Source organism: Heloderma suspectum, chromosome 6, assembly GCF_057233095.1.
Source record: "Heloderma suspectum isolate Gila_16-S chromosome 6, 16-S_ref, whole genome shotgun sequence".
In the NCBI taxonomy this organism is placed as follows: domain Eukaryota; kingdom Metazoa; phylum Chordata; class Lepidosauria; order Squamata; family Helodermatidae; genus Heloderma; species Heloderma suspectum.
Window position 1 is genome coordinate 102,257,180 of NC_139463.1, and position 137,303 is coordinate 102,394,482.

The 137,303-nt window shown below is 47.5% G+C and overlaps 10 protein-coding genes, 2 long non-coding RNA genes and 1 pseudogene across 31 annotated transcripts in view; 6 read left to right on the forward strand and 7 right to left on the reverse strand.

The window, feature by feature from the left end:
- Window positions 1-1,097: 1,097 nt before the first annotated feature.
- On the forward strand, window positions 1,098-4,886 carry TBRG1 (transforming growth factor beta regulator 1). Of its 2 annotated transcripts, none has more exons than XM_084805734.1 (2): window positions 1,098-1,381; window positions 2,780-4,886. In XM_084805734.1, exon 2 carries the CDS (start codon window positions 2,830-2,832, stop codon window positions 3,850-3,852), a length of 1,023 nt encoding a protein of 340 aa, XP_084661860.1. In that variant the 5' UTR covers window positions 1,098-1,381; window positions 2,780-2,829; the 3' UTR covers window positions 3,853-4,886. The 2 variants fall into 2 exon arrangements, with proteins under 2 accessions (XP_084661860.1, XP_084661859.1); XM_084805733.1 differs by having other exon boundaries at window positions 1,098-1,131.
- Window positions 4,887-6,159: 1,273 nt separating this feature from the next.
- On the reverse strand, window positions 6,160-15,476 carry TACO1 (translational activator of cytochrome c oxidase I). Of its 3 annotated transcripts, none has more exons than XM_084805737.1 (6): window positions 15,412-15,476; window positions 13,027-13,283; window positions 10,052-10,158; window positions 9,163-9,293; window positions 8,652-8,841; window positions 6,160-7,280 (listed from the first exon to the last, which is right to left on the reverse strand). In XM_084805737.1, the coding sequence occupies exons 2-6, from the start codon at window positions 13,241-13,243 to the stop codon at window positions 7,080-7,082; spliced, it is 846 nt and encodes a 281-aa protein (XP_084661863.1). In that variant the 5' UTR covers window positions 13,244-13,283; window positions 15,412-15,476; the 3' UTR covers window positions 6,160-7,079. The 3 variants fall into 3 exon arrangements, with proteins under 3 accessions (XP_084661863.1, XP_084661864.1, XP_084661861.1); XM_084805738.1 differs by having other exon boundaries at window positions 15,312-15,429; XM_084805735.1 differs by lacking the exon at window positions 15,412-15,476 and having other exon boundaries at window positions 13,027-13,408.
- Window positions 15,477-16,383: 907 nt separating this feature from the next.
- Window positions 16,384-28,589, reverse strand: LOC146342152 (uncharacterized). The gene is made up of 5 exons (XM_084805732.1): window positions 28,438-28,589; window positions 26,560-26,750; window positions 24,327-25,517; window positions 22,365-22,466; window positions 16,384-21,070 (listed from the first exon to the last, which is right to left on the reverse strand). Exons 2-5 carry the CDS (start codon window positions 26,705-26,707, stop codon window positions 20,097-20,099), a joined length of 2,415 nt encoding a protein of 804 aa, XP_084661858.1. The 5' UTR covers window positions 26,708-26,750; window positions 28,438-28,589; the 3' UTR covers window positions 16,384-20,096.
- Window positions 28,590-36,573: 7,984 nt separating this feature from the next.
- Window positions 36,574-50,307, forward strand: LOC146342153 (uncharacterized). The gene is made up of 5 exons (XM_084805739.1): window positions 36,574-36,928; window positions 39,074-40,022; window positions 41,969-42,095; window positions 43,390-43,497; window positions 46,055-50,307. The coding sequence occupies exons 2-5, from the start codon at window positions 39,177-39,179 to the stop codon at window positions 47,413-47,415; spliced, it is 2,442 nt and encodes an 813-aa protein (XP_084661865.1). The 5' UTR covers window positions 36,574-36,928; window positions 39,074-39,176; the 3' UTR covers window positions 47,416-50,307.
- On the reverse strand, window positions 39,051-52,712 carry LOC146342154 (uncharacterized). Its single transcript, XR_014783913.1, has 3 exons — window positions 52,368-52,712; window positions 48,711-48,815; window positions 39,051-40,683 (listed from the first exon to the last, which is right to left on the reverse strand). It is a non-coding gene; the product is annotated as an uncharacterized LOC146342154 (long non-coding RNA).
- A 311-nt stretch (window positions 52,713-53,023) lies between these two features.
- LOC146342155 (zinc finger and SCAN domain-containing protein 21-like) lies at window positions 53,024-65,128 on the forward strand. 3 transcript variants are annotated; one of them, XM_084805742.1, is made up of 5 exons: window positions 53,024-53,165; window positions 55,434-56,360; window positions 59,792-59,921; window positions 62,408-62,885; window positions 63,846-65,128. In XM_084805742.1, the coding sequence occupies exons 2-5, from the start codon at window positions 55,542-55,544 to the stop codon at window positions 63,859-63,861; spliced, it is 1,443 nt and encodes a 480-aa protein (XP_084661868.1). In that variant the 5' UTR covers window positions 53,024-53,165; window positions 55,434-55,541; the 3' UTR covers window positions 63,862-65,128. The 3 variants fall into 3 exon arrangements, with proteins under 3 accessions (XP_084661868.1, XP_084661867.1, XP_084661866.1); XM_084805741.1 differs by having other exon boundaries at window positions 62,405-62,885; window positions 63,846-65,127; XM_084805740.1 differs by lacking the exon at window positions 53,024-53,165 and adding an exon at window positions 53,867-53,913.
- On the reverse strand, window positions 64,960-69,461 carry SLX1A (structure-specific endonuclease subunit SLX1A). Of its 3 annotated transcripts, none has more exons than XM_084805745.1 (7): window positions 69,426-69,461; window positions 68,432-68,638; window positions 68,033-68,084; window positions 67,584-67,913; window positions 66,893-67,026; window positions 66,374-66,461; window positions 64,960-66,063 (listed from the first exon to the last, which is right to left on the reverse strand). In XM_084805745.1, exons 2-7 carry the CDS (start codon window positions 68,602-68,604, stop codon window positions 66,034-66,036), a joined length of 807 nt encoding a protein of 268 aa, XP_084661871.1. In that variant the 5' UTR covers window positions 68,605-68,638; window positions 69,426-69,461; the 3' UTR covers window positions 64,960-66,033. The 3 variants fall into 3 exon arrangements, with proteins under 3 accessions (XP_084661871.1, XP_084661870.1, XP_084661869.1); XM_084805744.1 differs by having other exon boundaries at window positions 69,146-69,461; XM_084805743.1 differs by lacking the exon at window positions 69,426-69,461 and having other exon boundaries at window positions 68,432-68,790.
- A 480-nt stretch (window positions 69,462-69,941) lies between these two features.
- BOLA2B (bolA family member 2B) lies at window positions 69,942-76,143 on the forward strand. The gene is made up of 3 exons (XM_084805755.1): window positions 69,942-70,041; window positions 74,274-74,371; window positions 75,864-76,143. Exons 1-3 carry the CDS (start codon window positions 69,967-69,969, stop codon window positions 75,964-75,966), a joined length of 276 nt encoding a protein of 91 aa, XP_084661881.1. The 5' UTR covers window positions 69,942-69,966; the 3' UTR covers window positions 75,967-76,143.
- On the reverse strand, window positions 74,653-75,737 carry LOC146342158 (NADH dehydrogenase [ubiquinone] 1 alpha subcomplex subunit 13 pseudogene; annotated as a pseudogene). Of its 3 annotated transcripts, none has more exons than XR_014783915.1 (2): window positions 75,648-75,737; window positions 74,653-75,308 (listed from the first exon to the last, which is right to left on the reverse strand). The product of XR_014783915.1 is annotated as an NADH dehydrogenase [ubiquinone] 1 alpha subcomplex subunit 13 pseudogene, transcript variant X2 (transcript). The 3 variants fall into 3 exon arrangements; XR_014783914.1 differs by lacking the exon at window positions 75,648-75,737 and adding an exon at window positions 75,474-75,549 and having other exon boundaries at window positions 74,653-75,317; XR_014783916.1 differs by lacking the exon at window positions 75,648-75,737 and adding an exon at window positions 75,474-75,492.
- A 258-nt stretch (window positions 76,144-76,401) lies between the features above and the next one.
- On the reverse strand, window positions 76,402-97,346 carry CORO1A (coronin 1A). 7 transcript variants are annotated; one of them, XM_084805754.1, is made up of 12 exons: window positions 96,596-96,685; window position 96,241; window positions 94,822-95,024; window positions 90,447-90,569; window positions 85,786-85,915; window positions 85,459-85,643; window positions 83,716-83,835; window positions 82,501-82,605; window positions 82,004-82,149; window positions 80,836-80,893; window positions 79,384-79,593; window positions 76,402-79,000 (listed from the first exon to the last, which is right to left on the reverse strand). In XM_084805754.1, exons 1-12 carry the CDS (start codon window positions 96,668-96,670, stop codon window positions 78,896-78,898), a joined length of 1,461 nt encoding a protein of 486 aa, XP_084661880.1. In that variant the 5' UTR covers window positions 96,671-96,685; the 3' UTR covers window positions 76,402-78,895. The 7 variants fall into 7 exon arrangements, with proteins under 7 accessions (XP_084661880.1, XP_084661877.1, XP_084661872.1 ...); XM_084805751.1 differs by lacking the exons at window position 96,241; window positions 96,596-96,685 and adding an exon at window positions 97,094-97,346; XM_084805746.1 differs by lacking the exons at window position 96,241; window positions 96,596-96,685 and adding an exon at window positions 96,254-96,333.
- A 2,621-nt stretch (window positions 97,347-99,967) lies between these two features.
- Window positions 99,968-106,510, reverse strand: LOC146342160 (uncharacterized). The gene is made up of 2 exons (XR_014783917.1): window positions 106,294-106,510; window positions 99,968-102,018 (listed from the first exon to the last, which is right to left on the reverse strand). It is a non-coding gene; the product is annotated as an uncharacterized LOC146342160 (long non-coding RNA).
- A 3,642-nt stretch (window positions 106,511-110,152) lies between these two features.
- MAPK3 (mitogen-activated protein kinase 3) lies at window positions 110,153-121,303 on the forward strand. The gene is made up of 9 exons (XM_084805757.1): window positions 110,153-110,392; window positions 112,002-112,184; window positions 112,820-113,009; window positions 113,159-113,275; window positions 113,975-114,089; window positions 114,309-114,440; window positions 118,438-118,547; window positions 118,705-118,843; window positions 119,613-121,303. Exons 1-8 carry the CDS (start codon window positions 110,229-110,231, stop codon window positions 118,822-118,824), a joined length of 1,131 nt encoding a protein of 376 aa, XP_084661883.1. The 5' UTR covers window positions 110,153-110,228; the 3' UTR covers window positions 118,825-118,843; window positions 119,613-121,303.
- Window positions 121,304-131,573: 10,270 nt separating this feature from the next.
- GDPD3 (glycerophosphodiester phosphodiesterase domain containing 3) overlaps window positions 131,574-137,303 on the forward strand; it is a 10,978-nt gene continuing 5,248 nt past the window's right edge. For 2 of the 4 annotated variants that reach the window (XM_084805758.1, XM_084805761.1), the window contains exons 1-8: window positions 131,574-131,636; window positions 131,901-132,130; window positions 132,433-132,475; window positions 132,590-132,725; window positions 133,085-133,130; window positions 133,268-133,386; window positions 136,043-136,132; window positions 136,790-136,923. In XM_084805758.1, the coding sequence (XP_084661884.1) occupies window positions 131,989-132,130; window positions 132,433-132,475; window positions 132,590-132,725; window positions 133,085-133,130; window positions 133,268-133,386; window positions 136,043-136,132; window positions 136,790-136,923 (710 nt within the window). In that variant the 5' untranslated portion in view covers window positions 131,574-131,636; window positions 131,901-131,988. Of the gene's footprint in view, window positions 131,637-131,709; window positions 132,131-132,432; window positions 132,476-132,589; window positions 132,726-133,084; window positions 133,131-133,267; window positions 133,387-136,042; window positions 136,133-136,789; window positions 136,924-137,303 lie in introns of those variants that run through there. The other 2 variants (XM_084805759.1, XM_084805760.1) reach the window with 2 other exon arrangements.

The window sequence follows — 137,303 nt, forward strand, 5'->3', positions numbered from 1 at the left end:
TTCCAAAGGCAACGTCTGCTCAAGACAAAAAACCCTGCGGCTTCTAGTGGTTGAGGGTTTCACAAGTACTGCCATCTGAGAAGCTATTACAAAAATACCAACCCTATTGTACTATGTTGGCCTGGTTTTGTTATCTCTGCTGCTATGGTCATTTTATGGTTATTAGATTGTATTGTTTTAATGTTGGTCTGGTATTATGTACGTTTGTAATTTTTTATGCTGTATGTTGCATATTTTATTTTATGGAAGTGACCTCGCAAGGACATTTGCCCTAAAAGCTGCCTTATAAGTACCTTAAATAAGTAAATTCCATCACCCTCTGCCCCTACCACTAAACACGTCTTTTGAATGACAGTGAGGTAGAGTCAGACCTATTAATACTGAGAATATTACCCATACTTGGCTTCCGTCTGTCCCATTCACCCTACTTGCTCAGTGGACCTCTCTCGCTTCCCAACATGAGTGCGGCCTTCACTCTGATTTTTGCACCACCTAGAGGATGAGATGGCTAGATAGCATCACGGATGCAATGAATATGAACTTGAGCACGCTCCGGGAGAGAGCGCAGGACAGGAAGGCCTGGCGTGCTATGGTCCATGGGGTCACGAAGAGTCGGACACGACTGAACAACAACAAAGCCTGATGAGTTCTCGAGTTCTGGAGAACTCGAAAGCTTGCATATTTTTGTCGGATTTTGGCTGGTCCGAATAAAAAAAAAAGCCCAGCTGTAGGTTTTGGATTTTTTCCCCCTCATGGACCTGGACGACTATCTTTTTTTTTTTTAATGTGTTTCGGAGAATAAGGTCGCCACCTTTCTTCTAGGGCCTCTGTGCATTTAACAGGCACAGTTCTACGCGACCAGGCTTCTCTCTAGTCTGGAGAGGCAGAGGGTGGGGGGCGCTTCATCCGCTGAATTCCTGCCCTGCATCTCTAAAGGCGCAGAAGCCCTGCCAGCGACTCAGGCGCGCTGCGCTCCCGGCCCGCCCGCTTCTGAATCTCCGGCGCCCCCTTTGCCCAGGGAGGGAAGGGTCACACGGACAGCACACGGCGCGGGGCCCCCCGCTCGCCCGCCCCTTCCGGTTCCTGCCAAGGCTTCTGGGAAGGGGAAGGGAGGCGAGCAGCTGTCCTCTGGTAAGAAACTGGGGGGTGGGGCGCTGGAAAGGAAGGGGAGGCGGAACTGTGCGGATGAGCCTGGGTTATTCGCAAATCGCTGCATTTCGCTTGCTTTGAATAGTCCTGTATGTGTAGAGCCGGAGTGGGAGTGGGCGAATCCCACCTTCCCCTTAGCTAGAACGTAAGAAGGGCCCTGCTGGATCAGAACAGAGGTTCATCTGGTCAAGGGTCCGTCTTGTTTCTCACGGTGACCAACCAGATGCTTTTGGTAAGCCCACGACGTGAAAGGTGTAGCCCTCCCTACCGGCCCCCCCCCTTCCAACCTCTGAATTTGGGGGCTGTGCTTACCCACTGTGACTAACACCCATTAGCAGATCTAGATCTTCCATGAATTTGCTTACGCCCCCTTTGAAAACCAGCTTGCTTGCTTGCTTATTTATTTATTGCATTTGTACCTCGCCTTTTTTCCTCTTGCAAGGAACCCAAGGCGGCTTACATTCTCCTCCTCCTCTCCATTTTATCCTCACAACAACAACAACCCTGTGATGTGGGTTGGGCTGAGAGTCTGTGGCTGGCCCAAAGTCACCCAGTGAGCTTCCATGGCCGAGTGGGGACTAGAACCCGGATCTCCCAGCTCCTAGTCCAGCACTCTTGCCACTACACCACACTGGCTCAATGTGCTAAGCTAAGGCCCACTAGCTAAGGCCTAGCCATCCCCATCTGGTGTCCTCCAGATGTTTTGGACTACAATTCCCAGAACTGACCATTGGCCATGATGTCTGGGGCTGATGGGAGTTTTATTTATTTAATTATTTAATTATTAAACTTCTATCCCACACTGAGTTCCATTGTGGAACTCAAGGTGGCTACATATGGTTCCCAGGTGGTCTCCCCTCCGAGCACTGACCAGACCCAGACTTGCTTAGCTTCAGTAAGGTGGCTGCTTCATATGCCTTCAAACCATATCTTGTGTTGGAGTCCAAAACATCTGGAGGGCACTAGGTTGGGGAAGGCTAGCTAATGGCCATCCATCGTCTTTCCCCTTTTCAAACTATGCAAGTTTGTAGCCATCACCACATCTTGTGGTAGTGAAAATCACTGTTAATGTGCTGTGTGAAAAAGTACTTCCTTTTATCTGTCCTGAATCTCCCACCACTCAGCTTCATTGTATGACCCCTTTGGGTTCTAGCATTATGAGAGAGGTTTTCTCCCTATTCACTTTTTTCCCCTCACTTTTTTCTAAGATAAAAGCTCCAAAAGTTGTTAACTTTCTTCTTTTCTTTGGAATTGTTGTAAACTGCCTTGGTTCGTTTCAGAAAAGCGGTATAGAAATGCAGGCAATCAAATCAAAAAGTAGGGGAGTTGCTCCAGCCCCTTGATCATTTTGGTTGCCCTTTTCTGCACCTTTTCCAGCTCATGTGCAGGCTAGGACCCCTTTAGAGAAAACAGTTATGGCTACACACTTGTGAGCCTCACTTCAGGAAGTCCTGATGGTGTAAAATATTCATCAGGGGTTAGGGCTGGCAATATGTCAGTATGTATATTTTGTGTGTGTGTGTGTTTGAGCTTTTAATACATTACATTTTTGCATTTTGAAATGGTTGAGCTAGAAATCCCTATATAAATAAATATTGGAACTGCTCTTTGGACTCTTTCTCTTCCCCAGCTTTCTTCTGCTCCTGCCAGCTCCCTTCAATCCTGCCCACACCCCTTGCAATGAAGAAAACTCCACGAAAAAACCAAGGTGAGCGTTACCGCCTGAAGTTCCAGCGTCTGTGCCGGGCAGCCAAGGTGCTGGTTTATGAGAATGCGGCTTTGTGTGACGAGATCGCCAGGCTTGAGGCCAAATACCTCCGTGTGCGTGAAGAGCGCCGGTTCCTGCTTGCTCGCCTGTTGCAGGCACAGGCCCTGGCAGAAGATGAGCCTCCTGCTCCAACCGTTGCTGCCATTTCTCAGCCCTCACCGGACGAGCTGGCTGCCCGCAAGCCCCGTCGGGAACGCAAAGGCAAAGAAAACGGCCGGGCGTCCAAGCGCAGGGCAGTCCTGGAGCTGGGTGCCCGCCGGCTGGTTCCACCACTACCTTTGGATCCTTCTGGCCGGCCAGTGTTTCCCATCACACTGGGGTTGCTGACCGTTTACAGTTTGGGTGAAATTGTCTCCGACCGTCCCGGTTTCCACACAGAGAGTGCCATCTACCCAGTTGGGTACTGCAGCACCCGGATTTTTGCCAGCACCCGCAGACCAGTCCACCGCTGCCTCTACACCTGCCAGATCAAGGATGGTGGTGCTGGGCCACTCTTTGAGATTGTCCCTGAAGATGAGCCGGGCTGCGTCATGGCTGGCTCCACTCCTGATACCTGCCACGCTCAGCTCCTGGAGGCTGTGGGGGCAGCACAGCTGGAGCCAGCAGGGGCCGAATTCTTTGGGCTCTCACACCCAGCCATCCAGCATCTCATCCAGAGCTGTTCTGGTGCACGCAAGTGTGCTGGGTACCGCTGGTTCCGCTTTGAGGTGTGCCGCCAGGCAGATGGGCCCCCTCCTGAGGGGTTGCCCCCAGGAAACCCCGGAACTGACTACGAGGCTTTCCAAAACCGAGGTTTGGCAGGGCCCGTGGGCCTGGACTTCCCCACTACAACCCCTTCCCCACCTAGTGGCAATGGATATGCAGAACTTTTCCTGCCCTGTGCTCCCTCAGGAGGGTCCCCCATTCCCCAAAGCCAAGAAAGTGACACCGACTGAGTATTGCCACTCATGAGCCTGTGTAGAACTTCTCTTTGGACACCAGGGGGCACCACCCATTACTTCACCTTTTCCGTTGCTAAAATTGCACTGTCACCAACTGCTTATACCTACTCTGTTGTAAATGCTGTCATTAGGTTAGCCATCCCCAACCTCCTGCCTTCCAGATGGTTGGACTACAACTCCCAGAATCCCCCAGCCAGCTATGCTGTGGTTCAACCCATCTGAAAGGCACCAGGTTGGGGAAGGCTGTTTTAGATCAACTCTCATGTTGTCTATGGGCAGGACTTTAGGTGTAGGCCCAAGAGGATGTGTTTTCATAAAGCTGTTTGAAATGTGTACTTGAAATGGGTGTTTCTACGCGAATTTTGTATTTGACAAATGAGTATTTGTCAGTTTAATTTGGGGGCTTTTATTTTTTTTTTTTTTTGCTTTTGTCATCCCACAGTAAAAGCTCTGTGGTGAATGTACCATCATATAGCTCTGTGTGTGTGTGTATATAATTACATTTTGTAGGCCATTCTGAATGCATTTGATCACACGAAGGCATGCTCACAAGATAATTTCCCCAAAAGAGAGTAACTCTTTTTTCTTGTCATAAAATTGTGAATGCTGGTAAGCAGCCACCATTCTCAGAGTATAAGGGTGCAATCCTATGCATGGATTGGCAGCGGTAGGGCTTCTTTCTGTCTAAACATGCACAGGATTGCGCCCTAAATGTATTAAAAACTAAGAATGTGTTAACCTGCATTACTGCATATGCCCGTTTCCACATTAAGGGAGGCCACTGGAGAAGTTGGTGATTTTTACTGTTTTGAGGCCAAGCAGGAGCAGACCTAGGCCAATGTGGTAGAAACCATACAGATGTATATACTCTTGTAGGGTACAAAGAGACAACTTTCGTGGAATATGGAGCTGATGATTGAACTGTATCATGCTCTGTTCTTCCCTTCCTTCATTTTCTTGATATGTTAAGAGGCTTATGCATGAGACTTGCAGCTGAAACCTGTTTGTAATAAAGGCTTTGAAATTTGAATGTGCATTGCAGGAAACTTGGAGGTGGGAGGGGGCGTGCCATGAGGAAACAGGTGGATCACACAGAAGCAAGTCCTTGCATTTCTGCTGGAAAATTTCCTTTTATGGAGGCTCTCCCCTCACCCCAAATCTCCCAGTTGGTTGAGATGGCTCACTTTTCTTAAGGTGCAAAAGCATCCAGAAATAGATCCACAAATGAAAGATAAACATCTTAAGATACCGGAGCAAAGATTTTATTTGTTAAAAAGTCCAATGTGTTTTGGTTTATTTTTAATACTTCTTCAATGGGTTATAAAAACATCTCCATAAATTTCTGTAATGTCTCCTACTAAAATCACCAGTAAATTTTAGTAGATGTTATAAGAATTTCTGCAGATGTTTTTATAACCCCTTGGAGAAGGCCTTAAAATAAAAATAGGCTCAAACACATTGGGCTTTTTAACAAATAAAATCTTTGTTCTAGCAACATGAGATGTGTCTCTTCCATTCCTGGGTCACTTTTTTAAGGGGAGGAAGTAATGGGTGCATCTATACCAGGGCTGGGCAGAAGGTAGCTCTGGATCTACTGGTACTGAGCCAGCAATGTGGTATGGCTGCAAAAAAGGCAAATGCTATTTTGGGCTGCATTAATAGAAGTATAGCTTCCAAATCAAGTGAAGTACTAGTTCCCCTCTACTCAGCACTGGATAGGCCTCATCTTGAGTACTGTGTCCAGTTCTGGGCACCACACTTTAAGAAGGATGCAGACAAACTTGAGGGTTCGGAGGAGGGCAACGAAGATGATCAGGAGACTGGAAACAAAGCCTTATGAGAAGAGACTGAAAGAACTGGGCATGTTTCGCCTTGAGAAGAGAAGACCAAGGGGAGATCTGATAGCGCTCTTCAAGTACTTGAAAAGTGGTCACAGAGAGGAAGGCCAGGATCTCTTCTTGATCATCCCAGAGTGCAGGACACGGAATAATGGGCTCAAGTTGCAGGAAGCCAGATTCCGGCTGAACATCAGGAAAAATTTCCTGACTGTTAGAGCAATACGACAATGGAACCAATTCCCTAGGGAAGTGGTGGTCTCCCCCACACTGGAGGCATTCAAGATGAAGCTGGACAGCCATCTATCATGGATGCTCTGACTTGGATTCCTGCATTGAGCAGGGGGTTGGACTCGATGGCCTTGTAGGCTCCTTCCAACCCTACTATTCTATGATTCTATGAGAAATGTCCAAATGTCCAGGTTCACAGCTCTTTAGTACCAAGTATATATCTTTTGCATCAGGGTCCAGTTAGTTGATCTCTGGGTTCTAGTAAAAAACAAAGAAGACCCAGCACGCCTGAAGTCTGTCCGTCCCAAATTTACTCCACAAACCAGTTTCAGACTAGCATGACCATCGCAGCTTCTGCCAAGAAACCCTTTCAGCATGAACCAGAGGACATCTAGGCAGAAGTATGACCCACTGATTTCAATGGCACTTGCTGCCAAGTACCCATGCTTAGGATTACAGTCTTTTGTAGTTTAGTGAGTGTCCTGAGACTTCTGTGGGTTCTACAGAGAACTACAATTCCTTGGGAGAGGAAGCAATGTTTAATGTAAATATACCTTTTGTAAAAGAATAACAAGTAAATACTCCACTTGCCAGTTTCAGTATAAAGTCAAATATATGGGGTGGTGAGACATTCAGTAACACTTATCACCATGGCTCAGGAATATCCTCAATTAACGTGCTATTTCTGGGATGACACTGGGTCATTGATAAGACTGCAAGGCCACAGGCATTGTTGCCACAGTGCTCATGCTGCATGGGGGAGCACCGCAGCTTCCACAAAAGATAGCTGTGAGACCTTTATAGCAAGCGCCCCCTAACCTTTCCAGCAGAAATTTGTGCAAAACCGGGTCAAAGTCCAAGCTCTTGCTGGAACATTCTCCCAGCATCTGCACCTGGTTAACCCTTTGTACACAGGGTGGGCCTGCCTTCAGATAAGAAATTGTGACTGTGAGAGGATCCGAATAGGGGCAAGTGGATTTTTTTTTTTTTTTTAAACGGCAACCTTCCTGGGTGCCAATTTTAACAGTTAGAAAAGGCATCCCAGCTTTGACCTCATTGCAAGGTCAAGCAAAAAGCATGTCAGGACTCAGCTGATAAGTCTTTGTCAGCGCCCATTCAGGGGAGGTGCTGTCCTTCGGAGGTAGGCCTATAAGCCTAGGCGATGTTGTCATACACCTGGATGACATCCAGACATTCCCGGAGAGCCTCCAGCAGCTGCGCTGCCCGCTCCATCTCCTCATCTGAGAGCTGGGCACTGACCGTTGGGATGAACTCGAGGCCGGCAGAGAGGGTGCAAAGGCCCAGAGATTCCAGCTGTTCGCGGACCTGGTGCAAAGTGGGCACTGCGCAAATAAACTGGGCAGGAAGAGAGGAAGGAAGGAATTCAGCCACCAATCCTCCGCACACACAGCCTTGAAAATAAACACTGAAGCATTCGCTCCATGAACGAATGTTTTAAGTTTCCTGGTGTTGGGGGAAGCTGGGAGAAAGAACTCCTGAATACTCTGAGGTGAGGAGGCTGATGTGTTGGTGGAGACTTGAAGAATTCTGGGATCTCTGCAGAAAGGGTGTGGGCGTTCTACAGGAAAGAAGAATGATCTGGTACGACGTTCCTCAACCAGGTGTCCTCCAGATGTGTTGACTACAGCTCCCATCATCCCCAAGCATGGCTGCAGAATCTCAGGCCCAAATTCAGCCCTCTGGGGTTCCCCCAAAAGCCACCCCCCAGTAAACCGCCAAATTCTGTGACCCAAACGTATCATGCAAATTAAGGATACGTGAATCAGGTGGGACTATTCCTGGTCATGTCGATTTCTACTTGAAAGTATGCAGATAATGCCAAGTGACATCTCAGAGGCTGAAAGGGCACCAGTGCCTCGTGTAGCTCCTTCCTCTTCTTCACAGTGACTACAGGAGCAATACAAGCTTGCTTTAAAAGCGCTGGCGGGGGGGAGGCGTGATTCCCTGGTTGCTGACTACAGAAACAGGATCAGTTCTGCATTTCTGCAGCAACCCGGCAGAATGAATTCACTTGAGGTCAGGCGAGTTAAAAGGAAGAGGCTTGGGAAGAAGGACTCCTACCTTCTCAGAAAGGGAAATGACATTCCAAGGTAGGGGTGTTGAACCTCTTTCATCCAAAGGGCCGAATTCTATTGTGGAGAAGCTCTCTGGGGCCACATTCTGGTGGCCTGCCAGGCCAAAGGCAAAGTGGGGCAGGAGCAAAGGGAGCAGACCAAAATATCGGCATGTTTTAGCTTCGAGCTCTTCCTGCCAGTAACTAAGTCTTAGGAGAGAGAGTTCAGCTTTTTAGAATGGGAAAATCCAGTGCAAAAGCCTGGAGGCCCTCAAATGATCAGCAGCTGGGGGAAAGGGGGCGTGGTGCGGGGAAGGGGGTGTGGCCATCTGGGGAACCCCGTAGGGCCAGATTTGGACTGCAAACCTGAGGCTCAACACCTCAGTTTCAAGGTTAGAGCTACTGGGTATACCCAACCCTCATAACTAACGTGGCTGTCTAAAACTACCCCTGCTCCATACTGAAACCCAGTGGAGGCTGGTGGCTGTGATGTCAGTGGGGCAGTGAATCTTTTCCGGGTTTCAGTCAGAACTCTAAAGGGGCTATCTAAGGTGTGCACCTTGGATAACTCCTTCAGAGTTCTGACTGAAACCTGAAGTGGATTCACTGCCCCACTGACCTCAGAGCCACCAGCTTCCACTGCTTAAACCTACCCTGTATCTCGCCTTCAGCATCATCTCCTCATCCTCATCTTCTTCTTCCTGGACATCTTCGGCTCCAGCTTCGATAGCCAACTCAAGGGCCCGGTCCAAGCTGACAGGGCTGCCGGTCTGGTCCTCCCTGCTCACCGCAACAATGCCCTTCTTCTCAAAACTATGTCGAGCCCCGTCGGCAAAGAGTCCACTGCAGGAAACCAAGTGGGAAGCCCCCAGCATGAACATTAAGGAAATGACTGAGTAAGGTTTCTACTTCCTCTGATCCAAAAGGGAGCCAGAAAACCCACAGATGTTGGCCTTTCCCAACTTGGTGCCCTCCAGATGTGCCGGACTGCAACTCCCATAATTCCCAGGTAGCATGGCCAATACCATCTGGGAATTATGGGAGTTGCAGTCCAACACATCTGGAAGGGCACCAAGTTGGGGAAGCTTCTAGTCCGGTAAGACCCTGTTAACCTCTGCATACCACCCCATGCAAACCACCTGGCCCTCTCCACCTCACACTAACCCGTGTTGGCTCAGAAGACGTCGGATTTCTTGGAAGGATCTCTTTGTGTTGTCCGTCATTATTTCAATAAGTAGGGAGGAGCCACCAGGGCCTCGTGCTTCATAGAGCAGGTAGGAGGATTTGGTTTTGTCCTGCCCCCCCAAAGTTAAAAACAACAATGGTAAGGCACATATTTAGTGGACCCCACAAAAAAAGATACTCAACATGCTCAACTGCGCCTTTGAAACAATGAAACTGATAGGGGGAGGGCACACTGAGATGTGTATGTATGTATGTATGTACCTACTTATTTATTTACTGAAATATTTAAAAATTGCTTTTCGGCCCACCAGGGCCCTCAAAGCAATATATAATTTAAAACAATACCATAAATACAATCACAGCAGAATAATAGCAGGAAAAATGTTCTTTAAAACAAGCCAGAAAAATATTAAAATCCATCGGTGGAATTTTCACTGCCTGTCTAAACTCAGTAGGGATGGAGCCAAGCTGACCTCCCTCAGGAAAGTTGGAGTGCTGCTACAGAAAAGGCCCTGTCTTGTGTACCCTTCTTATGTTCTTAAAAGTCTGACGATCATTGATTCAAGGGCACAATCCTATGCATGTTTAGACAGAAATAAAGTCCTACAGTTCCCAGCATCCCCCAGCTAGCCATGCTGGCTAGGGAATGCTGGGAGTTGTAGGACCTTTTTCTGTCTAAATATGCATAGGATTGCACTGTAAATCATGGTTGGCTTGAGAGCACAAAGTAGGGCAGACTACAGCTAACAAAAAATCGCTGACATTTCCTTGCCTCTGTTACCACCCTTCTCGCAAAACACAGCTCTCTCACAAAGCAGGCTGCAGCCACATCTGCACCATGGCCCCCAAACATCTCAGAAACACATACCCCTCCAGCGATAGCTGCTTCAATGGAGGATTTGGGCATGCTCCTGCTCCGACATTGCTCAATAATGTTGGCTAAATTAGTGTTCAGCTCAGGGTTGGGGCCTCCTTCTGCCAAAGACATGCAGGAAGAGATGGCAAATTATTATTTCTAATTTGTTTGTTTGCAGGGGTGTTAAACCTCTTTCATTCCGGTGGTGGGCGGTGTCAAAGCCAAAAAGGACAGGGCCAAACTGCCCAAAACTAAGAGCACAATTTAGCTTAACTCTCATACTGCCAGTAACTAAGCCTTAGGAGAGGCATTTCAGCCCGTTAGAATGGCAGGAAATGCGCAAAAGCCACGAAACCCCCAAATGATGAGCAGTCAGTAGAAAGGGGAAAGGCCTCCTGGGGAACCCTGGAGGGATGGATTGGGACCCTGGCCAGGCAGTATTTGGCCCGTGGGCCTGAGGTTCAACATCTCGGATGTAGTGTCATCAATATACATTGCACTTTACAGAATAACAGTACGAAGAGAGGAGACCGGCTTGAAGAGCTTACAATTTAAATTTCAACACAAGGGAGGCTGCAGGGGGAGGGGAGGAAGTTGGAGGTAAAAGCAAAGAAGAGAAGAATATGTGTTGGGTCCAGCTACACATTTATTATAATTATAATCAATTTATTAATTAATGCATTAATTGTTTAATAATTAATTAATTAATTAATGTATTTCTATACTGCCCAACAGACAAAACTCTCTGGGTGGTTTGCAAAATAACAATAATAATAATAGTAATACAGCATTCCTCAAAAAGGTGTGTTTAAATGAGGAACGATAGCTCCATGGCACAGCACATGTGTGAATGCAGAAGTTGCCAGGTTCAACCCCGGAAGCTCCAGGGAAAGCTGGGAAAAGCCCCTGCCTAAAACTCTGGAGAGCCACCGCTGCTGGTCCATGTAGAGAATACACGGCTCAGGACAAGGAGCAAAATGATCTGGCACAGGACAAGGGGGCTTCCTTTGGTTTCACAATACATTACTTATGGAACTTGTTGCAGGATGTGGTGATGGCCACTGGCTTAGACAGCTTGAAAAGTAGACTAAGCAAAAATAGACTAAGTAAACTCTCACATGAGACAGCAATAGACTTCAACTATAGCGTTTACCAGTATCCAGACATAAGAACACCTGTGTATTTTGAGCAAGAGATCAAATGGCTTCTATAAGCTCCTGAGGAAGGAAGCATTCCAAAACACAGTGAGCACAATACATTCTGTTTTCTCGAGCAATAGCACTTGTCTCTCCCGTCTTCACCAGCTAAATTGAGCACCCACGCTTGGAGGCAGTATGCCTTTGAATATGCTGGGGGACAAAGATGCGGGCCGGGGCTATTGCTTTCAGGCCCTATTTGTTGGGCTTCCCATGGAAAAAAAGATGCTGGACAAAATGGAGCTTTGGCTTGTTCCAGCAGGGCTCTTCGTATGTGGTTATTAGCTCAGGGACATGAGCTTATGTTCTCATTAGCTCTTTTTCCCTGCTCCCATCCCCTGTGCGCCATCTTTTACTCACAGCAATCCTGTGAAGTAAGCTAGAGCGGGGCTTCTCCCTTACAACATGGACACGAGGCTCAGCCATTTAAAATTGGGGCCAGAGGTTTTTCACCCCTGATTTAAATTCATTCATTCTTTCATTCCATTTCTATACCATCCAATAGCCAAAGCTCTTTGGACAGTTCACAGCAGGATAAAATATAAAACTTTCAACATTCAAGCATTTAAAGCAGCTTAAAAACAAGTTACAAACAATGAACAATAAAACTACCGATTAACAATGAAAGCACCCCATCATATGCTGTCAAATGCCTAGGAGTACAGATAAGTCTTTACCTGGTGCTGCAAAGCTAACAATGCTGGCACCAGAAAGACCTCCCTGGAGAGAACATTTCACACTCGGGAGGGGCACCACCAAGAAGGCCCTCTCCCTTGTTGCCATCCTCCAAACCTCCCTTGGAGGAGGCACCTGGAGGAGGGTATCAGATGCTGATTGTTGTGTATGGGTAGGTTCATACCAGGAGAGGCACTCCATCAGGTATTGCAGTCCTGAGCCATGTAAATCTTCCTCTAAAGCCAGAGGTACAGCAGCCATGGCTCCGCCCACCCTTTCCCTCTCTCCTTCCCTCCAGCACACCTGGAGATGTGCTTGCTACCACGAGGGGGAGGATGACAGCATCACAGACGGCATGGATGGGAGAAGCCGCAGCTATCTTCTCTTCTGCTTTAGCAGAAGTCTTCAGTGGGCTCCATCCAGTGTTTGGGTTGCAAGATGGCAACCCTGACTTAGAGATGTGACTGGGCCAAGCTCACCAAGTCAGCCTCATGGCTGAGTGGGGATATGAACCCGGGTCTCCTCAATCCCAAAGGCTCCAAAGCCAACACTGCCTCTCCAGACTGGGACTGAAATGAAGAGTCTTGCCCCAAGGGCTGTGTGCAAGGGCCCACAATTTGAGACTGGCCTTGGTAGCTAACCCAGAAATTGTGATCGCCTGGGACCTGCCACTCTTCTTATCACCGGCATCACACTCCACCTCTGTGTGAGATCTCCTGCTCCAAGTCTGGAGCTGGAAAAGGGGGTGGGGGGGGGCTTGCTGCTTTGGTTTACTGTATAACCAAGGAAGCTCCCTGCCATCCTGTCCTGCAAGGAGGGGGGCAGTTTACTGGACTGGGTGCTCCACAGATGAGGTGTTCCAACTACCTCAGGGATGCAATGGCCAAACAATCGCAACCTCAGAGCTGGGAAACCAGAACCACAGGGACAGTCATGGCCCACCCCTGCAGCTGCAAGCATGGGAGGGGAGCTGGATCCTGCCCCACTCACCAGAGAGCAGCAGCGAGTGGAAGCCTGGCCGTGGGGCTTCCACATGTCCACACAAGTGCAGATGTCTGACTTCCTGGCAATCTTCACTGCCATTACAAAATGATAATGAAAAGGGCACAGCCATACCTTTCACAGCCAATCGGATCATCATGGAAAGCTTTTGGAAAAGACGGGAGCGAGCATTGTCCTTCGGACCCTTAACGTTTCTGACCTTGGACCATTTGTTGTGTCCAGCGAACGCAGCACAGGAAGCATGGACGGTGCGACCCGGGTGGTCCAGTAACGTCAGAAGTTGTTGGCGGAAGAGGAGGTGCACCCGTGTGAGAGTGGAGCTGGCTGACATGGCTTGGGTGGGACAAGAAGCTGTCACCCCGACGCTCAGTCTTGGAAACAGAATATGAGGAGAAATGGCTATTGTGATATAGAAATGCAGCATATTTACAAAATTGTGGAATTAAAATCTTGAAAACTGCTCACGGGGGGGCATGGTGGTGAGAGAATATCAATCCCATACAAAAACATGAAAAACACTATCTATCAATATATCCTATTAGAACAATTCAGAACTGTTACTGTAAATTTTGAAGCCCACTCCAGAACAGTCGACTCAATGGAAATAATTCCCACAAGGATCTAAAGCAAGGGTGGGCAACTTGTGGCCTTCCAGATGTTTTGACCAACAACTCCCATCAGCCCTAGCTAGCATAGCCAATGATGAAGTATCATGGGAGTTGTAGGCCAAAACATCTGGAGGGCCACAATTTGCCCACTCCCCTGATCTAGAAAAAGGAGACCATTTAAAAGACAGTGCCCATATACAAACTCCAACCTAACTGATGGCTAAGAACCTCTGCGGTGCATCGAATGAGAAGTGACTTTTCATACATGGCAAGGAAGGGGAAACTGAGGCAGTGAGTTTACCAACCCACAATATGATGCAACAAATGCACATTTCTTATGCCCAAAACTGATTATGCAGGAAGGCAATTGAAGCCCTGTTTTCCAACTTCCAGATATCTTTATCCCCTTCCCATTATTTACACATTATTTTGCTCCAGATTACTGAATTCAGGAAAATTTCCAGAGGAGTAGCTGTGTTAATCTGCTGCAGCATAAATAATCAAGAGTCCTGTGACACCTTAAAGACTAAGAAATTGATTATGGCATTAGCTCTCGTGGTCTAAAGTCTGCTTCATCAGATGCAAGAAGTGTTATTCTAAGTTGGCAGATGCATATGCGTGACAACACACGCACCCACACAATTGTAGAGGAGAAAATGGACTGACTGTAACAATTACATTGAAAAGTAAATGGATGTAGAATAAACACAGGCTGAATCTACACATAGCAGTTTTACCGTTATCATACTGCAGTGATAACTATTGGTGCCCACCGGTGACATGTTCAACAATAGTTATTTATCACTGCAGTATAACAGTAAAACTGCTATGTGTAGATTCAGCCCCAGTGACCAATATAATATTATTATAACAGAGGATAGTCACCATCAGCACCTTGCTTCTTCACCCAAAATAACTGAGGACACATCGAATCCTTACCATGTACATGTACCGAAGGGTGGCAAGGAGGCACATGTTAACCACAATGGCTCCAATCCTATGCACATTTGCCTGGCTGTAAGCCCAACTGAATACTGTGTGGCTTACTTCTGAAGGAAGTATGCATTGGATCACATGCAGTGCAAAAGCGTGCCTTATTTATATATTGAAGGTATTTCTATACCGCCTTTAGAGGCAAAGCATCTCCAAGGCAGTTCACAAATTAAAATGTTAAAATGATAAAACAGAACTGATTAAATCAGGAATAAGAAGAAACGGACAGAGAAAATACATACACATCCACCTCCTTCTAGTTAAAGTAATCTGAAATAATCACAGACCCCCTAATTTTTGTATTCACAAAGCACAAATGTAGATTACTCATTTCAGTCATAAACCTACGCTGAAATATGGAGGCAGGTGGGAGAACAGATCATGATTATAGAATCATAGAACAGTAGGGCTGGAAGGGGCCTACAAGACCATCGAGTGCAACCCTCTGCTCAATGCAGGAATCCAAGTCAGAGCATCCCTGACAAGTGGCTGTCCAGCCTCAAGCGTGTGAAGCCGCCTTCCCCAATCTGGTGCCTTCCAGATGTGTTGGACTACAACTCCCAGCGTCTCCCAGCCAACATAGCTGGCAGGATTGCTGGGAGTTGTAGGCCAACCTATCTGGAGGGCCCTAGGCTGCAGCAGGCTCTTGTGAAGGGCTAACTCAGGATGTTGTTGGGCTACAGCTCCCATTGTTCCTAGCCATTGGCCATGCTGGCTGGGGTTGATGGGAGTTGCAGTCCAACAACAGGCTCCGCACCGCTGGGGTAACTGACTAACGATGTGACCTTGAGCGTGCACCTTTATTGAACCGAACAGCTCCGGCCTCCAGCATCTGCTATTTTTAACCCATTACAAACCCCGCACTCCTCTCCCAACGAACCCAGGCGTCTTGACTTACCCCAATACGAGCTGCCGCAGCGCCCCAGAGTTCCCCCGGCTTCTTGCACGAACAGCTCCGCCCCCAGGGAGGCGGCACCTGAAATTAACCCTTTCATCTCCGTCCGCCAACGCTATCCTGGTTGTTCTAGAAGAGGGAGGGCGATAGAGGAGTTGGCTTCGATCCTAACAGTGCAATCCTATGCTATACGCACCCACTCAGAAGCGGGCCCCACTGAGTTCAATGGGACTTACTTCCAGGTAAGCGTGTGCGAGCCTTCCCCAACCAAGTGCTCTCCAGATGCGTTAGAACACAACACCCATCATTGCCAGCCAGCACAGCGATGCTGCCTGGGGTGGTGGGAGTTTTACTCCCCAGGCTGCGAAAAGCAGAAAGTTCCGATCTTCAGGATAGTAACTGACAAGAGCAGGTCTGATTTTACTTGACACAAGTACCCGTGTTCTGAAGTGGGCTTTTGCTTTATTTGAAACAAAATTTACTGGGCTTACGTGAACTGGATTTTCTTCCATTTCCAACTGGTGCGTTCAATGCATGTGTTGCATACAGATTTCCACGTTGTGGAAAATGGGCGAGGGAACTGCCTAAACGTTGTTTGCGTTATCTCCGATAGTAGCCAATGTAACTAGTTTGAGATGTGACTGATACGCTTGCGCTTGTTCGCGCCTCCCCTCCTCTCCCTTTCAGATGTGTCATTTTTACACAAATACCTAGTTATGTTCCACCAGGGCTATATACAGGTGTAAAATGGTATCTATTCTTTATAACCCTTTCACTTTGTATCTCTAAGGGCGCAATCTTATGCATGTTTAGACAGAGAAAAGGCCTACAACTCCCAGCATTCCCCAGCCAGCAAGGCTTTTCTCTGTCTAAACACGCATAGGATTGTGCTGTTTCAAAATCAGAGATGTGTTACTATACAGTGTATGAAATACATTACTTTCTTTTAGTTGATCCCCAGTAGTTTTTGCAAACATGTGCCAAGTTTATTTTTATTCCAGTTTGTTCAAATTAGTAAAATACCATTAAAAAATAATTGTAATCACTGCTGAGCAACATCTACTTCTAGAAACATACAACTTCTAAGAACCTACAGTAAGCATAGGTTTCATATGCTACTTACAATCCATACAACCCTGTTTGTTTGCCAAGGACTTCCAGTCTCTTGCTTTTTTGCCCTTTCAATGCTCCTGTGAAGTAGGCCACTTCTACACCCATTTTACAAAAACTGAAGCTGGGAATTGGTACAATTAGCTTTACATATGATTTTTTTCCCTACACAGAAAGAAGTGGATATGGGAAAACTAAAATTAACATGAAATTGGTTTTTAATGTTAAAGGTGCAATCCTATGCATGTTTAAACAGAAAAGACTTACAACTCTCAGGATGCTGGCTGGGGCATGCTGGGAGTTGTAGGACTTTTTCAGCTTGTCAGATTTGTAGCATAGACATTGAGGTGAACTTTTGCTCTAGCTGTTTAAAGATTATATTTTGTTTTCCTGGATTTTTTAAAAAATAAATAGCAATAAACTTTGGACACTCCAAATTCGCCTTAACTCTAAGGTCCCCTCTATTTCCCTGGACTTCAGGGGGTCATAAATTCTTGTGTTTTCTGGCTTGGTGCCAACCTCAATACTGGAATGTTGAGCAAGACAACTGCAGTCCATCTGCTTCCCAGCATCAGGAATGATACTCCACACAACAGATCTTACTGCTGCTACAAGGCCGTAGTTCACAGGGGACAGAAAATGGTTCAGTGGGATTGAAAGAAAGAAAAGCTAATAACCTGGAAGTCAGAAACAAAATTCAAAATGAGCTTTGAATCTTTTATAAGTTGGAGCACTGGGCTGAAAACAACAGAATGAAATTTAATAGGGATAAATGCCAAGTTCTGCACCTAGGAAAAAGAAACCAAATGCAGTTACAAGATGGGGGATACTTGGCTCAACAATACTACAAGCGAGAAGGATCTTAGAATTGTTGTAGATCGCAAGCTAAATCAGAGCCAGCAATGTGATGTGGCTGCAAAAAAGGCAAATGCTATCGATTTTGGGCTACATTAATAGAAGTATAGCTTCCAAATCACATGAAGTACTAGTTCCCCTCTACTCAGCACTGGATAGGCCTCATCTTGAGTACTGTGTCCAGTTCTGGGCACCACACTTTAAGAAGGATGCAGACAAACTGGAGAGGGTTCAGAGGAGGGCAACAAAGATGATTGGGGGACTGGAAACAAAGCCTTAGGAGGAGAGACTGAAGGAACTGGGCATGTTTCACCTTGAGAAGAGAGGACTGAGGGGAGATAGGATAGCGCTCTTGAAAGGTTGTCACAGAGAGGAAGGCCAGGATCTCTTCTCGATCATCCCAGAGTGCAGGACACAGAATAATGGGCTCAAGTGACAGGAAGCCAGATTCCAGCTGAACATCAGGAAAAATTTCCTGACTGTTAGAGCAATACAACAATGGAACCAATTACCTAGGGAGGTGGTGGGCTCTCCCACACTGGAGGCATTCAAGATGAAGCTGGACAGCCATCTGTCAGGGATGCTTTGACCTGGATTCCTACACTGAGCAGAGGATTGGACTCAATGGTCTTGTAGGCCCCTTCCAACCCTACTGTTCTATGAAAACCTGGCCCTGCTCCTTTTACAGGGGCATCAGACAGAAAGTTTAGCAGGCAAAGCTTTTCCCAACTTCCCCACATGCCAGGAAAAGCACAATTTGCTAAATGTTCTGTGTGTCTTGCTGCTTTTAAAGGTGCAGGAGCAGGGCCAGTAATATAGTTAGCAAAACTATTGGTAAAAAACAGCATCCTGCATTACAATAGCTGCCTTCTCTCACTGAGAACTCAGATGTGTACAGCACAATCCTAAGCATGTTTACTCAGAAGGAAGTCCCATGGAGACCAATAGACCTGGGATCTCCCACGGACACCTCTCTTGGCACCTGCCAGGCTCCCTGCCCCATCTGATTTTTATTTCTTAACATTTTTAACATTAAAACATTGTTTAACTTGGAAGCTGGCTTGCTGCAAAGCAAAGTACTGACTTCCAGTGCCATCTTTATTTGGGTTCAAAAGAGTTGTTTTGGAGCTCAGACCCCACCTCTGCCTTGTACTTAGGTTCTCGGGCAAGTCACTTTTCTTTTAGTCTCACCAGTTTGGCTTCTGAGAAATGAGTGTTCTGTGACCAGCCATGCCCACGATGGCAGCCATTTTATGGATGGGCAAGATGGACCCATGGCAGCCATTTTGTGAGACCCAATAAATTAATGCTAATAAGCATATAACTGCACAAAGAATGAAGGAAATAAAGGTATAATTAGTAACAACAAAAAGGGGATAAACAGACTAACACAGTATCAAACCTAACATAGTGTGAACTCCACTAATAACATTATAAGATAAGCCGACCAGGAGTGAAGCATACTGGTTACAAAGGTATAGGACGACAAATACGAACTTTAAAGTACAAAACGGAAACTTGGATGTTTATAAACGTAGATAGATTACTGGAATCCAGTTTCAATCCTGTTTTGCCATAAACAGCTTCTTCAACAAAATCAATACTTCATGTGTACAATTTCATTAACTGGAAAACATAACATAATATAAATCCCCATATGAGGTTACACAGTTCCAGTATAAGCATAAAATATTCTCATTCAAACTATTCAAAAACTCCCATTTTGTGAGAATACCCACAACATTCTCAAATTTCCAAATGAGCTCACCAACCTAAAAAGGTTGGGGACACCTGCAACAAGTGCATCCATAGGCTTGATTTCATGATAGTATGGATTGCACTTTAAGTCTTTAATCTTACTATTTATGAAAAAGCATTTTTATCCCAGTCCTCAGCCCAAAAAAGGCTCTTAATGTCACAGGGCTTACTCTCTATGGGACGTACGCTCCAGTATGTGTGATGATTACAGCCTTACCTCAAAATTAATATGTACTCAAAATTCCCACTGCATTGAATGGGCTTACTCCTAAAAAATGTTTGTGGGATTGCAGCCTTAGATTCTACAGAGGAAGACTGAACTGAGATGGACAGTGCAATTCTATACCTGCCTATTCAGAAGTAAGTCTCATTGAGTCCAATGGGGCTTACTCCCAGGTAAGTGTATTTAGGATTGGCCTATCAATGGCTACTAGTCATGAGAGCTAAACAAGGTTCAGAGGCCTTGTACCACTGAATACCAGTTTCTGAGGAACAACAATGGGAGAGTGACTTGCTCTCATGCCCTACCTGGAGGCTGCTCAGAAGCATCTTATTGGCCAATGTCAGAAACAGGATGCTGGACTGTTAGTGATGTCAGCCTTCCCCAACCTGTCGCCTTCCAGATGCGTTGGGACTACAACTCTCAGAATCCCACTGGATGGAGGATTCTGGGAGCTGTAGTCCAACACATTTGGAGGGCACCATATTGGGGAAGGCTGTGTTATGCTATGATGGGGCGTAAACTAGTAAAGTATTTTTTATACGTTCTCAAATTCACATAATTATATGTGCACACACAAACTGAGACACAGAGACATTATTTTAGCCGAAAGATGAAAATATCTGGAAGTTTAAAGTATTCAGCAAGATGAAAGAATTGCTCCAGAGCGTAAAACCTACGCTTATCCTAACAAAACTAATTTGGGGGTGGGCGGGGTGTGAAGAAGGCTGCAGAAAGAAAGGCACTACTCTGCTAGTATGGATTTCACGTCTGCTGCTGGGATCGTTTGACTGTGCTGCCTCTGGCAGCAAGGGCTGTACTCCTCACTAGCCTTCCCCCTGCTTCTACCAGCCCCGTTGTGCCCATTGTGTGGAGGCGCTGTGGCCTTCCCAGCACTGTGGGCCATTTTCACATGAACAGCCACGTACGATCTCTGGCAGAAGCGACGGTCACAGTGAGGGCAGGGGTGAGGCCTCTCCCCCGTGTGCACCATTTGGTGGCGCCGCACTTTGGAGGGATTGAAAAAACACTTCCCGCATTCCGGGCACGCGTCTGGCTTCAGCCTGCGGTCGTGGGTATGCACATGCTCCCGCAGCTTCCACAAGAACACAAACCTCTTGCCACAGATGAGGCACTGGTGGGGACGCTCGGCTGGCGCTGTGTGCACACCAAGGCAATGCCTGGCTAGCAGCCTGCAGTTGGAGAAGGATTTGCCACACTGGAAGCAGGGATGGGAAAGGATTGCTGGCTGCAGGAGGCCGGTTCCTTGCTGCTGTCTGGTGACAGGAGGCAGCCCCGCGCAGAACGTTCTAGAACGTTCACCTGTACTATGTGCCCCCTCGGGGAGGCCGCCATCCATGCTCTTCCTGCCCTCGCCCACAAGGTTAGCGTGGCTGGGCCTGCTTAACTTTCTGCAGACCAGGCAAGTGGTGGGCTGCTGCCCGGTATGGGTGTGCAAATGCTGGGAGAGACCCATGCGGCACCAAAAGCGCCGGGGGCAGCAGGGGCAGTTGTAGGAGGTGGCAAGGCCCTTGTGCAAGGCCCGGTGCCGCTGCAGTCGGTAAGCCTGGCTGAAACAGCACCCGCACGACAGGCACCAGAAAGGCTTGTCTTCTGCGTGTATGCCTTCGTGACGCCGCAAGGACCACCTGCTCCTGAAGGGCTTCAAGCACGCGGCACAGGTGTAGGGAGGCACGCCAGTCGTCAGCGGGCGAGGGTCTGAAAATAATTGCAGCGGGAGGGAAGGAGGTGGGGAGAGGCGAGAATTACGGAAGGGCCATGACGTGCCGCTGGACAAAGGCACAAGTGCCATCACCCACAGGTGCCTAGGCGGTGAAATTCCTCTCCCCACCCAGTTCTCCCCTTAGAAGAGGCTGACGGGGCAGGGCCAAAAATACCACCAGGGGAGAGGTGGCAGGGGAAAACTGGAAGCCACCTGATGCCCAGCTTGGCACACTCATCAGCCGTGTGTGTCTGTGCGTGTGTTGGACACTCCTGCCTTTAAATCAGGGTGCAGAACCTCAGGCCTGGTGTCTAAATCTGGCCCTCTGGTGGTCCCCAGCAGGCCAGCCCCCTTTTCCTGCCCCACCACATGCTGATTGTTTGGTGGTTTCCTGGCTTTTGCATGTTTTTCCCCCCATTCTAAATGTTTGAAATGTCTCTCCTAAAGCTTAAATACAGGCAGGAAGAGCTTTAAGCTACAATATGCCGGTATTTTCAGCCCTGACCCTTTTGAGGCTTAATGCAGCCTCTGAGAACTTCTCTGAAATGGAATTCAGGCCTCAGGCTGAAAGAGGTTTAAGCGGAAGTGCTTTCAGCAGAAGCACCCAAGCTGGCAAATCGCCCACCCTTCCTCCAGGGGCGGGCTGGGTGCTGCTGCTTGAAGGCACTCAGCACATCTTCAAGGAGCAGCAGCACCCAGCCAGGCACACTCCCCTTGTGGGACTCAGGAGAGAGAGGTAGGCGGGACTTGCGCCTTTGATTATGGGCTTAACCAGTAAGGCCAGCTCCAAATTGTACGCCTCTGGCTCCAGCGCTCTCTCGCCCAAAGGAAACAAACCCTTCAGCGCTGCTGCCCCTGAATGTCTCATCGCTCAGGAAAATTGGATTATTTTGTGATATTTTTAAAACAAGTTTCTAGTCCTTAGCATCAAAGACAGTCTCAAGATCTACAAACCTCAGCCCAGTGGACCACACATATTCTCGGAATGTAGGAAGGAAACCACTGTCCATTGCTTAATGTCCTTTTGCTGAGGTCACTTTGAGGATGGTGGGTTGCCGGCAATACAACCACAACCAAAACCCAACATACATACACAATTCCATTTACTATAAGTGTTTTAAAATGCAAATTTAAGAACATATATATATATATATGTATGTGTGTGTGTGTGTGTATACATACATACACACACACACACACACACACTAAATAACATTACACACTGTTAGGGGGGCAACCAGAGAATGCAAAGCGCTGCAGAGACACCCGGCACATATGGATTCCCCTCACCTTGTTCCGGTTTCATTGCCTTGGAATCGTACATATCTGAGACCCACAGTTTTGTCCCTTCCTCCATCAGGCAGATAAGGTCCGGCTTACGTATTTTAAACCCTGCCCCAAAAACAACAGAAAGGGTTACAAGTTGGAAATGCAGTCAACATACAAATGGAAAGATGGAGCCTCAAAATGCTTTTTACATAATCAAAATAAACCTGAGAAAATGGTGACCAGGGCCCTAAAGCCCAGAAGGTTGGATCCAGATAGGGGATGATCCTATACATGTTTAGGACTTTTTGTTGTAGGATTTTTTTCTGCCTAAACGTGTGTAGGATTGCGCTCTTAGTCATACTTTGAGAGCAGACCTATTGAATTCAATAGAACCAGTTAGTGATTACTAACCTAAGTCCCACTGATTTCTATGGATCTATTCTAAGTATGACCATGTCTGGAGCCAACCCAGAATTGTAACAGAATGAGCAGGACACAGTCTGATGCCACATGATTCAGCAACCTTGCTAAAGCTAAGCAGGTCTGGATCTAATCAATGTTCAGATAGGGAATGGGCAGGAAGCTCCTATGTACGCCACCTTGAGTTCCACAGAAGAAAGATGGGATAAAAATGAAACCAAAAAAATGCCACCAACTCTGGCTAAAACCCATCCTAGAGAATAAAGCCATCTTAGTTGCTGGCCCCTTCTTGCTCTACCTTAAACCAGAGATTTCTCTATTTCACAGACATGTGGACACATTCTTTGATGCAGTGTTCATTATCCCAAGATATCTCATTTTAGGTTGTTTTCAAAACCCAAGTTTCTAGTTATTGCGGCTATGGAGAAAAACCTGACAGCATGCAGGCGGCTAATAGCTAAATCTAATGTAGTATGCTAGCACATAAGAGACTTGGCTGTGAACCAGGAAATATCTGGTTCAAATTTGCCTCTGCTACGAGCTCACTAGGTGGCCCTAGGCAACCACTGTAAATAAGCCAACAAAAGTTAACTAGCCTGCAAACATCCTTACTAGCCTACTGACAGGCAAGCAGCCTGCATTTCCATGCTGGTCATAGAAGAGGGGAAGCCCCATCTTCCATGGCCCAAATGGAAACAAAGGCTTCTAGCCTCTTGACTGGCTAGAAAAAAAAAGTAATCTACCAAGGAGACTAGAGGAGGAGGCATGGAGCAATTCATCCCTCCTCCACCACCCCTCTGTATTTCCGTGCTGGTTGCAAAGAAAGGGGCTTTCCTTCCTCCACAGGTAGCACAGAAACCAAATGGGCTGTCGGAGGAGAGACAGAGTGATCCTTCCCATTTCTACCAGTCCCTCTCACTTCCCTGCATGCTGGTCACCTATGGTGACCAAGGAAGTTATACAAGGCTGCAATTAATTTTACCTGTTTTAGGGCACAATCCTAATCGTGTTTAGACAGAAAAAAGTCCTATAACTCCCAGCATTCCCCAGCCAACCATGCTGGCTAAGGAATGCTGGGAGTTGTAGGACTTTTTTCTGTCTAAATATACATAGAAGTGCTCCTTTAATCTGCTTATTGTGATGAACTGCCTGTTTTGAATTGTTGTTTTTAGAATACGTTGTATATTTTAATGATGTATTTTGAAAGTCTTGTAAGCCAGCTCTGGGAAGTTATTTGAGGGGTGCGATGACAATGTATACAATTAATGAATTTTCTTGGCCTCAGGCCTACATCTGCAATGGGAGGAAAATAATTAAGAAATACCTTGCAGGATTTTTATGAGGATTACTGAGAGGTGTGAAGTGCCCTTAAGACTAAGTAAGAAATTCTCAGAAGCCCCACCAGTAGGTGGAGAATCTAGCCACTCTCCCTTATTTATAGCTAGCTATTGAGGTGGGCAGGTTGACAGAATCATTCAAAGTCAGTCTACCAAACTTCCAGGAATCCCCAAATTGGAATCCACCACTGCTACGACAACACAGCAAGGTAAAGGGAACACTCACCCACAGACAGCAAGTTCCAGTAATTCTCCAGCATAACATCCTGGTAGAGCTGCTGCTGTTCCCCATCCAGCAGGATCCACTCATCCTTGGAGAATATCACAGCCACATCATCAAAGGTCAACTTGGGCACCACTGAATGTCTGTGGGACACCAGATTTTTGGGGGGAGCTGCCATAGGTCCATGGGAAACCAGTGTTCTTTGGGGGGCTGCCACAAGTCCACAGGAACCCAGCTTTCCTTGGGGGGCTGCCATGAGTCCATTGGGACCTAGCATTCCTTGGGGGGCTGCCACAGGTCCAAGGGAAACCAGCGTTTGTTGGGGGGCTGCCACCAGTCCACTGGAGCCTAGCATTCCTTGGGGAGCTGCCACAGTTTCAAGAGAAATCAGTGTACCTTGAGGGGCTGCCACAGGTTCAAGGGAAATCAGTGTTCCTCGAGGGGCTGCCACAGGTTCAAGGGAAATCAGTGTTCCTCGAGGGGCTGCCACAGGTCCATTGGAACCTACTGTTCCTTGAGGGGCTGCCACAGGTCCATCGGTACCTAGCATTCCTTGAGGGGGTGCCACAGGTCCAAGGGAAATCAGTGTTCCTTGAGGGGGTGCCACAGGTCCAAGGGAAATCAGTGTTCCTTGAGGGGGTGCCACAGGTTCATGGGAAATCAGTGTTCCTTGGGGGGCCACCACAGGTCCATTGGAAACTGGTGTTCCTTGAGGGGCCGCCTCAGGTCCAAGGCAAATCATTGTTCCTTGGGGGGCTACCACCAGTCCATTGGAACCTAGAGTTTCTTGGGGGACTGCCACAGATCCAAGGGAAACCAGATTTCCTTGGTGGGCTGCCACAGGTCCATGGGAAATTAGCGTTCCTTGAGGGGCTGCCATAGGTTCAAGGGAAATCAGTGTTCCTTGGGGGGCTGCAATAGGTCCATGGGAAATTAGTGTTCCTTGAGGGGTTGCCACAGGTTCAAGGGAAATGAGCATTCCTTGAGGGGCTGCCAAAGGTCCATGGGAAGTCAGTGTTTCTTGAGGGGCTGCCACAGGTTCAAGGGAAACCAGCGTTCCTTGAGGGGCTGCCACAGGTCCAGGGAATGCTGGCTCTGGTTGGACCAAGGGAGAGTTTGGCACAAGGCTGCAGACCAGAACACCGTTGTTTGCGATTGGGAGGAGTACATACTGAGGATAGTGGCAGTGAGGCCCTGTTTGGAGTCAGGGGGAAAATTGCAAAGATAGAAGACAGGAAGTTAAAGCATTTAGGATATGTTCACATGTACAAAGGCAAATATTATTCATTATCACAGAACCTAATAGCAGGTTCATAGAACATGACATACTCTGGGTATACGGTGTTTTCTTCTGAGGCACATAGTATGTTCATCTTTGGTGAAGTCATGAAAGTTCTCATCTGATCTTCTTTCCACACCTCACACACACAAGAGCACATCCCTTTACTCTGAAATAATTAATCCATAATAACAATACACACGTACCCCAGTTCCCAATCACCAACACATATCAGAACCCCCATTCTAGGGCTGACCAATTTAAATCAAATGTCTGATATTCCAATTCATATATTTCCTGAACAAGTATGTATACTAACTGCTTGCTATAACCCAGGCATAGGCAACCTTTTTGAGCCCGCGGGCCCATTTGACATTATGACAAAGTGTCTCAGGCGCTACCACCAATTGTCTTGGGGAGAGCCATTCACTCAATGTGCTTGATAGAGGCTCACGGGCTGTAACAGTGTAGACTTTAACATGTTTGCTTGTCATAAGTTCAGATATCATTTTAAACCAGACTACTTTTAAAGCAGGGGTGTACAACTTAGGCCCTTCCAGATGTTTTGGGCTACAACTCCCATCAGCCCACACAACTCATGATGCTCACTATGGCTGATGGGTCAGAACGCCTCCAGGGCCACAAGTTGCCAGCCCCTCTTTTAAAGGATATGTTAAAAGAATTGATTAAAAAAAATCAAACCCCATCCAATTTTTAAAAAAATGCTTTCCCCCCTGCTTTAAAACCATCATTTATTGTCTACCCCACCAATCACAAGCAAGCAATGAAAGCGTGGGAAAAGTACTCCCTTTAGCAATCTTTAGCAGCACAGATTACACACACACAGCAGTACTGCTTAACTGTTTCATGGGCTAACTGACAAGTGAGTTTGCAATGCAACATGGGAAGACAGAACTCAGGCAATTTATCTATGGATTCATGTATTCTGCGCCTCACCTAATGCTTGTAGGGGCTGATGGATTGGCTCCCCTTTGGAACTGCCATGCTTGTTGGGGTCTACTCCAATCCAACTGGGTTGTGCTTGCAGCTGTAAGCCAGGAAACTCATGCAGTATTTCAGCGTGAGCCTTTTTCTCCAACTCCATCTGGGTCAGAAACTGAGGTGGACCAGTGCATTAGTTGCATCCCCTGGAGGAGGTAGGTTCAAACAGTCTTTTTTAATATTTATTTACCTCAGATGGATGGAAGAGTATGTTGTCAAAGAACTTTTCAATCATTAAAAAATAAAACGAACAGATGTTATTTTATTAACCAACAATCTCCATAACACAGCCTCGTGCCTTCCAGATGTGTTGGACTAAAACTCCCATAATCCCCAGCCAGCCTGACCATTACGGGAATTATGGGAATTGTAGTGCAACACATCTGGAGGGCACTAGATTAGGAAGGCTGCCAAGCCGCCTTGGGTTCCTTAAGGAGGAAAAAAGGTGGGATATAAATGTAATAAATAAATAAATAACAGAATAAGTATGGGTCCCAAGACTAAAACAAGGTAATGATTTTCATGTACTCAGGGAGACTCCTAGGTACACAGAAATAATTAGTTTGTAAGTTTAAATAAAGATAAATGCTTAAAAAGCAACATAGCAGCCTGACAAGGGCCTCTGTACAGTGATGGAATATTGAAGGCAATGGAGTCAGGGAATATTAGGGGGGTATATTGGGGGAGTGGGGAGAAAACGGAAGGAGGAAGGAGGAAGAAAGAACTGGCCTGCATGAAGGGATGGGGGTGGGGGTCTACCACAAGGTTTAAAAAATGCTCTATGTGAAGGTTTCAGAAGGTTTCCTCCCCCCACACACCCCAAATCCTTCCTGCAACACAAGCCCTGGACAAAGGCATTCCTGTTAGGGTAGCCTGCCAACCTCGTGCTCTCTGAATGTGCTGGAAGTGGTGTGGCGATGCTGGCTGGGGGATGATGGAAACTGCAATTTCTGGAAGGCACCAGGTTCGGGAAGGCTGGGTTAGGGGCTGATCTCTCTATTCACTTTCTCCTCACCAGGCATAATTTCAAAACCACCTTTCCTTGTCGGCACAGTGCACTGTACCAACAGCCCTCCCACGGTCTTTTTTTCTGCCCCTTTTCCAGCTCTGTACCATATACTTCTACAACCACTTTTTCTTGGCATGAAAGCAAGGCAAGATAGAAGCCTCCCCCAAAAGCTTCCCTCTCTCTTCCAACTCACCCTAACGTTAATTCCCATAATCAAAGACAGCCAGGGTGGTATAGGGGTTGGAGTGTTGGGCTAGGACTTGGGAGACCCGGGTTCAAATCCCCACTCAGTCGTAAAGCTCACAGAGTGAGTTTGGGCCAGTCACTGACTGTAAGCCTAACCTACCTCACGGGGTTGTTGGGAGGATAAAAAGGAGAGAAGGAGGCTCATGTATGCCGCCATGGGCTCCTTGGAAGAAAAGGAGGGATATAAACGTAACAAACCAACGAACCAGGCGAGGGTAAAGTTCCTGAATTCCCAGCCTCGTTTGCAGCCAGGCCCTCCTAGGCGTATTCCTGCGTTCCTCAGTCCCCATTGTATCCCCTTTCTTTCCAGCGTCACTATTTCCCCATACAGATTCACCAAGCCTCCATCTCCCTTACTGCTCAGAGACCCTCCCCAGCCACCCGACTGATTTAGTCCAGAACCGAGGCCTGAAAGCGGCTGAATTTTCTAAAAGACCGGACTATATTTGGCCAGAAAAATCCACATGCACGTTTAGATCGGTACTTTAAATGAGTCAGATCCATTCCCTTCCCCCCTTCCCCTTCCTTGGCTTAAATTTCTAATCCAAGGAAGAAAAAAAATCCATCCTAATTCCTACCAGGTCGCCTCCTGTGCGGGTTTTGAAGGTTCTTCCATTAGATGCACACACACAAATGAAAGTTCCCAGCATGCAGGTCAAACTCAAGAGCCCGCGAATTAAAGGGGGATGATTTCAACAGGAAGTTCCTCTGCAAATGGTTGTTTTCCTCCTCTGCTCTTCTTCCCCCCGCCCCTGGGATTAAGCATTAACCTTTTCCAGGGGGGAGATCGTGTTAGTCTGTGCAACAACAATAGAGTCTTGTGAACCTTAAAGAATAAAGGTGCAATCGTATGCATGTTTAGACAGAAAAAGTACTACAACTCCCAGCATCCCCCAGCCAGCTTTTTTTCTGTCTAAACATGTACGGGATTGTGCCCTAACACGTTTATTATGACCTTGGGGGAGCTGGGGGTGGCGATGGCCGACAGGAAGCTCTAGCGTGGGCTGGTCCATGAAGTCACGAAGAGTCGGAAGCGACTGACCGAATGAACAACAAAAAGCACATTTGTAAACTAGGGGGACATGATAGGGTGGACATGATCGAGATGTCTAAAATGATGCATGGAATAGAGGAAGCACATAGGGAGAAACCCTCTTCCCACAGCATATATAATATATATCCGAGTCTAAGTGCACCTCTAATATATATGTGTGTGTGGTGTGTGCATAGATTACATACATACATACATAAGTGCGCACTGACACACACACCCCTTTTAACTGAGACCCCAATACAGCATTTTGGAAAACATCCCGCTTCTGCTCAGGCCAATTTGTAGTCGGTCCACTTCAGCTCAGCACCAAACCTGAGTCAAGGTTTGGAAAAATGAGTCTGTATGCTTCCTGTTGCCCACCATGGGAAACTAAAAAAAACCCTGTAACTTTTTTCTCTTGGTCAGAACTGGATGATAATTTCAGGCATAGTAGCCCCCTAGAAGGGAATTACACCTGCCCAATGTCAGAAAAATAGGTGCAGGGTTTATATTTTGATTTTCTTTTAAAGGGAACTGCCAATAACATTTTTATTACTTGGAGGAATTGGATAAACATTTCAGGATTTATTGCCCCATCAGAGATCATGTCTCCAAATTTCAGAACAATAGCCACAAGAGGTTTTGTGCAAGGGTGCCCTTGACATTCTGAGGTCTCCAAAAGAGGACATACTTATCTCCCTATGTACCTTGTGGATTATTGTTCTGAAAATTACAGACAGCATAGAGGTATCCTTAAGTAAGAAACCAGCAAAGTTTCAGAAGAATAGGTGCAGCAGTTCATGTGGAAGGGGAGTTCTCCAATATGAGGGAGGTAGTGATTTGCTTTTCCTTCCCTTCACACACACCCCCAATAGTTTTTGAGTAAATTTGTATGAAAATGCACAGGTCATTAGAAGTGTCCCCCACGCAAGATACCTGCAATGTTTCTGAAGGATATACATGCATGCAAATTTAGAATTACTAGAATTTATTTACATTTCACCAATGTTCACAGCAGGGGAATATGGGTGGGAAGGTACTATTGCACTCATGTCCTGCTTGTGGATTTCCCATGTGCATCTGGCTGGCCACTGTATGAACAGAATGCTGGACTAGATAGACCTTGGTCTGATGCAGCGCGACTCTTCTTATGTTCCTAAATAGAGGGTGCCTCTGAGCATATGCAGAATGCTTTTCTTCCACGACTGAGCACTTACATTCTCCCCCTACCAATTCTATTTTACTCCATGCAACCTTCCCTCCACATCCTACCATCCTCCAGCAACTCTTCATAAAAACAGATGTCTTGTTTTGTGCAACTCTCCTCTACCTCCTCCTTGTTATGCACAAGCCCTCATTGAATCTGCCTCCCCATAACTTAATTTGTGCCAAGACTTCACCAGGATTCAGCCAATGAGTCTTTTTTCAAAACTAGGGTTAAGTTATGGAGACACTTTGGGAGAAGAGGGAGACACTTTAACTTCATCTTGTACACATTTCGGTTCTTTAGAAAGCTGTGGCGCATTGACTGGGGTTGCACCTAACGAGAAGCCACTGTAGTTATGTTGTGAACCAGGCAAGTGTGGGTTGTTGGGGTGCTTGATAAGCCACCCACAACCCTAAAACATGGGTTCTGGGTGGTTTGTCAAGCACCCCATCAACCCACCATCACCAGGTTCGCACATAACAAGCTACGGCGCACTCCTGCCACAGCTTGAATTTTCAAACTGGCCGCCCCTGCAGACACAAGAAGCCCATAGGGAAATTCCCCGATGGTGGCTTCTTGTTATGTGCGAACCCACCCATTAAGTGCTACTCTCTTGCATTTTGTGGGTGTTGCGCTTTCCATTTTACAAAACTCTACCTCTAACTCCCCGCTCCATTTGTATATACCAGCTTTGCTCAATCTGTTGAGTCCTGGTGATATGTTGGACTACAGTTCCCATCGTCCAACTCATCTGGAAGGTGCCACATTGGGGAAGGCTGGTATATACCTATCTGCTTAGGACAATTTTAATATATCTTAGTGGAATGGGCTCTAGCCCACGAAAGCATATGCCACGGGCGAAGCAATCCTATGGCCGCTAGTCAGAGGCTAGACGGCCATAGGATATGTGGTTTTCCAGGAACCGACCTCTGAGCCCGCGCTCTGAAGTAGGTTCCCAGAGAACCGACCTTCCCCCCTTCCGCACTGCCTTGCAGGCAATGTGAAATGGCCCCACGCTCCATGCTCAGAAGAGGAGTGTGGAGTGGCCAAAACAGGGCATTCCGGGGGGTGGGGTGGCATTCCAGGGTGGGGAAGGCAGAAATGCTGGTACGACACACCCTATGTGTCGTCCAGCAGCCTCCTCCCCTGCTCCGCCTTCCCGTGACTAGACAGCCAAAATCAGCTGTCTAGCCGCAAATGCAGGACAGGAGAAGCGCGGAGAGAACAATCCCCTCCATGCTTCTCCTGCTCTGCATTGGATAGGCGGTCACCTCCGAGTTTGGCCGCCACCGCCTATCCCCATAGGATTGCGCCCTTAATCACGTTCTCTTTAAGATGCTACACAGTGGTTCAGGGCTCCTCTCAGCAGAATGAGCAGGAAGGCCCCCAAATGCTGCAGGGTGGGCTTCCTACCTTTTGAAGTAAGTGAAGTAATCTAAATTGCCATCTAAAGATGGGGTCCCTGTAAGACCATTAAGTCCAGAGTTTTAAATTACCTAACTTTGCCACTGATGCCACAGGACTGTATTATTGTATAAAATATTTTTTCCCATTTTCTCCATAATCAGTAATAATATTCTGTTAGTGAAGCCAAGTGAGGGTATCCTAGGTTCCTCCTGGTTTCTAAAGAGGAAGCAGTGTGGTGGGAGGAGGCATTCCCAAAAGTGGAGGGAGGAGGTTTGCTTTCACTACTGCTTGCATGAACAGTTTTGGAGTGGGGATGGAGGAAAAGTTTGTTCAGTCTCAATTTTTATATAAACATGTAATGTGCATAGGAACTTAAATGATTTAGAAATGGTTGTATGGAGGGAATCAGTTCTGGGTGACCAACAATGAAAGGAACCTAAGGAGTATCTGACTACTTTCAGTTTTGTATATAGTTTGGTAGCAGCACCCTCCTAAGTAAAATTCGATCCTTCTAATTCAGTCTCTGTGCCTCATTTTATAACCTTGCAAATGTTACCGAACGTACCCAGTTTGCACCTCCTGAACCTATATGTGAACCGGACCAAAATTGTCCACCAAAATCTGCACTTTTCAGAATTTGGTGGTGCAGTTGACTACTCCAACCTTGATGCATCACGTACTTAATGAGTTGTTGTTGTTGTTGTTCAGTCGTTCAGTCGTGTCCGACTCTTCGTGACCCCATGGACCATAGCACGCCAGGCCTTCCTGTCCTGCGCTCTCTCCCGGAGCGTGCTCAAGTTCATATTCAACTTAATGAGTACTTTGCCTTAATTACCATTGTCATGACTTAGCATAAGCTCTCCATCTTTGCTGCTGGGCTGCCATTTTGTTTTCCCCCCCATTTCAGAACAGACCAGCTGTCAGATCAAGCAATAGTACCTTACAATCTCTCACAGTGGTTGGTGGCTGTGATCCAAGGAAGATCCCAGAACTTTGGAATAAAGAGTTCCTTCCTCAGCTGACTGCCCATTTTAGGATTCAACATCCCACATCAATAACTAGGTGCCCAAGGCTGCAGGGTGGCCAAATATTTACAATATTGTCCCATGCCTTCTACACTGTCCCTTGTGGGTGGGGCCAGAGTGCGGGTGGGACTTCTTTTGTAAGCAAAGCCTATTTCCGAGCAAACTGTTGTTATTTGGGACACGTTTTTCAAGTGGTCGTGGTTTATTCCAGCGCAGCCCCCGTTCCCTCCTAATTGGTTGGCAATCCAACCCAAAGTATGGTCACTACCTTGTTGATCTTGACAATCTCTTCCTTGACCTTGGGCACAAATTGATGGTTTATGTTCCAGTCAGACACCAGCACACCTGGCAGATCCATCATTCTCACAGGGGAGTTTGCATATCAAATTGTACTGGTCGCACTGAGCTTGCATTCAGTGACTAGATGCCTCTCACCATGTTGACCATCCGGAAGACAGGTTGGGAACTGCTTGTCTGGAAACTAACTTTGCAGAGAAGGGCATCTGAGGTCATAGTTCCCCCCTCTCCTCTCCGTCTCCTTAACGTAACAAAATCTATCAGGGCAGACTTGGTGGAAAATGTGCTCATGGTCGACGCTGGTGGCATTCTCTTGGAAGTCATGACCAATGGGGCACTTCAACACATCCTGCAGCTGCATCATGGGGGGTTGCTGCTGCCATGATGATAGCAGCCTTTCGTAGCGATTGCACTACTTCCTGCGCCTTAGGAGAAATTTGAACAGAGAGAAAGAGAGGTGCCACTATGTAGGTATTCTGGGGAACGAACTGCGGGCCTGGGAATCAGCAAGGGATATTTGTTCAAAGGAATATATTTTGTTTGTTTGGCTGCTGGGAAAACTCCCTGTTTACTTCAATAATAATTCTTAATATTTAGCATTCATGTAGCACTTCAAAAGAAGGATGGGCTGAAGGTAGATCTGGATTTTCTAATAGATCTCTAGGTGATTTGCAGTAGATCAGCAAGGGTTTCTGACTCCCAATTGTCTGACAATCAGTGCTGACTCCAGGGATTTTGAGGGCCCTTGAGCAAGACATCATAAGAACATAAGAAGAGCCCTGCTGGATCAGACCAAGGGTCCATCCAGTCCAGGATTCTGTTCACATAGTGTCCAACCAGCTGTCAACCAGCAACCCACAAGCAGGACACGAGTGCCATAGCACCCTCCCACCCACATTCCCCAGCAATTGCTGTACACAGGCATACTGCCTCTGATACTGGAGGTAGCACATAACCATCAGGACTAGTAGCCATTGACAGCCTTCTCCTTCAGGAATTTATCTCACCCTCTTTTAAAGCCATCCAAATTGGTGGCTATCACTACACATTGTGGTAGCAAATTCCATAGTTTAACTCTGCGCTGTGTGAAGAACTTCCTTTTGTCTGTCCTGAATCTCCCACCAATCAGCTTCATGGGATGACCCCAGGTTCTAGTATTGTGAGAGAGGGAGGAAAATGTTTCCCTATCCACACTCTCCACACAACGCATAATTTGGTACACCCCTATAGTGTTTCCCCTTGCCCTCCTTTTTTTCCAAGGTAAACAAGCCCAGCTGTTGTAACCTTCTCTCACAGGGCAGATGCTCCAGCCCCTTGATCTTTTTAGTTGCTCTTTTCTGCACTTTTTCCAGCTCTACAATATCCTTTTTTAGGTGTGGTGACCAGAACTGTACACAGAATTTCAAGTGTGGCTGCGCCATAGATTTGTATAAAGGCAGTATGACATTGGCAGTTTTATTCTCAGTTCCTTTTCTAATTATGCCTAACATGGAGTTTGCCTTTTTTACAGCAGCCCCTGTAAATCCTTAATGGGCCCCTCCCTCAGCGAGTCTACCTTTTTACCACCATTATCACCAGCTGCTCTTGCTCCTCATCATCTCTCTTATCATTGGTACCACTTGCTTGCTTGCTTGACAGACAGAGAGCCAGTGAGCAAATAGGCAGTGGCATCTGCTCCTCCTCCCCACCACCACTGTTTTCTGGGCCAAAGTGAGAGGCAGAACTAGCAGGTTGCAACAGTGAAGAGGAAAAGCAACTCCAGGAGGTTCTTGTCAGTGGGCCCCTGCTGGGTGTTGGGCCCTTGACAGGTGCCCAACCATGCCTACCCTTGACACTGGCCCTGCTAACAATAGTAACAACTGAAAAGTGCCCCTACAGTGTCCTGTGCCCTACTACAATAGTTTGCTGAAAATGAATATGTGGAAGAAAACCAGGAGTGGATTTGTGTGTGAAAGGATGTGGTTTTGGTACCAATTACAAATTCCTGGCCTTAGCATGTGCTCAGAGCCATCCTGTTCCTTAATACTTAGCATATGTCTGCCCACCAGAGCCACATTTTGTACCTGGCTCCGAATGGTGGCAATAATAAATAAAATAAATAAATAGTAGAAAAAAATTAAGAAGTGTAGATCCAGCAAGCCCGAAGTCTATCCCTGCTTTAGAGTGTTTAGAATACTTGATTATAAATCATGTAAGATTTCAGTCATCCTTATAACAACCCTATAAGGTAGGCCAGTATTATTATTATCCCTATATTGCAGATCAGAGAGTAGGGGTTGAAACGGAGGGAGAGCAGCTTCAGCTACTGAGGTCGTCGTGGGGACAAACTTTGAACCAGGACTTCCTGAAGTGTAACTCCTTCTCAAAGTCACTCTGGTAGCATCCTGTTCCGTTTTTGAGAGCTATGAAGCACGGAGCTGGTTTTCTTAATCTTTTTACAAAGCAATCCCCCAGTACCTCTGAGTTATCTTTTCTTGTGCCTTTACAGTAAGAAGTATTCTAACCAAGTAGTTAAAGCAGTATGTGGCAGCAAGAAGACATGAATGGCCCTGGGCACCACAGGAACGGAACAAGTTTCACGCACCATGAATTTCGGTAAGCAGCTGCCAAACTCTCCGGGCAGCACCTACATTTCATTAATACACACAACAACAACAAGTCTGATCCCCGGGGAGACGGAAGGAAAGTGGCTGGAGCTGCTATACATCTTAATCTATCACCAGATCAAGAATGGAATCTGATGAACAATGGATTGACGAATTTGTTGTTGTTCAGTCGTTCAGTCGTGACCGACTCTTCGTGACCCCATGGACCATAGCACGCCAGGCCTTCGTGTCCTCCGCTCTCTCCCAGAGTGTGCTCAAGTTCATATTCATTGCATCGGTGATGCTTTCTAGCCATCTTATCCTCTGCTGTCCCCTTCTCCTTTTGCCTTCAGTCTTTCCCAGCATCAGGGTCTTTTCCAGAGAGTTTTCTCTTCGCATTAGGTGGCCAAAATATTTGAGCTTCAGTTTCAGTATCTGTCCTTCCAATGAGCACTCAGGGTTGATTTCCTTTAGGATTGACTGATTTGACCTCCTTGCAGTCCAGGGGACTCGTAAGAGTCTTCTCCAGCACCACAGTTCGAAAGCATCAATTCTTCGGCACTCAGCCTTCCTTATAGTCCAGCTCTCACAGCCATACATTACTACTGGGAAAACCATAGCTTTGATTAGACGGACCTTTGTCAGCAAGGTGATGTCTCTACTTCTTACTATGCTGTCTAGGTTTGCCATAGCTTTCCTCCCAAGGAGCAAGCGTCTTTTAATTTCATGGCTACAGTCACCGTCTGCGGTGATCTTGGAGCCCAAGAAAGTAAAATCTGTCACTCCTTCCATTTCTTCCCCTTCTATATGCCAGGAAGTGATTGACGAATACAGAACTTTTAAAAAAAGGAGCGTGGGGAAGAATGTTTATCCCCATTCCTGGGTGAGCGAGTCAGTGGCTGTGTGTGATCAAAAATTTTCTACTTTGGTAGCAGTTTGTGCGGTCAGTAAAGGATCTGTGGATTTAACTGAGTAAGACGACTGCAGGCAAATGTAGAGAGGGAAGGAGGGAGGGAGAGGTGGCAGTACAACAGTCTTCCAGAATGACAGGCTTTGCAGCCTATCCCATACTTCATTCTAGAGGTTTAAAATAACCTCCTCCAGATGTCTATGATTGGGCAGTTGCAGAACAGGTTCCGCCTGTTCAAGCAAGTAGGACTGTGGGAAGAGAGAGAGAGAGAGAGAAAGATCAGAGGGGCAGATGCCAAAAAGAAGGGGGGACCACGCAGGAAAGGGGGCAGGACGTTTGTGGGGAGATCAGGACTGTGGACGCATGGGGGGAAATGGCTTTAAGGGGTAGGGATGTTGCAGGAGATACAGGAATGTCGAACTGTGCTTAGTTGCAGGGAAAAGTCGAAGTGCACTTGCGGGCCGGCTGTGCGTAGGGACCCAGGAGTGCGTTTAGCACAGGGGTGTACGGAGGGAGGAACAGACAAGGATCTGGGAGAGAAACAGGGCAAGGGGAGGCAATACTGCCACTGGAGAGGTGGAGGAGGAGCCCTACGTAGAAAGAAGGTGCGTATTTATTTAGCGTGCTTGTGCATATGTATAATTAATATATGATGTAAGGGCAGGATGTGCTTTTTTAAAGGCAGACATCTGAACAAGCAGGCGCAATGTGTGAGGTGCCAACATCAAGGGTGTTGCTGCGGGGCTGGTCCCACAAAAGTGGGTGCTGTACAATGGGGGTGAAGGCTGAAAAAAGCCGGGAGGCAGCTAGGGAGTTGTTCAAGTGTTTTGAGCATGTGTGTCCACATCAGCTGTGGATGAAGCTTGGCCCAGGATATCAAAAAGCAGGTGACATATCATATAAACATCTAGGTATGAAGTTCACTGGCTACGGGTCTCACTTTTGCCTCTCCGAGCGATGAGCACATTTTGGGGAGTGGGGTGTAGGGTTATATTAAGACCTGGCATTTTAGGTTGGAGGAGAGGGGGAATGGTTTGACCCCTGCCTTTGGATTTGTTCTTCTTTTAGTGAAAAAGGGAGCAAAGGCTACTTGGCAGAATATAATGCAGTGTGGTGGCTAGAGCATTGCACTTGGATGTAGGAAGCCTTGGTTCTGGTTCCTGCTCAACTGTGAAACTCCCTTGGCAAGTCAGTCTCTCTGTCTGGCTAACCTACATAATAGGGTTTTCCTGAAGATAAAATGCTCACTGTGTGTATATTTACCAGGTATGCAAATGTAATAAATATAATTCAGTTGGCTTCCATGTAGGACATTCTGTCTTGGGTGAAACAGCCTTGAGGGCATCCCTAACAAAAATAGTTTATGGCAGCCTTCCTCACCCTGGTGCCCTCCAGATGTGTTGGACTGCAACATGATGGGAATTATGGCCCAACCCATCTGGTGGGACACCAGCATGGGAAAGACTGGTGTATGGGGAGGGGTCCCTATCTTACTCCCAGCTCCGATGGTTTGTTTTTTTTTCCTTTGCAGGGCACATTCCTAGAAAGCAGCTGTGATAAGCTCCTTGTGGGAGAGAGCCATTTTAAAATTGAATATAAAATCATGCGCATGCATGTGGCTCTCTTTGGTTGATTCACCAATGCAGGAAACTCAAAATACCATTTGTAGAATCATTTGTAAGCCAGGCATTACTTCCGTTTCATTTTGCATGTGTCACCAGGGTGTGTTGCTAATACAAGAGCTGAGCAAACTGCGTTTGCAGGAGGGCCTCTTGCTTGCATCACTCCAAGCAGTAACACGATGCAGATTACCCTTGTTAGAGTCTTTATCTTCATCAGCCTCCCCTCCCCTGTCAGCACAGGAGAATCATCACAGACCTCTTCACCTCCAGAGTCTGGTTTCCGGTCACTTAGTGATCTGACCTGGCCCTTTGCTGCTGGAATGCAAAAGAAGAGGCCAAAGAAGCAAACAATTCTTCTTTGGTTATCCCCAAAGAGGAATTTTTAAGCAAGGAAAGAAAAGAACCCTCTCAAATGTAAGCAAAAGTCAAACATTTTGGAAAAAAGGCAGTGGTTATAAATTTGATACTTACCATCCTAGACATTTATTCAGAGGCAAGGAATAAAAGACCACGAGAAAGGGAGAAGCCAAGGTGGCAAATGACACATGTTCTTTGTCTCTCAGCTAGCCCGTTGTAAAGGTGCAAATGTCAGGCTATTTGTTTTTCTCCTGTAGTTTCCTGTAGTGCAGAACTCATCCTTAAGACTTAATTAATCAGTTTATGGCACGGTGGCTTGTTTCAGCCTGGGATTTGGACTGTTCTAACCCATGGCTGCTGGTCTCTGTTCTGCCTCCCTCCTTTTGCGTAATTGATCTTATATCCAATCCTCCACCCATCCCCGTGGAAGTAGTTTACACTGCGTATGGAGAAGGCATGCTTAGATTTCTGCAATTTAAAAACAAACCACAACCAGAACTCCCCATTCTGTGATAAGGAACAAACCAGTCTGCTGTCCCATTAAATGTTTAACTGGAGCTGGCACTGGGGTTAGGAACTTGTTCCTTAACATGCACCCATAACGCAGCTTCTCTGTAGGCTAAACCTTTTGCTTCTTTCCACTCTCTATTCAGAAGGACATGTTTGGAAGCATTGCTTCTTTAGACGAGAATGCTGTTGGATGCCTTCAGTCCTTCTGTTCTCATGGAAAGCATTTTGCAACCAATTTCAGTGTCAATATTTATTTCCCAGCCCAGTTCTGTTAGAATACAGCTGGCAATTGAGTGCAGCCCAGCAACTTCCTGAGAAAAAGACTTTATAAGCTGCAAGGCACAGGGTTGGAAAGGCAAAGAAAATGGCTACCACGGCGGAGACGGGGTCAGCCCTCATCACGCAGATCCAGACGGAGCCAGCTCCCAAGGAGGCCAATGAGCTGCCCAGTGTGGTACATTGTGGGACCATTGAAGAGCTGCTGTGCCATATGGTGCCACACCAGGTGCACCCCAGGGTGCCCCAGTGCTGGGAGGACGCCTGGCAGCAAGTATTGCAGGCAATGGGCACCCAGTCTTTGCCACACATCAGTGAAAAGCCACAAGCTGAAGGAGCTGACAGTCCTATGAAGAACCTAGGGCCAGCGGGTGTGTCTGAGGAACTTGGCAAAGGCATTGATGCCCCTGTTGAGGTTATGCCAACCGTGTCTCTTCCACTGAAAAACACGTGGGTGCTTCAACTCCACCGGGAGGATGATATTGAATCCTACCTGGAGGCCTTTGAGTGGACGGCCCGGGCCCACCACTGGTCTAGGAAAGAGTGGCTGGCCCAGCTGAAGCCATACCTGAGCGGCAAAGCCCTCCTAGCCTGCAGCGTCTTGGACTGCGACTTGGCTCACGGCTATGATGTGGCCAAGGGGAGCATCCTGCATTGGTACGGCATCACCACGGAGACACAACGCCAGTGCTTCAGGCGGTTCCAATTCCAGGAGGCCAAGGGCCCCCGAGATGCCTGCCGGAAGCTCCGGGCACTTGGGCAACGCTGGCTGCAGCCGGAGAAGCACACCAAAGAGCAGATCTTGGAGCTGCTGATCTTGGAGCAGTTCCTGGCCATCCTGCCGCAGGAAATGCAAAGCTGGGTCAGGGAATGCAGTCCCAAGACCTGCGCCCAGGCGGTGGATCTCGCTGAAGGTTTCCAGCTGGGAAGTGAGGTGAGAGGAATGGGAGAGGTGGCAGAGAGGCTGCTTCATATAGGATATTCTTCCTGTTTGTTTTCAGTCATTGGCTAATCCTGGGTGGTTTTTTTCTTATGCTAGGTACTTAAACTGAGCGTACACATTATACCAACTTCCCCCAAGCTGGTGCCCTCCAGATGTGTTGGACTGCAATTCCCTGCAATTTGTAGCTTACAATTTTTGTGAGCCGCCCAGAGAGCTTTGGCTATTGGGTGGTATAGAAATGAAATAAATAATATTAATAACAATAACAATAATAATAATAGGTAGCTGCCTTATAACCAGGCTGTCCCACTCCAGCTAGCCCTGCACTATGGGTCAAATTCTACCTTACCAGGAGCAGTCCTGTAAATCAAGGATAAGGCAGTTCAGGTTAGCAGGAGAGCTGTCCAACATGTAGCATAGAAAGAGAGGTGTTGTTTCAGCAATGTTAAGAATCCAGTTGAGCCACTTTATAGGTGATGCTGCTGCTCCAGCCCTTCCCTGCTTATCATTAGGGCCCTGATCCAGAGCATGCATCCTCATGAGTAGGGCTCAGAAATATTTGACATGCTGCCAGATGAGCACTTTGCCTCTGAGTTTGGGCTTCCATTCAGTCATGCTGCTGCCTTTGCTCCTGGCGTTGATCCTGGTAGACCTGGAGCAGAAAGGATGATGACCAGTTAGGACAGTTTGGTTCTTCTGTGGCTTCTTTGAATGGGGCATCACCCCACATAGTGTTCTTAGGAGTGCTGTCGGCATCCTCTGACTCCCCTAGACCCCTGCAAACACTAGGCCAGTGGTAGGATCTTCCTTGTCCCCTGAAGTCTCATTCAATTCTGAGGTGGTCCTACCAGGAAGTCATTGAGACATAACACAGGCCGTATACTATCTGCCCATCTAACCCAACTTGGTGGTTTGCCAGATGTTTTGGACTACAACTCCCAGCATTTTTGGCCATTGGCTATGCTGCCTTGGGCTTGACCCATCGTCTCCTAATTGATCCTTGGAACCAGGGGTGCCGGGGATTGAACCTGGGACCTTCTGCATGCAAACCTGGGGCCACCGCGCTATGGTCTGTCCACTGTAGTTTCCTACTTGTCTTCTGTGTAGTCACTTCAGTAAGTAGGAAATGTCAGAATTCTTGCTTGGTGAACCCACTTTGTAGATCATATAACCTGTGACCATAGCTCAGTGGTAGAGCACATGCTTTGCATGCAGAAGATTCCAAGTTTGGGCCCCAGCATCTCCATGTAGGCCTGGGACAAAAACATTTGTGCCTGAAATCCTGGACAGCCATTGCCAGACAGTGTTGACAGTACTGGGCTAGATAAACTAATGAGCTGACTTGTATAAGGGAGCTTCCTGTTTTCTATGCACATGCTTATAAATTGTCACACATGTGCTGTAGCACTGAGTGTACGTACATGCAGTGGTTTACACATAGGTAGGAGCATCACACCCTATCAAAGCTTTCCCCATCCTGATGCCCTCTGGATGTGTTGGAACTATGATTCCCAGCATGGCTGGCTAGGGGATGTGGGAGTTGTAGCTCAATACATCTGGAGGGCACCCGGTTGGGGAAGGCTGCCCTATGGTCTGAATGTGGGAATTGGGCTGTTCCCTACACAGTCCTTGCAGGATTTTTGTAAAGTGTGAAGTGGCCATCAGAGCAGTCACTGGCAAGAGTATGGGGAGAAATAAAATGACATGAATTGGGACAGGGAGAATGGAGGCTTTGCTATACCTCCTGTTTGGGGATACTGTTCAGGTTCCACAGCTGAGTTGAGAGAGGCTGTTGAGTTTTTCCTAGTGCTAAATCAGAAGGCCTGAGAAAAAGGGTCTTTTCCCTTAGTGCATTTGGGGATTGATGGGATTTGGCATTTGGTTTTGCTCCATTCCATTTCTAAACATGCCTGTTTCCTCCCACCCAACCACAAAAGCCACCCGTGCCATTCAAAGACGTCTGTGTAAAGTTCTCCGATGAAGAGTGGGCCCTCCTAACAGAGGAGCAACGAGCACTGTATCGTGATGTCATGCTGGAGAATTTCCAGAATGTGTCCACGTTGGGTGAGGATTGGCCTGCTTGGGTAGGCCTCGCTCTTGTTTCCATGGCAACAGCATAGGGGCCTAGGGCTAATTCTTTCCCGTATGATTCCAGTTAAGAACACTTGTAGTCAGAAAAGGATGTTTTCCCCTTCATGCTGGATTGACTAGTGGGACTAGTTTGGGGGTGGAGGTGGTTGCCTGTTCCTGCAGGGAGGAACTGTAGCTCAGTGGTAGAGTCCATGCTTGCATGCAAAAGGTCCCAGGTTCAATCCCTGGCATCTCCAGGTAAGGCTGGAATAACTCCTGCCTGAAAGCCTGGAGACCCACTGCCAGACACTGTCAACAATGCCGGGCTATGTGGACTGATGATCTGACGCTGTATAAGGCAGCTTCCCACGTTCCATGTTCAATTGCATGAACCCCCTGCATGTTCCACAAACTCCTGGTCCAGGACACCATGGTCCAATGCGTTCTGTGTGATGCACTTTGTGATCTGGATTGCAGAGTTAATCAGGAGCGAGGTGGGGAATACAACGTGCCATTGTATAAAGGGTCTTGCCTTGTGGAGGGAGGTTATGATCTCCTATTCCCTTCCAGGCATGTGATTCACTGCCCACGGAGGTGTGACTTTTTTATAACCAAGAATATTTGGCAGGCACACTACAAATGTAAAGTGGTTGAATCCTCTTTAAGGGCCAAAACTGTATTAGAAGCCATTCACACAATTATGAATCATTTTTCAGAAGGAAATAGCAGGTGGGAAGGGGAGCAATTGATCTAGGTTGGGAACCTAACATGGGCTTTAACCTTTGCCCCCTGCTGCGCTCCCAGTCTGCATCAGCCCCCTTCTCCCTAGCACTCAGTTGCTAATTGGTGTCTCATCCAGTTTGTTTATTTATTTAATGTATATCCCACCTTTCCACTAAAATAGTAACCCTGACTTCCAGAGCTTTCTCCTGAACAACTGTGAGGTTACTGAAAAAGTTTCATTAAAGATCTTTCTGGGTCAGACAACCTGTTGCCCTCCAAACCTTTGGGTACAACTCCCATAATCCCTGACCATTGGCCATGCTGACTGGGGCTGATGGGAATTGTAGTCCAAAACATTTGGCAGGCACCAGGTTGCTAGTAGCCCCTTTATAGAACTTATTCTCCCAGAGTTTCTTGGTCATGAGCCATGGCAGTTAGAACAGGATCAAAACCTGGTTTTAAAAGTGTTACGTAGACATGCCATGGGCAATGACATTGCTTTGCCTTTAAGTATTCTCTGATCCTGCTCTGACAGATCTCCCTCTTCTCCTTTCCTTTTTGGCAGGAGTTCCTCTGGAGAAGCCTGAGGTAATTGCCCAGATACAGCAAGGAGGAGAACTCTGTTTTCAGAGTGATGCCATGACAAGAGATGCTCCAAGGAGTCAATTCACAGGTGAGGAAGGAGATTAAATTGGGAACTTAGCTGTGATTCACCTAATTTGGTCACTAGCCCTGTTTATTCTACAGCTATTAAAAGCACTCCGTACCAGAGGGAAAAAAGTGAGAGCCCCCTTAATCGGTTGTTTTAGCATGATGGTTTATGAATTTTGTAAAGCAAACATGGAAGATTGGACTATCAAGATTTATAATTTATTTATAAAAGATTTGTAACTCGCTTTTCAGGGTACTGAAAGGTGGTTTACATATCCCAAAAATAGAAACATACAAATTACACTTAAACAGACACACAGCAGAAGCAGTGGCAGCTAATTATGTTTAGGTACCAAATGCACACTAGAATAAGTCTGTCTTCAGGTGTTTGTTTTTTCAAAAGCGAGCAGTGATGAGGCCATACATGTCTCCCTGGGGAGGGAGTTCCAGAGGTGTGGGGCCACCACTGAGAAACCCTGTCCCTAGCACCCGCCAGCCTAATGGTTCGTGCTGGTGAGCCGGAGAGTAGGGCCTGTGACGCTATCTTAATGTTTAAGAATTCTGCAATAGTAATAGTACTGCTAGTAGAAGTAGTCCTGTAACTGCAAATTCAGCAACCAGAAATCTGCAGCTAGAGTAAAATATATCTAGCTCGAGTAGTTAGGTATATGTGTACAGCTGATTGATGCTACAATAGGCTAGTAAAATATGGAATGTGAGGGCTGAGGTGTAAAGCCAAGTCCATGAATGGTATATTATTTATATTTAGAGCGCAGCCCTATGGGATGCACCTGCATACTCATCAACCTCCAAACTCGGAGGCTCACGCATATCCAATGCAGAGCAAGACACGCCTCCTGTTCTGCATTGTAGCTAGACAGGCGATTTCGCCCCTCTTGCGGAGGCTTCAGGGAAGGGAAGGGAAGGGAAGGGAAGGGAAGGGAAGGGAAGGGAAGGGAAGGGAAGGGAAGCTAGGGGCGGCTGGGGATGCCTCATAGCCCCACATCCCCAGACTTCCTCCGCCCCTTATTGTCCCCAGGAACGCCTCCTTTTCCCCATCTCCAGGCTCTGTTTTGCGAAGGCAGAGAGGTAGACAGCATGGTCTCTCCGCACCAGCTATGAGGGGGATGGCGATGGGGAAGGGGTCGCGGTGTCCTGGCTCCGAGCCCTGTCCATGAGCCTAGAGCCAGGCAACTGAACCATCCTATGTGCCCTCTGCCCCCCAGGTGCTGTCTAGGGGACATAGAATTGCTCCCTTCTTGATCTGAGGAATTCCGATCCTTTTAGAGGAAGCCCTCACAAGGCACCTTGCCATTTAAAACAATGGACTACAGTACAATAAATAAGAATATATATTTTTAAATGTCACCAGATGAAATATATATAGGGAGTCAGCAGTAACATTAGTAGAAGACTTAGGATGCGATCCTATGCATGTTTAGACAGAAAAAGTCCTACAACTCCCAGCATTTCCCAGCCAGCCATGCTAGCTGGGGCATGCTGGGAGTTGTAGGGCATTTTTCAATCTAAACATACATAGGATTGCACTCTTAAAGGGATTAAAAGGTTTACAAAGGTCTTTGCCCAGTACCAGAAATATATAGGTGGGCACCAGGCAAGCCTCCCTGAGGGGAACATTCCAAAGCCACTGGGAAGCCCTTCTCCCCTGTAGCCACCTGTTGTACCTCAGAATCCATAGAAGGGCCTCTGATGAGGCTCTCAAAGCATGGGCAGGCACATAGGGAGAGAGGGGATTGTTCGGGTATCCTATCTGTCAAGGCCAAGACCAGCACTTTGATTAGGTCTGGAAATGGACCAGGAGCCAGTGCAGTCAGCCTCCACAGGAGCTGTGCAGACTTACAGATGCCCCAGATGCAGGGGTGTCTCACGTGGGTATCTGAAACCAGGTTCTAGACCATGAATGGATGACCTTTTTAGCCCTGAGGGCAGGGATAACAACCTCTGAACAGGCAGGAGGTCCTTGTTGTGCAGCATCGTTGTGCTGGGAAAAGCTGCAGTGCTTGAACGTCTGCCTGGGCAGCTGTGAAAGGCACAGGAGCCCCTACCCCTGCCAGGGGGAAATGCTAGCAATTCTATCTGTGAAGATCTTGTCTTTGCTTTTAAATAAAAACTCCCTCGCCTCAGCTCCATAGCAGCCAGAGCGTGAAATGCAGATTTCTGGACCATGACTTGGATCTTGTCATCTCTGTGGTCCTTAAACAACAGATATAATCATTCTTTTAGCCTCCCTGTCTAGTAGGGGAATCAGGGCAGCCATAAAACCTAGGAGGCCTGGTGCAGAATCTGGCAACAGAACGCCTCCTCCTGTCCCTTTCAGTATCGAGGAGGAGCTCTCCCCCCCCCACCCCCTGTAGTGATAGAGATGATTTATATAGAGAGCCATCTATTATACATGATGCTTTCCAAGGAATGCGAAGACAGATCTGTGCCCCAAGGGGCTTACAGCCAAGAAATCTGGTGAAGTGATGGTCTTTCCTTCCTTAGCTAAAGAATGGGACATCACTTTTTGTCCCCTTCTGAGGCAAGCTTGCACCTGCTTTTCCTTCTTTCCACCCCAGGAAACTTGCTGCTCCCAGGCTTTAAGGACCAGGTGACAGAAAAGAGGCCTCTTTCAAAAAGAGCCAGGATGACACAACAAGAACAGGCCTTAGCAACAGAAGCAACTCGGGACTGTTCAGGCCCAGCAGGAGCATTTGGGGTTCCCAGCCCTGAGGAGCAGCCTCTGAAGCAGGGACATCTGGGGATGGCCCCAGCCAGAACCCGCCCCACGAAAAGGCAAGCCTCAGCCCCAAATGGAAACCTCCCCCAGAGGAAGAAGCCGCTGCCGCCTCCGCTGCTTCCGCTGCCAACCCCAGGAGAAGCTATCCACAGGAAAAAGGGGCCGCAGCCATCACTGCCGAAGGAAACCTCTGGAGGCCAGGACTCCGCCGCCGCCATTCTGACTGCCAAGCCCCGCAAGCGGAGGAAGAGGCCGGTGCCGCAGGATGGACCCCCGAAGCTGAAGAAGCAGCCGGTGTCGGTGGGGGAGCCCCCCAAACTGAGGAATAAAGCCGAGGCTGCGGGCGAGCCCCCCAAGCTGAAGAAGGAGCCACCCTTGGCCGAGAGGAAGAAGAGCCCCCTCCAGCAGGAGATGCAGCCGCCGCTGCTGCTCCAGGTGACCCTCCACGAGGCGGCGGCGCTGCCGGTCATCACGTGGCACCCGCCCTTCAGCGCCACGGTGGTCTCGGACCTGACATGCGTGGAGTGCGGGCGCGCGTTCAAGCAGCGGGCTGACCTGCGGCGCCACCGCTTTGTGCACACGCGCGAGAAGCCCTACGCCTGCACGCTGTGCGAGAAGCGCTTCCGCCACCCGAGCAACTTGCACATCCACCTGCGCACACACAGCGGCGAGCGGCCCTACCAGTGCCCGGACTGCGGCAAGGCGTTCTCGCAGAGCTGCAACCTGCGCACGCACAGCCAGATCCACAGTGGCAGCAAGCCCTACCGCTGCTGCGTGTGCGCCAAGGCCTTCCGCCACAGCTCCAACCTCACCATCCACCAGCGGGTGCACACGGGCGAGCGGCCCTACCCCTGCTCCGCCTGCCCCAAGCGCTTCAGCGATCGCTCCACCCTGGTGCAGCACGAGCGCACGCACACGGGCGAGCGGCCCTACGTCTGCCGCGTCTGCGAGCAGCGCTTCAGCCAGATCTCCCACCTCGTCAAGCACAGCCGCGTGCACCCAGGCGCCAGGGGCCCGCCCAAGCCCACCGGGGGGCTTGCCGGCCTGAGCCCCAGCAAGAGCTGCTTCCGGCAGCCCGGCAGCAAAGACGCCTTCAGGATGACAGCGGCCAAGCCGGAGCCAAGTCTGGCCTGGATCTCCAAGACATGGGTGGCCTCCTCCAAGGCTGCTCCCTCTCCACGGAACTGCGCCGCTACGTAGAAGAGGATGCCTTGGAAGGGTGGGGAGCAGACAGGGAAAGCTGGGGTGCAGCGAGCCAGGGTGGACAAGAGGAACAGCTGGCAAGGGAAGTGCTGATTGGAATAATGGGAAGTGGGGAGAGAGGGGAACATCCAACATCAGTCCTACTTAAAGTAGACCCATTGAAATTAAAGGAACTTCAGTTAGTCATGACTAACATGAGTCTCAGTCATTTCAATGAATCTTAAGTAGGACTTATGTTGGGTTTTACCCAGAGTGTCTCTCTAGGGCTGCAATCCAGGCCCACTTTCCTGGCAGTAAGGCCCATTGAACACTCTTGAATTTGCTTCTGAGTAAACATGCATAGGAATGTGCTGGGAAACAGCAACACCCAAGCTGCTGCCATGCAGGTGTGGTATGGAGACCCTCAAATTCCTCCAGGATACCAGGCTGGGGTGTCCATTCCTGCTCAATTCTTACGGAGCTCCACCCTAGCCCAAGATTTTTCTTTTGAAATCAGTGTTTTCAAAGAGGATTTTTCATTCTTTAAGAACTGACTCACTCTTAGCCAGCAGGTTTGCTCATAATCCCCTGTGGTTAACAGATGGAAGCCATCCAATGTCTAGAAAACTTCCTCAAGCTGGGAGGAGGGAGCCAATGGATGCCTTTGTCAGTTTTAAGGAAGCATCTGCAATGAGAAAAGATCCATCCTTGTTCCTGAGCTGGGAATGATGATGTTGCCAGAGCAAAGAGGAAGTGAGTAAGGGGGCAGGGTGGGAATTGAATACATGCCTTCTGGAACCATTGAGAAAAGAGCTACCTGGAGTCTTTCAGGGAAGCTCCAAAACATTTTTGGAGCCTGATGGGAGCCTTCTAGCACTAACAGGTTGATGTTTTGATGCTTTTTGCTGCATGCAGAATTCCAGTGCACTTTCCACAGCGCAGGAGGTGTTGCAGACCTTTAAAATGTTTTTTTTCCTGCGAACAACCCCAGGAGGTGGGGCATGGGGGGGCAGGGTAGCCAGGTTTCACCTTGATTGTCTGTCTTTCCCCTCTTCCAGCTCACTATAAAGTTCTTCCTTTCTGAGCATGCCCAGGTGTAGGTGTGCCTGTGTGTGTACTTTTGGTTTTTTAACAGCACAACTGCACAATAGTGGAAACATATAAATATTGCTCCCATGACTTCCAACATCATTCTTTGCACAACATGGAATCTTAAGTCTAAACACTGTTTCCACCCATAGCAAAACAAATTATCAAAAACTGTAAATGTGGTGCCCTTGAATAGCGCCTAAAGCTTGAGGTGGCTGTCTTACCCTGTGTCATAGCGTTGGATTGGGAGGTTGTACATCGGTACGGCAGTGAAGAAGGGGTCACCCGCAGAGCAGAAACCCTGCACCCACTCCAGTTTGAAGAGACACCTGTAAGCACAAATCACTCACATAGGCATGTGTGGGCCAGTAACTTTTATTAACTGATTTGCAATGCTGTTCTATACTTGTCACTTCCTCCAGCTTTCACCACTGGCATATGATCTCTGAACCTGGAATTTGCTCTTCTGGCTAATAGCCTCATGTATTTACCTCGAATCCCTGGTTGAACATTCCACTATGGGGATGTGGAGAAGGGATGCCTGTGCGACTGTGCGGGTGCATGTCAAGAGTGATTACATTATAGGCATATGCAGCTTTCTGAGTGTGCATCTACATGTATTGCTAAACACTGTGCCCTCTTTCGCATCTCCAGAGGAACTGGAGCTCTTAAACTATCCCAAATTGGGAATGAAAGGTACGTATGGACAAGCATATGTGTTTGGTTCATTTGCATCCTTATTTTACTGTTGGGTGCCTGTGCGTGTGGGTGGTCAAATGCATGCTTTTATGTGGAAGATCCTCATTCAGTTCTCACATCACTAAGGGTCTTGGGCAGTAGTGAGGATGGAAATGCCCTTGCTTGAATCTTTGAGGAACTGCTGCAAGTCAGGGTAGACCAGGGTGGGCAGACTAGGGGCTGTTGAATCTACTTTGTTTTTTACTAGAATCCTGGGATCCACCACCTGGAGCATGGTATGAAAGATAACACGCTGAGAAGTCAAGAATTCTGAGCCCAGGCATTTGTTCTGAGTACCACAACTAGGTGAAGCTCAGTCCTTGCACACCAAAATCCACTCCTGGTTACCCCAAGCTTCTTCATTTCAGCAGTATAATTTAGGGCAGGAGGGGATTCTGTTGCTGCAAAATAATTTGGAGTCAGAAATCCTTGCTGATCCCCTGCAAATCACCCAGAAATCTACTAGTAGATCCAGATATACCTTCTGGCTATCCCTGTACTGTGCTAGCCGGAGCAATGGCCTAACTTGATTCAAGACAGGTGCATGTATCTTTTACAGTTCAGTCCTACACATGCTTCAGATGTAAACACATCAATGTGATTTATTCTCAAAGTGTGTATACTAGACTATACATCGTATAGGACTACAGACTTAACTCTGTAGGACAATGCTAACAGCATTTAAAAAATCCCATCCATGCGCCATCTGATTGTAAAGAAGGACATAAATGGCAGATTTGGATGTAATGTTCCCTGACCTCAAAAACATTTTTTAAACTTTGCACCAATGGAAGCTTTCTTCCCACTGCAAATAGCAGTGAATCAGGGCCATAGCAAGGGCAAAGGTTTTAAGCCCTTCTTCCCCCACCTCCCCTCCCCAATCCACCTCCCCTCCCCTGCACTGGCTTAATTATTTATTAAAAAATCAGCCACACAAGAGCTAAGATGTTTCATCTGAGCTGGCCTTTAATCACCTGGAGTTTGGAAAAAGTGAATGGATTAAAAAGCTTGTGAAATGAACTGCAAAGCCATAGATGTGAAATGAAAAAACAGAAATAAACTATTTGGTGCATCAAACAGATTAAACACCTTTCTGCTGTTCTTGTCTCAGTTGTGTCAGTTGTCAACAAGTTCTAACTTCTTCACTTGGGCTGGAATGTTAATATTGTTTGGAGAGAAACCTTGATGGTGATTCAAAGGCAGTTATATTTACAGCCCAATCCTCTGCATGTTTAGTTGCAAGTTTTAGGGTGCTTTCAGGTGGAAGGGTCTTCGTGCTAATATATAGAAGCCCTTAAGGAGCGATTCCACCTTTTCTTATGTGGCAGATTTTCTGTGGTAAGAAAAAAGTGGGAAAACATAGGAGAGCTATGCATGGAGGACAACATTGTCTGGACCCCCTGTAAAATTCCATGAATGAGGCAAGGCAGTTGCACACTAAAAGCCTCGTCTGGAAGCACCCTCCACCCCCAGTAAGTGTGCGTAGGATTGCAGCCTTAAAGCTGTGAGTTTGTGCATATATAGTACAAATATATCAGCAGTTTACATGACTGATGAAAGGAGTTGGCCACGTTGTAGACTGCTGCCAGTCAGGGCAAATGTTACTAGGCTTGTTGTTTATTCGGTCAGTCGCTTCCGACTCTTCGTGACTTCATGGACCAGCCCACGCCAGAGCTTCCTGTCGGCCATTGCCACCCCCAGCTCCCCCAAGGTCGAGTCCATCACCTTCAGAATATCATCCATCCATCTTGCCCTTGGTCGGTCCCTCTTCCTTTGGCCTTCCACTTTCCCTAGCGTCAGATGTACTTTAGCAGAAGTATCACCAGAAGATACACACTTTAAAAGTTTCGCCAAAATGGTTATGACTGTATCCCCGTATTTGTCAATGGAGGTAGAATAGTGCTTACTTTCTCTCCCCACTGACCCCCCCCTTTTTTTTTTAAGAAACACCATGGCTTAAGACTTCATGGGCTCACTGGCAACCTGCCTGGAAGAAAGGCTCCAGTTGCCAAGGGCTGAGGGAAAAGAGCTCCGCATGTACTCAGAGGTACCCCTCTTTCATAATATTCCTTCTGATTTGGATTCAAGTCTTCAAATATAATCCAAAGGGTGCTGCGCATGCGCGCGCACACACACACAGAAGGTATGGAGACTCGGATTAACCTCGAGGTTACAAAAGGGGGAAAGTAGGGGAGATACCCCCCAAAACCAGCTTGAATGTTGACAGACTGAGGGGAAAAAATCCTGACCATGAGGTGGATGGGGTAGTGTAATGGGGGTACCAAAGATTTCCCCAGGGAAGAAGAGATTCTATTGGACACCAAGCAGAGGGAGAGATTTGGTGGCAGGGCGACAGAGACACCATGACGTTTGGTAAGGATTTACTGCCAGTGAGATACTGGAATTCTCATTTCAGATCAAGACCTTCCTGCTGCTGTCTGGGTTCAAAGTCCTGCAGCTTTGGTCAAATCAGCCTCAGTTCCCATCTATAAGGTCAAAACTGTAGAGATCCACCTCAGGGGTTGTGGGATGATCTTTTAAATAAATGTTGCAAGGTCCTTTACATGTTAAAAATGCTACTTTGATACATTCCTAACTAACCCTAGGCTCAATTCAAATTTGTTGTTGTTGTTCAGTTGTTAAGTCGTGTCCAACTCTTCGTGACCCCATGGACCATAGCACGCCAGGCCTTCCTGTCCTCCGCTCTCTCCCGGAGCGTGCTCAAATTCATATTCATTGCATCGGTGATGCTATCTAGCCATCTCATCCTCTGCCGTCCCCTTCTCCTTTTGCCTTCAAACTTTCCCAGCCTCAGGGTCTTTTCCAGGGAGTTTTCTTTTCGCGTTAGGTGGCCAAAATATTTGAGCTTCAGCTTCAGTATCTGTCCTTCCAATGAGCAGTCAGGGTTGATTTCTTTTAGGACTGACAAAAAGATAAACATGCACACATGCGCACACACAGGTAGCTCAATTATTCCCAGTTCTTAGGGCTGGGCCTATGATATGGTGCCTGAGGCAGAAAATCCAAATGGCGCTAAGCGCTGTACTTGCTACTTTAGAGTAGAGCATGATCCACTGTGCAACCCTCCCTTGCGATGGGTTATATCCAGACTTAGAGTGGGTCTTAAGTTAGTCATGACTTACGTGGATCTACTCCATCCTTCTGCAACCTGGTGCCCTCCAGATGTGGCTGTGCTGGCTGGGGATTGCAGTCCAACTCGTCTGAAGTGCATCAGGTTGGGGAACGTGGGACTACTCTTGGATCCAACCCAAGGAACGGGAGCTTTGCAAGCCCACCGCTGTGCTTTTCACCGCTCGCATTCTGTTCGGTGGGTTTTGTGCAGCAGAACTTGCGGCTGGATTATGTCTCACGAGTCAGACCTGGCGCTCTGCCTGTAAATCCGTTGCAACCTCCCGCTTTCGAAAGCTCCCACTCTTGAGAGCAGCTACCGCCTTCTCCCCTTCCTTGCTTGCCGATGCCCTGCAACCCCCGCCCCTTCAATCTAGCAGTACATCCCGATCTACTTTCTGCCCCTCCCTTGCTAAAGGTTTCATTGGGTTAAATCCAACATAAGTCCTATTTAGAGTAGACCCATTCAAATGAATGGGATTTAACGTTAGTCATGACTAACTTAAATCCTATTCATTTCAATGGGTCTACTCTAAGTAGGACTTATGTTGGATTTTACCCATTGTGTCGTTTTTGCTCCACGGAAAAACACTAACTCCTTTGTTGAAAGTTATCAGTATACTGAAGTGCTTCAAAGGGGTTAAGAAATCAAAACTCCAGCCACGATCCTAGAGAGGCTCTGAAATATCCAAGGTTAGGGAGGGATAGAAAATGCTCCTGCACGCTTTTCCGTTCCGCCTAAAGCGGGAAAGAAACCGAGTGATTTGATTCCCCCAGGCCAGCAAAGCAGGGGGGCTGCCCTTGGCAAAGGGGTGAGTTCCACATGAAGTTGGCGGGTTGGAAAGGGGTTGGTGGGAAAGAGGAAGGAAGGGCTGGAAGAAGTCCGGGCTCCCCCTTCCCAGGGCCACGTGGTCCACGCTCCAGAGTTTTAGGTTGGCCTCCTTGACTCAAGGGTGGGCAACCCTTTTGGGGGGTGGGAGCGGGGGTGTCCACTTCTAGTTGGTCTCCGGCTTGCACTACCAAATGGACGCGCTTTCTTCCTGTTTATGGAAGCCGCCCTCCCCAGCCTGACGCCCTCCAGATGGGTTGGGACTACAACTCCCAGCATCCCAGCTGGGGATGCTGGGAGTGGTAGTCCCAACCCATCTGGAGGGCGTCAGGCTGGGGGAAGTTGGAGTATTAGTCACCACTCCTGCATAGATTTAGGCTGGACTCCCATACCTGCAGTAGAGCGAGATGGTGGGATCCTGACGCGGTCGAGAGGACTGCACTATTCTTAGAGGATGCCATTTTTAATGATCTCCCTGTTTCAAAACAAAATACAAACACCCTCGCAGGTTAGAAGAAATAAAGAAAAAGCTGATCAGGAAAAGGGTTCTAGCCAAGCCCCCTCTCCCCGTTGGGCTAATCTTCTACTTGCAAAGAGTTTCCTACCTAGGGGGAGCATTGCAACACGCGATTGCCCCCTCCCCAGTCCTCAGGCTGAAGTGGTACGGTCCATTCTTCCGCTGCATTCTACTGCATGGGTAGATCGCAGGCCTGGCTGCGTTAGAGCGAAAGGTGAGATGGCCCTTTCCATTGGCTCAGCTGGGGGTACCTTACTATTTGACTCCTCCCCTCCCAGGACTGTCCCCATCGGTAGTCATCCTACCTGGCTGCATCAAAGAGAGAGGCGATACAGCCAGGCCCACTCCATCGGCGTAGCAGGGGCTAGCTGCAGTTTGCTTCCTCCCTTCCCTCCCAGAACTGATTCTAACTGGTCGTTAGATCATTTCTATAACTTTAGGAAGAATTGATACCTCAATTGGCTTGTTTTCCTTTACCCTTTTGTATCGTGTTTATTAAATTATCAACTGGGCGGGGGCTTTGACAGCCCATATTAAAGTGTAGGTGCATTATTATTGTTGATAATAATATAATAATAATTAATGTGACCTTTGCTTGGCCCATGCCATTGCTTTTGTTCTCCCTCAAGGACTCCTGCTCTCTCAAACGCTTCCACCTTTTCTCCCTTACTGCCTCTTATGCCAGGAACTGCATTCCAGAATGTCTCTGTGCTGCCACTGTCTTCCTTCAAATCCCTCCCCAAAACCTGCCTTTGATACAACCCCCAGTCCCAGAATCCTACTGTAACTAAGACGAATTATGTATAATTGAAATGATAGCATATTATTTCCCTTTTTACTCCTGTCGGCATTTCTCTCCTTCCTCCATTGTGTCCCTCCTATTTTTACATTGTAAGCCGTTTTTATTTTTATTTTTATGTATTGCATTTATATCCCGCCTTTTTTCCTCTTGCAAGGAACCCAAGGCGGCTTACATTATCCTCCTCCTCTCCGTTTTATCCTCACAACAACAACCCAGTGAGGTGGGTTGGGCTGAGAGTCTGTGACTGGCCCAAAGTCACCCAGTGAGCTTCCATGGCCAAGTGGGGACTAGAACCCGGCTCTCCCGGCACCCAGTCCATCACTTTCACCACTACACTACACTGGCTCCCTGGTTTGGGTCAGGGAACTGTCCTCTTGTCCTTCATAAAGCACCCTGTGCATGGGTGATGCTATATAGATAAGAGTAATAATAATAATGATAATATACATGCAGCAGAATGAGGCAGTAGAATAGACTTCAAACTGCAGGGGGAGGATATTTTTAAATAGTCCTCTATATTAAATCTCCCTGAAAATAGATAACCAGTACTTCTTTCTCTGGTGTGCTGGATCTCTGTTTGCAGTGAGTTTACGTGAGGAACCATTGAAAAAAAATATATCCCACCTATAGTCTGTAGAGGTTTGGTCCATTCTGCTCCTCATTCCCATCCCATTTTGTTTTGTGTGCAGACCTAGCCTGATTTAAACATTCTAGTTGTTAAGCATTTACATGCGTAGGCATGTTTCCATCTGGCTGCCATCTCATTTAGGGTGCAATCCTATGCATGTTTAGACAGGAAGAGGTCCTGCAACTCTCAGCATTTCCAGCCATCTGCCTTAAGATAAGCAACCCTATGCAACGTCCATTGATCTAGGAAAACTACCAGTGCTCCATTTTTCTGACAGAACTATGCCTCTGCTCCCTCACCACAGATTACTTTAACCACAGGCCAGAGTCAGGAACCTGAGTGTTTCTCTTCAGTGGGAGAGACTGAAGCTGAGAGAAGGCTAAGGCTGTGTGACAGTCCCTTGAAAAACAACATGGCCACACAGCAAGACGCAAACAAAATGGCTGCTCCTCCAAGAGAAATGGTGGACCTGGGACTCCCGTCACAGGTTCGAGTGAAAATGGAAGGTCAGTGCCAAGTGAACAGCAGCACGACAGAAGGAGGTGGAAAATTCCCTTGCATAATCCAATCTGAGAACACGGAGGCGTCGGTGAGAGAGGCATCTGCGCCGAGGGTGAAGCAGGAGCTTGTAGAGGCACCACTGAGGAGCTGGGATTACCAGTGGCAGCGGGTGTTAGAGGTGGTGCCAACTCCCATGAGCACCCCAGGGTGGGACAATCTACAGTTGCCTCCTCTGGCTCAAGGAGGCAACACTGAGGCCTACCTGGCCACTTTTGAGCGTGTGGCCGATGCCTCTCAGTGGCCTCGAGAAGAGTGGGTGACTCGGCTCGTGCCTGTTCTCAGTGGACAGGCCCAGCAGGCCTATTTCAGCCTGGACGCAAAGGACAAGAGTGACTATGGGAAGGTGAAGGTGGCCATTTTGAGGCTGGACGACTACATCGCCACAGAGGCACACCGCCAAGGCTTTCGGCATTTCTGTTACCAGGATGCCGAGGGGCCACGTGGGACATGCCGGCAACTACAGGAGTTCTGTCATCGCTGGTTAAGGCCCGAGAGACACACCAAGGAGCAGATTGTGGACCTGCTCATCTTGGAACAGTTCCTTGTTATCCTGCCGCAGGAAATGCAAGATTGGATTAGGGAACGTGGACCCGAGACCTGCGACCGGGCGGTGGCGCTGGCTGAGGAGTTCTTGCAGGAGCAGCAGGAGACTGAGAGATGGGCACAACAGGTGAGGAACTTTTTTCAGTCCTGATCTTTCCTGGGGCTGGGGCAGGGGGCCATCTTGGATTTGAAAGCAGGATCTTGAGTTCTGCCTAGGGAAGAGTCCAAGAGCGGGAATGGTGGTGCTGCTTCGGTGTGTATCGAATGGGCTTTCCTGCTTTCATAGGCTGTCAAGGAGCTCTGCAAACAATACACACCAGATCAGCAGTGTTGCAAGCTTTCTTGAGTTTATCAGGGCTGTCCTGAAAGACATGGTTTTTTTATATATATATATATATATATATATATATATATATAAAAAAAAAATATATATATATATATATGGGGTGCATAACCTCTTTGGCCTCTTGCATCCAGTTGTTGGTGGAGGGCCCAAGGGCCACATATGCATGCAGCCGCTCACGCCCATACAGATGTATACGCATTTTCTCTCTCTGTCTGTCATGTACACACATAGGGCAATGAGGCTTTAACCTCGCCCCCATCCCAGTGATCCTGCTTCAGGGTTGCTGAGAGCGGGATTAAGCCCCCTCCCAGGAACCGATGAGCATTGCTGCTTCAGGGTCGCTGTGAGGAGGAGGCTTGAACCGTCTCTTCCAAGTGACGCTGATGGGCATTGCTGCTTCCACACTGCCATGACCAATGCAGAAGCAGAGACCCTGATTGTGGAGGGCGGTGGCAGATGCAGCAGCAGCAGGGGCATGGGGGCTACATGATGGGTATCCGGGGGCCGCGTGCAGGCTGTGGGTTGTGCAACCCTGATATATATTAAACTTGTTTCAATAGATATTGAAAAACTTACCTAGCCCTCTCTTAAAACAGCATATGTTCACACACCTGCAACGGGCAACAGACTGATTACAAATTAAAAATGGACAATAGCCCCACTTATTGTGGCCAATACAGCTGGGACACATTGAACAAACCAGCATAGCAATGTGTACTGGTGCGTCTCTATTCACTTGGAAGGTCAAGCCTTGCCCACAGTCATGTGTGCCCTGTTGCCACGTGCGAAGTGGGCCGTGGTTTCCTCTGAAAGTGGGCAGGCGTTGCCAAGGAATCGTGAGAAGAGCCAGTCGACAAACTGTCCACGCAGGCTGCCGTGACTTCATCACCCATTGCTGCAGGTAGAAAGCACAGTGGCTGCAATTCATTTTTTTCTGATTTCCTTCCCTGCAAATTTGTTACGCTACCACCCATAACTGAAAATGTGTGCTCCAGTTGAGAAAACTCCTTGCGACTTGCATATAATCTGCACTCCGCTTCCTGGCTGGTGTCATGTACTTACTCACACGTCGTAGATTGTGGTGAAGCCAGCTGTTTGGTCAATGCCAACATTTGTATGGGGAACCTCATCACTTGACCACTGGAAATCCTGCAGCTGTGTCTGTCAACTGAACATAAGAAATGCCATGCTGTAACAGACCAAAGGCCTCCCCAGTCCAGCATTCTGTTCCCTGCAGTGGCCAAAAAGATGCCTATGGGAAGTTCACAAGCAGGACATGAATGGGATAACAGCCTCCCACTCGTATTCCCCAGCAACTGGTATTCAAGGGCCTAGTGCCTCTGATAATGGAAGTAATATATACCCATCATGACTAGTAGCCCCTACTAGCCTTGTTGTTGTGAAGTCATGTCCGACTCTTCGTGACCCCATGGACCACACCACGCCAGGTCTTCCTGTGCTCCGCTCCCTCCCAGAGTGTGCTCAAGTTCATCTCCATTGCATCGGTGATGCTATCTAGCCATCTCATCCTCTGCCATCCCGTTCTCCTTTCCTCCTAAAGGTGTCTAAGCCCCTTCTAAAGCTATCCATGTTGATTGCCATCACCACATCTTTTAGTAGCGAATTCCATAGTTTATATGCTGTGTGAGGAAGTCCTTCCTTTTTTCTCCCATCATTCATCTTAATTGGATGATCCCAGGTTCTAGGATTATGAGAGAGGGAAGGAGCAATTTAGGGAGCAATCCTGTTGGGATAGGCGGCCACCTCCGAACTCGGAGGCAACCGCCTATCCAATGCAGGGCAGGAGAAGTGTGGAGAGGATCATCCCCTCCGCATTTCAGCCGCCCTGCATTTGCAGCTAGACAGCCGATTTTGGCTGTCTAGCTGCAGGAAGGCGGAGTGGGGGAAGTGGCTGCCAGGCAACACATAGGATGTGTCATACCAGCATTTCTGCCTTCCCCTCCCCGGAACGCCCCCTGCAACGCCCTATTTTCACCGCTCCTCTTCTGTGTGCAGAGGGTGGGGCCATTCCGAGCTGCCTGCAAGGCAGTGTGGGGCGGGGGGGAAGGTCGGTTGTCAGGGAACCAACCTCAGAGTGCGGACTCCAAGGTTGGTTCCCAGAAACTGACATATTCTATGGCCATCTAGCCTCTGACTAGCAGCCATAGGATTGCTCCCTTAAATGATCAAGGGGCTTTAGTTGCAAAAAAAGTGCAACTAAAATGATCAAGGGGCTGGAGCAACTTCCCTATGAGGGAAGTTCACAAGAACTGAAATTGTTACCTTGGAAAAAAGGAGGGTGAGGGGAGACATGATAGAGGTGTACAAAATTATGTGTGGTGTGGAGAAAGTGGATAGGGAGACTTTTTCTCCCTCTCTCATAATACTAGAACCTGGGGTCATCCCATGAAGCTGATTGATGGGAGATTCAGGACAGATAAAAGGAAGGACTTCATCACTACAAGATGTAGTGATGGCCACCAATTTGCTTTAAAAGTGGTTAGACAAATTCCTGGAGGAGAAGGCTATCCATGGCTACTAGTTCTGATGGCTATATGTCAGCTCCAGTATCAGAGGCAGTATGCCTGTGTACACTAGTTGCTGGGGAACATGGGTGGGAGGGTCCTTTTGCATCCTGCTTGTGGGTTTCCTGTGGGCAGCTGGTGGGCCATGGTGTGAACTAGATGGACCCTTGGTCTGATCCAGTATGGCTTTTCTTATGTTCTTAGGGAGAAAAACATCTCCCTATCCACTTTCTCTACATCATGCATAATTTTATACATCTTTACCATGTTCCCCCTTACTCACCTTTTTTCTAAGCTAAAAAGCCCCAAATGTTGTAACCTTTCCTCATAGGGGAGTTGCTTCAGCCCCATGATCATTTTGGTTGCCCTTTTCTACACCTTTTCCAGCTCTCTCTCTCTCTCTCTCTCTGGTGTAAGATTTTTTTAAGCATTACCCATACAATTTAAGCTTAACTGTGTACCTGTGAGGGCTAGAAACTTGACTTTTTAAGGACATGAAAGCTGCCCTTCTTTGGATGCCAGACTTTGCACCCAGCATTAGTTCCTATGCAATCCAAATCTCCAAAGCCCTGCCACTTGCTTCCAGCAGGAAAGCAAGTGAAAGCATCTTGCACTTAGTTATAACATTTGTCCCATCCCGGTTCAGCTAATTTGACCATGGCCTTCCATTTGTTGTTGTTGTTTCAGATAACAGTGCCGATTGAGATGGTGATTGTAAACTCCCCCATTGTAGATCAGGCTCTGTCAGACACAGCACAGAGACATCCACACAGGGAGGCCAAGCAAGCTGACAATGAGGATATCAGCTCATTGCAAGGTAACTGTAACAAGAAGTGCCTCAGAAGGGTTGATGGTTATTGCTGTTTGCAGGATTAGGTCCGTGGCATTATTTATTGATTTCATTTTTATACTGCCCAATAGCTGAAGCTTTCTGGGTGCTTCACAAAATTAAGACTGCAAAAATACAACAGAAAGTACAATATAAAATAGATTAAAACTACAGAATAAAAATAAAACCAGAGTAAAACCTAGCAGCAGTGCAGATATTTAAAATGCAATAGCAGATTTAAGACAGCAGAGCTAAAAAACTGGAATGCTAAAAATGCCTGGGAAAATAAAAAGGTCTTCATTTGGCACTGGAAAGAGTACAACTGTTCTCCCATAGCTAGGATTTAGGATGGATTCACCTGGCTGTTATTTCCCCTTGCTCAGAAGTAACCTTTTAACATAAAAAAACTCAACAGATTAGGGCTGGCCACAGGGCACATGGATTCAGCAAAATGCATAATCACGCCTGTCCTATAAGTCATCTCCCCCCCCCCCTCCCCCGGTAAAGAAGCTGCAAAAAGCTTCCCTGGAGCTTCCCTGGAGAAATCAGCTGTCTGAATGCTAATGGTGAGCAAGAAGGAAGATTGAAGGTGGAAAATCCATAGAAATATGATAAAAGATAAGGGTTGATCTCTTGAGATCCCAAATACAGTCTGTGGCATCCCACCACACAAACTGTTTAACAACCTTGAGGCCCTGGAAGCAGATGCCATTAGTAGGGTCTTGGAGCTCCAGCATAACTGCAGAGAGATCCCCTCCTTTATAACGTGGTGACCAAGATCGGCTGTTGTGCAGCAGGTATCAGAGCATGACCAGGCTATGCCAAGATGTGAGCTATGCGAGCTGATTCAGGTCACGTATTGGCATAGCCTGGTCATGCTCTGATACAGATAATGACCTGCTGGACAACAGCCAATCTTGGTCCCTATGTTATGTAGTCAGGGGGAAAAAAAGGAAAGGTTCCTCCTGTGCAAGCACTGGGTCATTGCTGACCCCTAGAGGGACACCGCTTGCGCTGGCGTTTTCATGGCAGACTATAGCGGGGTGGTTTACCATTGCCTTCCCCAGTCGTGACCACCTTTCCCGCAGCAAGCTGGGTACTCATTTTGCCGACCTCGGAAGGATGGAAGGCTGAGTCAACCTGAGCTGGCTACCCGAGATCCGGCTTCCACTGGGATCGAACTCAGTTCGTGGGGAGAGTTTCGGTTGCAATACTGCCGCCTACCAATCTCTGATACAAATTCAGCCTCTTCTCCTCCCCATTCTCCAAATTAGCAGTTGGAGCAGTTGGACAATATATTTGATATAGGTGAGTGGAAACCTGTGCTTTAACATCAGATATCGTGCCAGAGCTGTAGGAAAGATTTCTAATTTTTGAAACTCTAGTATTTAATGGAGGTCAAATTGATGGTTTGGTGTTGAATTCAGATAGAATGTACATATATGGTATAAACTTAGGGATGGAGACGATGGGCATCTGTTGATCCTACAGGCCATTTGAGTTTGACACCCCAGTATGGAATGTGGAGCAGCTTAAATATGCGATTTTCCTAAACACCATCAATACCATTTTGAAATTATCGTAAGGGCTAGAAACTTGCCCTTACACACACACACGCACACTTAAAGCTGAGATCCTCAGGAAGCTGAATTATGTGCCCACTACCAAATTCCACATTCATATGGCTCTATAACAGAATGCATAACAAAAAGTTATGTCTCATAAATAACTAAAAGTAAAAAAACCCTCTGCAGACAGTAGTGAAATTAAGTATTTAAGCGAGACACAAGGCTTGAAGTGCCAAATGTATGTAGTATAAAAGCGCCCAACACCCAGGATTGGGGAAAATAATCATGATCTGTAGTCACAAAAACATCCACATGAAAAACTGTGGTTGATTTGATTCCTGCCAGATATGGAAATCTGCAGAATTCATTGAATGTCCAAACTGATCAATGGCTGATTTGACAGGTCACTGAACCTGTTTCCACCAAGTTATAAGTTAACCTCAACAAGCTATATATGAGTAGAATAACAATTGTGATCAGTCGTGCAGTTTCTCAATGCTGGTGAAGGTATTGAGCTCTTCAGGTAGCCAGTATTCAAAATCAATAACTTTAGGAACTTGCACAGAGCAAAAATGTATTTATTTATAAAAATATTTCTGAATCACCTTTCGACTTAGAAATGAGCCCAAGGCGACTTACAATTAAAAACTTTAAGACAATTTATGGCACAATCCTATGCATGGAAAAAGTCCTACAGCTCCCAGCATTCCCCAGCCAGCATGCTGGCTGGGGCATGCTGGGAGTTGTAGAACTTTTTTGGGTCTAAACATGCATAGGATTGTGCCCTTAATTAAATAAATGAAACTGCGGTTGCCAGGGATTGAACTTGGGATGCAAAGCAGGTGTTCTGCAGCTGAGTGATGGTTCCTCCCCACACATGCCTTCTCTCTCTCTCTCCCCCAGCAGAATGCAACTTTGCAAGCCAAGCTGGGATCAAGGATGCATGCCAGGGAGACTCCGAAGAACAAGGCAGGAGATCTCAAGGGGAACTGGGAGAAGTCGTTTTCCCAAAGGGTGACCCTAGGAGGTCACATGTGAGTGAGCAAGGCTTGGGGAGGCCACAGAGGGGGGGCTGCCTGTCGGTGAGGGTGATCAAGGACAGAGGGCTTGGAGCCATCCTGACCGACCCAGAAGCCAAGCGTCACCTGTGCAAGGAGTGTGGGAAAAGATTTCGCAAGAGGTGGGACCTCATCAGGCACGAAAGGATCCACACAGGCGAGAAGCCATACCAGTGCCCGGAATGTGGGAACAGCTTCAACCGGAACACGACCCTCACGAAACACCTCCTCATTCACTCAGGGGAGAAGCCCCATCAGTGCGCCTACTGTGGGAAGAGGTTCACACGGCGCTCGCACGTCGTGAACCACCAAAGACGCCATTCGTGGTAGGAGCCGCTCTGTTTCTGTCTCGTGGGCCTGTGGCGAGGCTGCGAGATGAACGGGTGTGGGTGGAAGGGAAGTGCGAGCTGGAAGAGGGTGGCCTAGAAAGGGTACATTCAGTTTTCTCTGGGAGGGTTTCCCAGACCAGACCAAATGGGCCCTGGATTGCTTTCCAGGTAGCAAACACCTGCCCAGAGATGACACATGAATGGGCAGTGTTCCCCAACCCAGTGTGAAAACAGCTGGCTTAGCTTTCTCCCTGACATAATTAGAAGAGACCATAGCTCTGGTAGAACACGTGTTTTGCATGCAGAAGGACCCAGATTAACCTATCTCCAGTTAAAAAGGAATGGGTAGCAAGAGATCGGAAGAAAGATCTCTGCCTGAGCCCTTGCAGAGTTTCTGTTGGTCAGACTAGACTGGGCTAAATGAGCGAATGTTATTCTATGAAATCGTGGCTCGGGGTGAAGGAAAGTAGAGGTGGGTAAATCCATCTATATTCAGTCTATGTCATTTTCACACATACTCACCCATAACTGTTTCATCCTGTTTCTGCATTAATCTGCAATGTTTTTTTAACCCCCCACACACAAAAACTGCATTTTAATATATATATTTCTCACAGTGCAAGCCTATACATGTCTACTCAGAAGTCAGCCACACTGACTTCAGGGGGGCACACTCCCAGATAAGTGAGGATAGGGTTGCAGCTGTCGGCCCCTTGCATACCAGATAGGCTTCCAACACAGGGGAACGACTGTCAAGCAAACAACCCGTTTGCCTTCTCAAGTGGTGCAATCCCAGGAGGACTGTGCCACCTTTTCCTGAACATGTTAATTAGTCCTCGCCTAACAGGCGAGGGCTCTGCGTTGAGTTTCAGCCCAAAATGATGGCCCAAATTGACAGAGAAGCAAGTCTCGACTTGTCGGTTCCTTCTAATAATGTACCCTCTGCATTGGTTGCAGCCAAGGAAGGTCTTGATGAAACAGCCACCGCTTCCGGTCCATGCGACAGATTTGGGAGCAGGGAAGCCTTTTAACTCCTCTATCTGGAGGCAAAGGGGATTGCCGCATGTTTGCATTGCAAGGCTCGGAGCTGAGGCTATGCTGTTGCAGAGGAATGGCTTCAAGAGTATTCGTCACCTGTGTGCATCTTGGATCCAATGACTGAAAACACATCAGAGGACAAGCAGCTTTCAGGGGCGCCCACTCTGGCCAGGCCAGGGAAGAAGATCTGTGCCCACTTCTATTTTCAGGCAAAAGGCAACAAGACTGAGGGAGCTTCCGAGACAGAGGGACGTCATCCAACTTTGCCCAATCCAGAATGGTGATGATGAGGTCCAATTCCAGAATTCTTTGGGTTTTCGGATTATCAGACCACTTGCTGGAGCAGAAGTTAGCATTTCAACAAGGACACTTGAGTGCAAACTACCAGACGCTCCTTGAAGGACTAATTTTGATCCAGTTACTATTTTTGATCTAAGCCAGCCTTGCTGAGCTGGAATTACGCTTTCATCACATTGCTGCATCCATGCCTGAAGCTGACTATTCTCATCAAGGAGACAAACGTGATGCATTTAAAGGGCAAAATACACCCCAGCAGCAGAGGAACAGTGCTGTCCACACTTGGGGGCACTGTATGGACTTTGTCTGCAATTGAACACCCAGGTGACGGAGCCCAGGAAAATGAGGTGTAGTCTAGCCTGGCCCAGGTTAAAATAAACTCCGGCTCTTCAGCTGGAGATAAAATGGCCAACTGACCAGAAGAAACACTTGCATGGTGTGCTCCTGTGCCTTTCACAGCAGCTCAATTTGCAGAAATCAACAGGTTTCACAGCATGGGGAAAACATTAGCACCTGCCAATCTCTGCACATCAAGCTGCTGTGAAAGACAGAGGTACAGTGGCTAGTTGAAAATTTGGTAACTGAAGTTGGAGAAGGAAACAGGAAACATACCAGTCTTTCATGCTGTTGCTGAGGAGAGGCTGAATCATTCCCTTGTTTGAGTTATGTAAGGTGTAACTGACAACTGTTAAGTGTTTTCATTTTAACGTAACCCTTTTAAAATAGAAAATCAATTCGACACCGTTTATGTAATAATTTATTTCCCTCTTTTCCAAAACATTGTCCAAAAGCCACTTATGACAAACTTTGACTGGAGAATACATAAATTATCAGACATTCATAAATCAAGTCATTTGTTGTAATAAAAACTGTCAACAGTGACTTGTTGACTGGATACCTCTTGCTTTTCAAGCCTCTCCTAGTCCTGTTCTAGAAGTGTACAGATTTTTTTTATAAAGCGCATAGTTTATTTAAGAGGAGAAAATCAGCTTCCTTGAGCAGAGTCCGGATTTTTTTTAAAAAAACACATGCTAAGATAGCCTTCAGCATTTTTCAGTCTCTTTCAGTACTGTGGTCAGGAAACAAGTCTTTTCTTTGTTCCATATAAACACTCAACACACCATATAAAACAGTAGTAATAGTAGTAATCATGTTTACATACACACTTTAGGTCAGGTGTAGGTAACCTGGATCTTCCCAGATATTCTGGACTAAAACTCCCATAAGCCCCAGTCAGCATGGCCAGTGGTCAGGGATTCTGGGAGTTGCAGTCAAAAACATCTGAACGGCATCAGGTTGCCTACCCCAGCTTTAGATTCATGGAACTCCTTTCCTTATTCATCAGTCTTCAATTGACTGTGCTGAAGCTATTCAGCAGTGCAATCACCACAGCTGTCCTGATGAACTAGAACATCTACATCCTAACCAGGAAATTCAGGTATGCTGGCGGGAGGAAGCTTCTTCAAATCTAGCCAATCTGGATTCTGTGCTCTTCTCCAAAAGTCTGGGAGACCTGTCCCCCACTCCTTCCCATTTCACAGACATCCTGCCTGATTCTTGATCCTTTATTTAATCATTCCACTTCAGAAAATCCAGTCATTTGTCACATGATCCTGGGGCTGGGAGTTTAAAGATCCCAGGCCCAGCTGGGAGAAGAACAAGAAGGGACTCTTGATTGAAGGGGCCCAGCCCTCTGGTCAAAAAAGGAGCTGGACCACACTGAGTACTGGGATTCCTGGGTATTCTTCCACTTTCCCAAAGGGGAAAGGTCAATTGTGGTCACTTTTTCTAAAGGGTGCAGGGTCTTCTTTCACTGTTGCAATTCATTAGCCCAATGTTCCTGCAGCAGAAAAGAAAGGACAGGTAATTTACATGGGATGAAGACCTCAGTGGAAGTGATGGGGCTTATACAGGAAGTGATGTGGCCAAATAAAGGGGGCCAACGCTTAACTAGCACAGGCAAGAAATATTGTTGGTGACCAAGACAGAAGAAAGCTGGTCCAGAGATGTGCAAAGAGAAAAGGCTTAACAAGAGCAGGGAGAGGGTTATGTTTCAACATGGTGTACATCCCCTGCTGGAAAACAATTCAGCAAACTGAGCTTCCAGCACAAAGCAGACAAGTTTAGGAATAATCGCGAGAGATCTTTACCTGGGAGGACGTGGGGTCAGCCTCTAGGTCATCATAACAGCCTTTATGGTGACGAATTAGATCTCCCCAAAGCACAAGATTCTTGCAGCTGAGGAAAAGAAATAAAGCAGAAATCAGTGGGCTAGTTCACACATCACATCGTGACTTAGTTTATCCATTGGGGCTGCTGTGTTGTGCTGCAGGGACCCAGCTTGGCGCCCGGCTTGTGTCATGGAAATCCAGATAGCATGGGTTGTTTGAGACAACCCTCAAACCACCCTGAAACATGCCATGGGTTATATGAGGGTTGTCTAAGCCTCAAACAACCCCTGCTGTCTGTGTTCACATGACAGGACAGGCCAAATGGCACCTGTAGATGCCCGGTGTGATGCAATGGCCTCCATGGGTAAATTAAGCCATGGTGAGCTGTCGTGACCTGCGAACCAGATCAGTGAGGTCATGGGGGGGCAGTGAAGGAGGGAAATCAGTGCTAATCTTTAAATTCTGTACACAATGCTATGCACAGGAGAAGTTGCTTACCTTGGGCATTTCCCTTCTATAGGCAGGAACTGATGTGGTTCCTTCTCTAGGAAAACCTGAGACAGGCAAATGATATGAGCAGCCATGGTGCAGCCAGGGTGGAAGCAGTGCAGAGGGGTGTCGTCATCCTCATCCTGAAGAGAAAGATTTCAGAATACAGCCCTCAATTCCTTCCAGCTAACCCCTCTGTGACCACCACCACCCTGCCCCCAAAAGAACAGAGAAAAAACTCATACCATGTTTTGGACCAATAAACCCAACTCCCCTTTTGGATGACCCCTGTGCCTTGACTTCCAAGTCCCTATTCCCCCAAATCCAAATCCAGTTGCTGCCAAAGAGCATTTCAGAGGCCAGACAGATGCTTTGAATAAAATAAAACGCTCGTCCCAGGAACCTCAGTACTCAAACCACCTGACCATCATGGAACCCAGATTTCTAGCCCTTCTCAACCCTCTAAGCCAGGGTGAGCACATGTCAGACCTGATGCATCTGCATTTGGGTTTTTTTTTTACTAGAACTCCCCCCACATCCAGCTTTTTTCATTACAGCAGCCTAATTTAGGGCGGGCGGAGCCTTTTTGTTGTTGCTGTTGTTATACCATCAAGATCTACCAGTAGTTCCTGATCTACCTTCTGCCCACCCCTGCTCTAAGCCACTCTCTTGATGTAGGATCCTGATGTCCCACACGTACCTGGAACTTTTTCAGACAGATACTACAGCATTGTGGAGTTGCCACCCATCCCTCTGTGGGTACTGGCTTCACCCCTTTGCCTTCTTTGACTGCTCGAACCTGCCCAAAGGCCACTGGCATGTGTAGAGGAGGCTCCAGGCCTGTGGGGAAGTCTCTGCAATATTCCTGCTTGAGCCAGCGGATGGTGAGGGGCAGGCGGCACCACGGAGCAGCTCGGAGCATGTGGGCTAAGACACGCAGGTGGAAGTCAAACTGCCGCTCCCGGGAGGTGCGACGGGTAACATGGGTGAGACGGCGGGAGGAGTGCGGGTGCTGCCAAGCCCACTCAAACTGCGGGAATGAACAAGAGAAAGGGGCGGGGGGAATCAAAAGGGATTGCCTGAGGGGTGGGAAGACTCCACTGCTAAGGGGAAAAGGCAGCTGTGAGCAGAGATTGAGAAGCGCCTTACCCGCAGAGCAGCCACGTCAGAGGGGAAGCCATGGACAGTCAACACCATTTCCCTGCAAGGAGAGAGGAAGGGGAGCTCACTTTCCCAGCCTGGAAGGCTGAGAATGCCCAGTTCCCAGCATGCACTGGTGCCCCCTCAGCATGGTTGGCCTCAGAAATGGGCATACGAGAACGAAGGCCCAGCCAGAAAAGGGAATTTTGGAAGGGCTGTAGCTCAGTGGTAGAGCACATGTTCTCCTTGCAGAAGATCCCATGTTCAATCCCCGGCATCTCCAGATGGTCTGGCAAGGACCTGTCTAAAATCCTAGAGCGCCACTGCCAGTCAGTGTTGACAATAATGACTTTGGTGACCAGTAGCCTGGCTGAGAATAAAGCAGCTTTCTATGTTCTCCTGCGTTACCAAGGCCCCCGGCCACTTGTCTTCCAAGCCCCACCACGGCGTTTCCCAGCATTGTGCTGATCTATGCGTCGTTCAGGATTGACGGTGAAGCCAACGTAGACACGGCCCTGATAGCGGGGGTTGGTGCAGTAGAGAAGATAGACTCCAAAAAAGCTGCACACTTCCACCACCATGGCCGCCGCCAGTGGTTGAGCAGGTCCAAGAATTCTACAGGTAAGGAGAAAGCAGGTGTCAGAATACAAATCCAGCTCTCTTGCAGTAGCGCCACCGTTTCCCATTGCTACTTCTGCCTGTCCAACACCTGCCTGTCCAGCACCTCCTCATTTTCCATCCTGCTATGGATGATGGATACAGTTGGGCAGGCAATGTGCAACCCTCCAGATATTTTGGTCTACAACTCACATCACCCCTCACCATTGGCTCTTCTGGCTATAGCCAATGGGAGTTGTAGTCCAAAACCTCTGGTCGGGCACAAGTTGCCAATCCCTGCTACTTGATCCTGGTGCAGCTCCTGCATTTTTAAAGGGCTGTGCGCAAGGCATGAACTCCACATCACTGCATCTCCATGGTGGTTAGAATTAGACCTGCTGAATTCCTGCCTGTCAACACAGTTCAATTCCCATTGTAGGAAGCACAGCACATGTTGAACTTCTGCCTGTCATGCAACACAGAGATCCCTGCCAAGAGGAGCGGGGTGAGGACCTGGATACAAACCTAGTGCCACATTTGACCTCAGCACATTTGACCCCCCTCGATTATCTTTTTCCACAAAGGCGCGCCTGGTTTTGTGCCCCCTTCAGATCTCCGACATTCCGCATCAAGCTCTGCGCTTTCCAGCCACGATCCCCCCTTCCCGTCGTTCCCTCTGCCCGAGCCTACTCCCAGTTCCCGCCATGCACTGCTACTCCCATCCCCCCTTGGACGCGTCCAGCCCTCCCTCCTGAGGACGGCCGCCGGTCAGCCGTTGCCTAGCAACGCTCCCCCTCCCGCTAACCGTTATCTCGAGTTCAGCCTCGTTCGCATTCAAGGGGCGGGCACGAAGAAATCCCCCGCTCGCATGGGCGCCACCCACGAGCGGAAGGGGTGACGTCATGAGAGCAGGCACGGAGCGTAGACTTATTTGAAAAAAGTGAGAAGAGGTGTAATCGGAAAAGATGTAAAAAACATGCCGGGGCATGCTGGGAGTTGTAGGACTTTTTTCTGTCTGAGCATGCATAGGATCGCGCCCTTCGTCTATGACAGGGGCAGAGCGGAGTCGCTGTATCCTTGATGTATCTTAGGTTCGAAGAAGCTTTCCTTTCGACGTTACAGTAGAAAATTAACTCAATCCCCATGGGGGACTGCAGTGGTATATGACTCTTCATTTTTTCTCTGTGGTGACAAAAGCCACACGGAAGTGACGTAGCCTCAACTTGCGATAGTTCTGATTGGTCAATGAAGATGGAGGACTAACCGGGAGCGGAACTGACGTACACCAAAGGCGGAAGTGGCTGCGGCGGCTCTTCTCTTTCATTGTGGGTGGTTTTCTGGTGAGGATGGAGTCGTCTCGAGCTTTCAGTGCGGAGGCTTTGCGGGAGCGGCTGCTTCAGGGGCTGGAGGCCGAGCATGTGGTAAGAGGGGTAGTTCCCCACTGACCTGTCCCCCCGCCCTCTCGATAAATAAATAAATAAATAAATAAGCAAGCGCTGGTTTTAATTTAATGCTGCTCTTGTTTTAAAACTCTTTCTTTAAAAGTTGTGATATTCTTGACTCTGTGTTGATCTTCTGCACTGATGTGTTTTATGCTGCTCTTCTATTTTTTTTTTTAAAGCCCAATCTACTCAGAAATAAGTCCTATTGAGTTCTGTGGGATTTACTCCCATGTAAGTGGATGTAGCATTGCATCCTTAGTCTTTACGTTTCCTAGTTTAAGTATTTTAGGTATTTGTTATATTATTGTTGCTTATTATTGTATGCTACTTTGGGAGCATGTTTTGTTTTGAGAGATGGCATAATAGTATTTAAAATATCTTTTGCTACCGCAAAACCCACTCTTCTTCCTCTGTGTGGCTGCTGGACTCTCCTCTCACAGTGCAAGCTTTTACATGTTTACTTGGAAGTGCCTCTATGTTCATACTCCCAGGAAGGGCTACATAGGGTTGCAGCCTCACACCATTAAGCTGCAATTCATAACTCTCAGGGTGTCATGCTTTTTATGGGTTCCCCCCATCCCTGGTATGCCCATTATAAATGTCTTCCTGAATAGATTTCATATAGTGCAACAAGTGATTGTTAGGAGCAACATATAATTAAAGCATTAGAATCCCAACATGTGAATACCAGTAAAAGGATGAGAAACCACACCCTATAAAACTAGGTCACATCAGAGTGATGATCACTGATGTTCCAGGACCCTCTGGAAACACTATCAGCATATATGCATGTTTACTCAGAAGTGTTTAACACTGCGTTCAGGGGAATTTGCTCTCTAATAAATGTGTTTAGGATTGCAGCACTGGGCAGCCAAGGGTGTTCTGTGGTAGAATGGAAGGGAATTGGGTCTTTCTTTTGTATGTCCTGGGCACTGCACACAGCGCCTTGGTTTGCAATTATCCATTTGGCTTACTAATTTTGTTTCAGAGGTCCCTTTAGGCTGCAGCCCTATACTCACTTACCTGGAAGGAAGCTTCATTGAGTTCAGTGGAGTCAGGATGTAGCTTTTAACGTACATTCGGAGGCCATCCTCACAGGAGCACCTCGGGACTTCATGGAGACCATGGCCTCCTGGGAGCTGCACCATATTCTAACTGGGCCCACCCATGTAGCCGGTCATGCACTAGACCTTGTGTTTGTTTCTGGAGAAGCGGGGAGTGATCTGGAAGTCGGGGGTATATCCACCACCCCCTTGTCATGGTCAGATCACTATCTGGTGATGTTGGACTTCTCGGTTCCACAACCCCTCCGCAGGGGTGGAGGACCCATTAAAATGGTCCGCCCCAGGCGTCTTATGGATCCAAATGGATTCCTGAACGCGTTTGGGGATTCTCTGGGGCATGCCAACGGCCACTCGGTCGAGACCCTGGTGGGTGGCTGGAATGCCGCAATCACTGGGGCATTAGATCGGGTGGCTCCGAAACGCCCTCTCCCCCTGAACAGGGCTCGGACTGCACCATGGTTCAATCCACGGTTACGAGCTCTGAAACAGGAGATGAGACGGCTAGAGCGCCGGTGGCGGAAGTCTCGCTCCAAAGACAATCAGACACGGGCTAGAGCTGTATCTTCAGCCTATCACGTGGCGGTGAAGGCAGCAAAAAAGGAATATTATGCTGCCTCCATCGCGTCTGCAGAGTGCTGTCCCAGGAGGCTGTTCCAAGTGGTCCGGAGCCTGGTCGGTCCTGTGGCTCCGGAACCACTGGAGCATTCTAAGGCCTCCTGTGAGGCTTTGGCAAGGCACTTTGCAGATAAAATTGATCAGATTAGGTGTGTTACTCTGCACACTGTGGATACAGTTAGTGAGCAAGAGGCGGCCTGTGGCAAACCGGTTTTGTGGGATCGGTTCCAGCTTCTTCCTCCTGATGAAGTGGACAAGGTGCTTTCATCTGTAAGGCTGACCACCTGCTTACTTGATCTTTGCCCATCTTGGCTCATTATGGGCTGCAGAGACTGGGTGAGAGAGACTGGGTGAGGGGATCAAGGCAGTGGTGAACGCCTCCCTTGAGGAGGGAGTGATGCCATCAGCCCTCAAGGAGGCAGTGATAAGACCACTCTTAAAGAAGCCCTCCTTGGATCCTCAAGTTCTGAACAACTTTCGCCCAGTCTCAAATCTGCCATTTTTGGGCAAGGTGATTGAGCGGGTGGTGGCGGTGCAGTTGAAGGCACACTTGGAAGAAACTGATTATCTAGACCCATTTCAGTCGGGCTTCAGGCCTGGGCATGGGACAGAAACGGCCTTGGTCGCCTTGGTGGATGATATGAGGAGGGCTCTGGATAGGGGTGAATGCTCCTTCCTTGTTCTCCTCGACCTCTCAGCGGCTTTTGATACCATTGACCACGGTATCCTCCTGGACCGCCTGGAGGGGTTGGGCATTGGAGACACTATATTGCTGTGGTTCCGGTCCTTCCTCTCCGGCAGGTACCAGAGGGTAGCACTGGGAGAGGAGGTTTCGGACCCGTGGCCACTTACTTGTGGGGTGCCACAGGGTTCCATCCTCTCCCCGATGCTATTTAACATCTATGTGAAGCCACTGGGGGCTATCATCAGGAGGTTTGGGGTGCAGTGTCATCAATATGCGGATGACACGCAGCTCTACCTCTCGTTCAAATCTTCACCAAGGTTGGCCGTAGAATCCCTGTCCAAATGTCTGGAGACTGTGAGTGGCTGGATGGGGAGGAATAAGCTGAAGCTGAACCCTGACAAGACCAAGGTACTTTTGGTGGGAGACAAGAGGAGGCTGGGGGATGTTGACCTGGTGTTGAATGGGGTACGGCTACCCTTGAAAGACCAGGTCCGCAGCCTGGGGGTCAATTTGGACTCCCAGCTGTCCATGGAGGCTCAGGTGTCAGCTGTGAGCCGGACAGCGCTGTATCAACTCCATCTGATACGGCGGCTGCGCCCCTTCCTTCCCGACCATCTGCTCCCATCGGTAGTACATGCCCTGGTCTCCTCTCGTTTAGACTACTGTAATGCGCTCTATGTGGGGTTACCCTTGAAGACGGTTCGGAAGCTGCAGCTGGTACAGAACGCGGCGGCTCGCCTGATTAAAGGCAGCCGCCGGCGAGATCACATCACTCCAGTGCTGAAGGAGTTGCACTGGTTACCAGTTGTTTTCCGGGACAAATTCAAGGTGTTGGTTTTGACCTTTAAAACCCTATATGGTTCCGGCCCAGCCTATCTTAAGGAGCGCCTCCAGCAACACCAGACAGGCCGCTTAACAAGATCAGCCTCAGATGGCCTTCTCTCTGTCCCATCAGCCAGGACAGCTAGACTGGTGGGGACGAGGGAGAGGGCCTTCTCTGTGGTGGCTCCCACTCTGTGGAACTCCCTCCCTAGGGAACTCCGTCATGCCCCCTCTTTAATGAGCTTCCGTCGTGCATTAAAAACATGGTTGTTCAGGCAGGCATTTGGGGTGGGTTAGGGTATTTAAAAAAAAAATTATGGTAAAATTTTATTGTTTTAAATTGTTTTATGGTGGGTTGTACATCGCCCAGAGTGGCTGGGTGACCAGTCAGATGGGCGATTAATAAACTAAATAAATAAATAAATCGCCTGTTTCTTTCTAGGCTTTGTGTCCCTTTTGAGATGGTGTTCTCTCTCTTGATCTTATTATTCTCTCTCTTGATCTTATTCTTATTCCGTGCTTATTTTATTTCCTATTATTCTAAAGATGCAATCCTATGCCTGTTTAGACAGAGAAAAGTCCTATAACTCCCAACATTGCTCCAGCCAGCCATGTTGGCTGGGGAATGCTGGGTGTTGTAGGACTTTTCTCTGTCTAAACATGCATAGCATTGCAACCTAAGTAATCCAACGCTCCCTTCTCAAGCTTCCTGGATCCTCTGACCCCTTTTAGGGTATTTACCAGCAGTCTCTTGGCTGTACCCTATCTTTCCATATGCTCAGTACTATTCCCTTTCCAAGTTTGTTGCTTTCTTCATTTCCCTGGTAATTTGGTTGTTGCTTTCCTCCATTTCCCAACATGTGAGTTGCATGCAGGTTCTCCTTTTGCCTGTTGAGCTATTTAGCAGTTTCATGCCAGTATTTTATCTTCAAACAAATTTGCTGGTGAAGGGATGGACTGCATTGGATCTTCTTCTAAATAATGTATATTAAACTTTTTCCTCACACCATGTCTACCCACACAAGGAGGTGGAAGACACAACTCCTGGACGCTGTGCCACAAGCTTCAAAGTCCTGATAGTTTCCCCACGTTTCCAGGGGAAAGCACTGCTACAGCGGCACCGGTAAGTGGAGAGGTAATTTAGTAGGTAGTGGGTGAGACAGGACTAACTCTCCCTTCCTTTCAGGGGCTGGAACTAAAGAATATAACAGTGCAATCGTATAAATGTCTACTTGGAAGTAAGCCCCATTGAGTTCAATGGGATGTACTCTCAGGGAAATAGGTATAGAATTGCAGCCTCAGACTCCCAAAATCAGGGATATACAAAACTCAAGTATGTCATGTTAATTTCAGGTGCTGTATATGCATCTTAAATATAGTCAAAGAAGTCAAAGTTTTACTTGGAAATTATTTTTATTGGAATACGTGCAAGTATTTTAAGACATGATGGGTCGGTAGCACAGAATCCCCTTACGTTGTTTAAATTCATTCATTCATTTCATTTCTATACCGCCCAATAGCCGAAGCTCTCTGGGCGGTTCACACAAACCCTGCTGCTGCTCACACGTAAAACTGGCAACCAAATTTAGCGTTGTCGAGCACGCTCTGCGGGTGCAGGTAAAAGAGCTCGTCGAGCGTGGGGGGCACCCAGCGTGTGGTGTGGAACAGAGACTCACCGACCTGCCAGCCGGGGATGTCCTTCATGATCTTGGCCTCCTCGTCGAGATTTTGACGCAAGATGCGTAGCATCCTGCGGTCATCCTCAGCCATAAGAAGGGGAAAGATGGCCACTCGCATCTCCAGGTCCTCGATGTTCAGGCGCCGCCTCTCTCGGTTCCATGTCACAAGGGAATAATAGCCATAGACGAGGGTCCCAATTCCAATGGCGAACAGGCTATAGCCCGAGAGCCCCCGGCGGGGCAAGTTCCTCTTGTAGTCAATGGGCCCGTACCCGCCCGGCGGCGGCATGTCCTGCTTCACCTTCCCGGCTCCGGCCGCCATCTTGGGAGCGGGCAGCTCGCTCCCGGCGCGACGGGCCTCCTCCGCCTCCGGGCGTCCCCCTTTGATGAATGTTAAATGTTAAGAAAAAAATGAAGGCACTGTACTTAACATACCAACAGTCCAAAGAACAATGTAAACCAGATTTCATAGTATAGCCATATGAAAAAAGTTAATTACAACTTTGAAACAGACCAATTTATTTTTGTTACATAATGAATGGATACCAATGGGCAGAGCAATCCTAAATTTGCAGGGTGGGAGGTTCTGTGGTGGAAGATTCACTGCCTCCCAGTCCCTGCCAGCTTGCTGCAGCCAGGACAGGTGGTATGGGGGAGGCAACTTTTCTTGCTTTTTAAACCAGTGGTGGTTCTTTTCTTTCTCTCTCTCTCTCTTTTTACTTTTTTGTCATCTTCAGGCTGGCATAGTAAAGGGGTCCAATTCAGGGGCATCTCAGGCGAGCAAGGGGACGTTGGATCCAAGGCCTCCCCTGACATGTTCCTGGAATGCCATTTCGGCCCCTATAAAAACAAGCAGATAATACAGGCAAGTGTTCTTGAATTTCTGCTAATTTCCATCTTTTCCCTATCTCCTCTCCCCCACCCTGCCTCCCCTAGGCTGGTCAATGAACTCTTATCAGAGGAACTGAAACACATTCATGCCTTTGAGCAGAGAACACTGACGCCAGAACAGTGGGCGAAAGAAAAAGAAGCAAAGTGAGAGGAGCCCCCTTGACAGAAAGGCAACACCCCAGAGACCAAAACAAGGGCCCTAAGAGGACAGGAGCAGCAGCACCATGGAATGAATTTAAGATGCAGATATGGGACCTACCCGTGTCACTCCAGTGGGAGGACTTGAAAGACCATGAAGCAGAAAATTAAAACAACTAAAAAGCTACTGTGTGAACGCCTGTCAATTCTACGTGTTGATGTTCTGCTCTGAAGCCCATTTCTCTAACTCTCACCTTCCCCAGTCAGGTGCCCTCCAGGTGTGTTGGACTGCAACACCCATTGCCCCCAGCCAGCATGGCCATTGATTATGCTGGCTGGGGATAATGGGAATTGCAGTCTAACACATCTGGAAGGCAATTGGGTGGGGGAAGGTTGCAACTCTTCCCACCCTGCTTGTTTCAGAGTTTTTTGGGGCGATGGGGCAGTATGGTAAAAAAAAAAAAAAGAAAAAGAAAGTGTGTAGTTTTTCCCCTTTAGGTTAAAAGCTTCCAGTTAAATTTTTTAATATGTTTGGGAACATAACACTTTTGGCTTTTTAGGAAAGCATGGAAACCAATGCTTGAGAGAGACTTTCTCTCCACACTCCAGTTGCTTGTTAAACATATTTTGGGGAGTATGGGAACTGTGTTGTCCTAATTAACCTTTCCTTTGGGCAGAAAGAGCCACCACTAGCAGGAATGTATGGGCTTTTTCCAAGTTGGTTTTCCTCCACAGCTGAAACAGATGTCAGCTAGATGATCGTGTAGAACAGTTATCTCTCTGTATGCATCAAAGTTGTTGTTCAGTTGTTCAGCTCTTCATGACCCCATGGACCATAGCACGCCAGGCCTTCCTGTCCTCCGCTGTCTCCCAGAGTGTGCTCAAGTTCATATTCATTGCATCTGTGATGCTATCTAGCCATCTCATCCTCTCCCGTCCCCTTCTCCTTTTGCCTTCAATCTTTCCCAGCCTCAGGGTCTTTTCCAGGGAGTTTTCACGTTAGGTGGCCAAAATATTTGAGCTTCAGTATCTGTCCTCCCAATGAGCACTCAGGGTTGATTTATTTATTTATTGCATTTAGACTTCCTTGCAGTCCAGGGGACTCGTAAGAGTCTTCTCCAGCACCACAGTTCGAAAGCATCAATTCTTCGGCGCTCAGCCTTCCTTATAGTCCAGCTCTCACAGCCATACATTACACTTGGAAAACCATAGCTTTGATTATACAAACCTTTGTTGGCAAGGTGATGTCTCTCCTTCTTACTGTGCTGTCTAGGTGTGCCATAGCTTTCCTCCCAAGGAGCAAGCGTCTTTTAATTTCATGGCTACAGTCACCGTCTGTGGTGATCTTGCAGCCCAAGAAAGTAAAATCTGTCACTGCTTCCATTTCTTCCCCTTCTATATGCCAGGAAGTGATGGGGCCAGATGCCATGATCTTTGTTTTTTTTAATGTTGAGTTCCAAACCAGCTTTTGCACTCTCCACTTTCCCCCTCAACAAGAGGCTCTTTAGATCCTCTTTGCTTTCTGCCATTAGGTTGGTATCGTCTGCGTAAGAACTGATAAATGAAGATTGCTCTTTATCTAATGATAGAGGATGATTGAAGCTGAATAGTGGGAGAGATAGGATAGATCAAAGGAAGTACTACTTCACACAGCACATAGTCAAATTTGCTACCATAAGATGCAGTGATGGCTGCCAACTTGGATGGCTTTAAAAGGGGACTTAGACAAATTCATGGAGGATCATGCTACCAATGACTGCTAGTCACCTCCATTGTCAGAGGCAGTATGTGTCTCAGTACCCATTGCTGGAGGACGTGGCCAGGAAGATGTGCTCATGTCCTGCTTGTGAGCTTCCCATAGGCATCTGATTCCCCGCTGTGGGAACAGAATGCTTGACTAGATAGGCCTTTGGCCTGATACAGTGTGGCTGCACTTACATTGTCATTAAAAGACTGGAGGTACTGCCTTCTAGTGGCTTAAAAAAACCCTGCAGGAGAGGGGTTGGTGTTGCTACCTTCTGGTGGCAAAGGGGAAGAGTAATGGATTACTCTTAATGGATTACTCTTAATGGATTTGTAGGGTAATGGATTTGTGAGAGATTGCATTTTGGGTAGCAAGGAAGGTACCTTCCTTCCTTGCTTTGTAGCCCACCCTGGCTAAAAGTATCATTAAACAAACTTAAGTAGTACTGCCACACAACTTAAGAGATCTTTGTGGATGATTGCGTTTGAAGGGATTTAAATTTGCATAAACTTCCACATGTCAGTAGTTCTAAAGAAACAAGCATACGTTTATTAAACAATGCACACATGCGTCACAACACACGTCTTAAGGGATATTTCCTCTTCTCTCACACACAAAAGAGGGAATACCTCTTCTAAGAGTACTTGCCAGCTGCAGCTTTTAGAAATGCTCCTATATGTATATATACTTTTAAAAATTACTGACTGATAAATGCACCCTGGTTAATCAAAATGTTTAACTGACCAATTGCCCTAAACATTGCAGCCATGATTAAAACGTGAGGTGCAACTGCTGCCCTTGAAAGCAGAGCAAAGGAAGTGCCCTGGAGCATTTCCCAAGAAGGCCTGGGGCAGGGGGTTGTTTTCTGGGAGAAACAGTAAGCAGTGGAGGAGCATGCATGCGTAACATTGGGCCCCTGGCAGAGAGGAGCCTGAGGAGCCCCTTGTAGGGGCTTAGCGGGGGTGGGGTGGGGGGTGTTTAGCAACACTGAGGCAGCAGGTGCACGCTGGCTAGCCCAAAGAGAGGCCCGTCTGGAACCGGCAAGCTGAGTTTCTGCCCTGAGTTTGGGATGGGTGGAGCTTAATAATGCCCTGAGGATCCACCCATGAGAAAAATAAAAGGGATTTTAAAAAGACCAGTGAAACAAAGTCCAGTATGACTGATGGAGGACAGCAGCGGTTTGGAGGAGGGAGAGCTATTTCTTCACAATCCTCTCCAGCTCTGAAAGGCGTCGTTCCTGTTCTGAGACGGTGGCCTGCAGCCGCTTCAGATCCTCAGAGAGCTGTTCTAAAGCTGGACTCTACAAAAGATCATACAACAACCTTCAACCCTGACCCACAGCATCTGTTCTCAGATGTCTAGCTCTGAGCTCTCCCTGTTCTTCTAATGCTTCTCCGCCCACATCTGTCTCTCATCCCCAGATCCTAGCCTCAGTGGTCCTACTCTGCTGATGAGCCATAATCAAGCCCAGGGCTGGGCAGAAGATAGATCTTTGGGCACTTGCAACTCCCAGAAGCCCGGGTCAGTATGGCCAGTGGTCAGGAATGCTGGGGGTTGAAGTCCAAAACATTTGGATATCTATCTTCTGCCCACCTCTGATCTACGCCAGCCTTCCCCAACATGATGCCCTCCAGATGTGTTAGACTGCAATACCAGGATGGCTGTAGGTCTCCCCATCCTTACCCCATGTGATGCTCCTTCATGTTGGTTTCTTTTGGGCCCCTGAAGGAGATTCTGGTTAACCTTGAACTCCCGGGTCTTCTGGGGAGTGTAGCCGTCCTTGAGAGAAATGAGGATGGGGCTGGCATTCTTCCCCGATAGCCATTCCTCTGATGTTAACGCAGCATCTGGGCCAGCCGTATCAGGATACAGATCCTCTTGGAACAGGTCTGACTGCAGAAAGCATATGAAAACAGGCTGAGCAGAAAGGAAGAGATCCCGTCCAGATGTTTAGAGGACAGAGGAATAGAAATCGCTCATCCGTTGGGGGATGGATTTGAAGCCTCTGAAGTGGATTCCTGCACTGGGGAGGGGATTGGACTCAATGGCCCCTTCTAATACTATGATTCTAGGATATTCTCCAATTGAAGCCACTTCCTAGCTAAACAACTTCATACCATTCCACAATGGTGTTTCCTAAACTGCTGATAGTGGAGGCAGATTCCCCCCACCCCAGAATTAAAAATGGAAGGACAACGTCACTGTTCTACCTCCAGAGGCTTACTGTGAGTGTAAAGGTGTAAGAATGACTTGGCCCTCAGAGGGCTCTGCATGAGTCATTCTGGCTTCTGAGGGCAAGCAGTTCTGTGATCATCTCTGCACAGGGTGTGATGACATAATCCAGTCACATCTGATGCACCCAGACTACCCTCCCCCAACGAAGACAGATGGGAAGGAGGCGAAGCCAGAGCAGAAAATCATGGGGGCGGGAAGACTATAGATGAGTGGCAGAGCAAGCTGAAAGTCCCAGGTTTGATCTCCAGAGAGGGCTGGGAGGAGAGTGGCTGCCTTTTGGCAGAGTCAAGGGATGGGCAACCTGCAGGCCTCTGCAAGCAGTTAGCTCAAACCTCTGGGCAAGAACAATCTGTCATTCCCCTGGCAGCCCACTGGGTGGGGAGGAAGATGGGGAGAGCCAGCAAGAGAGAGGGGGGTGCAGAGCAAGAGAAGGAGTTGCCCAGTTCTCCCCAGTACATGGCCCCAAGCAAATGCAGTCCTCGACACAACGTAGGAACATGAGAACACGGAGCTGCCTCATACCAAATCAGACCCTTGGTCCATCTAGCCCAGGATTGTTGACACTGACTGGCAGCGGCTCGCCAAGGTTTCGAGGGAGGAGTTTTTCCAGCCCTACCTGGAGATGCTGGGGACTGAGATGGGGATCTTCTGTATGCAAAGCACGTACTCTACCACTGAGCCATGGTCAAACAAAATGTTCTCCCATCCCTGGTGTACTGAGATAGACCAATGTCCTGACTTGATATAAGGCAGCTTCAGAAGTTCATACATAGAGCCATAGCATCTAGGGGGTGACTTGAGAGAGTTTTTAAAATTATGTAGTGCATTTCTTTCCTCAAATACCCTGGCTATCTCCACCCCAGCTCAAACCCAGGCTGCTGTCCCCCTACCCTGCCTTACCTTCCGAGGCACAGTCATAGCAATGGGTTCACATTTCCTCTCGTGGAGCTTGTAAAACCTGGAAGAGACGAGAAGCGATTCAAGGACACAGATAAGTCTTCAGAGGGGAGCAGGGTGACCAATGTCCTCGAGCCAAAGAGTCCCTTGCCTGGACCAGGAAGCCAGTGTGGGACAACGTTTCTGGAGTGTCAGATGCGGACCAGCAAAGGCAGGGTTCAAATCCCCATGCAGCTGTGAAGCTCACCAGGTGATGCTGAGCCAGTTATGACCTCTCAGCCCATCCTTCCCCAACCTGGTGCCTTACAGATGTGTTGGTGGGGGGAAGTCAGCCTAATGGGCAAATGGAAGCCAAGGATCATGGGGCTGTCTTTGAAAACTGTTCAGAAACTTCAGCTGGCCCAGAATGCTGCAGCCAGCGTACTGACCAGGGCTGGTTACAGGGAGCACGCAACTCCCTTGTTACAACAGCTTCACTGGCTACCAGTCATATTTCCAGGCAGAATGCTGGTTATGGCATAAAGTGCTGGTTATGGCAATGCAAAAGAGGGCCTTCTCAGCTAGGCTAGCTCCCTCTCTGCTGTCCTTTTGCTGGCAGGCAAAGACTGCTTAACTGAGGTGGGCCTTTGGTTTGCAAGTGGGTCTGGTGAGCTGGACACTGTTTTTACTCCATTGTTGTGTCTTTGTTTTTTAATGTATTTGTTTAGTGATGTTTGATCAGTGATTTATGCTGCCTTGAGTGCCATTTGTGGTAGAAAGGCGGGGTACAAATCGAATCAATAAATAAGGACTGCAAAGGGAAGGTGTGACACAGGCCAGTAGCCGAGGAAGCTAAAGTAAGAGGGGGAGGGAGTCCTGTACGTGTGATTCCACGCTCCACATTTTCCCCTTTGGTTTTAAATTTGACCACATCATAGTCCAGCCATCCCCAACTGGGCCCCCTCCAGATGTATTGGACTACAACTCCCATCATCCATGTTGGCTGGGGGTGATGGGAGTTACAGTCCAACACGCCGAGAAGGCACCAAGTTGGGGGAGTTTGTTGTAGCCTAATTTTACTGGACAGTAATGTTCAGGGGATAAAATGCGGGTGGGTGGGGGACCAGGTCTGCTGCTCTGAGCCCCTTGGAGAAAGGAGGGGAGAAAAAACACGCACGAATTCACAAAATACCTGGCGATCTCGCATTTGCTGACGTCCAGGCCTCGCTTAGGCATCCAGCCGCCTCCTCGTTGCGACTCCTTAGAGCTGAACATGGACAGGTAGTGCACAAAGGGTGCCTCTCCCGTGAGCTCAAAGTAGCGGATGCTGCTGTCGCCCTGCAAAAGAAGAGGTGAACGTGGCCATGCTGGCTGGGAATGATGATAGTTGCAGTCCAACACATCCAGAGGGCACCAGGTTGGGGAAAGCCAGACTGAGGTGTCCTTAGAACAATTTCTCTGAAGGATGTGAGGCTCTGCCTCACCTCTTTGAAATGTCAGTTTCTATTCCCCCTCCCCCCCCGCCATTCACGGAAAAGTCAGTTTCAAGCTGCCCCTCTGATATATCATTCTAGTGTCCGCTCATTAACATCTGTTGCTGGAACACATTCCTCTCAGGAATCTTGGCCAGCTTCCCCAAAGTTCTGCTTCTAGACTAGGCACCATCGGTCACAACCACCCAGAACTCACCTTCCCAGTCAGGTAAACCACATTGGTATCTGGATCATAATGAGGCAGAAGGACTCCGCTGCTCGTGTCAAGCTCCTGGAGGGTCAACGGCTCCTCAGGATTCCTCTAGGTGCAAGGAGAAAATGAGTTCAGTTTAAGCGAGTGGAGCCAAGGGCTCCAAGAGAAAGAGCTTGAGAACTAGAAACCCAGGTCTACGGCAATTCTGTTGTTGCAGGAAACAATGTCCCTTGTGGTAACACCTCCATTGCTGCATGAAGTGGTTCTGCTGGAGCTCAAACTACAAATCTGCAGTTACAGACTCCTTCAACATAGGCAGCAGCCAATAAACTGAGCTTTGAACATGGAAATGGATGATTCAGCTCTTGTCTCTGGTAGGACTAGGTGGTTTTTGGTAAATCACATCGCAGCCTCACCCTCTCCCATCTCTCCCTAATCAGGGCCAGCCCAAGACATTTTGCTCTCTGAGGCAAAGGAAAAGATTGTGCTGCCCCCTCCCTTCCGTGTACAGAAACCACCAGGAATTGCAGTGGAATCTTACTTCAATGCTGGCATCAGGAGAGCATCCTCCACTGCACCCAAGGGCAGCAGACTAGTTTAGGGGCGGGGGCAGGACAGGCTTTCTGGCACACACTGCTCTGTTCTCTCCAGAGGAATGGCCTACAGGTGTCTGCTGCTGCCCTTCAGCATCTGCTGCCTGAGGCAGTTGCTTCACTCTGCCTCATGGTAGGGCCGGCCCTGATAATAACTGGCCTGCTTTACATGCTTGTTCTAAGGATTACAGAAACAATGAAAATGAAGTGGTTTTAACACTTGAAATGGCTATATAAATACAAATAAAGTGTCACTATTCAAAGTCCTGTTCAAGTGATTGTCATGGAGCACTAATTGGACAGAGTGCCTGAGACATCAGGTGCAATTATTTCTTGCACGGTGCAATTCTTTAAAAGTTCTCTCTCTCTCTCACACACACACTCACATAATATAAAGGATGAGCACTTAGGTGCTGAAGCACAGGAGTGGTCACGTGACCTTGCTCTGCCAATCACACTCCTGCTCTGCCAATATCTGAGCCCTGTTCTTTTTATAAGAAGGCCCCCCTACGAAAGGTGTGTGCGGTTCCCCTTCTCCAGCACTATGGAAGACGCCCCTCCCCTATCACGCCGACAAGATGGTTTTCTGGCTGTGTGCAAAGAGAGCATCCTCGTTTCTTCTCACCGGGTCCCAGAGTGCCACCTGTCGCTCGCTCATGCGGCTGAAGCCCGTCGTGAAGAGTTTGCCACCGTTCACAGTGACGGCCCGGACAGGACGTGACCCCTCATGAGGGCGTGGCAGCTCCTGTTGGCAAGATGGAGACACACAAAAGGGCATCAAGCATGGCCTAAATGCTGGCCACACCTCTTCCAGCCAGGCCGCTCCTTCTCCTCTGAGGTCTCACCCACTTGGGAGGGAAACATCAGCCCATTTTCCTTGCTCATGCCTGATGATCCCCTCAGGACCATTTTCCAACAGATCTTTATCTCGCTTGCTCAAAACATTAGAACTGCAAGGCTGTCCCATTTAACTGATCAGCAATGGGTACAGCAAGTCTGAGGAACCTCTTTCAGCTTGAGGGCCAAATTTCATTTCAGAGAAGCATTCGGGGGTGGGGGGCGGCAAAAATACAAAACTTATGTGAGCATAAAGCTCTTCCTGCCAGTCACTCAGCCTTAGGAGAGGCATTTCAGCCTTTCAGAATGGGGGGAAATTAGAACAAAAGCTGGGAAACCACCAAATGATTGGGGGAAAGGGGAAGGGGGCGTGCCCATCTGGGGAACCCTGGATGGATTTGGATTTGGCCCCCAGGATTTGGATTTGGCCCCCAGGCCTGAAGTTCCCCGCCCCTGGGGTAACAGGTGAACAAAAGGAAGTGGTTCTCCCAGCTTAAACAACTTGGAAGATGTTGCCATGGCCACTAGCAGAAGGCAGTTTTTAAAAACGCCAGGCAAAGTAATGGACAATATCACTAGCTATTCACCATGACAGGTGGGACCTGCAACAAAACTTTGCAGCGTTAAGTACTTCTGTTCATGATCCAATTCACTCCATTCCCCCTCCTCTCCCCTCCCCAGCTTTCATCCCGCTGCCTCCCCTGCCCCCCAGCCATCAAGTTAGCCAGCATTCTGTGCCCACTGAGCATGCTCCCTCCTCATTGCGCTGTCTGGGGGGATAGTTCCACAGCCTGGGTTCTTTTTTCCCTGAAAGTTTTTTGTACTTCTGCAAACCTTGCGGTTCCCCCAAGCCCGCCAATACCTCCCTGGCACTGTTTCAACTCCACAAGAATTGAGACCAATATGAGGACATATATCTGCAGTTGGCAACAAGGTGCCCACGGGAGACAGTGCATTCCAGGGTCTCTGCCAAGGCACCCAGACCCTCCCAATTTAATTTAAATTTTAAAATAAATGAATAAATAAAAAGGAATTCTTCCCAGTGGCTGGGATTGCTTCAAAGCAAAGTGAGGGCCTCCAGCTGTCGCTATCTGCATTTCCCATGAACACTCTTAAGTCACAGAGGCATCCTGAAAAAGCAAACTGGCAGGCGGCTGAGAGCCACCACTTCATGCTGAGACCCTCCAGGCTGCCCAGAAAAGGAAAAAGTGGTGGGGGGAGGAAATAAAAGGGTGCCCCATAACTGTGCAGACGTTGTAGGGCAGCATGAAGCAGGGGGCTGTCGTGTACAGGATGGGGTGTGGAGGTGGATAGATGGGTGTTTTTCAGTGTTTTGTGAAAAGCCATCACACACACACACACACACACACACACACACACACACTGCATAGCAGCCATTTTGTGATGGTGCCCACAACACTTCCTTAATATTCCCAGTGTGTCTGCAGGCCGAAAAAGGTTGGAGACCCCCCAATACGTATGATAGTTATGGAAGAAGCCCCCTCATTCAGAGCCTGAAGCTTGTACATACGTTGGCAGTGGTGCCCCCAGCCCGTGGGTCAAACAGCCGGACGCGCTTATCCCGGCAGGCCGTGCAGAGGAGAGACCCGTCCTGGTTCCAGGCCGCACTGTAGATGGCATCCGGGTGCAGCTCGTCTAGCGAGAGCAACGCCTGCCCGATGCCCACATCCCAGACTTTCACGACATTGTCGCAGCCTGCAAGGGAAGGGGAGATGAGTAAGTCCTTAACTATGAAGACCGGACAACCTGAAAGGCAATCAAGCCCACGAGGGAGACACGTTAGCCAGGCTGCCACTGTGGCCGCAACTCGCCTGAGCCTGTGGGCGCCACACGTTACCTGCGCTCAGCAGGAGGTTTTGTGCCGTCGGGTGCCATGAGACAATCCCCACCCGCTTGGAGTGGCCTTCAAGGGTCACCAGGGGCTCATTCAAGGACCGTACCAGGCCACCTTCAGGCACCGACCAGACCTGGAAGCAAGAGAGGGAAAGAAGAAGGGACGGAGGATGTCAAGGGTGCAAGGAGCCAGAGACACCCCCCAATTCCCAATACTGCTTTGCTGACTCACCCAGAGCCCCAACCTCGATTCCCTCCCCCCTGCTTGCTTGCAAGGCCAGTCCAGCTCCATAAGCAGCCCAGACAATTTTGGGGGATGAGCTGAACTGATCCTTTACAGGGGATTTTGGGGCACAGTGCATGGATTATTGCACCTCCAGCATTCTCAGCGAGGCGGCTTGCAAGGGACCCTGAAATGCACACTACTCAGATTCTCATGCATGTCAGCTTGGGGCAGCAAAATGTTATGGGGTGTCCTTGCCCACCTGCCATAAGAATTCGCCTCTATGTAACCTCTCCCCTTTCTGCCCAGGTAGGTTCTCCCTCTCTCCCTTGACTGTATGGTCCCTCCCTTTTCATTTCTCCATCCTATTACTTTTTCCCACCTTTCCTGACCCGTCCTGCCTTTTCTTTCCAAGCCCCCTTCCCTGGCTCCCACCTGTGCCAGCCCTCTTCCACCCTTCTCCCTGTCTGGGCAGCTCAGCTCCTGCCATCTCCGATGCCTTGTCCTCCCCTGTCCTGCCTTTTCTCGTACAGGCAAATTGTTTATTAAAAATCTTGGGAGATAGGTCCAATAAGAGCTAAGTAGCCATGAAGGCTAAATGGGACCACCACATCAGTTCCTGGTAAATGGACAGGAGGCTTATTGGTGACTTCCTGGAGGCCATTGGTTAGCCACTGTGCCTTCCCCAATGTCATGCCCTCCAGATGTTTTGCACTTCAACTCCCATCAAACACAGCCAGCTTGGTTAATGGTCAGCAATGCTCGGAGTTGTCGTCCAAAACATCTGGAGGGCACCAGGCTGGTGAAGGCTGAACAAGAAGGACCTTTGGTCTGATCCAGCAGGGCACTTCTTATGTTCTCCCCCATGTCCTCTCCTATCTTTAAGCCCTGCCCGTGCTCCAGCCTGTGAGCCCAGCCAGGGCCTAGGGCCGTGGTGATGTCGGGGGCTCCGCCACTGCCCCCTGCAAGAACCCGTGTGTGTGTGTGTGTGTGTGTGTGTGTGCGCGTGCGTGCATGTGTTGGGGGGGGACTGGTGATCAACGTGGCACTGCTGTGACAGGGGCAATGGGGGGCATAGCAGCTGAGGCAGTGCCCCCCACCCTTGCCTTGCAGGAGGAGCTGGAGGCAAATTGCCCCAGTTGCCTCCTGGCTCCACAGGCTGCCCTGAGCCCAGGTCCTGCCTTTGACCTGGTGTATCCATCCAGCCCAACTTCATGGATCACTGCCTTGTTGTGTCGAAGGGGCTTGTGTAACTCAGTGAAGCCATAAGCTATGCCGTGCAGGGCCACCCAAGACGGACAGGTCATGGCGGAGAGTTCTGACAAAATGTGGTCCACTGGAGAAGGAAATGGCAACCCACTCCAGTATTCTTGCCAAGAAAACCCCATGGAATGTATCACAAGGCTAAAAGATATGATGCTGCAAGATGAGCCCCTTGGGTTGGGAGGTGTCCAATATACTACTGGGGAAGAGCAGAGGGAATTTCCAAGTAGCGCCAGAAAGAGTGAAGTGGCTGGGCCAAAGCCGAAAGGACACTCAGCTGTGGATGTGTCTGGTGGTGAAAAGAAAGTCCGATGCTGCAAAGAACAATATTGTTTAGGAACCTGGAATGTCAGATCAATGAATCAAGGTAAGCTGGAGGTGGTCAAACATGAGATGGCAAGACTGAGCATCGACATCTTGGGAATCAGTGAACTAAAATGGACAGGCATGGGTGAATTTAATTCAGGTGACCATCATACCTACTACTGTGGGCAAGAATCCCTTAGAAGAAATGGAGTAGCACTCATAGTCAACAAAAGGGTGGGAAAAGCAGTACTGGGGTACAATCTCAAAAACAATAGAATGATCTCAGTAAGAATCCAAGGCAAACCATTCAACACCACAGTAATTCAAGTCTATGCCCCAACAACTGAAGCCGAAGAAGCTGAGGTTGATTGGTTCTATGAAGACCTACAACACCTTCTAGAACTAACACCAAAAAAAGATGTCCCCTTCATCATAGGGAATTGGAATGCTAAAGTATGAAGTCAAGAAATCACTGGGATAACAGGCAAGCATGGCCTTGCTGTACAAAATGAAGCAGGACAAAGGCTAATAGAGTTTTGCCAAGAGAACACGCTGATCATAGCAAACACTCTTTTCCAACAGCACAAGAGGTGACTCTACACATGGACATCACCAGATGGTCGATATCGAAATCAGATTGATTATGTCCTTTGCAGCCAAAGATGGAGAAGCTCTATACGGTCAGTAAAAACAAGACCTGGAGCTGACTGTGGCTCAGATCATGAGCTTCTTGTTGCAAAATTTCGGGTTACATTGAAGAACGTAGGGAAAACCACTAAACCATTCAGGTATGACCTAAATCATATCCCTTAGGAATATACAGTGGAGGTGAGGAATAGATTTCAGGGATTAGACCTGATAGACAGAGTGCCTGAGGAACTATGGACGGAGGGCCGTAACATTGTTCAGGAGGCAGCAACTCAATCCATTCCAAAGGAAAAGAAATGCAGGAAAGCAAAGCGGCTGATGAGGCTTTACAAGTAGCTGAGGAAAGAAGGGAAGCGAAAAGCAAGGGAGAAAGGGGAAGATATATCCAACTGAATGCAGAGTTCCAGAGAATAGCAAGGAGAGACAAGAAGGCCTTCTTAAATGGAACAATGCAAAGAAATCGAGGAAAACAATAGAATGGGAAAGACTAGAGATCTCTTCAAGAAAATCGGAGATCTCAAGGGAACGTTTTGTGCAAAGACAGGCATGATAAAGGACAAAGAAGGCAGGGACCTAACAGAAGCAGATGAGATTAAGAAGAGGTGGAAAGAATACACAGAAGAACTATACAGGAAAGATCTTAATGTCCCTGATAGCCATGATAGTGCAGTCAGTGAACTTGAGCTGGACATCCTCGAGAGCGAAGTCAAGTGGGCCTTAGGAAGCATTAGTAACAACAAAGCTAGCAGAGATGACAGTATTCCAGCTGAGCTATTTAAAATCCTAAAAGATGATGCTGTTAAAGTGCTGCACTCAATATGCCAACGAATTTGGAACACTCAACAGTGGCCACAAGACTGGAAAAGGTCAGTTTACATTCCAATTCCAAAGAAGGGCAATGCCAAAGAGTGTTCAAACTACCGTACAATTGCGCTCATTTCACATGCCAGCAAGGTTATGCTCAAAATCTTACAAGCTAGGCTTCAGCAGTATGTGATCTGAGAACTACTGGAAGTACAAGCTGGGTTTCGAGGAGGCAGAGGAACTAGAGATCAAATCGCCAACATTCGCTGGATCATGGAGAAAGCAAGAGAATTCCAGAAAAACGTCTATTTCTGCTTCATTGACTACGCTAAAGCCTTTGACTGTGTGGATCACAACAAACTCTGGCAAATTCTTAAAGAGATGGGAGTACCGGACCACCTTACCTGTCTCCTGAGAAACCTGTACGAGGGTCAAGAAGCAACACTAAGAACCGGACATGGAACAACCAATTGGTTCGAAATTGGGAAAGGAGTACGACAAGGCTGTATATTGTCGCCCTGTTCATTTAACTTATATGCAGAGTACATCATGAGAAACGCCAGGTTGGATGAATCACAGGTCGGAATTAAGACTGCCGGGAGAACTATCAACAACCTCAGATACGCAGACGATACCACCCTAATGGCAGAAAGCGAAGAGGCTCTAAAGAGCCTCTTGTTGAGGGTGAGAATGGAGAGTGCAAAAGCTGGTTTGAAACTCAACATTAAAAAAACGAAGATCATGGCATCTGGCCCCATCACTTCCTGGCATATGGAAGGGGAATAAATGGAAGCAGTGACAGATTGTATTTTCTTGGGCTCCAAGATCACCGCAGACGGTGACTGTAGCCATGAAATTAAAAGACGCTTGCTCCTTGGGAGGAAAGCTATGGCAAACCTAGACAGCATAGTAAGAAGCAGAGACATCACCTTGCTGACAAAGGTTCGTATAATCATAGCTATGGTTTTCCCAGTAGTAACGTATGGCTGTGAGAGCTGGACTGTAAGGAAGGCTGAGCGCCAAAGAATTGATGCGTTCGAACTGTGGTGCTGGAGAAGACTCTTACGAGTCCCCTGGACTGCAAGGAGGTCAAATCAGTCAATCCTAAAGGAAATCTCATTGAGTGCTCATTGGAAGGACAGATACTGAAGCTGAAGCTCAAATATTTTGGCCACCTAATGCGATGAGAAAAGTCACTGGAAAAGACCCTGATGCTGGGAAATATTGAAGGCAAAAGGAGAAGGGGACAGCAGAGGATGAGATGGCTAGATAGCATCACCGATGCAATGAATATGAATTTGAATACACTCCGGGAAAGAGCGGAGGACGGGAAGGCCTGGCATGCTATGGTCCATGGGGTCACGAAGAGTCGGACACTACTTAACGACTAAACAACAACAACAATCCAGCCAGCCACTCACCATCACAGAGCAGTCCTCCGATCCGCTGGCAATAACATGATCATTGTGGGGGCACCATTCCACATCCAGCACAGGGGCTGTGTGCCCAGAGACCACTGGATGGGCCTTATCCAGGCGACCAGTCTGCAAAAGGACAGGGAGAGGAAAGAGAGAGGCCGTGGTCTCCTTCACTATACCAAAGATAAAATAGGCAAGCTTTTCTGTTACACAGAACTCTTCATGAGCCCAAATGGCAAGGCGACTGATTCCATTATTTCCAGCCTTTTCACCCTGCCTTTCTGTCCTCACCAATTTCTTTGGATGAAAGCACCATCTCCACCTCTGGTCATGGGTCTGTGACGAGCTGTGTTACCCAAACTAGCAGGGGTAACTCCTGCCAGCCCCACTGCAAAAGTCTGGGAGATCACAGAGAGCATGCAAAGGCCTGTCTGCAATTTGGAGGGCCAGAAGCAACCCCTCTCCCTCCAAACAAGCATCTATAACCCCATGGAAGAGCTAAGGAGTCCTAGACGAGAAATCTCTCACAGCCGGGAGACGCCACCATTCCCCACTCCTCCCAGTGGGCCTCCACTGCCTTTGTTAGCAGCAAGGCAGGCATAGAAATGGTTGCGAATAGTTTCCAGTGTTGGCAGATTATGCCAGGAACACCCCAGGCCAGCCTTCCAGATGTGTTGGACTACAACTCGCAGCATCCCCCAGCCAGCCAGAGTTGTAGTCCAACACATCTGGAGGGCACCAGGTTGGAGAAGGCTGGCCTAGGCAATCTGGTGCCCTCCAAATGTGCTGGACTACAGCTCCCATCAAGCCCCAGCCAGAATAAGCAATGGTCAGGGATTTGGGGGTTTTGATTCAACACATCTGGAGGGCGCTGGGTTGCCTAACCTGGCCCGAGGCAAAGCGCCAGCTCTGCTGCAACCCATCCTTTTTTTCCTTATTCATCCAGATCATGTTTCTTTAAACTTTATGAAGATGTCAACCCACCTCAACTCCTCCTAAACGTTGTGAGTCGTATGCACACAAGCACAACCCTGACACATTGGGCCGCTTCGCTCGACACAGCCGGCTAATCATGGGTTATTTAACCCATGATGAGCCACATCATGTACCGGGTATGTGTGGCTGCCATTTTGAATATGCAACCCCCTGATCAGGTTGATAGGGGGTTGCAGCGTATCGTGCAAACCCAGCCATCATGGGTTATACGAGGGTTAAACAACCGTCACATAACCCCACTACAGGTCAAGGGTTATGGGAGGGTTGTTTAACCCTCAAATGACCCACAACAGCCGGGTTTGCATGACACAGTGCAACCTCCAATTGCCCCGATTGGGGGGTTGCATATTAAGAACGGCGGCCGCAGATGCTCGACCCGCACCACAACTCATCACGGGTTAAATAACCCATGATGCATCAGCCATGTCATGTGTTGGCTCCAGAATTTGAGGGGTCCTTGGGCAAAATGTCCCCAGGAACCCCCTCTCTGCTACCGTCACCGCTGACCAACGAGTTGCCCTCTTCCTCCAGGCCCTCTGCACCACTGCCGACAACACAGGTATTTCACCTCTTTCAGCCCAAGGGCTGCGTTCCATTCGGAGCAGCTCTTGGGCCCCTCATTCCAGCAGTTGGCAGGGCAAAGGGATGCTGGGGCAGGGCCAAAATGCCAGCTTAGTGTAGCTTAAAGGCTGCCAGTAATGAACCCTCAAGAGGGGCATTTCAGCTTCTTAGAACGGGGGGGGGGAATGGCACAAAAGCTGCGACACGACCAAACGAGCGGTGGTTGAGGGGAAAGGGGGCGGGGCAAGGGCAGGGCCATCCGGGTAGTCCTGGGGGTCTGGCTCTGGCCCTGGCCCTGAGATTCTGCAGCCCTGGCCTAGAAGGAGTGGGAAGGCAAGAGCAGAATGCTGCTCCATCTCCTCGCTCGCACTGTTGCTCCCACCCTTGGAGAGGGCAGGTGAGTGGGCAGCAACGGCGGGGAGGAAGAGCAAGGCCAGGAGGTGCTGGGGGTCAGCAGTGCCCCCTCCCCCCACAAGGGTGTGGGCCTCAGCAGGAGCCCAGCCAAGCTGACCTCTGGCACTGGCCCTGCCCTGCTCCAAAACCTCGTTTTTGGGGGTACAAATTCTCTTTGTAAAACCTGGGAGCCAACAGTGGAGGCTGCTGGCTCCCATGTCAGTGGGGCAGTGAGTCTGCTCTGGGTTCCAGTCAGAACTCTAAAGGAGCTTTGCACCTTGGACAGCTCTTTTAGAGTTCTGACTGAAAAAGGAGCAGATCCACCGCCTCACTGACATCGGAGCCACCAGCCCCCACTGGGAGCCAACAGGCTTTTCTGAGTGCCAGATAGGAGGGGACACCAAGGCAGCAGCTGGTGCCCCAGGGGCAGCTGTCAGACCCAATTATAAGCACCAAGGGCTTCTGGGCACCTGGATATTTGCACCCATCCTCCTCCAGTTATATCTGCAAAGTTCCTTCGATCTTCTTTCTCAACTTCTTCCCCCTCTCCCCACAACCCCTATAGCATCACCACTTTTCTTCCCTAATTAGCTCCTTTGCACACTCACACAGATGCCCGCCCAAGCCCTACATAATGCCCCTGCAACCACCCACACCACTCTACTTCCAGCCTGAAATAACAGTGGGGTTGCCAGTTTTTCAGCCAGTCCCTGCTCATGTGCCTTTAACAACAGGTGGGTCTGCAGACATTGCTTCCATCGCCTGCTATTTTTATCGATTCAATTTATACAACACTTCTTAGCAAGCTGAATCACATTCACAGTCGGTCACGTTTATCTCCATGCTGAGAAAACCTTCGCTCGCTGACATCAAGCTTCTGTTAATGGCACAAGAACAGGCCTGGCTGTTTTTTCCTGTTCGCTTTTTTTCCTGATCAATTGGCAAAACTAAGTATCTGGGGCAACAGCCATCAGGATGTTGCTACTTTGGGGGATCTCACAGAATCATAGAATAGTAGGGCTGGAAGGGGCCTACAAGGCCATCGAGTCCAACCCCCTGCTCAATGCAGGAATCCAAGGCAGAATCCAACTCAGTGACACTGTGACCCCACAGTTTGTGAGACACCAAGATTTGACCATTTATAAGCCGTATGAAGAGGTCGAAAGATGTCTACCACCCATCCTTGGGCTGGTATCACACACCCCAATAGCTGGTCTGCATCTCCCAGCCTGCTCTGCAATCCTTCTTCCTCCCTCTTCCCCTTTGGCCAAGATCATATGCCTGTTGTCCCCAGGAGGGCGGCTTGTCCCATCCAGCCAGTGAATGGGCTCGAGTCACAACCTGAGTGAGTATCCAGTAAGAAAAGAAGGACAACGGATTAGTTGTTGAGGACCATTTGCCAGCTGAGAAGGGAAGCTTAAAGCAGTTTCCCAGCATCTCTGGTATAGCCAATGTTCACGTGGTGTCTCTGTCTGACATCCCCTCCTCCAGTCTCCCCCATTTTGTGGTGCCTGAGAGTGTAAAACTGCTCCTCACTCCCATATCACGCTAGAGTCATGAGACATATCCTAGGGGCGAGAACAAGATCCTCCCCAAGGAAATTGGTGAAACAGGCCCAGCCTAAATTTAGTAGCCAAAGAAAGAAACACGGCCCTGACTGTGGGTTGTAAGCAGAGCAAGCAAATCAAACCCACACCAGGTCTTCTTCGAGTCTTTGGGGAGTACAATTTTTATGGTGGGGAAAAACTTACCCACTAAGGCCTCAAAGTGACAAAGGGGCTTAAAGCACCTCAAGCCAAGTGGGTGGAAAATGGTGCTGCAAAAATTGGGGAGGGAAGGGAGGCCAGACATCGGCAATAGGAAACAGAGGCCAGTGGATTACACTGGGGGAATCAGAGACTGCAAGGCCTAGAGAAGGACAGAAACCAGGATTTGCTGGCTTCTGTTCTGGATGGGGATGAGAGCAGGATGCCTGGGTTCTCTGGGACAGCAGTTGGGGCAAGCGAGTTATGGGGAGCATGGAACGGGGGCAGACATACAGAACAGCAGTGTGAGAGCTTCAAAAGAATTACCAACCGCTCTTCCTCCCCACCCCCCCACCCCCAGCTTGCCCCAAACCCACTTCCTCTTTCTTAGAGCCCTATTTCCGCAGCAGGTTCAGACTTCAGGCCATTTAAGGCAAAAAAGAACCTGTCGTGGAAATAAAAGATCTGTCGTTTCGGCAGTTTCACAAGCCCTCAGCCCCTCCTTCCCGCCATCAACAGCACGCTCCCCGGAAACACACAGAAAGGGAGATCGAGAAGTTTGATTGGGGGTGGGTGAGCCGAGAGGCACTGAATTGTGATGGGAGATGAGGGCCAAGGTAAATGGGGGAGGCTGGAGAAGGACTAAGGGACTTCCTGGTGGCAGTTGGGGGGCGGTCAGGTACCTTGGACAACGGCAAGACCAGGAAGGCTCCCCCGCCACTGGCCTCCACGACAATGGCCAGGAATTTGGGGTTGACAGAGCAAAAGTTCCCATCCCACGTCATCTGGGACACACGGATGTCATCATAACACTGGTCGGCCTTGACCGGCTGTCCGTAGACATGGCGGAACTTACTGGACCTCACGACTTTACGGCTCATGGTTCCTGCAAAAGAGAGTTCACACACAGCTAGTAGTTATTGCTGGGGGCACTGCAACGCTCTCTGTATCAAAATCCTGGTCTCCCCCTTACAGCGTCAGTGGCGGGCCTTAGTCCCAACTCGCCACCTCCACCCTGCTAAGGCCTCTGAATCTCAACCTGCACCCGTGCCTCAGACCGTACAGTGGTCTTGGATCTAGGGGATCTGGTTTCAGGCCGCAGTCATGCTGCCATTTCCCCTTGGCACACCTGCAAAAGAGCTGAGGATCGCACAGCCCAAGTCCTTGTCCTGGCAGAATCTCCCATGAGCTAAACTATGTGCATAGTAGCCCCATAGCCACTCCAACTAAGAGGGTAACCCACAACCATTCAGGTTTTTGCAGGGTTCCACGAGCTCTGAGCACTAGGCAACTCATCCCAAAGATGTTCACCTGCTTCACATGAACAGCACGCCACGATCCTTGGCTCGTTTGCTCAGAAGGACGCTCCGCGGAGCTCAGTGGGACTTATACCCTAGGAAGCATACTCAGCATGCAGGCTGTCAAATTAGTTTAGATGACTCGAGCAACAGAGTCAAGCCACTTATCGGGATCGGGGGGAGGGGCGGGCAGCAAGAAGGCAAACTGTAGGCATCCATCAAAACCACATCCCATCTTTTCCCTCCAAGGAGCTCAGGGTGAGGTATACGGGGTTCTTTTTTATCCTCGCGACTACCCTGTGGGGTATGTTGGGCAGAGGGATGATAACTGGCCCGAGGCTATCCAGTTCACTTCATGGCTGAAGGGCCAGGGGCAGGATTTGAACTCAGGTCTATCTGGCCCAAATCCAACACTATCCACTGCACCATATTGGGCAAAACAAAACAAAAAAAGACATGCTGCAAAGGGTGGCCAGCCCATTTGTCCTGGGAAGAAAATTAACTCCTAGTACTAAATACAGCAAAGCAGTGAAGCACCCAAACGCAGGCTGAGCCATTACGGAAAAGGCTTCAGTTTCCCAGGCTTTAAAATGGGCACAGTAAGCCGTGCAACCTACCTCACAGGGCTTAGTGCATTCAGTATAAAATGAGCATGCTGGGAGAATTCCCACTTACAAAGTGCTATAGGCATGATAGAAGAATCAACATAAAAGCCCCCACCATTCTGCAAGCAAACTGCCCCCTCCACAATGCACTGGCACCCCCCCCAATCCCAGCTCAAAGCCCCTTTCCCCTATCCCCAACCCTGAGTTCTCACCTGCTGCCTTTCTAGCGGATGTGCCACACAATGAATTGGAGATGAAGCCGCTCAGAGCTTTTTAAGAGCCATCGCCCTGGAACTGTCAGAGCGGGGAGGGTTGGTCTCTTAAAGGGCCAGCATGCAGGAGCTCAGAGCCTCCGCTTATCATATTTCTCTTTCTCTCTCTGTCTTTAGGTCTTCCCCCCACCCCCAACCTCCTGCATTTCTTTAGTTTTCTCTCCATACACATTCTCCATCCTCATCATTACTGACAATTGCTGCCCTGTTTGCTCAAAGAACAAATGACACATTAGATCCCAAATGGTTTGGAAGTGATACATTGTTAAAAAAAACAACAACTGCCTTTGGCAAGATTGCAAGCTTCCAAGCTGCACCGGACTCTTCACTCCTCCCTGAAGAAGAGTCCTCTGCCATCTAGAGGCTTTCTACCTAGCCAAAAAGCACTGGACAAGACACTCAGCGCATTTAAATATGATCTGCTTTATTTTTCTAAAATCGAACAAAAGGGCCAACATCCTATGGTGAGCTTCCCTTCCCACATTCCTATTGGGCTATGTCTCAGATTCCACAGGAGCCCCCAAAAAGGGTATAAGATGGTACTGGGTGCAGAATTAAACTTCCAAAGTAGCACTAAATAAACACACACCAAAAAACAACTAACCACATTTCTCATCCTTATGGCTGTGAAAATAGCGTGAATTTGTTGTTTGATTCCTGTGAATGTGTCTATCGTTATGACTTTGCCCCCCAAATGTCACCTGATTACAGCTGAGATTTGGAAAAGAAGGCTAACGTTCCTTTAATGGCTGCAGTTGGTCCCCTGAATGAACAGTTTACCTGCTGGTGTGCGAGAAGCACTTGGAAGATTGTGTATCCAATCCCATATGCATGCTTACTTGGGAGAAGGCTCTATTGCAGGGCTAAGCAGGCTTCTACTTGGTTTGTTTTTTACTAGAACCCAGAGATCCAGCGATGGGAGCCTGATGCAAAAATCACACGCTTGGAATGCTAAAGAATTCTGAGCCTAGAAGTTTGTTCTGAGTATCAGAACCGTTCAGTCCTTCCACACACGAAACCACTCCTGGTTACCCCACAAGCCTTCTTCACTTCAGCAGTACAATTTAGGGTGGGGAGGAAGTCGCTTTGCTGCTGCTATTGTTAAACAGTTAAGAGCCAGAAACCTTTGCCAGTCTACCGCAAGTCACCCAGAGATCTACCGGTGGGTCGAAATGTACCTTCTTCCCACCCCTGCTCTATGGAACAGAACGTGACTTACTTCTGAGTAAACACACATAAGCTCTGTGAGTGTGCAGGAGAAAGAGAAACATCTATTTTGTTCTTGCAATGGGCAGAGCGACACAAAGTTTCTAACTTGAGTTATCTGAAACCAGGGGTGCAGCCTGGGGGGGGCGGCCCAAGTTGCTTTCTGAGAGGATTGGATGCTTGCTTGCTGTTTGCTTCCACCAATGCTCTGCTTGTACATCTTTTACTTATTTATTGCATTGATCAGACATGGGCTGGGCAGACTTCAGGCTTCCAGGATCTAGTTTGCTTTTCACTAGAACCTCAAGGTACACCAAAACTGGAACCAGGTACCAAATAGAATGGCTGAGGAAAGCAGACACAGAACTGAGGAATGAAGTGTCTCCAAGCCCATGCTCCGCCCAGAAATTAGTTTCTAGTACCAGAATTGGAGCTCACCCACAAATCCTTTTGCGCACAAATCTTCTGTTGCCCCACCAAGCTCTTTTAAAAAAATTTAGGACCCTAATTTATTTTCGATATTGTTAAACCATTGGGAGTTGGAAATCTTTGTTGATCTACTGCAAATCACCTGGAGATCTCCCAGTAGATCCCAATCTACTGTACCTTCAGCTCACCCCGGGTTAGACATCCAACAACCACAGTTCTCTGGGCAACAAAGAGATTAAAATCACAATTCCAATAAAACCAAATTAATAACAGCACAAAAAACCCTACAAAACCAGAACAACCATAGCACAGCAAAGATTGACAGTTCAGCAACAATCACATAATACAGCGGATCCTGAAAAGCCCTATAGGGAAAATCGCCATGAAATGCAGAGGATAAGATATTGGGCTGGACTGAGACACGTGCAAGTGGGCTGGCAGAAGCAGACTTCCTTCCCCCTCCCCACAGCAGCCCCTCCAGACCATGACGATGTTATAGAGAAGCTCATCCCAAGGAGGGGTGAGGATCCCCAAAAATCAAGTGGAGGCACCTTCTGTGAGGAGAGTGTCCACAGAAGCCAGATCCTGGATCCAACCCATTAAAAATAAATTATTTTAAAAGGCCGGGGGGCGGGGGGGGGGGGAGAGATTTGCCTGGCATTGAAAGGACGTTAAAGTTAGCACCAGGTGAGCCTCTCTGGGGAGGGAATTTCACAACTGCTGGGGCCACCCCTGAAAAGACCCTCTCTCTCGTGCCATCCTCTGTATCTCAGCTTGTGGGGGGCACTTGGAAAAAGGCCTTTGCTGATGATCTCAGGCCCCAGGTAGGTACATACAGGATGCAAGGTTCATTCAGGTACTGAAGTCCCAAGCTGTGCGAGGCTTTATCGGTCACAACCAGCACTTTGAACTGAGCCCAGAGACGGAACAAGAGCCAATGAAGGCAGTAGTGGTGCAATATTTGCAAATGAAGCCAGGGCTCCAGGGCTCCTTCCTTCAAAGAAAATTAAACCCATTAGCACAGTCCCTGACGCCACTTATTGCTGGGGGAAATGGGGAGCATGTAACCATATGGGTGATATTAATGTGTGGGCAACCTGGGAACTTGGAAGGCGAAGGAATTGCTGGACAGTATTTCCAGTGGTTAGGGATGAGGTTTTAGGGTGTATTTATTATATTTCTCTACCGCACAATAGCTGAAGCTTTCTGGGCAGTTCACAACAATTAAAACCACACAATGCATAATAAAATACAACATAAAATTTAAAAGCTTAAACCCATAATGTTAAAGTACAAACCACAATAAAACCTAGCAGCAATGCAGAGACTTAAAATACAGCAACAGATTTATTTTATTTATATTTATTTCATTTCTATACTGCCCAATAGCTGAAGCTCTCTGGGCAGTTCACAAAACATTTTTAAACATTTAAAACAACAGAGCTAAAAGACTAAAATGCCTGGGAAAATAAAAAAAAGGTCTTCACCAGGCGCCAAAAAGAGTCAACATAGGCGCCAGGCAAGCCTCTCTGGGCAGCTCATTCCACAACCAGGTGCCAAAGCAGAAAAGGCCCTTTTCCTGGCAGCCACCTGCCTCACTTCCTTTGGCAGGGGCTCCCAGAGAAGGGCCACTGAAGATGATCTTAGGGTCCAGGCAGATATGTACTGGGCATGGTTCCTTGTGCTCCTACCTTATAACTAGTAACAGCAGAATAAAATACGCAAAATAGGTTTGAGAGAGAGAGAATAAATATAAATTAAATCAGACAATCTGAAATATCTGCTCACTTTTCCAAGCACAGAATTTGGACTGGCCTAGGAAAGAACTTTACTTTTAAAAAAGTATGGCCCTGCTGATTAGTAGGTAGAGAAAAGTGCTTCCGGACGACACTTTTATCATTCAGTCGCCCAGTCTCATTCACAGAATTTTACAAGAAGAGGGATTCACTGTGGTAAAAGTCCAAACTGGACTTAGAGGTCTGTGCCCAGCTGCCTCCAATTAAGCTCTGGACACGTGGGTAAGATCCAACTCGAGTTTATTTGTGTACAACGAAGGCAGCTCTGTCAACCCAGAGGCAGCCCAGATCAACACTCACCAGTTACATTTATAATCATAATGTGGCTAAATAAGTGACATCAGCCAAGCCTAGTGCGCATGTCTGGTCATTATCAACTGAGCTTTTACTGAACCACCACTCCCGGCTTCTTCTCAGAGCCCTGCAACTTTTGCAAGGACGATGATTCTTAAGTCTGGGGTGAGTTGCTGTGGAGACAAGATAACTTATCTCTACTGTCCTAACAGTTTCTTCTTCAGTACAGAAGAAACAAAGACAACAGTTATGGGCTTTTGAGGAATCTCCCACATTGGCACAAAGAAGCCGATCAACATGGCCTTGCCTTAGTTATTTTCCACATTCCCTCAATTGATCCAATAGGAGCTGAATTCTTCATATTGGATCACCTAGAGAGTGCCATCAGCCCACTGCTTCAGCAGTTCTTTCCGATTTTCTATCTTTTCTTGTGGCAAGCCTTGATTCATAGCAAGAAATTGCTGGCTAACTTGTCTTCTTATACAAGACATAAAGCATGCAGGGTAAGAACAATACCACAAATAGAATACCCAACACAATGAGAAAGCCTTGCCTCAACCACGCAAGGTTTGGGAACCATCCGGTTATAGGATTCCATCCTTTCCAGGCTTGTACAGGTACATGCATTACTTCTCTAATGTCTGCTGCCAATTGTTTTACAATTCTTTTTCATTGTCATCAATCTTTAGACAACAGTCAGACCAATTAAATTTTCCACACAGGCTGCCTTCAGCTGCCAGCAGATAGTCTAAACCCATTCTGTTCTGGATGATGGCTTCCTGCATTTGAGCCATCTGAGTGGCATCCAGGCCTAAGGCATCTGCAGTATGATTGGCAAATACTTCAACTACTGCCTGTAGCCTGATAAGTCTACTGGTGAGATATGTCAAATCTCGTGCTACTATATTGGCTTCAAAGACAGCCGGACTTACCCCCAGACGGTCCATCTTTCCAGGTGCTTTTAAAACAGAATGTTCCCAAGGTAGGAATGACAGACCACCATGTGTGAGCATTTGGAAACCCCAAATCCTTTCAAGTGCTGTTATCTGACTTTAAAGGAACCAGGGGGCTTGCCAAGTTAGCTGCACTTAATGGTTTGGCCTCCCAGGGCATTGGAGCCAAGGTAGCCTTAGAGGCCGCTAAACAGATCTAACAGTCTGAAAGTGCAAAGGTTTGTTGGATGCTCTGAGTTATACTCAGAACGCTACTTGAGGAAGGATCAGTCTGTAATACTGGCTCACGAGGACTACCTATACAAGAAGATAGAAGGTAGATTAAAACAACACGTCCAAACATTTTGCCAATGCAAGCTCTTCTCTAACATGCACACTATAATGTTTAACCTTGCTAGCAACCCAAATTCAACTACCACCTAGTATCACCACATAGGGTCAATTTTTATTACTTTCTTTTGATCTAAAATGTTAAAGGTTGATCCTGCTGGTTATAATGTTCAATCACCCACTGAGGTTATGGGTGGATCCTTAGATAGTCTGGCAGAGCTGACCAAGCTCCGTCAGACGATGGGGCATGTGCAGCTTCCCAATGGTTCACTGCATGTGTGAGTTGTGAAAAGTCAGACAGGTCAGTACTTGCGTGATGAGCCTGTTCTTCCTCTGCTTCTACTTCTGGCCTTGCTTCGTCCACAGGGTCCGGAGGAAGGCTAGCGGTGCTGTTCCCCTGTTGTGCGTGGTCCTCACCTTCGCTCCCTCCTGCAAGTGCAGGATCAGAAGAGCCTTTTGACGGACCCTTTGAGCAATAGGTGTAGTGGATCCAAGCCGACTTTCCTCTCACCTTTATTGCTGTTTGAGTGGTCAGCAACACAAGATGGGGACCAGTCTAACGTTCTTGGAGGCCTTCAGCTGTCCATGCGCGAATGTAGACCTCGTCTCCGGGTAGGAATGGATGAGCTGGCACATCAAGGGGCAGTGGTTGCGCATTGCCCACGTGCCTGTGGATGCGCTGGAACTGGCCCTGGAGCTAAATAATATAAGCAGTTAAGTCTTCATCCCCTCCTAGCAGAGTAACATGAGGAACAGCCCATTCTCGGCCAATTGGTGGAGGCCTTCCAAATAAAATCTCATAAGGAGACAGACCCATGGGCTGTCGTGGAGTGGTCCTTACTGATAGTAAGGCTAGAGGAAGTGCAGTAGTGAAATGTGATCCTAATCTGAGAACACACACTGAGGCAGGCCAAATCTTGGGACAATGTCCTTCATCAAATGTTTCCCTACCTCTTGGGCTGTGGCTTTCCTGCAGGGGAAAGCCTTTACCCATCTCAATAATTTATCTACAATGACTAACAGCCACTGGAATCCTTGTGTTTTGGGCAAATGAGCGAAATCAATCTGAATGGATTTAAATGGCAATTACACCCATGGTCTTCCACCTTCCCCAGGCGGTATGACTTTTGCATTCTCCTTCACACACCGAGGGCAGGCAGAAACCACCAACTTAGCCATTTGATGTATACCTGGGGCAAACCATTCTCTGCAAATTCCCTTTGCCAATCCAGTACTAGCCACATGCCCCTGGCTGTGATGCTGTTGTAATACTGGCCTTAGACCTGCTTTTGGTGAAACAAGCCTGCCATCCGGGACAGCTCGGGCTCCAGTGCTATCTTGTATAGCTCTAGCCGCTTAACACTTTCTTTTCCTCTGCACTGGCAAGTTCCCACCATGTTAATAAGGGTGGAGCTGGTATCACAGTGCAGAGGAGGTGTTCAGGACACAGTGGATGAAGGGCGGCTGATTTTGCCTCCTTATCTGCCCTGGCATTCCCTTGGGTGACAAGGTCATTACCAGTCTTGTGAGCTTTGGAATGTACTACTGCTAATTCTTGAGGCAAATGGATTGTGTTCAGCAGCCTGTTGGTTTCAGGACCATTGGAAATTGGTTTTCCTGCTGCTGTGATGAATCCTCGCTCTTTCCATAGGGCACCTGTAGCATGACAAACTCCAAAGGCATATTTAGAATCACTGGAGACAGTCAGAGATCTCTCTCCTGCTTTTTCACAAGCTCTAGCTAAAATGGTCAGTTCCAAGGCTTGTGCACTTTTATTTCCTGGCAGGGGTCCAGAGTCAATTACTTCTGTGTTTGACACTACTGTATAGCCTGTCTTACGGATTCCATCCACCAGACTGGAAGACCCATCAACAAACCAAATGAATTCAGAACTTTGCAAAGGTGTGTCTTTCAGATCATCTCTAGGCATTTGCACTTCACAAATAACAGCTTTACAGTCATGTGGGAGATCTGGGTCTTGCTCAGGCATAAGAGTTGCGGGATTTAACAAGTTACACCGTGAAATAGTTAATTCTGGAGTTTGGAGCAACAAAGTCTCGTATTTGGTATAACGGGCGTTGGAAAAAATGCTGGGTATTTCGCTGGGTTAACAAGGCGGATACTGCATGGGGTACCCAGAGTTGCAAAGGGTGACCAAGTACAACGTCTTGGACTTTTTCAGCAATGAGTGCCGTGGCTGCAACACTGCGCAAACAAGAGGCATAGGCTTTCGCAGCGCTGTCTAATTGCCCAGAGCGTTACCCTACCGGCCTCCTATGGGGTTTAAAATTTTAACAGAGAACTCTAGAAGCCACATCACGTTTCTCATGTACAAATAAAATTATAGGTTTAGTATAATCTGGGAGACTTAAAGCTGGAGCGGATACAAGGAGAGTCTTTACTTGTTCCCAAGCCCGGGAGTCAAGCTTTGTCCATTCACACTCTCCTGGGGCCGCACCTTTGTTTTTTCTATCAACGGCTTCACAATTTCAAAGAAGCTAGGGATCTAAGCTCTGCAATACCCCAACATGCCCAACAGGGCTCTGACCTGGGTTTTAGTAGATGGGGCATTCATTTTTGTAATGGCATGTACACATTTACAAAATAATTTTCTATTCCACAAGACAGAATGTGTCCCAGATTTTCAACTTCAGACTTACACCACTGCAACTTCCTCTTTGCAATTTTATATCCTCTTTCACCTAAGGCGTTAACCAATACGACCAAATCAATTTTGCAATCTTCCTCTGAGCATGCACAGAGTAAAATATCAGGTCTAATACTGTATATACACATACACTCGCAGGGATGCTGCATATTATGGTGGTGGGATTTGGGACAACATTATGTCTTGGGATCACAAATTTATTGATTAGCCTGAGGTCTTGCACCATGCGGTAACTGGGGAGCTGTCCTGGCTCTACCCTCTTTTTGACAGCCAAAATTGGGGTGTTACTTGGTGAAAAACATTGTACTAAGACACCTTGTTTTAAGAGTTTTTCAATTAGTTTCTCAATGCATTCTCTGGCTTCCAATGACATGGGATATTACTTCACCAGTGGGGGGGGGGGGATATCAGTACGGATGGTAATTTTTATAGGAGCTGCAGATTTTAGCAGCCCGATTTCACCCAAATCTTTCGCCCAGTACTCAGATGGCAGCCCTCTGAGCTCTTCTGGCAGATCTGTGTCTGTCGGGGGACTGGCCTCCTCTAAAGAAGCCATAACGTTAGAGGAAGGCAGGGTGACATACAGCCCATCTCAGCTGCAACGGATAGAAGCATTTAACGTTGCTAGCAGGTCTCTTCTCAAGAGGTTTACTGGGCTTTTTGACATCATCAGGAAGGAATGACCTTCTGCAAAAGGGCCAATTTTAACAGTAACTGGTTGACTCAAGGGGAACAGTGGATATTTTTCTATCAATTCCTTTGACACTTTTTCCAGAACCAGAAAGGGGTAAGGTGATTTTATTTAGCATGCTTTTTGCAGCACCAGTGTCAAGGAGACAGTCATAAGGTTTCCCATTTATGTTAAGGGTCAGAAAAGGGTTTGGCAATTTCGATTTTCAGCTGTTTCAGGTTTGACTCTCACTACCAACCAACTCTAGACCTCCTTCTACCCATCATTCTGACGTACCAACACTTTCTGCTCCCTGGTAAGTGGCAGGCCCTTGCCCCTGCCCAGTCTACTGATCTTCTTACCTTTGATTCCCCTTCTGGAGACACTCATTTTTCCAATGACCAGGTTGCTTGCAATAATAGCACACATCCCGGTCATAACCACTTCCCAGTCCTCCCTCATTTGCCCCTGCACTTGCTCCTCTACCACGTCCTCTCTGACTACGTCCACGACCAAACTCTCGTCTTCTCCCTCAGCCACACCCCAGGAACCTTGTTCCCATAATGGCTGCCGCCAACAACTTTGCCTCTAACCCTTTCTCCTTCTTCTGTTGCTACTGCGCCTTCTCCTCCCTTCTATCAAACACATACTTTGCCATTGCCAACATCTCCACACTATTTTCCTGCCACCCTGGCTGGTGTTCCCTGAAATATTTTTGAATATCAGGAGCGGCTTGCTCCACAAACATACCTACTATCAGGGCAGCATGCCTTGCCTCATCAGGGTCAATGCCCCATACATGCGCAGAGCGCGAGTCAAACGAACCAGGAAATCAGCGGGGGATTCTGATTTTTCTTGAGTCACAGCCCGCACCTTAGACCAGTTTATAGTTTTCTGACCCATTTGTTGTAGAACGGTGTGCATCCATTCTTGGTACTGAGTTATGACTGTCCAATCAGCTGCATCATTCAGACTTAACAGGGGACAGGGGTCGGGGTAGGCATTTAAAACCCCTATTTTGACACATTTGTGTACAGACACTTTGAATTTGGTTTATAACTGGATATATCCTTTGGGATGGCGCCAGATCTTGGTTCTCTGTGTGGGGGGGGTGGACAAGGCGGCGGAGGCGGCACGGATGGTACGCTTGTGAAGGACACTGCTTTACTTCTTGCCTGCCTTTTCTCAGCCATGTCAGCCCAGAGAAACCAATAATCCATGTTTTCGGTCACCCTGTCCTCTAGAACAAGGTGGAGATCTCTTAAGATGTTTTGGTTGAAGGATCCTTTGGGTGGCCATGAGTGACTAAGAACTGGCCATTTTTCTGTGCACAACAGAACCAAGTGCTTTTTACTCAAACCAGCCATGCCTGGCAGAGTATTCCATTGCTTAAGCATAACATCTAGAGATGACCCGTCGGGACATTCTGACCCCCACCCATATTGTCTCCTTCAACCAATAAAGGCTGTCCTGTATATACCTTTCAATATTTAATGGACATCACCTTAAACAAAGGAAACCAACCAGGGGGTCTTGCCCTTTTTTTACCAGTGACTCTTACCCTACTTGGAGTTGGCCTTGGTTTTGAAGCACACCTGTCCCGCCCGTTCAAGAAGACCCCAAGGTGAACTCACCTAGTGCCGGCTGGGTTGCTCAGGCATCCGGGCGGGGCGTGATTGCGCTGCAAAGCTGGGCCCTCCGGGCTGGCTCATCAGATTGTGGTAAAAGTCCAAACTGGACTTGGAGGTCCGTGCCCAGCTGCCCTCCAATTAAGCTCTGGACACGCGGGTAAGATCCAACTCGAGTTTATTCGTGTACAACGGAGGCAGCTCTGTCAACCCAGGGGCAGCCCAGATCAACACTCACCAGTTACATTTATAATCATAATGTGGCTAAATAAGTGACATCAGCCAAGCCTAGCGCGCATGTCTGGTCATTATCAACTGAGCTTTTACTGAACCACCACCCCCGGCTTCTTCTCAGAGCCCTGCAACTTTTGCAAGGACGATGATTCTTAGGTCTGGGGTGAGTTGCTGTGGAGACAAGATAACTTATCTCTACTGTCCTAACAGTTTCTTCTTCAGTACAGAAGAAACAAAGACAACAATTATGGGCTTTTGAGGAATTTCCCACATTGGCACAAAGAAGCTGATCAACATGGCCTTGCCTTAGTTATTTTCTACACCACACATCGTTGTTCTCCAGTTGTAACCCTCCTGTTTTTTCCCATCACTTCTTCCATCTTTTTTTCCTTCCATGAAAAAAAGCTGTTATGGAGGAAAAGGTGGAATAGCTGCATAATGTCTTTTGACTGGCATCCTTAGGAGCCCTCTGCCTGGAAGCACTCTCATGATTAGGTGATTGTTCCAGATGAGAGAGCCACCTCAACAAGTCCCTTCAGCAAAAACAACAAGTACGATGGCACCTTGAAGACTAATATATTAAGGCTCCAATCCCATGCCCGCTTACCTGGCAGTAAGCCCCACTGAACTCCATGGGACTTACTTCTGAGTAGACATGTAGCTATTTATTGTGGTGTCAGCTGTTAAACCCTTTTAAATTCAAGCAAGGACTCTACTCATTCATTCCAGCTACTTATTTCAAGTGATGCCACCAAAGCAAAACACTTTTTTAAAGACAGCAATCTAGAACAGAGATTTCCCTACCACTAGAGGGGTTAAATTAGAATAGCAAAGCTAGGAAAATCATGTTATCACCAACAAATACTGTTGTCACTGGTCAGTATACTTACAGAAAAGTCATATATTCTTACATTTAATAGCTCCACTGTTTACAGTTTCTCATTATGTACGCACACCAACTGAGTGTAACACTCATTATTACATTTATTATATATTTATTCCCTTCTTCCAAGTAGCTCGGGCAGCATAATTCCCCACCACCACACTCACTTTATCCTTCACACAAAAGCCACTGAGGGTTCTAACACATCCACAGCCTTCACCAACCTGGTGCCCTCCTGATGTTTTCAACTACCACGCCCAGCATTCCTGACCATTGGCCATGCTGGGGGCTGATGGGTGTTGAAGTCCACAACTTCCAGAAGGCACCATGTTGGGAAAGGCTGACTTAAGAGTCTAGCTGTAATAGATCCCTCACCATTTGGAAGAGCTCTGCTGGATGACTACCCACGGATGCAGTGGTAACAAAGGAGAGCATCTCTCTGCCACCATCACTGCCACCATCACATGGGGGTCAGTCATCACGTCAACCACCCATTCCATCACCATTAGGGAAGGGCTGCCCGCCATGACAACTGGAAACTCCCCAGGAGCATTCAGGAATCCATTCGACTCTAAAAGACATGAGCTCTAGGCTATGAGAGCTTATGCCACCCTAAATCTGCCTGTCTTTAAGGTGCCATTAAGACTTGTTTTCATTTCGACCTTTTCTCTCAACAACCTGGCCATAAACAGGTCACTTAGCCTCATGAAGGAAGGCAGTGATTAGGATCATAAAGGCATTCAAGGCACCATTTCTTTTTAACCTGTACAAACAACCTGTGTGCTTTTTAAGAGGGTTTCACCTGGTCAGATTGCCAGCGAGTATAAAAAATTCACGTTTATGTCTCCTTCTCATAAATTTGTGTAACCAAGTCACCAGATATTGCTAATCTCCCAAAGGCTCTGGAATGAGTAGTATACATCTCAATTCAGCTTCTCTAAAATCACAGATATGTTATTTCCACCAGCACCCCACCCTTTACTCATGTCTCCGTTTAAAGGGCATGCTTCGTATTAGGGTGGGTGTAAGCATAATCCAAAGAGTCACACAATTCAACCCACAATCAGCTGAGCAGCTGGGGTGTATCTTGAGATAGCCTTCTTCTTCTGTGTCCTGGCAAGACCTCTCACAGCTAGTGAGGGGCCCTTTTAATTGTTCCTTTTGTGCATAAAGAAGTAAAAGGCCTACAATCAGCTCACATCAGTATGAACCTACCTGATTTGCATCAAACGCCCTCTTCTCTGGTCCATCATTTGTTAGGAGCATATTGCTGGATAACAGGGACAGGGACATCTTGGGGTTGGCACTGTGACAGTAAACTTTGCTACCTGGGGGAATCCCCCCTCACTTCCCATTTTTTTAGATGGGATTTGAAACATTTTAATTTTATCAGGCTTTTAAAGATTGATTTTAATCTTCTTATTGGCTCTTAAGATAGAATTTTACCTTTTTTTTTTTAAAACTGTGTGATAACGTAAACTGTTGATAATGTAAAAACAACAAGGAGACTTGTGGCACCTTAAAGACTACTTGAGGGTGCAATCCTATGCATATTTAGACAGCAAAAAGTCCTACAAGCTCTAGCATTCCCCAGCCAGCATGAGGAATGCTTGGAGCGGTAGGACTTTTTGCTGTCTAAACAAGCATAGGATTGTGCCCTAAATGTATTACAGCAGGAGCTTTTATGGGCTTCATCGGATACTGATAATGTGTAAATTTAAACTGATAAATCAGTAATTTAAAGCTACACAATAAGTATAAACAGTAAGTTTGACATTTCCTTTCTTTGTGAGCTGCCCTGGGGAAACATTTTTAAAAGTGGATAATGTCCATATAAACCCTCCCACCTCAAATATTAAGATATGTCAGTGAAATCCTGCTCTTGAGTATCACCAGTTGTGGATGTTAAGCTGTCCTCAACAAGGAGCAGAGCTTTTTCTCCAGTGATCCGTATTCTGTGGAACTCCTTTCCACTGGAAGCAAGACAGACCAGTCTGTCCCTTCTCTCTTTTCGAAGGAGAGGAGAGTGAAATCTTACCTTCTCCACTGTGCCTTCAGCAGTAGATCAAGCACGTTATTGTTGCTGCTATATTGCTTATTCTGACGCCCTGCTTCCATTGTCCTGCTGCTGCTGGCATTTGGTTAGACTTTTGGCCTAATCGTTTCTAGATTTTTAGGCGTGAGTTGTTTTGTTTTTATTGTAAAATACCTTCACGACATTTATGGCTAAAAGGGGATCTATAGATATAGCAGATAAAGGCAGACAGACAAGAGCTCCTGTCACTGCACAAGCAGAAATCCAGCAACAGATCTCCATTCGGAATGCGCTGGGTCACAGAAACCTAAATAAATAACATAGAGCCCGCACCGGGGATTCGAACCAGCCACCCAGGGGAGAAGGCGGACTCAAGGGCGGGGCCTCGAAACAAGAGCAAACCCGCGGCATGGAGAAGCGGATTGGAGGCGCGTTGAGCCAAGGGGCGGGGCCGAATCGGAGCCAAAGGGCGTGGCCCACCGGGCCTGAAGCGCGCGTGAGAAAGAAGGCGGGGCTTCGCTTTAGTGGAATGTTTTGGGTGCGGCGCTTCCGGGTTGGGTTCATGACGTCCCAACCCGTTCCAGGCGCGCTGCGGCCTGCAAAACGCTATCGGGCTGGCTGGGCACATGCGCTGTAGGGAAGCCTCAAACCGCAGCTGCCGTGGAGCGCATGGGCAGTGATGGTAGCTCCGTTTTCCTGGCGAGCGCATGCGCACTGCTCTCGGGCGGTGTCGGTTCCGGGTAAAGCTGCGATAGGAGCGGCTGCAGGAGCTTCTTGATCAGATCGGCCATGGCGGCAGCGGCGGCGACAGCGGTCCCAGGAGGGGCAGGAACTGTTCCCGTACCCGGAGCGCCAAGGCTGGGAGTGGAGACGGTGAAAGGGCAGGTGTTTGACGTGGGGCCGCGCTACACGGACCTGCAATACATCGGCGAAGGGGCGTACGGCATGGTCTGGTGAGTGTGAGCGCGAACCGTGCAGAATGGTCCTGGCCGGGTGCCGTACCCGGGCGAAAAGTCAAGGCTTGGCTAGTTGACTTACTCGCAGAAATTGGCCCCGTGCGGATGCCGTACCCTCGCAAACAGGCTTCCGCCATATTGTTTCTTAGTTACTGAATTCAATAGAGGCGAGTGTCGTTCCATCAAAATTGTACTTCCCTCCACCCAGATCTCCACCCTATTGGTTCCTAGCTGCAGTATCCTTCCCCTTTTATCTCTTTATCTCTCCTGCCCATTGTACCCATACAAACCTCTCTGTCACAGACTTGTGCTGCAGATACTCTCTATCAAGCGGCATTGTAAACCCAAACCACACATAAACGCACCCTATTCTAAGCTCCTCCCAGGGACTGGCCCTTTACAGGCTGCTATCTGCTTGTGCCAATATTTGCCAGGTTTCTTGCTAGCACCGACGATGTCCAGTGCCTCTCTGCTGGTGTGCTAACCTAAAGTCAGCAGCTTTGAAGGGCACTTCTGTCCTTTTTAATATTAGGGTGGTAAGAAATCTGGTGGTTGTGGCTCTGTGATCCTTTATCACTGCAGCGCTGTCAGTAGAAAAGCTGCACTTGGTAAAGTTTGCCTTGTCACACAGCTTTTAACACCACAGGAGTGCTTTTCTGAGTCAGGAGTTGGCTAGAATGTCTACCTGCCAAATATCTTCTTGCCATGTAGTTGTTAAGTAGCACAGGAACATTCACCAAGATGTTAGCTCTGCTTAGTACCTGATCTATTCAGACCACTATCCCTGCAGGTCAGATAGTTTCACCAGCATTGCTAAGTGCCATATTGAGGCTCGCTGATCCTAGCCATTTATAATACATGCTGTCATCTACACTCAAATCAACAGCCAGTCTACAGCTCTTACTGTAATGCTAAGACTGATTTTGTTTTCAAGCCTTCTGGAGTGCTATATATGCAACAGCTTTGGCCACAACAGCTCCCCAAGCCAAGAAGTTCTTTGCAGTATCCCAGCATGTCACACCTAGCAAGTGAGTCAACAGCTTGGGTCTAGTACCTGAGCTTCCACGTGTACTGCAATACCTGTAGCTTTCAAACTTCAACCCCCTTAATTCTGAAGTATTCATGATTACCTTACTAAGCTTCTCTAGGCTTTTACATTCACATTCACATGTCACGAGAGCTTTTGATCATGTTACGTAGTGTCAGAGCTCTTCAAGGCTGTGTTCTGTCAGCTTTAGCAGTCTTGCCAAAAGCCAGTACTTTTGCCATGTTGTGGCACACTGTGCTGTACAGCTGAGCCTTATGAATAATCACGATTGTACCACATTATCTGTATTGCTGCGCTTGCTGTTTTCTCCTTCCCTCTCTGTATCCATCTCACTGTTTGAGGTCTAAAATCAGGATTTTCACTTAGGGCTTTCTTGAATGCAGTTACCCCTATCAGTTGGTCTTGTGAACTACCAGACTCCTTTCATCCCGGGGTGGGAGGATAACATATGGCAATTTGGAGGAAGAAGGTATGCAAATTTAATGTATTGAGGAGAATGGGTGTGTGCACAGAGCTGGGGGTCCTGGTCTACATCTGTCTGTCTTCCTTTCCTCACAGCTCTGCTTATGACCATGTCAACAAGATCCGGGCTGCCATCAAAAAGATCAGTCCCTTTGAGCACCAGACGTACTGCCAGCGCACACTGCGAGAGATCAAGATCCTCTTGCGCTTCAAGCATGAGAACGTCATTGGCATCAATGACATTCTCCGTGCGCCTACCATTGATCAGATGCGTGATGTGTATCCTTGCAAACTGCTTTTGCCCCTTCCAAGCATGAATGGATGTTTATATACACACAGAGGATGTGGGCACCATATTGTGATCTGTATTCATTTCCCACCCCACCCCTGGTCCATCTTTGAACCAAATGTGCAGCTCAGAAGCTTTGGCTGACTCAAAACATAATGATGTGTATTAGGGTTGCTGGGAATAGACTATTTCAGCATCCGTTCCTTGTTACTTTCTGGGCTTGGCTCCAGGTGTTACACCGTTAATGGCTTGAGCCAAAGAAACTGTCTTCTCTCATGCCTCCTTAGACCAATAAAGCTTTTTCAGTACTATCCCGGTGCATAGCTTTACATTACAGACATGTAAAGAGGTAGTAGTATTAGCCTCATAACAATGGAGATGCTTTCCACTGGAGAGTCATCAAAAGTGTTGTAAGCCCTTTCTGGTTGGCTTACATCCAACTACTAAAAGCCAACCCTGTCTAGGGGAGAGCTTACGGGTGGTGTCATGGCTCATCTGGCTATGCACACACTTAATATTTTGCCCCAGAGGTGTTGTCTTCTGCAAACTGTGCAGAAAGTTACTTTCCTTAACTGCTCTCCTTGCCTCCCCTTTGTTGGAGGGGGTGCCATTTCTCTCTTTGCAGATATATAGTTCAGGATTTGATGGAGACAGATCTCTATAAGCTGCTGAAGACCCAGCAGCTCAGCAATGACCACATCTGCTACTTTCTGTATCAAATTCTCAGAGGGCTAAAATACATTCACTCTGCCAACGTGCTTCACCGGGACCTGAAGCCCAGCAATCTTCTAATCAACACCACATGTGACCTGAAGGTGGTATTCAGCAGCTTTTGCTAGACCCTTTGTTTCCTTCTCCATCTGACACCAGCCTCTCCCCTGCTGCATTCTGCAATCCACTTAGACCTGTGCTCATCCTGGGTTTGCCACTTTTGCACATCCCATTCTTCTCTCTCCCCTTACAGATCTGTGACTTTGGCCTGGCCCGGATTGCTGATCCAGACCATGACCACACAGGTTTCTTGACAGAGTATGTTGCCACTCGCTGGTACCGAGCCCCTGAAATCATGCTCAATTCCAAGGTAAGTTGGTCAGGGTGGAGGGGGCTTGAAAGCCAGGATTCTTGAGTCAAGTAATGCCAAGGCTATTTGGTTAGTTTGGAGTGAGGTTTCCAAACTTCTCTGGGAAGAAAAGCAAGGTCTGGCATGGCCATAAAAGCAGCATGAGGACATTTTAAAACTATGAAACAAATGCATAGCTCATACTCAGCAGATCCTTATCATATTGCGTGTATAGCTTGCCATACCAAACTCACAGTATAATCTTCAAATTTCTTTCTATTCCATCCCTTATTTGCCCAGATTCCCATAGCCTACTCACCCTTACTCTCTGTCTCCTCCTCAAAGTCCCAGTGCCATGCCCATTTCTGTCCCATTAACCTTCACCCTCCTTCCATTTCCTGAACTGCAGTCTTACTTCTGTCATCTATGGTAGCATGGAGGTCTCTCTTGCTCTTCATGACCTTACAAGCTAGGATGGAAGAAGTGAAGTCTTTCTGTGTACTGCTATTTTGCTGGGTTCACAGTTTAAGATCCCTTTTTTGATGAGGGATTGGAAGCTTGAGTTTTCATTCCACCAAACAGCTGCTGTGCAGGGAGGAAATGGCATCCACATCAACTAGGGGATTGTTATGCATGGCCGTAATAGGAGGTGAGAGCAGGAAAGAATCAAGGAGTCCCAAATCCTGGGTTCTCTTCCCATGAATTTTTCCCCTTTCCCAGGGCTACACCAAGTCCATTGATATATGGTCTGTGGGTTGCATCCTGGCTGAGATGCTGTCAAACCGACCCATCTTTCCTGGCAAGCACTATCTGGACCAGCTCAACCACATCCTGGGTAAGGGGGAAGGAGGAAGAGCAAAGCTTTTGGCAAGATGGATAGGAGATGAGAGATTATCTCACCTTCTTGTTGAATGGCTGACACTGACGCTGTCCTGGTCTCTGACTGCACTCTTCAATGTCCAGGGCTTCCCTTACTACAGGTGTAATGCCTGTTTCTCCTCTAGGAATTGCCCTAGCCTAGATACCCAACAACTTTGTCTGCCCATCTCTACAGGTATACTGGGTTCCCCATCTCAGGATGACCTGAACTGCATCATCAACATGAAGGCTCGCAACTATCTCCAGTCACTGCCCCAAAAGCCCAAGGTTCCCTGGGCCAAACTGTTCCCAAAGGCTGATCCCAAAGGTAAGGGAGAAAGAAAAGATGGAAGATGCATAGCTCCCTCCTGTGTCACTGCATGCATTGCTGATAACCCATATCCCTAAGTGCCCCTGTTCATCTGCTATTGGTTAACACTTAGGCAATATTTCCTATGCCAGAATTCTTCTACCCTTTACAGCCTGATGCCCACCTTTAACATCAACATGCACCATAAGATCCACTCTTTTTCCAACATCTATTTGTGGTCATCTTTTTCATTCTATGCTTGCCAGTTGGTGCTGAAAGGGGAGGGCCCACAAGCATGTGATGCTTGCAGTCCTCCCATCACTCTTTAAATGTAATTTTGGTCAAGCTACTTTCAGCTACTCTCTGAAATGGGTTGCAAACCCAGCCACCTGATTTGCACTATGTGGGGCCTGGCTTGCTTTCTGGGCGAAGATAATTTGTCTGCTTTTGTTTTTAAAATGGCTGTCACCATCTTTAGACCTTGGGAACAAATAGGACCTGAGTGCAGACTGAAAATTGTTTTTTACACATGATCTGAATGGAAATGTGAACAGTTGCTTGAAACAACCTAGCGTATGATGCAATATGGATTACATCGTGCTGATGTTTTAACACTTATAAAGCACCTACAATTTTCTAAGAGTTATGCACATACTGAAAGATTGGACAGGGACTGTCTTGAGGCTCACGGTCTAATAGACATGGCTGGCTCCTCGTGGGTTATTTAACCCACGATGAGCTGTGGCTTAGGCCAGGCATGTTCTATGGTCGTTTTGATTGCACAACCCCCAATCAGGCTGATCAGGGGTTGCGCTGTGTCATCTGAACCCCATCATCATGGGTTATCCAATGGTTAAGCAACCCTTGTGTAACCCCTACTTCAACTAATGGGTTAAACGAGGTTTGTTTCACTCTCAAACTGCAATGACTGGGGTCGGGCAACACGGTGCAGCTCCCAGTTGTCTCAGTCGGGGGTTGCACAATCAAAAGAGCCATGGCACACTCCAGGGCTAATCATGGGTTACATAAGCCACAATGAGCCAGCAGTTTCATGTGAACCAGGTCATTACAAAAGGAAATGGAAGTGGGGGGCATTGGAGCAGCCAATCCTTCCCTGGGCAGTGGAAGGGGGCAGGTTGGTCTCAGTTCTTATAGGTGTTCTTTCTCGCAGGGAAGAGCAAAGCAAACTTCCCGCAGCAGATCCTTCACAGGCTGATGTAAGAGCTAGGGGAGTCCCATCCCCTCCACGTGCCGTTATATTGTTCTTGGGAGGCAGGGGGTACAGCCTCCCAGTGAGCCTTGTTCCTCTGGCCAAGGAATGAGGCAAGGGGTGCTGCCCTTCGGCTCTGCATTCCCAGAGCAACACTATGCCATAATCTAAGTTATCTTCCTGCCTTCTCTCACTAGCAGGGCTCCTGTTTCTTTTTAATAATTGTTTTAGAAAAGGGAATTGTCATGTAGTGGGTAAGAGAAGCAACAGCTGCTGAAATGCCCTTTCTATATAGCTATGAATGAGACAAGAACACTAGTCTTATTTGTATCTGATCTGTCTGTTCTTTTTTTTCTGATTCAAAAAATACAAACCCTAGACAAACAACCAAGAAACCAGCTTGTTAGGCACTGGGGAACTTCTTGGGAGAAGTTGGACCTCTATGAAAGAGGCTCCACTTGAATTCAAAGAGAAGTAGATTCCTGGCACTTTGAATCAAAAGGTTGCAGAGCAGTTTTTAAATACTGACTTCTGGAGGAAAGTTGACAGAAGCTGAGAAGCATCTTGTTTGAGAACTCCATCCATAGGTTGGGGTGGGGATGATCAGAATGTTCTGTGCCCGCAAAACCAAGAACAGGAGAAATCTTCATAATAAGCATGCAGAGATTTCAGACAAACAATCAAAGATATCATGGGGGGGAACACCATGCAAAAAACCTTGTAAAGCAGGGGTTCCCAACCTTTCTGGACCCCTGGGCACATTTGGGGATTTGAGAAACTGCTATGGGCGCCACTACAAAATGGCTCCCATTGAGGATGTGGCTAGTCACATAATGGCTGCCATGGGGGCCTGGCTGGTCAAAAGAGGTAGGGGGAGAGAAATAGCAAGGCTGGGAGGGAGGGGGAAATAGCATGGTAGAGGGATGAGAGTGAGTCTGGGAGGGGGGATAAACGGTAAGGTAAAGAGGCAGGGGAGAGTAGTAGCAAGGCTAGAGGCTGGGAGTCAAGAGAAACTGCACAATAAAGGAGTGAGAGAAAGAGCCAAGGCTAGGGGCTAGGAAGAGAGAAAGAAAGCTAGGGAGGAGGAAGGGAGAGAATTAGCAAGGAAAGGGATTGGTTGGAGAGAAATAGCAAGCTATTGCTAGAAAACTGTGTTTTCACATATAGGCATTTCATATGTATTCATTGCTATGGACGTATACAAATCCATGTATGTATACTAAAAAGGGGTTTTTTTTAAAGGAAGTTTTGTGGGCGCCACATTGGGGACCCCTTCACAGAAGCCATTGGAGGGCCCCAAGAGTACCATTTTGGGGACCCCTGTTGTAAAGAGGAACAAAATATACAGGTGTTTGTATGTTAATGCTAGAAGCCTCAAAGCGAAGATGGCTGAGATTGTTATGTTTATGCCCTACTTTTCAGCCAAAATAGGCTCCCAAAGCAGTTTACAATTAATATTTTAAAAGGTACAATATTTTAGTGATACATGGAGGTGTTTATAGCAGTTTCTTCTGGTCCCTGGCAGTTGATGTCATCCATCCAGAGGGAGGGTGCAGAAGGAGCTGGAGATGGTAAATAAAGCCAATCCATAGAAGTAGCCCTTCCTGTTATCTGCCCAATTGTTATAGCCCAATCCTGTGTGAATTTATCGGGGGACCACAGTTGTATTCAAGCTTAGTAGTCCAAAGTATTTCTAGTAGCCAGCAAGAATATAGTAAAAAGTGCCTCTGAACATATGCAGAGTATCTTTCCCTTTGACAAAAGGTTTGAAAGAAGTATTAAAAGAGGACAGGTCATGGCAGAGAAGCTAAATGTCTTCACTGTGGAATATGTTTGCTGAGAGACCAGCACTCAAAGAACTGTTTTGGGGAAGGACACCTGAGGGGATCAGAGGATAACATTTTAGAACTGATTGCAAATTAATTAGGGCCAGGTAGCATTTACCCAAAAGCTCTTAAGGAGATCAGAGGTGAAGCTGCTGAACTAATACCAAGTATGTGCAGCTTATCATTAAAACCAGCCTTCTTACCAGATTAGTGGAGGGTAGTCAATGTAACACCAATTTTTCAAAAAAGGGTTTTAGAGGGAAGTCTCAGAAATGACAGAACTGTAAGCCTAACTTTCCCAAGCAAATTGATAGAAAGCCTTATTAAAGGCTTTTAACACAGAAAGCTTTTAACTCAGAAAGCTTTTAACACAGTCCTTCATCAAAGGTACCTAAGTACACTTAACAGTTATGGGATAAGAGGGCAGGTTGTTTTATTGGTAATTGGCTAAAGACTAGAAAGTAAAGTGTGGGAATAAATGGATACTTTTCACAGTGGAGGGAAACTGGCAATCAGGTTTTAGAACTTGTGGTATTTCGTTTATTCATGATCTGAAGTCAGAAGTGAGCAGTGAGGTACCCAGTGAGCAGTTTGTGAAGAACTCTGGAACGTAGAAGGCAATGATGCTTTATACTAGGTCATCCTGTTTGTCCATCTAATCCAGTATTGTCTAATCTGGCTGGCATCAGCTCTCCAGGATCTCAAGCAGGTGGGCTAGATGGACCTTTTTTTCTCATACACCAGGACTCCTGCTGTGTGGTGTCACTGATGTGACTTACCTTTGGTTGGCACTCGACTAACTTGTGGATTCTGACCTGCCTTAAAGACCAGGGCTCATCATCCTGCATTGCTCTCTGCTGCCACCTTTGGTCATATTCCAGCCCTACAACTACATTTTTCAACCTGGTGTGTTCTTCCTATTGCCATCTGCTGTCCATTTGCTGATCCTGCAACCTCTCTCCCCCCCCCCCCTTTTCAGCTCTGGACCTGCTGGACAAAATGTTGACCTTTAATCCCAATAAGCGCATCACAGTGGAGGAGTCCTTGGCCCATCCTTACCTAGAGCAGTACTACGACCCCTCAGATGAGGTGCTATATGCTTTGGTTCTTTGGGACTGAATATTATTTAAAGGGATTGGTGGGTGCGGGGCAACAAAAGATTGCCCCGTTTGGTGGTTTGGGTAGAGGAAGGAGGTTGGGAACTAGGATGCTTGGGTTCTATCTCTCTCTATTTGTGGCACCCTAGCCAGTTGCTGAGGAGCCATTCACTTTTGACATGGAGCTGGATGACCTGCCCAAAGAGAAGCTGAAAGAACTGATATTTGAGGAGACAGCACGATTCCAGCCTGGCTACCAAGGACCCTGAGGGGCTGTTCCGACCACTGGTGAGTATAGCTGTTACTTTTCAGTAGTCCAGTCTAGAGCTGGCTTTAGTACAGCCTTTCTACATCAGGATGCCAGCTGTGGTGCAAAATTATGTTGACCTAAGCTACGTTCACATGAACAAAGATAAACACTGCTTGATGATTCCATAGTGGTTTGCTTCTGTGCAAGAGAACCAGTTGTCTTGGGATGATAAACTTGTGAATTGCCCCCTCAAACAAGTGGGTAAAGACTCCACCTCCCAGGGCAAAGAGGCCCATGGAAGGAAGTATTAGTACCATCCTGGGGACATCCCACACAGTGGGACTAGTACATGTGGTGAGCCACTTAGCACAAGTTATGAAATACACATGGAACGCTTGCCACACTTCCTGTGTATGCATAGCACATGAAAGGGCATCAACAGAGTTTTATCTGAATGTGGCTGTAGAGAAGTTTTTTTGTTGTATGATTGTTCCCAGCGAAGTTTTGCACATACCTCAATTTTTGCTGTGTTTTGGGGGCAGGGGGTGAAAACACACATCTTGGCATTTCCTGGAGTTTCTCAAGGCTGAGATATTTTTTCTGCTTGAAATATCAGAGACCTATGCATATATGTGGATGGGGGAGTGGGGTGTTTTGGTTTCCCTGTAGCAGTCCTGGTAACATGCTGCAACTAGCTGATTAAATATTGCTGCCTCATCTGTGAACCAAACCATCGTCAACTGATCTGTGGTCAGGACTCCCAAGTGTCAGTGGCTATAAACCTCATGGGATCCTTTCTCCCTACAGGTTTCTGCTTCACCAGGAGATGATTTGGGACTGTACCCAGCTCCCCTACTGGATTTTTGAGGGGAGCACAGGATTCAGGGGGTACCAATTTGGGGGTGCCCCTATCGACTTGCTGTACAACTGCGCTTTGCTACGTGGCTGTGAACCCTGGTAACCCATCTCTGGACCCCCTTAATGTGATGTGTTGGGGTGAGACCTTGGTGCCCAGGTTGGGGAAGGGGAGGGGCTGTTACCCTCCCCTACAGAAGGGAAAGGAAATCGGTTCCCCCTATCCTTTATTTCTCCCTTCAAAGAATTGAAAGGGGGGATGCCATCTCCTTTTTTTGGCATTTTATTGTCTTTGTTAATGAGTTAATAAACTAATGCAGATTTTAGCAGGGCCATTTTCTGATCCCCTGGGCATTATTAGCAAGGGGAGTTGAACAGAAAATCCTGGCTCCTGGACTCTCCCTCCTATAATCCACTGAACTCCACTATCCTTTGAAAACTGGGAACAGAAGCAAAGGGTTCTGGCTCCCCAGCTTTCCTACAACACTCCTCAAGAACCCAGGAGCCTTGGTTCCTCCCTGCACGTATGGAGGGCATGTCTATGCTGGGGTTTGTCCCCAGTTAGTGCTATTTTTGAAACATCTGTAATGCGCATCTGACCTTGGTCATCACTGTGGGCAACATCTGGTATGTAATGGAAGATAAGATCCTTACAATGCTGAAAAGTGTGCCTGGTTTGAAAAGGGGCAAGTGTTTCCCTCTTCTGCTTTAACTGTGTCATTTAAAAACTGTGCAGATGAAAAAGGCTTTCGAATTCATCTACTTCCTCTAGCTGGAGAAGGTGGGGTTTGTGGTTGTCTGCCTCTCCCTTTCCCCCCATTGCATCTGATGAAGTGTGCAGCTGGGTATGTAAAACTCGTACATACTTCAAGAAACCAATTGGCCTATGCAACAGCATGGCATTCTGTCATCTTGCTGCTACCAACTAACATGGCTTTCCTCTAATTTTTTCCCCCTCAATGATATCTTTAAACTACTATGTGCAGATTTTTTAACCCCCAGTCTCCATCATGCAAAACAGTGTCCAAAAAGAGTGGAGCTTGCACCAATCGGCAAATGTGAATTTAAAAGGGAGAGGCTGGGAAGATGATGGATGATCACATCTGTGTGTCCTGAGGGGACAGCCCAGCTGCCCTGCAACAACAATGCAGTGCGGGTGGACGAGGTATTTCAGATACATGAGCACTAAAAAGAGCCAATGATTAGTCTGGTGCCCACTGTAAGTGGGAATGAAGCCACCTCAGTTGAAAGTGAGCCATCAAGGGAGTGCTACTCTTCAGGTGAACTGACGTCCTCGGTCCTTGCATCTACATGTGTGCCATTTTTGGGTACCAGTTTGGATAAACGAGTCTGCTGGAACCTTTGGGTTCTAAAAGATGGAGATTCTGTAAGCAGAAAAATTGATGTGTGGGATGTCTTCTTGGTTTCCTTAGCTTTCCAATTGAGTGAGGAGGAAGCCTCTCTTTCAGACAACATTGTCTGCTTGTCTAGGACTTGGCCGTGATGACATGTGATGGGCTTTCTTCCTGGGGTATGTAATATTTTTGAGGGAACTTGGATTGAAGGGAATTAATGCCTCCCCATCCCCTCCTGCTTTGAATTGTATAAAAACCCTGAAATAAATCATTCCTTTATTCCTTCAATGTCTAATGTTATGTCTTATTTTGGAAGGGGCAAGGGAAAACAGAATCATAGCCTCAGGAGGGACCTCAAAGGTCATCTAATCCACTGCATCCTGTGCCACTGCAGGAAATCTACTACTACTACATGGCTGGCCCCTGATAGGTGGCCATCTAGCCTGTCTAAAAACCGCTAGTGAAGGAGAACCTACCACCTTTCAAAGCAGTCTGCTCCACTGTTGAACTGCTTATGCCATTGGGAAGCTCTTCCTAATGTGTAATCTAAATTTTCTTGTAACTTGTACCTGTTGATTTGTGTCCTACTTTCTGGAACAACCGGACAAATTTGCTCCATTGTCTATGACTGCCATCCTCAAACAATCGCCTCTTCTCCAGGTTAATCATATCCAAGCCCTTCAAATGTCCCACAAATGTTTGTATACTCCTCACCATCTTTGTCCCCCTCTTCTGGGCATGTTTCATGGATACAGACATTCTTACTTTCTGGTAGGAGCTAAGCTTTGGGAGGGGGGCACGGGGGGGGGATATTTTTTTTAAGCCTTCAGCCATCTGTCCTTAGTAAACATCTAGGTGGAAGTTTGGCTGAGAAGGAAGACCTTGCATACTTCAGAACTGGTTTGTCTGTTAAGGTGTAGCCCATACAAACCCGATTGTACAATCAAGATTAATTAGGAACATTTGCATACCTGGTGGCTGGTGCAACTGCTTAGGAAACAGTAGTGCTGCCTTAAGTTGAGTAGCTTAATAGAGATTGGTCATGATAGTCAGAGGAAGGAAGTTGCTTGTAGCATAAGGGTACAAGAGGTTTGTCAGGACAGGAATTGCTAACAGAAGGTATGAGTAGATAACTAAAATATTTGTCCTCACTGCTTCTTACCTTGGATCTTGCAGAATGTAGATGGACTGATGCATAATCATGTGATTATGCTAGCAAATTTAACACTAAAAACTAATGTTTTCATTAATCCTGGAAGTATTTAATCAACATTCCATATTTGACAAGTCAGAATTAGTATTGTGTTACACAGCTAAAACAAGCTCTGCGCACACGCCCTTCATTCCATGAATTGTCCTAGAATTCACTGCCCGGCAATAATATAAAATTACACCTTTTATAATTTGACAGTCTCTATTTACATTACAATAAAAAAAGCTGGGAGATGGTAGGGTTCCAAGCCACATGGAAATATGAGGGTGCAATTGGAACTGATACTTTCCTTGTCAGCTCTTTATGGTTGGCTGCTATGACCCCAAGCCTGTAGAAGTTGGCAAGCAGTACTGTCCCTTCTGCCCTAATTTCCATCAGCAGAGGTGCAAAGGAAGGATGGCAAGTAGCAGCACACTGACCACCTGGGGGGGGGGGTGGCAGGGCAGTCAACTTTGTAATGACATCCTCTCAAGCCCATTCAGAAGTTCTTACATTATTTGCCATAATTTGCACTGTTGAGAACAAAGGTTGTCAATCTAAATTTTATTTCCTGTTCTATGATTACCTTCAGTAGCATCTGTCTCTATTAAGGCAGTTTCAGGATAATTTAAACTTCCTGAAGAAAGGGAATGCCAATCTGAGCAGGTATTCAGGAATGTGGATTCTTCCATGTAAATGAACATTTAATGTATACAAGAAACTTGTCAAAATATACCTAAATACCATTATCAAGGGGTTAAAGCCACAGGAAAAAGCTTTTCCCTATGTGTTTTAATAAAACATTTATACTCCTGCCTTTTAGCTCCTCAATGGAGCCTCCATGGTAGCTTGCAGCAATACAATATACATTTTTAAACCAACAAAAAATAGATGGGGGCAATAAGCCACACCAGTAACAACATTAAAAGCAGCCATCATGACCAATAAAATGGACAGAAACACATTCCTGGAACACAGAAATATGCCTTATACCGAGTCAGACCATTGGCCCATCTACCTCACTGACTGGCAGTGGCTCCCCAAGGTTTCAAGGTTTTTCCCACCCTTAATCTGGAGATTGAACCAGGGACTTTCTGTATGCAAAACATGAGCTGTGGCCCAAAGGTTTTTTTTTTACTTTTACTTGGTGCCTAAAAATGATCATGGACTACCGCAGTTCTCAAGGCAAGATGTTTCACAGGTTGGACACCACTACAGAGGAGGCCCTGTCCCTCCTTCCATCAGAGGCATGGTGGCAGGATCTGCAACAGGACCTCCTTTGAGGACTGAAGTATGCAGACAGGTTCATATGTAACAAATGAACACAGTCAACCCTCCCACACTGCAAATTTATACTCAAACTAGTGTCCCTCCGAACTATGCAAACTATTTTGTCTATGAGGTAGGAGGAATCATTGCCTTGCTGTTACCCTGCATGATTAGTCTGAAGTGGGAAAGCACAGGTTCTTGGAAGATTTCTTCCTTTGCCAGCAGGGCACCTCTGAAGCCTACCATTGGAGGTACATACTATGCTTAAGGAAGATTGTTTACTATGTTGTGGAATTGCTTTATAGTTATCACTTTGCAATTGAATCATTAGTGCCTCTTTGCTGTATCCTAAAAACGCCCTTGACCTCTCTGCCTAGTCGCTCAGTTATCCTCCAAGAGGTATGTAATGTGCACATCGTGACGTGGGTGAGAGAAATCAGTCATTCATCTCTTTACCCTTGGGGGTGTTAGTTAATCAGGAGTATGCATTTGAGTCATAATCTCTCTCCCACTCCTCTCATCTTTCTTAGCAAACTCCATGGACTTGTTCTCACATAATAACCTTTCTCTAGCCAACTCCTTAATGCAGTCTTCCTCAACCTGATGCCCTCCAGATGCTTTGGACTACACCTCCGAACATCCCTAAGTATGGGCCATGCTGGCTGGGACTGATGGGAGTTGCAGTCCCAAACATCTGGAGGCCACCAGGTTGGGAAAGGCTACCTTAGTGTGGTTATCCCTGGTATAAACAATCAGTGCGCATAGGCTTCCAGCTCAGCTGAAAACTTGACCCTACACAAACAAAGTGACCATCCAGCCCAAGGATACCTCATTTTCAGCTTGCTCTGTTGGGGGCAGGGGAGAGAGACTGTATGGGTAATAGGTGGGTGGAGTTTGCAATTCTACAATGAGTGTTGGAAAGGTTAAATCAGGAAGTGGTGTGTGACTGAAACACTTTAGACTTCCTTGTTGACAGGAAGCACTTGTCTGAGACTCGGGCTACATAATGAGCTGATAGAATGGGATCAACCAATTTAGACCACAGATAGAAAAGATGCCATTTCTGAATACTTCCTACATTTAAAAAAATCCTAACAGTAAAAATCTAGCATATCAGAGATTCTAGCCCAGCCTATTTCCTATGTGCTAGTTGTTTGCTGATGTTTTTTATATAAAAGGCATTAAAAATGGCATCCTGCACCTCCAGTCTGAGGTAATACAATCCATTCAACCCCTGCGTTCATCCTGAGAGTGCCCCTCAGTCTGTCTTATGGAAAAAAAGCCCTTGGTGGGGACTATAATGTACGTCCTTAGGAGAGCAGGACAAAAGACCCTTCCTGAACCCTGAGGAGCAGGCCTTCTTCCAGAAATTCACCAAAGCCCAAGTCTGGGGAGCACTTATAGTTTGGGCCAGCCTTTCAGTAACTGAGGTTTACTCTGTTTTTCTCACCTCAGTGTTAATTTTAATTGCATATTTCAAGTATATAATTTTTATTCATACCCACCCCAAGCCTTTGGGATGGGATGAACAAGAGATGTAAACAGACATCCTATTATGTAAGCAAGGTAATGAACTGATAACCCATTACAGTAAGAAGGTCTCAAAACAATGAGAGGAAACCAAGACAGAAGTGTTTGTAGGGCATCTGAAATGGCAGCTTGAAGTTGCATGACTCACTTCAGCAAAACATATGCACACAGAGATTTAGATTAGATATACCATTCAGTTTCATGGCTTTCTTGGTTTGCAGGAAACATTTAGAGAAGCCTTGTAAGTAAGCCCACAAAAGTTATAAGCCTGCAGAGGGTTTTTTTATTAATTTGCTGGGGGCTGCCAAAAGAGAGGTGGAGAGCTCAGTCCCCCCTCCAGCAGCTCACTGAATTTCTACACTGAGCTCACAGGAGTGGGCTTCCCTTTCCCTTGTTTCCTATGCTGGGTGCTAAGGAGGGACTGAGTACTCCATTCCTCCTCTACTAGCCTGCTCACCACCTGCATCCACTTCTTTGATGCCTATGGCTACCATATGAGTGTTTAAATACAAGGCTGAGTTAGAGAGCAATGGGTTTCTCTTGAGAAAAGCTGAGGGTTGGTAGAGGCTTCACATACACAGCAACAGCTAAGATATTGCTGGTTCAAATCTTGCCTCAGTCATGAACTAATCAGGCAGCTTTCTGGGGTGGGCAACTTGTAGGCCCAACCATCTGGAGATCCACAACTCCCATGATCCCTCACCATTTGATATACTGGCTAGGGATTATTGGAGTTGTAGGCCAAAATATCTGGAGAGCCACAAATTGTCCACCCCCGCCTTAGATGAACCATTCTTCTCTAGGCACATACACCCCCTCCATCAGGAGTATGAGGATAATTCAAGGGGAAGAGCTGTAGCTCAATGGTAAAGCATGTACTTTGTATGAAGAAGGGCCCAGGTTCAATCTCCAGCAGCTCCAAATCGGACTGTTAAAGACCCCTGCCTGAAACCCTGGAGAGCCACTTCTAGTCTGTTGACCATACTGAGCTAGGTTCCTGTGACTTACCTTACACAGTTGTTGCAAGGAAACCTGAACATTTAAATGTTTTTAGGATGGAAGAACGCCAGGTCGAGTTACACATGCACCTGGTTCACACAATCAAAATCACCCACAGTGGTTTAAATAAGTTGCTGTGGTTTGCGAGTGCCCGCAGGCACTTGTTCTGTAACCCAACCCCTGCTTGTAGCTTGTCATGTCATCCGAACCCAACAAGGGTGAGTTATTGGCGAGATTAACAAACCACTCATAACCATAAAACAGCCCATGGGATCTGGATGGCTTGTTAACCATGCCAACAACCCACCCTTGCCAGGTTTGGATAACACAATTAGCTACAAGTGGATTATGGAAGAGGCACCCGCAAACCACAGTGGCTTATTTTGATTGTGCAAACCCAGCAGTCTGCCTGTATCTGATATGTTCCATATGCATATTTTTGACCTTATCCAAAATATTTAAGGTCACCAGTGAACAGGGATTGATTCACATGAAACCAAGAGGGGGTGGAGATGAAGAATGTCAAAAGAAAGTGAACAAGCAGCAGAATTACAGCCAAGAGCATCTTCTATATATTTGTTTGAGATGTTTATCTAGTCTCATGCAAGGGTCTTGGTTGGATAACAATGCTCATAAAAGCAAACTAGTTGTTATAGGAAAAAAAAATACTTTCAGGGAAAAATCACCACAATGTTCATTCTCTATTTACCAAGTGCCCCAACTGATTGTCTTCCATTTAGTTAGTTTTTGAAAGCCTAGTGTCAATGTCTCCCTCACCCACTACATCCAGGTATTATTGCCCTTTATCTCTGCTGCTGCTGTTAAAGGAAAGAGAGCTGAAAAATAATAATACAAGTAAACTGAATAAATAATTATATATGTCACAATCAATCTGTACTGCCTTATAGCCTGAGCTATTCAAAGCTAGCCCTTACAAGTTCTGTGGTAGGCATACAGAAAACAGTCTCATACCACACCACACAATTTGTCCATTTAGCCCAGCATTGTCTATTCTGAATAACAATGGTTGTCCAGGGTCTAAGGCAAGAATCCTTCACATCACTTGCACTCAACCCTTTTAACTGGAGATGTACTGAACCTGGGAGGACTTTCCCTTAAGTAACTTCTGATACTTTCAGAACAATTCAACATGCTTAGATGTGTGTGAAGTGTTCTCAAGAGCTATATACATTTATTTATTTCATTTATACCCTACCTTTCTTCAGTAAAACTCAAGGTAACATGTACAGGTGCTCCCAGAAGGTTATCCACCTCAGGCACTGACCAGACCCACTTAGGGTCAGCAAGATTGCTGCCAGACGCGGCCTGGGACTAACATAATAAATGTGAGCAATAATGCCTCTCTACTTCCACACTCCTATGATAAAAATGTGTACAGGCAGAATAGTCAATCTATTGGCTCAATCTCTGAAGCAGATCATATTGTCACCATCTGCAGGAATGTGTTCAAAGAGGGAAGGGAGAAAATGCACAGTTTCTCACACTTTAATCACGCCAAGAGTATGAAAAGGAAGGTTTAAGTATGTCTGGCGTAACCAATCCAGGATAATCTGAATACTTTGGAAAAGGCAATACACAAACATGGGATTAGGGCATCTCTTAGGTGTGTAGCATCCAGGAATATAAGAACTACTATGCAAGGCCAGGCTAAAGCTCCATCTAGTGCAGAAATCTATCTCCAATACTGATCAGCCAGGCACTCCGAGGAGTACAAGAAGGTGATTGTTGAGGTTGTGATAGTTATTCCATTTGTCCTTGGCATCTGGTAATCAAATATATGGTTTATTAAGTGCAAAATCTAACCAATCCTGGCCTGAGCATCCAGAGGGTTTCAACTCACTATGTCCATGTCTCTCCTCACTCTCAGGAAATTCACTACCACTCTAGAAAGTTGGTGTAGTGCACTCGCTTAAAGGCTGAGCTTTGAATCAGGAGATTCCCAGTTCAAATTTTCCCTTTGCCTGAACACACTAGGTGACCTTAAGCAAGTCATTATGGTCAGAGCCTGCCCAGCCTAACCATCTGCAATATGGAAATAATAATGGTGACCTACATCACAGGCTGCTTGTAAGAATTACAACAACATAATGTATAGGGAACATGTTTTAAAGTGCTCTATAAATGTTGAGTATTTTGTCATTACAAGATTGCAGCTGGTTTAGCTTAAAAGGCTCGTAAAAGGGAGTAGTGATTGGCTTCAATAGGTAAGAATGGAATTTCCATGTTCAGAGACAGTTACCTTTGACTATCAGGTGCTGGGGCCAAAACAGGCCAACTCTCTCCATCATGCTTCTGAGTTTCCCAGGGCCAGCTGGCTGGCTGCTGTTAGAAGACAGAGTCCTGGACTACATGGGCCTTTGGTGTGATGAAGCAAAGCAGTTGTTATGATCTCCTAGAATACCATTTTCTCCCAAATCTGAAATGGCTGACAGTCTACAAAATACGGATATCTCTTCATCAATGCTCTCCACGCAGGCACTCCAAGGTTACAAAGCCTCAGCCTTTTAAGTCGATGAAACTGTCACCAAGCAACAAATGCAAACATCACAGGAAAAGGTATTTAACTACGTTATCCTTCACACTTAATTTCCTTTGCCTATTCTTGGTTGCTTGACAAAGTAGGTGCATGCATGTACACACATACCAGCCAATTTCCATGCAAAGTTTGACAGGAACAAGACTAGCATGTCTACTGGGCAGACAGACCACTGGTTTTGGGTGCCCCTATAACTGGTGCCACTCTGGGCCTGACTTGCTATTTTGCCAGGTTAAGGGGATGAGGGCAAACATGTGCCCCACAGTTGCTAGGCAACTGCAACTGGGGACTGCATTTGCTGGCAGTCCCCCTGGCAACCAAAGGCTTTCCTGTCATCCCCACAGGCTTGTTAATATAGCCAGTCTGGCTGAGGAGCAGCATCACTAGGCAAGGACAACTGCAATGGGGGCAGAGAGGACATAGGAAAAGGCAGTGGTGCAGGTGACCAGGAGGGGGGAAGCTGAGGAGCAGATCAAGATTAGGAAAGGTATGGGAGGGAGGGAGGGAGGGAGGGAGGGAGGGATGCTTCTCGAACAGGGTTTGGGGAAGGTGGAGAATGATAAAGTAGATGTGGGGAGTAAAAGAGCTGCAGAAGGGGGCAGAGCTGGAACTGGTTCAGATTTTTATTACAAGGGATAGTCCTCGAAGAGAAAAAAGCCCTTTCTTAGCTGAGCAGAGTCTGGACCATCAGCTGGAGGAGTTTCTTTCTCTTGCCCATGTTTTCATCTGCTTTTCAACTATCTAATTTACAAACTGGTTCACATCATTAAAAACAAAGTACGAATTCATTAAAAGCAATAAAATGAATGAAATCTAAAAACATCAGTGAATCAATCCCTATCAGTAAAGAGGGAGTCTCAATTTCAAAGTACTGATGCAGCAAAAGTGTTTTTTTGTGTGTGTTTTTCCAAAAAGAAGGGCTGGGACCAAATTCCACAGTATGAAGGAAGTAACTGAAAAGGCAACGCTAGTCTTGCAACCAGAAAAGGTAGTATTCTAAGCAGCATTTTGTTCCAAACGGTCTCCATGCAGAGTGCATTATAGTCATCTAACTGGGAAGCCACTGAATTATAAATGACACAAGTTAAATTTATGTATTTTAATAGTGATCACAGCTGGAGAATCAGATGAAACTGAAGAATGGCACTCTGGGACTCCAGAGGCAAAGATGGGTCCACAATTTTGCCCAAGCTGTGGAATTGCTCCTTCAGGGAATACAATCCCACTCAAAAGAGGCATTCTCCCAGCCAACTGGTCTACTGAGTCCCCCACTACCATCACCTCTGTCTTGTCTGGACTGAACTTAATTTTGTTCACCCTCATAAGCCCAGGCAACTGTTCAGGCACGTCACCATTTCACTTGGTTCTGACAAAAAGTAGAAGCGGAGCTGAGTGTCATCAGCATGTTGATGACACTGCATACCATCACCACCAGGCGACCTCACCCAGCAGTTTCATGTGGATGTTAAAAAGCACACGAGACAAAACTCATCCATGAGGATCTCCATGGAGCAATTCCCATCAGGAGGAATTGTAAAGCACTACCCCGCTCCAGCTCAAACCTTGAGAGGGAGATACATGCTACTAATAGTCAATGGTATCAAAAGCTGCTGAAAAGTGTAAGATCAACAGGGTCTGTCCGTATCTCCCTGGCGTAGGTCATCAAGACAGCCTTTTCAATAGTGGTGCCCTGTTTGTAGAATTCCCAACTCAGAGAAGCTTGCCTGGTACTTACTTTGCTAACTTTTTGGTACCAGGCAAAGGCCTTTTTGTTCTGCCAGGCGTTTATGCTTTGATCTTTTGCTGCTTTTAACTGCTGGTTGTCTTGGTTTATTATTGTCTGTTTTCATTCTGATTTTCATAGAATAGTCATAGAATAGTAGAGTTGGAATGGGCCTACAAGACCATCGAGTCCAAACCCCGTGGTTCCAGGGTGGTTCATCTTCTTGTGAACCACCCTGGGAACCAATTGGTTGAAGGTTGGTAAATAAAAGCATAAAATAAATGAAATAAACAAACCAGGACAATCACAGTAGTTTCTGCCCCTGAAAAAGGCCTGAATTGGAATGAATAAAGTTAAATTGGCTTCAAAAATGAATGTCTGGAGTTGTCCAGTCAAGCATCTTGTTCCCCCAAAAATTGCAGACTGGAGTCTGGCCTATAGTTACCATGGTCCTATACAGTTGGGAAGGGACTGGCTATCATTACCAAATCTCTAATAATGGTTTGTTTAAGAGGGGCCTAACCAGCACCTGCTTTAACAGCAGGTAGATAGATGCCACATTCAGAAACCCTGCAAGAAGAAAAAGAAACAAAGTCATTTCTTACTGAGCCAACACAACGCCTGGCCCTTTAGTCAGAAATATACATCCTCTCCCCCTTCCCATTAGATGGTCTGTGATGAAATTCATCTTATCTCAACCATACTCAAATATTTATTACGCTGCTGCCAGAAAGGTGGCACAAACTATGGATTAGAAGCAAAATTAATCCCTCCCTCTCTTAGGGCCAAAGGACCACAGGCAAGTTTTTAAAAATGCAAATTGAATCAACTGGGGAGGAATGATAATGAATGGGACCAGAGCATCGTGTAGGGGGGATTTAACCCCCCACCCCACCCCACCCCACCGTGCTGAGAAAAAAACCTTTCCTGAAGCTGCTGTTTGCACTGGGAGGAAATTCTCCATCAGCACCTAGTTCGGTCTTTATTTAATGTCGGGCACTGAGATCTGCTGGCTTGGTGGGAAGGGTGGGGTTGAGAATGCTCTCAGAATCCCTTGGGTTTAAGGAGACCAGCCCCCTCCCAACCCCACTCTCCACTAAAAGGGAATGAGGTCAAGTGGTTCAAATCAGGAAGGACCAAGAGCACCCACTCATCGCTTGATGCTGCCAAGAAAATTGCTCTTTGTGCCCTAGGTGTGGCAAGATTGTAAAGTGTGTGGTTGGCAGGAGGAGGAGGAGGAGGGGAGGAGCAGGAGTATGACTTTGGTGTGTCTGTGACATATATAGTTATTCATGCGAATGAACAGGTGCAAGGTGAAGACTGGGGAGGTCCTGGCAAGCAAAGGGGAGGTGTAAGTATCTCCTCTGCTTGCTTCCACACCCCCTTTTCTTCCTCAAAAATCACATGAACCTGCTTATCCAGCCACTCCCAGCCAGGATGGCCCAGCTCGCCATACTCATCGCACGTTGCAGATGACCAAGAGTTCAGGGATCTCAAACTACCTGATTTCACCCATCAATCGCACTCCCATCCCAGGGAACCTGAAGAAGATTTTCCTAACCCTGCTTCCCCCACTCCCTCTGCTCCTAATCTATGAGCATCATTTGCTTTCCAGAGAACACAGGTGTCTTAGCTCCTGACTACTATTTCCTGCTTTAACCCACCAAGCCCAGGAGTCCTAGCTAGCTGCCTCCACCACCACCATGGGCTACCACTTACTCCTCTTTGGGCTGCCTGCCCTTGGAATTTATGCCCTGACATCTCACTGCCTGCGAAAGAAGCCACACCTGCTCCACAAACCACGCAAGTTTCCCATCCGATGCCGACATGTTTCCCATCGGGGCGGTGAGTTTCTGCTGGGCCATTCAGGAGTTCCACTGGAGGGGCATTTACTGAGCCTGGGCGGGAGCAGTGGTGTCTGCAAGTCGGGGTGAAAGGGTGAAGCCCAGAAGAGGAATTCCTGCCCCCCTTTACCTTTTGACAGGCAGGCTCTTCACATTTCTTTCTGCTCCAGTTCTCTAGACTTGTATTGCCACATTCCTAAAGTCAGAGCACAGGCATTTGGTGTCCCTGGGAGGGGAGGTCTGTCAAGTCAAACTTTGGGAATTTCAGTGCCTGCCTTCTCAACATCCCTGTTTCCTTCCCAGGCTGCGGAGAACGGATTGAGAACACTATGGAAGCCTTTAGCCAGTGAGTAATGCCACCTCCACCCTACCCCAGCTTTCCCCATCCTGCTTTGCACTGATGCTACTGCCGATGCTGCCATCTGGCCTGTCATGCTGACCTTTCCCTCCACTTTCCCAGTGCACTGAGCCAGGGCACAAATCTGCTGGAAATTGACTGCCACATGACAAAAGATGGAGTTGTGGTTGTGTCCCATGACAATAATCTGGAACGCCAGACAGGACACAACATCAAGATCAGTGAGACAGACTTTGCGGTGAGGACTCTGGGGTTCTAGTTCCCAACTTGCCCTGTCTCTCTATATTATTACATTTATATCCCACTTCTTTGCTGTGATAGAACCCAAGGCAATGTAGGTGGGGTTCCCAGGCTGTCTCCCATTCAGGCGCTGACCAGGCCCAAAGTTACTTAGCTTCAGCAAGGTGGCTGCGTCATGTGCCTAGATGCTATACCCTGGGGCCGTGTCTCTAGCACCAAGAGCCCTCATCCCCTCCAAAGAACCCAGGAATCCTTGCTCCAAACATACACACCCATTCTAACCCAGTCAGTCCTACATTTCTCTAGATAACCAGGGTTTCCTGGCTCCTTAGTCCTTACCCTAATTGTGTCCCATAGGATCTACCACCCTATAAGGATTCTCTGGAGGTGACCTTTTCTCCAGGTGAGTAGGACTAAGAGTTACTTTGGGGCGAAGGGCACTGTGGTGGAAAGCATAGCTGTGAGGATTTGGTGAGGTTACGCACTGGCAAAGAATGCTTCAAGCTCTCTTTATCGACCCCTACCTGCCTTTCCCAACAGGCTGCTTTTCTCATGGCAAAGACCACCGGATTCCAAGCTTGGAGGAGGTCTTCCAGAAATTCCAGGGAGTACCTATCAACATTGAAATTAAAGAGGATAATGATGAACTCATACAAAAGGTAGGGGCCACAGCTAGTCAAACTTCTTTCCCTTCCATTATCTCCATCTCATTAATGTACTAGACCCAGATTTTTGTCAATCTCCACTTTCAGATGTTCAGTCCCATCCCCTTTCCTAGTTAGTCAGGAACAGAAACTCCCTATCCCACCTTGCAGTGGATTCAGTTCACCCATCGCTGCCTGGTGTTGCTGGAGGCGCTCCTTAAGATAGGGTGGGCCAGAACTATATAGGGTTTTAAAGGTCAAAACCAACACCTTGAATTTGGCCTGGAAAACAACTGGTAACCAGTGCAACTCCTTCAGCCCTGGAGTGATGTGATCACGCTGGTGGCTGCCTTTAATCAGGCGAGCTGCCGCATTCTGTACCAGCTGCAGCTTCTGAACCGTCTTCAAGGGTAACCCCACATAAAGCACATTACAGTAGTCTAAACGAGAGGAGACCAGGGCATGTATTACCGATGGGAGCAGATGGTTGGGAAAGTAGGGGCACAGCTGCCGTATCAGATGGAGTTGGTACAGCGCTGTCCAGCTCACACCTGAGACACCCAGCTGACACCTGAGCCTCCATGGACAGCTGGGAGTCTAAAATGACCTCAGGCTGTGGACCTGGTCTTTCAAGGGTAGCTGTGCCCCATTCAACACCAGGTCAACATCCCCCAACCTCCTCTTGTCTCCCACCAAAAGTACCTTGTTCTTATCAGGGTTCAGCTTCAGCTTATTCCTCCCCATCCAGCCACTCACCGTCTCCAGACATTTGGACAGGGATTCCACATCCAACCCTGGTGAAGATTTGAACGAGAGGTAGAGCTGCGTGTCATCCGCGTATTGATGACACCGTACCCAAAACCTCCTGATGATAGCCCCCAGCAACTTCACATAGATGTTAAATAGCATTGGGGAGAGGATGGAACCCTGTGGCATCCCACAAGTGAGCAACCATGGGTCCAAAACCTCCTCTCCCAGTGCTACCCCCTGGTACCTGCCGGAGAGGAAGGACCGGAACCACCATAATACGGTGTCTCCAATGCCCAACCCCTCCAGGCGGTCCAGGAGGATACTGTGATCAATGGTATCAAAAGCTGCTGAGAGGTCAAGGAGAATAAGGAAGGCGCATTCACCCCTATCCAGAGCCCTCCTCATATCATCCACCAAGGTGACCAAGGCCGTTTCTGTCCCAGGCCCAGGCCTGAAGCCTGACTGAAATGGATCTAGATAATCGGCTTCTTCCAAGTGTGCCTTCAACTGCATCACCACTACCCGCTCAATCACCTTGCCCAAAAATGGCAGATTTGAGACTGGGCGAAAGTTGTTCAGAACTTGGGGATACAAGGAGGGCTTCTTTAAGAGTGATCTTATCACTGCCTCCTTGAGGGCTGATAACATTACTCCCTCCTCAAGGGAGGCATTCACCACCGCCCTGATCCCCTCAACCAAGTTCTCTCTGCAGCCCATAATGAGCCAAGATGGGCAAGGATCAAGTAAGCAGGTGGTCGGCCTTACAGATGAAAGCACCTTGTCCACTTCATCAGAAGGAAGAAGCTGGAACTTATCCCACAAAACCGGTTTGCCACAGACTACCTCTTGCTCACTAACTGTATCCACAGTGCACGGAATCACACTCCTAATCTGATCAATTTTATCTGCAAAGTGCCTTGCCAAGGCCTCACAGGAGACCTTAGAATGCTCCAGCGGTTCTGCAGAACTGGACCAACCAGGCTCCGGACCACTTGGAACAGCCTCCTGGAACAGCACTCTGTGGACGCAATAGAGGCAGCATAATATTCCTTTTTTGCTGCCTTCACTGCCACGTGATAGGCTGAAGATACAGCTCTAGCCCATGTCTGATTGTCTTTGGAGCGAGAATTCCACCACCAGCACTCTAGCCATCTCACCTCCTGTTTCAGAGCTTAATTTCTTCTCAGTGCATCCAGGACTCTGGGGTTCTGTGAGAAGGGAGCTAGCAACCATGGGAGGGAAGTAAGTGAAACACAGCTTACAGATTCTCAGGACATATTCAAAATGGCCAATTTTCTCCCAAGCATACGGATCTTTGTAAAAAAACAAGGGCAGCTGTGTTAGCCCTAAGAAAAATTCCAAAATCCATATAGTGTAATATCTCAGATATCACAACAAATATGTGCAAAAATATGTTCCAGATCTCCAGATCTCTTCATCAGGCATGATGTCACAAAAAGCAAGGTGGGATGTGGGAGGGTAAAGAAGGAAAAAGAATGCAGTCAGGATCCCTGCATAATCAAAATCTTAAGATATGGAGAAGGAGTGGCTGAAGACACTGAAATTGGGCTCTGCCCAATGTGATGTGATGGTTTCAGTGCCCCTCGGACCACTGTGAAGGAGCATGTAGCAGACAATTGTAGTTCCTCCATTTTGAAAATATAAAATCTTTTCAATCATTGTCTAGTGGAAATTAAGTTGAACATCTGAAGGGCTCCACTGTGAGTAATAGTCTACTTTGGTGCCCAAAACTAACTTGCACCAAATGAGCAGTAACCATGAAGACCATCTGTTCAATCCCTTCAGACAACATGCTTCTGCTCAGTTTCCAGCACTTAGGCAGCTATGAACACTCAACAATCCTTCTGAGAAAAGCAGTTGTCTGAATCCACCCTACCCTGCCTTCTGTCTTTCCACACAGGTAGCCAATCTCGTCCGACACTACAATCGCTCCCACATCAGCATCTGGGCCTCTTTTGAAGGGGAAGTATTGAAGAAATGCTGTGCAGCTGTATGTATCAATTATCATTCATCTCCTTCAGAGGCACTACTAAACATAGCAATGTATTTTAATGGCCCAAGCTTCTCATTGTAGAACAGTATGTAGGCTTTTCAGACTACACAGGACTCTTCATATAGCCCCCCCACCCCTCCACAAAAAGATGCATACCCTAACAAATTAATTAGGTATGTCCAAGAGGCAGCTTCCTGCTATCTCGTTTGGCTTCTTAAACCTTCTCGGTCTAAGCTGCACACTTAACAGTTTCAAAGTTATTAAAGCTGTCATGGTCCTCAGTCTAGGAATCCTGGGAATCGTACACTTATGAAAGGGTGAGGGAGCCCCTACAGAGAACTGCCACAGCCCTACAAATCCTAGGTTTCTTTTTGGGAAGGTATAACAATAAAGATGGTTTAAATGGGTAGTGGCAATGTAAGGTGCTCACTGATCTATCCCAAGAATAAAAAGCAGGGACCAGTTTCCTGGATCACTGTTATACTTGTGGTGGGAAGTTAGACATACAGACTGCCCAGAAACCAATGAGCTGCAGGGATCAGTGGGATGACCAGGACCAGCTCCCAATTCCTTCCCAGCTATTCATTCTAGAAATTACATAATCCTCATACCATGTGATAGAAAATTGTTTTCTCCTCTTTACCCATCCCCTAGAACACAGAGATGCCCTATATCTTCTCTCTGAAGCGTGGGATCATGGTTCTCCTTCTCTACTACGTGGGGCTCCTGCCTTTCATGCCACTGAAGGAAACCTTCCTTGAGTTTGTGCTGCCCTCCATCATGAACAGGTGACAGTGGCTGGGGGCGGAGAAATATATGGGTTCTGAGGTACAGGATCAGTAACTTGAAGCCAAACAGCCAAAACTGCCATGTGGAGGGTGTGGTGTCGGTGTCAAGACCTACTGGCAGCCTACTTTGAGAAATGAGGGGGGCTGGTCCACCCCCCCTCCAACCCCAAAGTGGTCCTCCTGTTAAACTAGCTGCTGACCAGTGTCCTAGAGCTGTAGGCTGAGGAGCGCGGAAAGGAGTGAGAGCTCCTGAAGGATTAGCCTTTCAATGGTTATTTGCCATGACAAGTGGAACCTGCAACAAAATGCTGCTGACTGGAGTCTTCCACCTGTTCACTGTGCCAGCCATGCCCTCCTCCAGGATGCTCTATTTCATTCCC

Excerpts from the sequence above, each read along its gene's own strand:
- TBRG1 (XM_084805734.1), top strand. The coding sequence starts at position 2,830 with ATGAAGAAAACTCCACGAAAAAACCAAGGTGAGCGTTACCGCCTGAAG.
- TACO1 (XM_084805735.1), bottom strand. The coding sequence starts at position 13,336 with ATGCTGCATTTCTATATCACAATAGCCATTTCTCCTCATATTCTGTTT. Across the intron at positions 9,294-10,051 it reads AAGCAGCTATCGCTGGAGGG|GACAAAACCAAATCCTCCTA; the intron begins GTATGTGTTTCT and ends TTGGGGGGGCAG. Across the intron at positions 8,842-9,162 it reads CGTCTTCTGAGCCAACACGG|TGGACTCTTTGCCGACGGGG; the intron begins GTTAGTGTGAGG and ends GGTTTCCTGCAG.
- LOC146342152 (XM_084805732.1), bottom strand. The coding sequence starts at position 26,707 with ATGGAGTTGGAGAAAAAGGCTCACGCTGAAATACTGCATGAGTTTCCT. Across the intron at positions 25,518-26,559 it reads TCAGCCCCTACAAGCATTAG|GGCCTCACTGCCACTATCCT; the intron begins GTGAGGCGCAGA and ends GACTCCAAACAG. Across the intron at positions 21,071-22,364 it reads GGCAATGAAACCGGAACAAG|ACCCTCGCCCGCTGACGACT; the intron begins GTGAGGGGAATC and ends AATTATTTTCAG.
- LOC146342153 (XM_084805739.1), top strand. The coding sequence starts at position 39,177 with ATGGCTACCACGGCGGAGACGGGGTCAGCCCTCATCACGCAGATCCAG. Across the intron at positions 40,023-41,968 it reads GTTTCCAGCTGGGAAGTGAG|CCACCCGTGCCATTCAAAGA; the intron begins GTGAGAGGAATG and ends CAACCACAAAAG. Across the intron at positions 42,096-43,389 it reads CCAGAATGTGTCCACGTTGG|GAGTTCCTCTGGAGAAGCCT; the intron begins GTGAGGATTGGC and ends CCTTTTTGGCAG.
- LOC146342155 (XM_084805741.1), top strand. The coding sequence starts at position 55,542 with ATGGCCACACAGCAAGACGCAAACAAAATGGCTGCTCCTCCAAGAGAA. Across the intron at positions 56,361-59,791 it reads CTGAGAGATGGGCACAACAG|ATAACAGTGCCGATTGAGAT; the intron begins GTGAGGAACTTT and ends TTGTTGTTTCAG. Across the intron at positions 59,922-62,404 it reads GGATATCAGCTCATTGCAAG|CAGAATGCAACTTTGCAAGC; the intron begins GTAACTGTAACA and ends TCTCTCCCCCAG.
- SLX1A (XM_084805743.1), bottom strand. The coding sequence starts at position 68,709 with ATGGGAAACGGTGGCGCTACTGCAAGAGAGCTGGATTTGTATTCTGAC. Across the intron at positions 67,914-68,032 it reads CTGACGTGGCTGCTCTGCGG|TTTGAGTGGGCTTGGCAGCA; the intron begins GTAAGGCGCTTC and ends TCATTCCCGCAG. Across the intron at positions 67,027-67,583 it reads TCTGTCTGAAAAAGTTCCAG|GATGAGGATGACGACACCCC; the intron begins GTACGTGTGGGA and ends CTTTCTCTTCAG.
- BOLA2B (XM_084805755.1), top strand. The coding sequence starts at position 69,967 with ATGGAGTCGTCTCGAGCTTTCAGTGCGGAGGCTTTGCGGGAGCGGCTG. Across the intron at positions 70,042-74,273 it reads GGCTGGAGGCCGAGCATGTG|GAGGTGGAAGACACAACTCC; the intron begins GTAAGAGGGGTA and ends TACCCACACAAG. Across the intron at positions 74,372-75,863 it reads GCACTGCTACAGCGGCACCG|GCTGGTCAATGAACTCTTAT; the intron begins GTAAGTGGAGAG and ends TGCCTCCCCTAG.
- CORO1A (XM_084805754.1), bottom strand. The coding sequence starts at position 96,670 with ATGGCAGAGGACTCTTCTTCAGGGAGGAGTGAAGAGTCCGGTGCAGCT. Across the intron at positions 82,150-82,500 it reads TGGTTTACCTGACTGGGAAG|GGCGACAGCAGCATCCGCTA; the intron begins GTGAGTTCTGGG and ends CTTCTTTTGCAG. Across the intron at positions 79,594-80,835 it reads CTATGACTGTGCCTCGGAAG|TCAGACCTGTTCCAAGAGGA; the intron begins GTAAGGCAGGGT and ends TGCTTTCTGCAG.
- MAPK3 (XM_084805757.1), top strand. The coding sequence starts at position 110,229 with ATGGCGGCAGCGGCGGCGACAGCGGTCCCAGGAGGGGCAGGAACTGTT. Across the intron at positions 114,441-118,437 it reads CCCAAAGGCTGATCCCAAAG|CTCTGGACCTGCTGGACAAA; the intron begins GTAAGGGAGAAA and ends CCCCCTTTTCAG. Across the intron at positions 118,548-118,704 it reads ACTACGACCCCTCAGATGAG|CCAGTTGCTGAGGAGCCATT; the intron begins GTGCTATATGCT and ends GTGGCACCCTAG.